A 144,179-nucleotide genomic window follows, 5' to 3' on the forward strand; every position below is an offset into this window, starting at 1 on the left:
TTCCAGGTTCTCAGCAGCAGAACTTGTGTGACTCCCATCCAATGAGCTGGTACACATATTACTCTTTTCCCCTGGTCTACCTGCAGGACACCTGTGCCCCTGCGTCTCACAATGTGGCGATCACCCTGCTATACTCTAAAGTATGCAGGGTGTCAGTGTCTAAACAGATAGCCGTGAGCGTGAGATCGAGCGCTGGTGTTTCTTTATTATCATTGTCTTGTTCCTTTTTGGGCTTTATGGTCTAATTCCACTGCTTGGACAGGTGACAGTTCTGGGGTATCTAAAAACAACAAGGCACAAGGGTAGGGTGGCACGGTAGCACAGTGGTTAGCACTGTGGCTTCATAGCGCCAGGGACCCAGGTTCGATTCCCGGCTTGGGTCGCTGTCCGTGCTGAGTCTGCACGTTCTCCCCGTGTCTGCGTGGGTTTCCTCCGGGTGCTCCGATTTCCTTCCACAAGTCCTGAAAGCCGTGCCTGTTAGGTGAATTGGACATTCTGAATTCTCCCTCTGTGGACCCGAACAGGCACTGGAATGTGATGACTTGGGGATTTTCACAGTAACTTCATTGCAGTGTTAATGTAAGCCTACTTGGGACACTAATAAACAGATTATTATTATTAAATTATTAGGGCTGCGGTGAGTGCAGTGGTTGCAAAGTAAGAGGTGCAGGCGTCTACCATCTGCAGTTTGCATATCACAGGAGACTGGGATGAAGTGGAAGCGGGATGTGAAAAGATTGATGAGGTAGAAACATAGTCATCTTCTGTGGCATCAGCCGTGCTACGCAGCATGGCCTCAGAGATGGCTGCTCCTATGATGGTGACAACTGTGTCCTCCGTTGGGCTGAGGAAATGTAACCATGCCTGATCCTCTGCAGTTAATTGCAGCTGCCTCTGGTTATGCACCACTTCTCACTTTGTGCACGTTGCTCTCACCACAAACCTAACCTTGTACCTCTCACTTCTTGGATGAACTGTCATCTGACCAGGCAAGACAGAAGGGTATGTGTCAGTGAGTGTGGGTGCAATGTGTTTGAGTAAGTGGCTATCATGGTTGAATAGCTGGCAGTGTGTGGGAGGTTTGCAGTAGCTCTCAGAGTGTAAAGTGAGGAGACCCTATGAATGTGGGATATGAGTCATGGTTAATAGAGTGTTGGTAGGTGATTGATGGGAATGCGGTGAATGAAGCAGATTTTGAAGCTGGTGCAGCTCATAGGAGATGACATTTGACCTTGACCACTCATGTGAGGTCATTGAACTTTCCCAGCACTGTATCCAGGTTCTTGCCGTGACATTGTTCAGATTTACCCTCATGCCCGTCTACTCCCATTATCTTAGTGTTTGCCTGGAGTGTCTCCTGTGGATACAGCAGACCTCTTCTCCTCTCCACCTCCTGCACCAAGGCTTCAAATGCTGCATCAGAAAATTTGGGAGCCTGCTCTCTGCCATGTTGCACCATCTTCATTTTTCCTGAGGGTCAGACATTCCTCTCCAATGGTGCGCAATACATGCTGCAGCCAGAATGCGCCTGTCCTTTCAGAGGTACTGTCTAGTTTAGGTAGTTCAGGCGGCCTTTAAAGGTGCCAGCTTCAAATGAGCGTGGGACCCTGACTCAGGTATGCAGCCACTCTGCAGTGCATTTGGCTTTAGAATGCTTCTTCATAGATTCACTAAGTGCAGAACAAGGCCATTTGGCTTGTTGAATCTGCACCGAAAGATCACCCTACCTCGGCCCAATCCCCCACCCTATTCCTGCAACCCCACCCTAAGGGTCAATTTATCATGGCAAATCCACCTAACTTGCACATCTTTGGACTGTGGGAGGAAACCGGAGCACCCGGAGGAAACCCACGCACACACGGGGAGAAAGTGCAAATTCCAGACAGTCACCCAATGTCGGAATCGAACCCGGGTCACTGGCGCTGTGAGACAGAAGCACTAGCCACTGTGCCACCCATTTTGTTCAATTGTTTCATGGGATGTGGGCATTACTGGACAGGCCAGCATTTCATGCCCATCCCTAATGACCTTGAACTGAGTCTAGGCCATTTATGAGGGCAGTTAAGAGTCCACCACATTGCTGTGCATCTGGAGTTACATTTAGACCTGACCAGGCGAGGGTGGCAGATTTCCTTCCCTCAAGGTCATTGGTTAACCAGATGGGGTTATAACAACAATCAATGATAGTTTCATGGTCACCATTACTGATACTAGCTTTCAATTCCAGATTTAATCATTGAATTGAAATTACATAGAACATACAGTGTAGAAGGAGGCCATTTGGCCCATCGAGTCTGCACCGACCCACTTAAGCCCTCACTTCCACCCTATCCCCGTAACCCAATAACCCCTCCTGACCTTTTCGGTCACTAAGGGCAATTTAGCATGGCCAATCCACCTAACCTGCACGTCTTTGAACTGTGGGAGGAAACCGGAGTACCCGGAGGAAACCCACGCAGACACGGGGAGAACGTGCAGACTTCGCACAGCTTCCCTCTGTTTCTCTCTCCACAGATGCTGCCAGACCTGCTGAGCATTTCCAATATTTTATTTTTTTATATTTCAGACTTCCAGCTTTCGCAGTATTTTGCTTTTTTTTAAATCTCCTGAGCCTCTGGAATACTAGCCCAGTGACATTACCATCAGCAACTTCCCTTGCCAGTATCATTTAAATTAACCAGCAGCATGAATTTAGCTGTACTGCTTTTCACAGATACAGGTTAACTGTGCATTGTGATCCCCCATGGCTGCTTCTGATAGCTACCTAACGTTTAGCCCAAGGTTTATTGAAATGATGCTCTCTAAAGTTAGCGACCATGCTAAAAGCTAAAGCCACCCTGTACCCTGCCCCATTTAAATCTGTTGTTACAGTCTAATTTCCAGTCCCGCACTTTGGATCAGTGTAGAGAACACAACTTCGGTTGTGCTGTCCTTTGGGAATAGCTAACAGTTCTAAATCAGCAATATTAAGTGTCTTGCATAGATGCACAGCACCAACTGGAGATAATCAGTCAGTGTTTCTTCGCAAATTGGATGTTGAAAGATGATTAAGGCAGACATGTTAATGTGTCTGGCACGGAGCTGATGGTGTTAGTCATTTTCTGATGCTAAAACCTTGATAAAGGAGGTGAACCTGATATTCCACGCACACCAAATGAATATTATTATTGTGGTAGGTTTTACAAGTTCGGGACAGAATTTTCTTGGAATCAATCTTGACCTGCTGCTGTATCTTCACTGAAAATTCCTTCAGTGATGAGCCTATGGCGGGAGAGCAGGACCAGTTTGGAGGATATCCTGGCTTAGGGCTCTACCTCTCTAAAACTTTACACGGAATGACATCATATGGAAATGGTACAGTTTAAAAAGGGATAGAGCTCAGCTCCTGTTATACCTGACTAAGCAAATACAAAAACAATTCCGAAGGTATGCCAAAAAATAAAGAGAAATACCCTACTTGTAATTCTGTTTCTCTCCTGACTCCTTTTGTTCACACATACGGGGCTGGATTCTCCGCAGACCCACGCCGACATCGCGTTTGGCTCGTGGCCATGGAACACAGAGAGTGGACCAGACCCGTCTGGGACTGCGCCACTTCATGCTGCAACTGTGCCAACACCTTCGGGGTCTGGGTCAAATTAGCCAGTGACTACGCCATCTACATCGGGGACTGGGCCACCTCCTTCCGTGTCTGCACCAAGTCGGTCAGTGCCTGGGCAATTTCACCAATGCTGTCAGCCATGGCCCGTTGTGACTGGGCCAGTCTCAAGAGTGCCGTTGCAATGTCCTGGTGGTTATCGCACATGGTTGCCTGTGAGGCGGCAACCCTGTCCTGGGCCTTGGCCAGCGCCTGCACCGATTGCCCCAGGCCTTGGACAGGATGAGCCATAGAAAAATCCTTTGCCTCCAAGACCTCCACCGCGGACGCCACCCCTGCGGTTGGCCTGGATGGCACACATGGCCGACACCACCTCCTGCACACGGTTGGACTCCTCCAACTGCACCTGCAGGTGCTGAATGCTCACCAACAACTCCTGGCTCTGCAACTGCATCTCCCCGATCGATTGGACTGCCTGTTCCACAAGCCCGAAACCCATCTGGACGGCAGCTAGTCCCTGGAGTCGGCATGCCCTCCAACCGTCCGCCCCCTCGGGAGTTCCTACCTTCACTTTCTGTACCAGAATATGTGTGTGGTGCGCACCAGATAGTGTCCCTGGAGCCTCTTCATTAAAGTGCCCAGCCGAGGTGAGTGCGATAATGGAGGTTGTTGGTTACAGCTGTGAAGGGAAATCTGTGCCATCATTGGGGTTCCAGGGTATCCTTGGTCTCAGGTCTGAGGCTCGTACCCATGTCGGTGTCCTTGTCATTGGCTGTGCCTGAGGGTGTGGGCAAGGGACACCAGAAAGGCTCACCACCATTGGCGGGTCGGGTACAGGCAATTAAAATGAATGAGTTGCCGCAATTTTTGTTTACTTTCCAATGCCTGCCGATTTATCTGCCAAAGGCATTTTTTAGAGAGATTGAAGGAATTATTATACGTTCATATGGGGAGAGAAGGTGGCCAGAGTTAGAAGGGTGCTATTACAGAGCGGAAGGCAGGCAGGGGGTTTGGGTCTTCCGAACCTGATGTATTATTACTGGGCGGAGAATGTGGAGAAGGTGCGAAGCTGGGTCAGAGGGGTTGGTTCCCAGTGGGTCAGAATGGAGGAGAGTTTGTGTAGGGGGTCGGGATTGAAGGTGCTGGCAACAGCGCCGCTCCCCATGGCCCCGGGGAGATACTCAGGGAGTCTGCTAGTAATAGCTTTGTTGAGGATTTGGAGGCAGTTTCGCCAGCACTTCGGGAAGGGAGCAAGGTCAAAGCAAATGCAAATTGGTGGCAACCACAAATTTGAGCCAGGAAAGTGGGATGGAAATTTTGGGAGATGGGAGGAGAAGGGAATTAGGACCCTAAAAGATGTATTTCTTTGGGGTCAAGTTGCAGGATTCAAGGAGCTGGGAGCGAAGTATGGACTGGAGCAGGGGGGAAATGTTTAGATACATGCAGGTTCGAGACTTTGCCAAGAAGGAGATACAGAACTTCCCGGTGGAACCGGCATCCACATTGCTGGAGGACGGGCTGATGACAGGGGGACTGGAGAAGGGGGTAGTGTCAGCGGTTTACGGAGCTATTTTAGAAGAGGAGAAGGCACTGCTGGAAGGGATCAAAGCAAAGTAGGAGGAAGAGTTGGGAGAGGGTATGGAGGAGGGGTTCTGGTGTGAGGTGCTCAAGAGAGTGAACGCCTCCACCTCGTGCGCGAGGTTAGGGTTTGTACAGTTGAAGGTGGTGTATAGAGCAAGCGCACCTCACAAAAGTGAGGATGAGTCGGCTCTTTGAGGGGGTAGAAGATGTATGTGAACATTGTGGGAGGGGCCGCACAAACAATGTTCATATGTTTTGGTCCTGTCCAAAGCTGGAGGATTACTGGAAGGAGGTTTTTAGGATAATCTCTAACGTGGTGCATGTGAAACTGGAAACGGGCCCTCGGGAGGCCATATTCGGGGTATCGGACCAGCCGGGGTTGGAAACAGGTGCGGAGGCCGATGTTGTAGCCTTCGCCTCATTGATCACTCGTCGGTGGATCCTGTTGGGATGGAGATCAACCTCTCCACCATGTGCCCTGGACTGGTGGGGGGACCTGCTGGAATTCTTGATTCTTGAGAAGGTTGTTTGAACTGAGGGAAAGGATGGAGGGGTTCTACAATTCCTGCACGTTATGCATTATACACTTTCAAGAATTAGATTACATTGAATATTAGGGGAGGGCTGGGGGAGGGGGACTGTTTATATTAATGGTGACTATGGGTGATTCCTGATTCCTTTTTGCTTATGTTAACATGTGGGCTGTTGTTTGGGGGTTTGGTGGAAGGATGGGATCGTTGTTGTTGATATGGGGATTGACATTGTGTCCGTTACTGCTTATTGTTGGTGGCTGCAAATTTGGAAGAAAATCAGAAAAAGGAGAATAAAAATATTTATAACAAAAAGGAGGGTCCGTCCCATCACCAGGTCCTGCAAGACACAAGGCAAGACACATGATTAGACCATGGGCTGGGGAGGAGTAGGGTTGGTGGGGGTTTGTGGGGGAAGGGGGGTGTTTGGGAGGGTGGAGTAGGGATGGTGATGGTGTTGGAGCGGGGTTGTGAGGATAGTGTGGGGGTGAGGGTGATGTGGGGGTGAAGGTGATGTGGGGGTGAGGGTGGTGGGGGGGGGGGTGGTGTTGAGGATGCGGTTATTGTGAGGGTGGTGTGGGGATTGTGTGGGGTGGTGTGGAGGTGGTGTTGAAGATGAGGGTATTGTGAGGGTGGTGTGGGGGTGAGGGTGGTGTGGGGGTGGTGTTGAGGATGAGGGTATTGTGAGGGTGATGTGGGGGTGAAGGTGATGTGGGGGTGAGGGTGATGTGGGGTTGGTGTGGGGGTGAAGGTGATGTGGGGGTGAGGGTGGTGTGGGGGTGGTGTTGAGGAGGAGGGTATTGTGAGGGTGGTGTTGGGGTGAGGGTGGTGTGGGGGTGGTGTTGAGGAGGAGGAGGGTATTGTGAGGGTGGTGTTGGGGTGAAGGTGATGTGGGGGTGAGGGTGGTGGGGGGGTGGTGTTGAGGGTGCGGTTATTGGGAGGGTGGTGCGGGGGTTGTGTGGGGTGGTGTGGAGGTGGTGTTGAGGATGAGGGTATTGTGAGGGTGGTGTGAGGGTGAGGGTGGTGTGGGGGTGAGGGTGGTGTGGGGGTGGTGTTGAGGATGAGGGTATTGTGAGGGTGGTGTGGGGGTGAAGGTGATGTGGGGTGAGGGTGATGTGGGGTTGGTGTGGGGGTGAAGGTGATGTGGGGGTGAGGGTGGTGTTGGGGTGGTGTTGAGGAGGAGGGTATTGTGAGGGTGGTGTGGGGGTGAAGGTGATGTGGGGGTGAGAGTGGTGTGGGGGTGGTGTTGAGGAGGAGGAGGGTATTTTGAGGGTTGTGTGGGGGTGAGAGTGGTGTGGGGGTGGTGTTGAGGAGGAGGGTATTGTGAGGGTGAGGGTGGTGTGGGGGTGGTGTTGAGGATGAGGGTATTGTGAGGGTAGTGTGAGGGTGATGTGGAGGTGAGGGTGGAGTGGGGGTGGTGTTGAGGAGGAGGGTATTGTGAGGGTGAGGGTGGTGTGGGGGTGGTGTTGAGGATGAGGGTATTGTGAGGGTAGTGTGGGGGTGAGGGTGATGTGGGGGTGAGGGTGGTGTGGGGTTGGTGTGGGGGTGGGGGTGGTGTAGGTGTGGGGGTGGTGTGGGTGTGAGGGTGGTGTGGGGGTGGTGTAGGTGTGGGGGTGGTGTAGGTGTGGGGGTGGTGTTGGGGTGAGGGTGGTGTGGGGGTGGTGTAGGTGTGGGGGTGGTGTAGGTGTGGGGGTGGTGTAGGTGTGGGGGTGGTGTGGGGGTGAGGGTGGTGTGGGGGTGGTATGGGGTGAGGGTGGTGTGGGGGTGGTGTAGGTGTGGGGGTAGTGTGGGGGTGGTGTAGGTGTGGGGTTGGTGTAGGTGTGGGGGTGGTGTGGGGGTGGTATGGGGTGAGGGTGGATTGGGGGCGGTGTGGGAGTGAGGGTGGTGTGGGGGTCGTGTGGGTGTGTGGGTGGTGTGGGTGTGGGGGTGGTGTGGGGGTGGTGTGGGTGTGAGGGTGGTGTGGGGGTGGTGTAGGTGTGGGGGTGGTGTGGGTGTGTGGGTGAGGGTGGTGTGGGGGTGGTGTAGGTGTGGGGGTGGGGGTGGTGTAGGTGTGGGGGTGGTGTAGGTGTGGGGGTGGTGTAGGTGTGGGGGTGAGGGTGGTGTGGGGGTGGTGTAGGTGTGGGGGTGGTGTAGGTGTGGGGGTGGTGTAGGCGTGGGGGTGAGTGCGATGTGGGGGTGGTGTAGGTGTGGGGGTGGTGTGGGGGTGGTGTAGGTGTGGGGGTGGGGGTGGTGTAGGTGTGGGGGTGGTGTAGGTTTGGGGGTGGTGTAGGTGTGGGGGTGGTGTAGGTGTGGGGGTGAGGGTGGTGTGGGGGTGGTCTAGGTGTGGGGGTGGTGTAGGTGTGGGGGTGGTGTAGGCGTGGGGGTGAGTGCGGTGTGGGGGTGGTGTAGGTGTGGGGGTGGTGTGGGGGTGGTGTAGGCGTGGGGGTGAGTGCGGTGTGGGGGTGGTGTAGGTGTGGGGGTGGTGTGGGGGTGGTGTGGGGGTGAGGGTGGTGTGGTGGTGAGGGTGGTGTGGTGGTGAGGGTGGTGTGGGGGTGGTGTGGGGGTGGTGTGGGGGTGGTGTAGGTGTGGGGGTGGTGTAGGTGTGGGGGTGGTGTGGGGGTGGTGTAGGTGTGGGGGTGGTGTGGGGGTGGTGTGGGAGTGAGGGTGGTGTGGGGGTGGTGTAGGTGTGGGGGTGAGGGTGGTGTGGGGGTGAGGGTGGTGTGGGAGTGGTGTGGGGGTGGTGTAGGTGTGGGGGAGGTGTAGGTGTGGGGGTGGTGTAGGTATGGGGGTGGTGTGGGGGTGGTGTAGGTGTGGGGGTGGTGTGGGGGTGGTGTAGGTGTGGGGGTGGTGTTGGTGTGGGGGTGGTGTAGGTGTGGGGGTGGTGTTGGTGTGGGGGTGGTGTGAGGTGGTGTAGGTGTGGGGGTGGTGTAGGTGTGGGGGTGGTGTGGGTGAGGGGGTGGTGTAGGTGTGGGGGTGGTGTAGGTGTGGGGGTGGTGTAGGTGTGGGGGTGGTGTAGGTGTGGGGGTGGTGTAGGTTTGGGGGTGGTGTGGGGGTGGTGTGGGGGTGAGGGTGGTGTGGGGGTGAGGGTGGTGTGGGGGTGGTGTTGGTGTGGGGGTGGTGTTGGTGTGGGGGAGGTGTGGGGGTGGTGTAGGTGTGGGGGTGAGGGTGGTGTGGGGGTGGTGTAGGTGTGGGGGAGGTGTAGGTGTGGGGGTGGTGTAGGTGTGGGGGTGGTGTAGGTGTGGGGGTGGCGTGGGGGTGGTGTGGGGGTGAGGGTGGTGTGGGGGTGAGGGTGGTGTGGGGGTGGTGTTGGTGTGGGGGTGGTGTAGGTGTGGGGGTGGTGTAGGTGTGGGGGTGGTGTGGGGGTGGTGTAGGTGTGGGGGTGGTGTTGGTGTGGGGGTGGTGTAGGCGTGGGGGTGGTGTAGGTGTGGGGGTGGTGTGGGTGTGGGGGTGGTGTAGGTGTGGGGGTGTTGTAGGTTTGGGGGTGGTGTGGGGGTGGTGTGGGGGTGAGGGTGTTGTGGGGGTGGTGTTGGTGTGGGGGTGGTGTTGGTGTGGGGGAGGTGTGGGGGTGGTGTAGGTGTGGGGGTGAGGGTGGTGTGGGGGTGGTGTAGGTGTGGGGGTGGTGTAGGTGTGGGGATGAGGGTGGTGTGGGGGTGGTGTAGGTGTGGGGGTGGTGTTGGTGTGGGGGTGGTGTTGGTGTAGGTGTGGGGGTGGCGTGGGATGAGGGTGATGTGGGGTGGGGTGGTTGACACACGTGTCATGGGGAATCCCAACTCAGCGGGGTCTCACTTCCTCGTTCGACCGCCGACCTCCATCCCGGCGGCTGCCCTTTCCTCCCCAGGGCCCGCTTCTCTGCCGCGGTTAGGGGCCGCAGGTCCGATGGTCCCCATCTAATCTTTTCCAACTCGCGGCGGTTATGGTCGGCCTTCTCCTGGGAGGCGGGGGGGTGGAGAACAGAAATTACACAGTGTTAGACAGTTCAACACATGCAGCCCATTGGGTGGGTAGCTGGTGACTTCAGTGGCCAGGGCACCCGGCCATGGCGGCTGGTATGAGTGCCGGCATGTGGTTCAGGGTGGGTGTTTTGCCCAGGGTGGTGTAGGTGTGGGGGTGGTGTAGGTGTGGGGGTGGTGTAGTTGTGGGGGTGGTGTGGGAGTGAGGGTGGTGTAGGTGTGGGGGTGGTGTAGGTGTGGGGGTGGTGTAGGTGTGGGGGTGGTGTAGGTGTGGGGGTGGTGTAGTTGTGGGGGTGGTGTGGGAGTGAGGGTGGTGTAGGTGTGGGGGTGGTGTAGGTGTGGGGGTGGTGTAGGTGTGGGGTTGGTGTAGGTGTGGGGGTGGTGTGGGAGTGAGGGTGGTGTAGGTGTGGGGGTGGTGTAGGTGTGGGGGTGGTGTAGGTGTGGGGGTGGTGAGGGGGGAAGTGGGGGATAACGGTTGCGTGGGATGGGGGTTGGTGGCAGGGGCACAGTGCTGCCTAGTCACCCTGGCCCCCCTCAGTATCTTATGGGACCGCTGGCCGGTCCGGATAGTGTTGTTGATGGCGCTTACAGCATCTGCCACCTGCGCCCAGGCACAGCGAACAGCGGCTGCTGGCAGTCTCCTTCCCGGGCCCGGGTACCGGGTCACCTGCCATCGCTCCACAGCGACCAGGAGGATCTCAAGCTCGGCATCCGTAAACCTGAAGGCTGCTCTCCTCACTGTCATCTTGTTGGCAGAGATGGTGTATGTGTGGGGGTGGGATGTCTATACGCTTGTCACATTCCTGAGTGTCAATCCAATCAATTAGAATTGATTGACTTAACGGTCGTTGAATGGGTCTCGGTGTGGCGCCAGTTTTGCTGTCGTAGAACTCTGCGAATCCTGCCCCGGCGTCAACATTTAGTCTCAGGAACGGAGTATTCCTCCGCATAGCTTTCAGGCTAAAATTATAAGTCATATTTGTTGCAAAGATTAAATTGACATTGAAGTAAAGAAAAGCAAAGCGGTTACTGGCACCAATATTTATAGAACAACAAAGATCTAGATCAGCCCATGAGATTTTAATCGTCTTTTATTCAGACAATATTTTTTGTACACCAATAAACTGCAAGATGTTGGGCGTGATTCACCCGAGAAGTGACTGAGGCTGGAAATCCACCAGAGGGCAAAGGAGTGCTTTCCAGACTAATCTGCAATCTCTTTAACTGCTACCTCCATTACTGAGTGCTTTCCCAGGAGGTTCCATGTTTCAGAAGTGAATGCCAGGCGAATGCCCCACTAGCAGCTCTTCTGGAATACCTGTGGTTTGTGTGTAACCTGCTGCATCTGGGTGAGAGACACAGGCCAAAATTGTCCGTCCTTTCCAGCTTCTGGGATCCTTCCGGTCCTGTTGATGCCAACACCCAGTGATGTGTTCCCTGGCAGCGGAGGCTGTGGGCACATCAAAACCCCGTTGACATTGGCGGACTGGAAGATCCTGCCGATGGCCAATGAGAGGACAACGCCGCTGCCAGAAAGTATGCTGCAGAGGGGCCGGATATTCCCACCCAGAAAGAAAACTCACCCACTTTTCTTTATGGATACAATTCCACATCCTACTTTCAATATCTGTCTTGTTTAATTGGCATCATGGTATCCATATCTGAATGGTTTTGCAAGTATTTTTAGGTTCACATTATTTGTGTATTTCAAGCTACTCCCAGACCCCACTGAGTATCTGACACGATGGACGGGTTTCTCCCGTCCCACCCCCACCCTCAGCGACGGGTTTTGGAGGGACAGGGGGACCCCGCCATTGGTCGCTGGCCGGATCCTCCAGTCGAGCTGCTGTCAATAAGACCAGAAGACATAGGAGCAGAATTAGGCCACTCGGTCCATCGAGTCTGCTCCGCCATTCAATCATGGCTGATATTTTTCTCATCCCCATTCTCCTGCCTTCTCCCCATAACCCCTGATCCCCTTATTGATCAAAAAACCTACCTATTTGTCTTAAAGACACTCAGTGATTTGGCCTGCACCGCCTTCTGCGGCAAAGCGTTCCACAGATTCACCACCCTCTGGCTGAAGAAATTCCTCCTCATCTCTGTTTTAAAGGATCATCCCTTTAGTCTGAGGTGTCTTCTGGTTCTAGTTTTTCCTACAAGTGGAAACATCCTCTGCACGTCCACTCTATCCAGGCCATGGAGTATCCTGTAAGTTTCAATAAGATCCTTCCTCATTCTTCCAAACTGCAATGAGTACAGACCCAGTGTCCTCAACCATTTCTCATACGACAAGCCTTCATTCCAGGGATCATTCTTGTGAACCTCCTCTGGACCCTTTCCAAGGCCAGCATGTCCTTCCTTAGATACGGGGCCCAAAACTGCTCACAGTACTCCAAATGGGCTCTGACCAGAGCCTTATATAGCCTCAGAAGTACATACCTGCTCTTATATTCTAGCCCTCTCGACATGAATGCTAACATTGCATTTGCCTTCCTAACTGCCAACTGAACCTGCACGTTAACCTTAAGAGAATCGTGAACAAGGACTCCCAGGTCCCTTTGTGCTTCTGATTTCCTAAACATTTTCCCATTTAAAAAAGTCTCAGCCTCTATTCTTCCTACCAACGTGCATAGCCTCACACTTTTCTACCTTGTATTCCATCTGCCACTTCTTTGCCCACTCTCCTAGCCTGTCCAAGTCCTTCTGCAGCCCGCCTGCTTCCTCAACGTCTGAGGATCGTGGGATTATATTCATTGGAGTTTAGGAGGTTGAGGGGAGATCTAATAGAAACTTACAAGATAATGAATGGCTTGGATAGGATGGACGTAGGGAAGTTGTTTCCATTAGCAGGGGAGACTAGGACGCGGGGGCACAGCCTTAGAATAAAAGGGAGTCACTTTAGAACAGAGATGAGGAGAAATTTCTTCAGCCAGAGAGTGGTAGGTCTGTGGAATTCATTGCCACAGAGGGCGGTGGAGGCCGTGACATTGAGTGTCTTTAAGACAGAAATTGATAAATTCTTGATTTCTCGAGGAATTAAGGGCTATGGGGAGAGAGCGGGTAAATGGAGTTGAAATCAACCATGATTGAATGGTGGAGTGGACTCGATGGGCCGAATGGCCTTACTTCCGCTCCTATGTCTTATGGTCTTATGGTTCTACCGCGGTTCGCGATATACGGTGGGGGTGCTTATGGACCCCAACTTTTTTCACTCTTTTTGAAACAACACCTTTTTAAGCCGATGAACTTGTTTGTCATTCCGATTAGCCGCAATGATTAGCCCGATTAGCCGCGATAAATAGCCGCGATGATTTGTAATTAAAGCGTATAAATACAAAATGCCTAAGCGCAAGTCTTACACAGTAAAGGAAAAGATAAATTTGATAGACCGTATTAGAAACGGCGAAACAAAGGCAAAATTACCCAGAGAGACTGGTGTGCCAGAGTCAACCCTCCGTGGGTGGGAGAAAAATGAGGACAGTTTGAGAACTTATGTTGAGACTCTTTCTGAGAGTGAAGGGCTTGCCAGGAAAAAGGCAAGGACCGCTAGTGACATTAACTTGGAGAAGGCTGTGTTCGCCTGGTTTGTCCAGGAACAGTCTGGTGGCACCCCCCCTATCTGGACCTATCATCAGGACTCAGGCTGAGAAGTTCCATCACCAGGTCCACCCAGAGGACACCATATACAAACTACATCTGAAGAACCTCCAGAGGCAAGCACAAGTCAAGATGAGGAAGGGGATGTGCCAGAAGAAACTCACAGACTTTGTCATGTGATTTAAATGATTTTTAAAAATATGCTTGTAAGTGCTATTTTATGTATTATTGTATATATTTTTGAGTGGTATTTTTTAATAAATTTAAAACTTGAAAGAACTTTGATGTTTTTTATTTAAAACGCCCTTCCATTCTTACATTGTAAGGCTATTACATCCACAATACCTGAAACTACCCTGATAGGTTCACTTGTAATTATTCTTTCCCGCAGCAGAACATTATCTGGCCATGTGTTGCTCTTTCAAAATTTTCGTAGGCTATCCGCGGCTCGGATGCAACGGGTGGCTGTCTTGGACCCCAACACCCGCGGTATAACGGGGGACTACTGTACTACCTGCCCCTCTACAGATCTTTGTATCATCTGCAAACTTAGCAACAGTGCCTTCAGTTCCTTCCTCCAGATCATTAATGTATATTGTGAAAAGTTGTGGTCTCAGCACCAACCCCTGAGGTGCGCCACTAGTCACTGGCTGCCACCCTGAAAAAGACACCTTTATCCCCACTCTCTGTCTTCTGCCAGTCAGCCAATCCTCTATCCATTCCAGGATCTTACCCTTAACATTATGGGCTCTTAACATATTTAACAGTCTCCGATGCAACATCTTGTCAAAGGCCTTCTGTAAATCTAAATAAATCACGTCCACTGGTTCTCCTTTGTCTAACTTCCTTGTTACTTCCTCAAAGAACTCTAACAGATTAGTCAGACATGACCTCCCCTTGATGAAGCCGTGCTAACTCAGTCCTATTTTATCATGCACTTCCTGTTTTTTGCACGCTCTGTCGCCAGGAAACCTGCGGAGCAGGAGGGACAAGACGTTCCTGCCAGCTGGAACGGCTGGAAAATTCTGTCCCATGCTTATCTTTTCAGTAATTTAAAGCTCAATTTAACACCTTGTTTGTCCATTTGGGAACCATCAAACCCCACAGAAACAAAACCCGCCCCTCTACATTACCAAAGCAAGCCATGTTTTTTCATTCAAGTCGTGGTCCGAGGGCATCGCTGGTTAGTCCTGCATTTATTGCCCAACCCTAATTTCCCTTGAGAAGGTGATGAGGAGCTGCTATCTTGAACCATTGCAGTCCTCGCGGTGTAGGTACACCCACTGTGCTGTTAGGGAGGGAGTTCCAGGATTTTGGCCCAGTGACAGTGAAGGGACCGGCGATATATTTCCAAGTCAGGATGGTGAATGACTTGGAGGGGATCCTCCAGGTGGTGGTGTTCCCAAGAATCTGTTACCCTTGTCCTTGTAGATGCTGGTGGTCGTGGGTTTGGAAGGTGCTATCGAAAGAACCTTGGTGAATTCCTGCAGTGCATGTGTGCAGAGATGAGCCAGTAAAATAAAGCTTTTTTCTAACAGTCAGAGAACCAACATTCACAAAAATTATGCTTGCCACAGCTGCATTAGAAGCCTCCTTCAACATTCATGCCAGGCTGGTCATTAACAATGAGAAATACTAAAGAATAAAACTCCATCATGACTGGCTGCATTCCTGCTAATGAAATCACATTTTTAAAAAGCTGATATTTCAAAACAATCCTTTAATGGGTTTGTTAGTCAGTTATAATTTGAGATGGAGATTGAATATTTCTGCTGTTCTTCGAAAAATAAAACAGAAATTTAATCAATTGTTTTCAACACACATGGGTCTGATTGGGGGGAATTTTAAAATGATCTGGAGTTGACTGATAAGTCCACTCCATTTTCCACAACACAAACTCAATTTTGCTGACTTTTAGATTAAATTAAACTGTAAAATACAAATAATACATTGATAACAGTGGACTTGATGGGGAAGCTAACAATGCCGTTACACCTCCAATCCCATCATCTTCATTCCTAATGTCAATAGAATATATGCCCCAGTGCCTTATGGTAGCATTGTGGATAGCACTGTGGCTTCACAGCGCCAGGGTCCCAGGTTCGATTCCCCGCTGGGTCACTGTCTGTGAGGAGTCTGCACGTTTTCCCCGTGTGTGCGTGGGTTTCCTCCGGGTGCTCCGGTTTCCTCCCACGGTCCGGAGATGTGCAGGTTAGGTGGATTGGCCATGATAAATTGCCCTTGGCGACCAAAGGAGGTTAGGAGGGGTTATTGGGTTGTGGGGATGGGGTAGATGTGAGGGCTTAATGTGGGTTGGTGCAGACTCGATGGGCCGAATGGCCTCCTTCTGCACTGTATGTTCTATGTCTAAGTCAGTGGTGATTCCATTGGCTGGTTCGTGTGAGCTGAATGAATAATGGCACCCCAAAGACATGCTCTAGGGCGGTCTTGCTATTGGCACATGATTAACTGCTGGCCCACATCAGCAATACAAGGATATCTGCAAGTGAGGCGCCAAGTTGACCAGGATCAGAGTCGATGCGCTGGATTCTCCGCCCCACCACGTTTCTGCCCCGACCCGCCAGGGGGTTCTCTGTTACGTGGGGCAGCCCCACGCCGTTGGGAAACTCCCGAGTGTGGCAAAACGGAGAATCCTGCCGACGGAGAATCCCGCCTGATATGTGGGAAGTCTAACTGAGCGGAATGCCTGGAGACAAACTGTCAGGAAGGGTGTGGAAAAAGCAGAAGACAAAATAAATGTCCAGATGGTGGAAAAGAAAGCCTGACGAAAGGAAAGAAATGTCAGTAAACTCAGGCCAACAGTATTCAATGGTGCCAGCTGCAGAAATGACTGCCGCTCACAAATCAGCCTGTACAGCAACAACAGATCATGTTCAAACCAGAAATGATGTACATCCTGGGTGCAGGCCATCATCTCCAGAATGGGAGGATGCCAGAGAGAGGAATATCAATAGCACACCGGGTTTTCGCACAGTTGACATGTCTCAACTTTTCCCTCTTCGATATCCTCGCATTTTATTTCTAACAGGACCTATATTTTGCAATGGTATCAGTTTTGGTTCGGTGGTAGGAACATAGGAATTCGAACTTGTTCCGCCATTTAATCAGATCATGGCTGATCTCTTCCTGATCTCAGATCCGCCTCCCTGCCTGTTGCCCATATCCCTTCAACCCATTTTAAAAAATCAGAAATACATATATCTCCTTCTTGAAACCATTTAATGCCACACTATGCAGCAGCGAGAAGTAGTTCCTCCTCATCTCATTCTCCCTCTGTGGTGTCAGAATGGTCCTGGGTAGCGGAATGATTATGTTAATCATTTGAGTACTTGGACCAGTGATGCAGAGACCTTGAAACCCCACCTCTCCACCACGGCAGGTTCAGAATTCAAATTCAGTGACAGTATTTAGGGGTTGAACTGCTGAGAACAGTAACAGAAACTATGCAATCCGGTTGGTTCCCTTCACGAAAGGAACGTTCCATCCTTACCCAGCACATTATTAAAGACCCATTTCAATGTGGTTGATACCTAACTACCCCCTGTGAATCCATCTCAAGGGGCAATAACTGCTGGCCTTTCCAGTAATATCCACATCCTTAAATGATTGAATACAAACTCTCAATGGTTTTGTCTTCATTTTGACATAAATGGTGTGGAGGTGTGTCATTGTCCAGATCAATTTTACGAACATTTTATGGGAGGTCTTCATGTTGGACACAAGTTGGAGGGTGTGACTTTGTTGACCTGCAAACTAATCCCATAGGTTCCACAGTGTTCTCTGAGAAGTATAGGAGAACATGGAACCAAGGATAGAGCCTTGGCGTGAGAAAGAACCTCCATTTAAACAGTGCCTCACATGATTTCATTGTGTCCCAAAGTGCTTCACAGTCATTGGAGTACTTTCGTAGAATCCCTACAGTGCAGAAGGAGGCCATTCGGCCCATTGGCTCTGCACCAACCATCTAGAAGAGCACCCTACCTAGGCCCAAAACCCCACCCTATCCCCGTAACCTCACCTATGGACAATGTAGCATAGCCAATTCACCTAATCTGCACATCTTTGGACTGTGGGAGGAAACCAGAGAACGCAGAGGAACACCGCAGACAAGGGAAGAATGTGCAGACTTCACACAGACCCAGATCCCTAGCGATGTGAGGCAGTAGTACTGACCACTATGCCACCATGCTGCCCTACTTTGGAAGGGTAGTCACTGTTTCAGTGTAGAGAATGTGGCAGCCAATTTGTACACAGCACAAACAGCAAGGAAATAAATCACTACATTATCGGTTTATATGTTGGTTGAGGGAATGAAAATTGTTCAGAATCAGTCGACCAATTCTGGGGGAAAAAGGGTAAGAGGAACTTCACCGGAGGAGTGGAGGGGTGCTGACGAGACTGGAGTAGCAGGAGAGGTGGCCAATACATGAAGAGTGAGGGAGGGGTGAGGCGTCCTGATGTGACCGGTGGGTCAGCCTGATCAGATCAGCCTGACCAGCAGTCCCTCACATTACATGCCTCCACCTTTCTCTGCCTGGATGACCCCTCTCATAGGAATCCCTCAGGAATGTCAGACCCCACCCCTTCCCGTGAACCCCTCCCACCTTCAGGCCTGTCCATTCCCCTGCTTGGAACTGATCCTCCCTATCGGACCACCCAGGCCTCCCCCTCAGGCTTTTCCCAACTGCCCTTCCCCCTTCAGACCTGACCGGATCTCCCACCCTCAGGCTTACCAAACCTCTGTTCGGACACCTCTCTGCCCTCAGAACCCTAGGGCACAGACTGAAGGGGCGATCCTTTAAAACTGAGAGGAGGAGAATTTTCTTCAACTGGAGGGTGGTGAACCTGAGGAACTCTTTGCCGCAGAAGGCTATGGAGGCCAACTCACTGAGTGCCTTTAAGACAGAGATAGATAGGTTCTTGATTAATAAGGGGATCAGGCATTATAGCGAGAAGGCAGGAGAATGGGAATGAGAAACACATCAGCCATGATTGAATAGCAGAGGAGACTTGATGGTCCAAATGGCCTAATTCTGATCCTATATCTTACGGACTTATAGACTTCAGAGATGGCTACATGATCAGGACAGGAGAATCTATTGGAGGTCACAATACGCCATGGTGACAGATCAAAGTAGAAAGTGTGGTCAATTAGTTATCAGGCAGTAGCAACTTATGTGGGCGTGAAAAAACAGTTCAATGTAGCGTCCTGTCCTGATGTGAAGAGGGCTGTGTGAATCGGGGAATGTGAAGGAATGAGAACATTGGGATTAAACAAGTGAGTGCGTGCCTGTGGCGAGAGTAAGAGAGATGTAAAACAAAGTCTTACTTTGGCAGGCCTGGTGAGATGGGCGGCATGGCAGCACAGTGGTTAGCACAGTTTCTTCACAGCTCCAGGGTCCCAGGTTCAATTCCCGGCTTGGGTCACTGTGTCTGTGCGGAGTCTGCACGTTCTTCTCATGTCTGTGTGGGTTTCCTATGGGTGCTCCGGTTTCCTCGCACAGTCCAAAGATGTGCGGGTTAGGTGGATTGGCCATGCTAAATTGTCCATAGTGTCCAAAAAGGTTAAGTGGGGGTTACTGGGTTACAGGGATAGGGTAGAGAAGTGGGTTTCAGTAGGGTGTGATGTGGTGGGTATGCGTTTACCATAGCAGTGAGAGAGACAGGCTACCAACACTTGGAGAAATGCAACTCTATTTTATTGAACTCTTAACTATTAAACATACTTTAATTGTGGGTTAACACTATGCTGAGTTGACTGGAGACCTGAGGCTAACCTGACCAGACTATCTACCACATGGTGGATGTTCGAGTTGTTGCTCACGGGCTCTGACTGTCTCAGAGGCTGCATCCCAAGAGAGCGGAAAAACTAGTGCCCCCTGGCTTTAAAGTGGCACTGTCCTGTCTGGTGATTGGCTGCTGTGTTCTGTGTGTTCATTGGTCATCCTGTGTGTCAATCAATGTCTGTCTGTGCACCATCATATACTTGTATGCATATTATAACAGGGTGCTCTTTGTAAGGGCCGGCGCAGACTCGATGGGCCAAATGGCCTCCTTCTGCACTGTAAATTCTATGATTCTATGGATGAATTCTATAAGATCAGTACATTTTCTGCAAAACTGCAACCAGGTCCTGGGTTTTTACACTGTCTCCATTACTGCTGAGAAATTTATCTGGGCATCCATTGCCCACTGGGGGTGGAGAGGACCTTCATGCTTCAGACTTGCTCTATGAGTGCTTCCACCACTGATCAGAGGAACGATCGAGTCTGCACCGGCCCTTGTAAAGAGCACCCTACCCAAGCCCACATCTCCATCCTATCCCCGTAACCCAGTAACCCCACCTAATCTTTTGAACAGTAAGGGGCAATTCAGCATGGCCAATCCACTGAACCTGCACTTCTTTGAACTGTGGGAGGAAACCGGAGCACCCGGTGGAAACCCAAGCAGGAAACACTGGGAGAACTTGCAAACTCCATACAGACAGTGACCCGAGGCTGGAATTGAATCCGGGTCCCTGGAGCTGTGAGGCATCAGTGCTAATCACCGAGCCACCCTCAACTCGCCATGCTCCACAATCCTGTTGTCTACTGCCCACCATCAAAAACTATCCTTACCCTTTAAAGGAGGAGGGGGGCTGGGTGGGAGGGCACCTTTACGCAACAACTGTCCCATTAGATTTCCTGCTTTGCCTATTGGCGAGTGTAGTAGCTGGCCCCCTTTAAGGGGTGTACATCGGAGGGTCATGTGACCCCCAACACCCAATGGGTATGAGGCGCGGGGATCTTGGTGCAGAGCGAGGGCTTTTGCAGCCAGAGTAGGCTCTAGATCTCGTAGTGATAACATCGCGAAAGACTCTGTGTAAATACCATTTGTAAATAAACCGTATAATTTGTTATACATACTGACTGGTGGTAGCCAATCTTTCCTTTACTACAGTGAGCTACCTGAAGGAAGCACATTAATATACCAAATAAATATTAGTATTAATATTAAAGAAACAATAAATATTGCACCTACAATTTACCAATTATATTTAAGTGAAACCTGACCAGAAAAAATAGTTGGGGTGCTTCCTGTTGGCTGCATCTGGTACCTGATTGCCTGCCTTATGTCAAAATAGGATCAGAGGAATTAGGAATGGGAGTGACCATTCGACCACCCAAGCCTGCTCCACCATTCAGTTAGATAATGGCTGACCTTCTCCCTCAACACCATTTTCCCACACTATCCTCATGTGCCTTGAAGTCTTTACTGGCCTCGATCTCTGCCTTGAAACTGCTCCCATCTCTCTATGTCACAACTTTGTTGTCCGAGAGTCACCAATCATGGCTTGTGTCATATTGGCCCAGGGAAAAGGGAGGTGGCGTGCCCCAATAATGCGTTGTTGGCATTATTCTGCACGACCCTCGAGCCAACTGGGCTAACCAACCCTTCCCTTTCCCCATGCAAATCCTACATTTCAAAAGGGAGATAGGACAAGTGTAAGGGACCATAAAGCAGTTACTCAACATTAATGCAAGGAAAGATCATAGAAATGGTAGAAAAAACATTTAGGAACTGAAAATGCAATAAATAGACCACACTGATTTTAAAAGAGGTCATGCTTAACCAACTTTATTGCATTCTTTGAGGAAGTGGCAGGAACAGTAGCAAAGGATAATGTATATTTGGTATATTTAGATTTTCAAAAGGTAAAACGAGGCACCATACATTAAACTTCTAACTAGAAGTCAGAACATGCAGAGTTAGGAACAAGAAAGATAGCAGGCTATCAGGAAACATGTAGTAATGGTTAAAGGTACCTCTTCAGATTGGGCAGCACGGTAGCATAGTGGTTAGCACTATGAATTTACAGCGCCAGGGTCCCAGGTTCGGTTCCCAGCTTAGGTCACTGTCTGTGCAAAGTCTGCATGTTCTCCCCCTGTCTGCGTGGGGTTCCTCCAGTTTCCTCCCACAAATCCCGAAAGATGTACAGTTAGGTAATTTGGACATTCTGAATTCTCCCTTTGTGTACCCGAACAGGCGCCGGAATGTGGTGACTAGGGGCTTTTTACAGTAACTTCATTGCAGTGTTAATGTAAGCCTACTTGTGACAATAAAGACTTTTAATTCATTATTAAGATTGGCAAAATCTGGGCATTGGCAGTCCATAGGGATTGGCAATGGGACCACTGTTGTTTGTCAGTTACAGAAATGGTTTTTGGAGCCTGAGCACGATTATAATTTAAAAACCTGTATTTTTCAGCAGGGGTATCTCTCTCCATTGGTAACGAGTGTCTCTAACTTTATTATCAGAATCCATAATTCAGGTAAATGCGCCAATCACTCACTAATTCGCTGAGTGCTGCAATCACGGGTCACAGCAGTTGTCTTGTGCTCCATTGTTTTGAAGTCATGTCGACCAGGCTGAACACAATCTCACAAAGAACAGATGTGAGAAAGAGGGAATTATTGACATATTTCAGCGGGCAACACTCTGACTTCTGAGTCACATGGTTGTGGATTCCATTCCATAGAATCTGACTCTACAGATCAGCACTGAGGGAGTGCTGCAGTGTCGGAGGTGCTGTCCGCCATCTGACCAAAGTCTTGTCTGACCTCTCAGGTCAGCTTGAAAGATCCCATGATGACTGTTTCAAAGAGGAGCAGGGGGGGGTGGATGGGTTCGGCCAGACCAGTAATTATCCCTCAACCAACATTGTTAAAGATGATCTGGTCATTATCAAGTTGCTGTTTGTGTGGCTGTGAGGTGTGCAAGTTAACTACATAACTACAATGTTCCCTATATTACAACAGCGAATACACTTCAAAACCACTGGCTGTGAAGCACTTTATGACGTCCTGAGGTCACGCTATTGCATTTTTACTTCATTCCAACACATCTGATGCAATAGATGGGCAAAACAATGGCGTATTTGATAGTCATAGAATTACAGTGCAGAAGGAGGCCATTCGGCCCATTGAGTCAGCACTGTCCCTTGGTTAGAGCACCCCACTTAAGCCCACGCCTCCAACGCAGCAACCCCACCCAACCTTTTTTGGACACTAAGGGGTAATTTAGCATGGCCAATACACCTAACTTGAAACATCTTTGAATTGTGGGAGGAAACCAGAGCACCCGGAGGAAACCCAAGCAAACACGTCCAAAAAGTCCACACAGTCGCCCGAGGTGGGAATTGAACCCAGGTCTCTGGAGCTATGAGGCAGCAGGGCTAACCACTGTGCCACCGTGCCACACCGACTGGGTGGGACTGTCTGAAATGACTTTAATAAATCTAGGGTTTGGACAATATATAAAAAACAAATTCAAAACTGCTTCAATTGATCCAGGTGAAAGCCAATCAGGAAATTGGAGATTAAGGTATCGAGAATCACAGAATCCCTACAGTGCAACAGGAGGCCACTCGGCCCATCGAGGCTGCACCGACCATTCGAAAGACCACCCTACACACGCCAAATCCTCGCCCTATCCCTGTAACCCTACCTAACATTTGAACATATTGGGGAAATTTAGAATGGCCAATTCACCTAATCTGCACATTTTTGGACTGTGGAAGGAAACTGGAGCACCCGGAGAAAACCCATGCACACATGGGGGAGAACGTGCAAACTCCACTCAGACAGTTACCCAAGGTTGGAATCGAACCCGGGTCCCTGGCATTGTGAGGTAGCAGTGCTAACCACTGTGCCACCGTGCCGCCCTAATCTGGGTGAAGTGAACCGGAAGCTAATTTCATGGCACTCCCCCACCACTGCAAGTAAGAGATGAGACAGTGAGGGGGGGAAGATAAAATGGTGGGCACAGTAATCATAGTATTGTCACATATTGAACAGATATACCGCTTTGTATACTGTTGAGGGGAATGGCCTCTCAGGGGAAAACAGCAACAGCCAAACCCGTGGCACCAGGATTGGTTCTGCTGCAGAGGGGAGGGGTGATAAGTGTGACAGTGCAATAGTTATAGGGGATTGAATTGTAAGGGGTATAGACAGGTGTTTCTGTGGCCGCAAACGAGACTCTAGGATGGTATGTTGCCTCCCTGGTGCTAGGGTCAAGGATGTCTCAATAGTCAACGGAGCAGGTACAGGTCATTCTGGAGGGGGAGGGTGAACAGCCAGTGGTCGTGGTACACATCGGTACGAATGACATAGGTAAAAATAGGGATGATGTCCTAAAAGCAGAACACAGGGAGCTAGGAAGGAAGTTGAGAAATCGAACCTCGAAGGTAGTGATCTCAGGATTACTACCGGTGCCACGTGCTAATCAGAGTAGAAATGACAGGATACATAGGAACAATACATGGCTGAAGGGATGGTGTCAGGGGGAGGGTTTCAGATTCCTGGGGCATTGGGACCGATTCTGGGGGAGATGGGACCCGTAGAAACTGGACAGGTTACACCTGGGCAGGACTGGAACTGATGCCCTAGGGGGCTATTTGCTAGAGTAGTTGGGGAGTGTTTAAACTAATGTGGCAGGGGGATGGGAACCGATGCAGGAAGTCGGAAGGTAGTAAAACAGGGACAGAAACAAAAGGCAATAAGGAGAAAGTGTAAGGCAGAGAAATGAAAATGAAGTGAAAATCGCTTATTGTAACGAGTAGGCTTCAATGAAGTTACTGTGAAAAGACCCTAGTCGCCACATTCCGACGCCTGTTCGGGGAGGCTGGTACGGGAATTGAACCGTGCTGCTGGCCTGCTTGGTCTGCTTAAAAAGCCAGCGATTTAGCCCAGTGAGCTAAACCAGAGAAGCCATAGTCAAAAATCAAAAAGGGCAACAGTACAAGATACAGTGACTGAGGGGAGCTCAGCGAATAGGCCCAGTAATACTAAAAGGATTAAAACAGGAAGTAAAACATAACTGGAAAGCGACGCAGCAGGTTGTTACGTGAAGATATGGATTCAATGACAAGGAAAATTAGGAGAAAAGTTAAGAGGAAAAATAACTTAGGAGAGGTTACTGATCAAGGTGTTAAGATTCAAAACAGAGGTATAAAAGTCAACATAAGTGTACTTTATTTGAATGGTCATAGTAATCGGATTAGGGTAAATGAGTTGATGGTGCAAATCATCGTGAATGACTATGATTTAGTGACCATTACTCAAACATGGTTAAAGGATGGTCATGACTGGGAGTTAAATATCCAAGGGTATCAAACTATTCGGAAGGACAGAGTGGATGGTAAGGGAGGTGGTGTAGCTCTGTTATTTATGCATGGCATCCGGGCAATAGTAAGGGATGACATCGGTGCTATGGAGGATAAGGTTGAATCCATTTGGGTGGAAATCAGGAATAGTAAGGTGAAAAAGTCACTGATAGGAGTAGTCTATCGGCCACCAAATAGTAACGAGATGGTGGGGCAGGCAATAAACAAAGAAATAACTGATGCATGTAGAAATGGTACAGGAGTTATCATGGGGGATTTTAATCTATGTGTTGATTGGTTTAACCAGGTTGGTCAACAGGTGATTAAGAAGGCAAATGGAGTTTTGTACTTCATTGCTAGAGGGATAGAGTTTAAGACGAGGGAGGTTATGCTGCAATTTTATAAGGTGTTAGTGAGGCCACACCTGGAGTATTGTGTTCAGTTACCTGAGAAAGTACGTACTGGCACTGGAGGGTGTGCAGAGGAGATTCACTAGGTTAATCCCAGACCTGAAGGGGTTGGATTATAAGGAGAGGTTGAGTAGACTGGGACTGTACTTGTTGGAATTTAGAAGGATGAGGGGGGATCTTATAGAAATATATAAAATTATGAAGGGAATAGATAGGATAGATGCGGGCAGGTTGTTTCCACTGGCAGATGAAAGCATAACTAGGGGGCATAGCCTCAAAATAAGGGGAAGTAGATTTAGGACTGAGTTTAGGAGGAACTTATTCACCCAAAGGGTTGTGAATCTATGGAGTTCCTTGCTCAGGGAGCAGTTGAGGCTCCTTCATTAAATCTTTTTAAGATAAAGATGGATAGTTTTTTGAAGAATAAAGGGATTAAGGGTTATGGTGTTTGGGCCGGAAAGTGGAGCTGAGTCCACAAAAGATCAGCCATGATCTCATTGAATGGTGGAGCAGGCTCGAGGGGCCAGATGGCCTACTCCTGCTCCTAGTTCTTATGTTCTTATAGAACATAGAACATAGAACAGTACAGCACAGAACAGGCCCTTCAGCCCTCGATGTTGTGCCGAGCAATGATCACCCTGCTTAAACCCACGTAACCCGTATACCCGTAACCCAACAATCCCCCCATTAACCTTACACTACGGGCAATTTAGCATGGCCAATCCACCTATCCCGCACATCTTTGGACTGTGGGAGGAAACCGGAGCACCCGGAGGAAACCCACGCACACACAGGGAGGACGTGCAGACTCCACACAGACAGTGACCCAGCCGGGAATCGAACCTGGGACCCTGGAGCTGTGAAGCATTGATGCTAACCACCATGCTACCGTTATATGGGGGTCATTGTGTTTCCTTTAATAACATTTGAATGGTAGGTGATATGCTTGAGTTCTCATTAAAAGGCCATCGCTGTGACACGGTTGTTTAAATAATTGCCAGAGCATTCATCAGGCATCAGATCTAACTGGAATGCAGTAATGAATAGTAAAGGAAAGGAGACTAAACCATGCGCGCTCTGGTTTGCTGCCACACTGTTAGCTGCAGTTCCTCAGGCTCCACTATCAAATGCGGGGCAGTTGCTTCCATCCAGAGATTTTGAAAGATAACTTGCACAATGTGTGCTTCTAGGTTCTTTTGAAGTACAATTCCACATCCTGATAGCTACTCCGTTGTGTTTGACAGCATGTGTCATAAACTCTTTTCTTTTTTTTCTTTTTTAAAAAATAAATTTAGAGCAACCAATTCATTTTTCCAATTAAGGGGCTATTTAGTGTGGCCAATCCACCTAGCCTGCACATCTTTGGGTTGTGGGGGTGAAACCCACGCAAACACGGGGAGAATGTGCAAACTCCACACTGACAGTGACCCAGAGCCGGGATCGAACCTGGGACCTCAGCGCCGTGAGGCTGCAGGGCTAACCCACTGTGCCACCGTGCACCCCTATAAACTCTTTTCTTATCAAGGGCTGTATCAGTCAATTTGTACCAGGGTCAGGCCTGAGACATTAATGACTGCATCTCAAAGTTGTACAGCAAACATCCACAGCAATTTCCACAAACAAGGAAATAAGTAACATATAAACACCTCTGAATACAAAAGGATTATGTCCAGACATTGCACTTTTTTTGAATTAAGCAAAATGTGGGGGACAATCGTTCCCTGATTTATCCATGACAACACTTTAAACAATCAGAGCCAATTTGCCAACTGATCAGCATTCTTTTCTGATGTAGTATAAATTATTGCCCCTTTGAAATTTGGGATTCTTGCACCTGTCCTGAAATCATAGAATAGAATCTCTCAGGTGCAAAATGAGGCTATTGGACTATTCAAGTCTGCACCAACCCTCAAAGAGCTCCTCACCCACCACCTTATTCCCGTAACCCCACCTAACCTGTACATCCTTGGACACTAAGGGTGCAATTTTATCATGGCTGATCCACCTAACCTGCGCATCTTTGGAGTGTGGGAGGAAAACGGAGCACCCGGAGGAAACCCAGGCAGACAAGGGAAGAAAGTGCAAGCTCCACACAGACAGTTACCCGAGGTTGGAATTGAACCCGAGTCCCTGATGCTGTGAGGCAGCAGTGCTAACCACTGTGCCACCACGCCGCGCAAGAAGAAAAGCTTTGATGTGTCTCTCTTTTCAGAAATATTCAAGTTCTGTCTTACCAAACGGCTAAAGAAAATAAAATTGTAGTTTAAGTTGGGGGGATGGTAGTGACAGTGGGGTTCATGTGTCAGTCTTGGTCAAATACTTTCTGAAACCCTGTGAGCTTTAAAAACAGCCACTAACGTAAAACCTTGAACAAAACCATGCCGAGGAACTGGAACTTACTGGCAGATGGATTGGCTGAGGGAAATAACATAGATTCCTCAAGTAATCAAGGAGGGGTGAGGGAGGGGAAGGGGGATGGGGAAAAGAGAGGGGGAGGAGGTGTTGGAGGTGTTTGTTTCCATTTGCCCTTGTGATGAATGTAGGAATTTCAGATATATTGGGCTGTGCATGCTGACGGGAAATTGCAGTCCAAGCCGGTGCAAAGGTTTCCTGGTGGCGAGGGGTGCTAACAATGGCAGGAAAGGTAGATAACACTGGCGGGCTGCCTCCCCATTGGAAAACAGAAAATCCCGCCCATTGTGTTATACGTATTTGGTGCAGTAAAAGGTACAAGCCTGGGTTAGTGTTTGTATGACTGCTGCAGTAGTGTTTTTAAAGAATCCTGGTTTGAAAGGTTTTGGGAGCCAGGAGTGTAATTAAGCATCATAAAAACTTAGGCTAATAGAGTTTTGTTTTGATTAAGGGATCTCCCTGTGGATTTAATTAGATACATTGTGTTTCAACTTGTAATTAATGGGAGGAGCTAAGATACTAGGCATTTTGCAGAAAAGCAGTTTAGTTGAGTTTTAGATTAGGACGTGAGCAGAAGTCAAATATCGGCTCCCACTGCAGTTCCATTAAAGATATGCCTGTAGACAGATTAGCAATGTGGCTGGAAGGTGAGCTGAAGAAAGCTGAGAAGCAACTTCTAAAGAAATGCAGCCAGAGTTTCTGCATGGTTCTGACGGGATTCAGGACTTTTCTTTAGAACAGTCTTGAAGAGTATCTCTGTAAAGCAAGTACGCCTGGGTCTGCTAAATGTATTTAAAAGTGGATTGAGCTCTGAGATGGTTTTGTTGTTTGAGTGGGAATAAAGATAGCAGTTAAGGGCCACCGTATTGATTCGCATTGTTTAAGGGGTAAGCTACTTTTCTTGTGTGATATTAAACATATTTTAAAGCTGTGTTCACAATAAATTTTGTTATAAAATGCCATATCCCTATTTTGTGTGAAATCACTTCTGGAGCCTCACAGCCTTAAAAAATTAAAATAAATTATTAGGCTTTCTGTCTGGTCCCCCAGCCACTGTTGGAGTCAGATCTGGGATCGTAATATTTTTCACTTTGCTTTTTCTATTTTTTTAAAAATTGAGAGTGCCCAATTATATCTTTTTCCAATTAAGGGGCAATTAAACGTGGCCTATCCTGCCCATCTTTGGGTTACAGAGATAGATAGAAGATAGGAGCAGGAGGAGGCCTTTTTGCCCTTCGAGCCTGCTCCGCCAATCATCACGATCATGGCTGATCATCCAACTCAATAGCCTAATCCTGCTTTCTCCCCATAGCCTTTGATTCCATTCTCCCCAAGTGCTATATCCAGCCGCCTCTTGAATATATTCAAAGTTTTAGCATCAGGGTTGTGGGGGTGAAATGTATGCAGGCACGGGGAGAATGTGTAATCTCCCCACAGAGAGTGACCCAGGGCCGGGATTCAAACCCGGAACCTCAGCGCCGTAGGCAGCAGTGCTAGCCACTGTGCCACCGTGCTGCCCTTTCTATCTTTATTATCCTTTCGGATTGGTAGTTTCCCTATGATAGGGAAAGGCATTAGCTGAAAGGTGAGAACCTGGTAAGTGGGTAAGTTTCCCTAGGGTTTATAATAGTGCACAACTTGGTGATTAGTTAATAAAATGTATAAAAAGGACCATGAGAGAGTTACCTGGATGCTTCATTTCAGCAGGCAGTTACCCACCTTCTGAGAGGATTCTTCTGGTGTGGAACATGGTCATGGAAAAGGGGTGTGACTGTAGCTGAGGCAGGTAGGAAAGGGTGGTGGGGTAGCTGTGTTCGTGCAAGATAAAAATCAGTATGATAGCAAGACGGTATCTTGGATCAGAAGATGCAGAATGCATATGGGTGAAGGTAAGAAATAATGGCTGTGATTTTAATGGCCGCGTTGCGCTTAATCGAGAGCGCGACAAGGCCGTTAAATCATGAGCGAGGCCCAAAATGAGAAGTGCACCGGGTGGCGATCTATTTGTGATCTAACCAGCCCGCCCCCTTTGGCTAAATCAGGATCCCGCGGTAGCGTGGCGAGAATCCAATAATCATCACTGAAGCTCAATCTCCATACATTTATCGAAAGTAACCCCTATCTAATGGTTTCTGGTGATATAACCCCCCTCCCCACCAAGTGGTCATGCGGGCACTGATTAGTACCCCTTTTTAAAAAGGTGAAGCTGGCGGAAGTGCTGTTGTGGGGACCCGAGGAGGTGAGTAGCCAACGTCGCTCACAGGAAATAAGCCTTGGGGCTCCGGGTGGGGAGATGGTGGGGTGGGAGCCACTGGGAAGTTGGTCTCAGTCGGGGAGGCCGCCAGCAAGGGGGAGAGGGGCGGGGGAGTTCGGCTGGAGGGTGGCGTCCCCTGGGCTGGGAGGGGGGAAGAGATGGATGTTCCAGTATCAACTGAACTGTGTTCTCCCATGCCAGGTCCAACCCAAACCCCACTGACCACCCATAACCTCCACTGGCCTCTTCCCTTGCGGCTGAAGGCCATTGCTAATAGGGAATTGGCAATCATAGTTAAGTGAGCAATTCACATCTTCCAAGTGGACACTCGTGGGTAGGTATGCCATGTTGCATGTGAGGGTTCTTGCCCAGCAACAGAACCAGACTGTGATGCCAGGACACTGCACCTGGACACTGCGAGAGGCAACACCCCAGATGCAATGGTCAGCATCCAATCACCCAGGGGGCTGGGCCCCAGCACCGGCGACATTTCGGCCACCACACGGTGGGTGTGTGCACCAGCGAGGGGACCAGCGCCTGGTACAGGTCACGTTATGTGCAGGTGTCTGGGGTACATGTTCTGGGATCCTGTGACCAGGGACCCCTGCCGTGGCTGTGGGTATGTGGGCAGGAGGTGCCGGGTGGCAGGGGATTGGGAAAGAGGAAGCAATGGGGGAATGGAAGAGCCCATGGTGAAAGATATAGCTGGTTGGCAGTCTGATACCCTCACCAATCCCTTACAGATAATACACAGAATGGCTGATATCGTGGACCCTGCGGCAGCTGGCTCATGGTGCTGCTGGCAGTACAGGCAGCAGTATGGCGGAGAAGGCGCTGGCAGCACTAATGACAGAGGCTCGAGGCGGCGGACCATGTGCAGGGCCCCACCCTACATCCTGAGGACCCGGCCCCCCATCAGGCTAGGGAGGGACCCAGAGGGGGAGGCCGGCGATGGCCCAGAGTGCACAGGCATCGCCGGTCTTTTGAACAGATGACGGATAGCATGTGCCGCAGGAGGCTCCGCCTCAACAAGAGGCGTTGTGGCACCTGTGCCATGTCCTTGCAGACTTGGCATCACATGGATGAGGAAGATACCTGCTCCTAGTGGCCATCAAGGCACCGCCGCCGTTAACTCCTATGCCTCAGGATCATTCCAAGGATCAAGCGGGGACATGTATGACATCTCACAACCTACAGCGCCAAGTGCATCGCCGGGGCAGTGAATATATAAACTTTAACCGGGCTGAGGATGATGCCCAGGCAGCGGGATTCTCCAGTCCAGGGGCTAGTGGATGGCACACATGTCGCCTTGCGTTCACCGGGCCGTCTGGGAGTGCCGAGATCAAGAATCAGAAAGGGGTTCCACTCCCTGAAGATCCAGCTCTTGTGTGACTACCACATGAACATCATACTCATGTGTGCACGACAGCTACGTCCTGGGGCAATCAGACATCCCAACTCTTCAAGGGTGGCCGGTTATCTCTTGGGCTGGGAAGGTCCTTCGGATTCATAAATCGTTGCTTCAGAGGCGGCGACAATTGGACGGCCTAACCAAACCGAATCTTACGCACTATCACTGGGCGGCGAAAGCTGAGAAGGTTCTGAGCTGGGGTAAGGAACCAGACATGGTGTGGGTGCAGATGGACTCCCGTTGGCACGGAGGAAATACTTAAAGTGCCCGGTTGTGGTGTCAACACTGAGGGTATGGGAGCAGTTTGGCAAATATTTTAAGTTAGGGGTAGTTAGTTAATTAATTGTTTTGGGTTGAGAGAGGGATTGTTAAATGTTGGTAAAATATGTGTCATGTAAATTATATTTAAAAAATTGAAACAGCTAATAAAAATATTTATAGAGCAGGCAAAAACAATAGAATAGTAATAAACTGAAATTTAAAAATGTACAATTTGACAAAGGTTAGTGGTAATCGGGAAAGGTTTAAAAACCAGCTAAAGACGAACAAAAAAAGAGAGAGAGAAAGTAAACTAGCAAGTAATATAAAAATAGACAATAAGAGCTTCTTAAATATATCATAAAAGAAGAGAGAGGCCAAAGTGAACATAGGCCCCTTAGAGAATGAGACTGGGGAAATTATTATGCAGAACACTAATAACAGTCCAAAAATACTAAAAATCAAGGGGCAAAAGGCTGTGGGGAGGAAATGAATACAATAACATTCACTAGAAAAAAAGTACTATAGAAACTAATGGGGCTAAAGTGCAGCAACGTGGGTATATTTTAGTTTAATAAACAATTCACATATCACAATAACCATAAAGGTAAAAAGAAGCACGGTAGCCTTGCGGATAGCACAATTGCTTCACAGCTCCAGGGTCCCAGGTTCGATTCCGGCTTGGGTCACTGTCTGTGTGGAGTCTGCACATCCTCCCCGTGTGTGCGTGGGTTTCCTCCGGGTGCTCCGGTTTCCTCCCACAGTCCAAAGATGTGCAGGTTAGATGGATTGGCCATGATAAATTGCCCTTAGTGTCCAAAATTGCCCTTAGTGTTGGGTGGGGTTACTGGGTTATGGGGATAAGGTGGAGGTGTTGACCTTGGGTAGGGTGCTCTTTCCAAGAGCCGGTGCAGACTCGATGGGCCGAATGGCCTCCTTTTGCACTGTGAATTCTATGAAACGGTATTGTGCTATACACACAGGTATCCATGCATAACAAAGCACCAGTACAAATGCAAAACCTTAACAGTGTGATTTCCCACAAAAATTTCAACCAACAGCACAAAGAAGGTACCAGCATCCAAATCAACCCGCTGCTCCCTCCCCCTCCTCCAGCTCCCAGCAGCTGATCAGCCAGAATGTCACACTGACGCAGAGCATGGCGGAAGGGAGGGCGAGCACCCCATTCTGGACTCCTGCCTGAAACAAAATGAGACTGTGGCTAACAAACACATGGCCTTCAAACAGGAAACAGGCAACAGCATAGTGAAGCTATCAGCATCTGAGCCAACGCATGCTCTCTCCCCTACCTGCAGCTCCCAGCCGCAGGACATGGTGGAAGAGTGAGTGAACATCCTTTTTCGGGCTCCCGCCGAAGTCAAAAGGGGATGCGGCTAACAAACACACGGCCTCCAAACAATGCTATAATGCTGGCTGTTTAATGTTCAAAGTTACCAGCATCCGAGCCAACTTGCCTTCTCTACCCTTCCCGCAGCGCCCAGCTGTAGAGCATGGCAGAAGAACAAATGAATGCCCCTTTCCGGACTCATGTCTAAGACAAAAGGGACCGCAGTGATCAAACACATGGGGCTGACTTCTGCGCCGTCGAGATTCTCCGTTTTGCTGGCACCCAGGGGCTTCCTGACAGCGTGGACTGCTCCACAATGGGAAACCCCATAGACCAGCCGGCAAACAGAGAATCCCGAGGGCGTGCCGCACCAGAAATCCGGTATGATGGGATGGAGAAACCTGCCCATGGTCTCCAGACATTGAACATTAAATCGGCAGCAATATAACAAATTTACCAGCATCCGAGCCAACTCGCCCTCTCTCCTCTTCTCCCAGCTGCAAAGCATGGCGGAAGAATGATTGAACATCCCTTTCCGGATTCCCACCTCAAATAAAAGGGACTGCCGTTAACAAATACACGGCCTCCAGACATCAAATAATAAACAGTCAATAGCGTATCAAAGCTACCAACATCTAAGCCAACCCGCCCTGTCTCCCCTCCCCACAGCTCCCAGCCGCAAGGCCTGTCGGAAGATCGAGTGAACACCCCTTTCTGGAGTCATATTGCCAAGAAAAGTGGCTGTGGCTAACAGACAGACAGCCTCCAGACATCAAACAGAAAACAACCAACAATGCAAAACCTAGCCATCTCCCCTGCAGTCAGAGAGTGGGGAAGGAGGATGAGAGCACCCCCTCCTATCTCTCCAAGCATTATCAGTCGGTCATCTGACTTCCTCCCTTTCCACACCTTTGAAGCAAAAGGGACTGCAGCAAAAAAGCCTCAGGCATTAAACAAGAAACAGCAACAATTCAGTAACAAGCATATGGGGTGGTATTCTCCGTCGGCTCCAAAAATCGCGGAGGCCATCGTGAACTCGGCCGAGGTTCATGACGGCCTTGGGGCCCGCTCCCCGCACCTAATTCACCCCCACCCGCATGCGCGGATGACATCAGCGTGCAGACGACGCGAACCCGCGCATGCATGGTGCCGTCTTTCTCCACCGCCGCCAGGCAAGACATGGCGGTTTGATCTTGCCGGGCAGCGGAGGGGAAAGAATGCGTCGTTTTGGACGCTGGCCCGATGATCCGGTGTCCCGGTGTCCCGGTGCTCCCGTCCCAATCGGGCCTCTGGATGCCCCAAACGGGCATCCGGCTCCCGTTTCACGAATGCAGTGACCAGGTGTGGTTGCTGCCATGGTGAAACAGGCGTGAAGCGCCGGCCACTCGGCCCATCGGGCTCGGAGAATCGCCGTTCGCTGTGAAAAACGGCGAGCGGCGATTTTTCCGAGAGGGGTGGGGGGGGGAGAATCGCGGGGGCGCCGGGGGGGGGGGGGCGTAATAAATGTCGGGAGGCCCTCCCACGATTCTCCCACGCCACGTGGGGAGCGGAAAATTCCGCCCATGACTTCTGAACATTAAACAACATGCAATAATATAAAAGGCACCAGCAATTTACATGGTCTCCCAACTTAAAACAGAAAACAGTCATCATTACACTACTGACATCCTTCAAACGCATGTCTTCACCACCTCCAAGGAGTCCAGTTGGGGTGAACCGCCACCCTCCTCCTCCTGCAATCCCAGCATCTGGTCACCTGATCCACCCAGTCCCTGGTCCAGGCCACAGAAGCAGAAGAGGCAGAAACAACACATGGCGTCCGGACATAAAACATTGAACAGTCAGCAGTTCAAATAAAAGCACCAGCTAATGGCAAAGCAGTCTTTCAAACCTCCAGCAAGTTGAATCGGCCGCCACCCTTCCTTCCAAATTACTGGCAACAGGGCTTCTGACTTTCTCTGTCTCCTTGTCCAAGGCCACAGAGGAAAATGCAGCCACACCAATGTATGGTTTCCAGACATGGAACATTGAATAGGCAGCAGTACAGATAAAAGCACCAGCGAGCTGCAAAGCAGACTGCATATCTTCAGAAAGTCACTCAGGTGAAACAGCCACCACCCTTTCCCCTTTCTTCCTCACTTCAAACAACAGACATAGAGGCAGCAGCAAATCTCTCCTTTCTTCCGCGTCTGTTTTCCAGGCTGTAGAAAATAGCAGCCTGCAAACAGTTTACAATCCACTGAGCAGTTCGCAGACACACCCTTTGCAGCCACTCGGGAATATTTTGTTTATTAAACAACATGGGTCGGTGCACACTCGATGGGCCAAATGGCCTCCTACTGCAATGTATGTTCTATGTTCTAAAAGTCAACTTCAGTAACCATTAATCAGCATTCACCATCAGTGTGAACACAAAGCTCCAACAGTGCAGTTATACAAAGAAACCCAAATTCAGAGTGGACAGCAAACAGCCAGCAATATATTGAAGTCCTTAATGGTCTGCAAGTGCATGCCTACAGCAAAATACTTGTGTTCTCTCTCTACGCAGTACCCAGCAGAACTTCAAAAGTATCGTTCCAGTTCCTCCATCAAGGAGCTCATTCATGTCCGCCTCCAACACTAGCAGATCAGTCCATAGTTTCCAGAATCTCACTCCAGGCCACAGAGGCAGAAGAGGTGACAGCAAATAAGCACCCGGCCTCTCGGCAGTGGCAGCTACCACAGGAGCAAGCAGCAAATGAAGCCTGTGGCCATCTGCAGATGCACTTGAAGCCCAATCAAGCAAGTAAAAGTAAAGAAAATAAGGGACCATGCAAAAAGGGGCCACCCCTAATAGGGCCACTGCCCAAACTAAAACAAAGATTTAGATTTATTGTCATGTGTACTGAGCTACAGTGAAAAGTATTGTTCTGCGTACAGTCATTCCATACATGAAAATCATTGGACATATGATAAAAACACATTGTAAATACATAGATATACACATGGGTGAAGCATATGGAGTGTAGTGCTACACAGTAGAGAATATCCGTGGAGAGATCAGATCAGTCCATAAGAGGGTTATTAATGAGTAATAGAGGCTTAAAAATCTCAAATCAAAACATTGTCAAAAGAATCTATAAATGACCCAGATCCTGCGGTGCCCACAAAGCACGACAGGCCATAATAGTGGCAGTGGACGCTGCATGCTCTCTCGCCAGAGACATCTGGCCGTGAATGAAGGCACGGAAGTGGGGTGGACAGTGGGTCAGGATGACACCCTTGATCGTCCGCTGCCTGGGCCTGTTTACAGCGGGTTTCGCCAGGCCCAGGAGCAAGTTGTGAGGCGGTCCTCCTCCTTTCCCACCCCTCTCCACAATGGATGCCCATAGATCAGGAGCATGGGACTGCACTCCAAACAAAACTTCAGTAAGAGGTTTGATAGGAACTAAAAAGGGGGTGCAGCCTAAAACATTTAACTTCATAAAGCTAAGCATTCTGGGAGTCTATGAACCGGTGCCAAAGACGATTGCACGGTACTGCTGCATGTATCACGCTCCACCTCAGGTCCCCAAGTTATCACAGGACAATTGGGTAGAGGTTATCACAGGACAATTGGGTAGAGGTTATCACAGGGACAATTGGGTAGAGGCTATCACAGGGACAATTGGGTAGAGGTTATCACAGGGACAATTGGGTAGAGGCTATCACAGGACAATTGGGTAGAGGCTATCACAGGGACAATTGGGTAGAGGCTATCACAGGGACAATTGGGTAGAGGCTATCACAGGGACAATTGGGTAGAGGCTATCACAGGGACAATTGGGTAGAGGCTATCACAGGACAATTGGATGGAGGCTATCACAGGAAAATTGGGTAGAGGCTATCACAGGGACAATTGGGTAGAGGTTATCACAGGACAATTAGATAGAGGTTATTACAGGACAATTGGATAGGGACTATCACAGGACAATTGGGTAGAGACTATCACAGGACAATTGGATAGAGGCTATCACAGGACAATTGGGTAGAGGTTATCACAGGACAATTGGGTAGAGGCTATCACAGGGACAATTGGGTAGAGACTATCACAGGACAATTGGGTAGAGGCTATCACCGGGACAATTGGGTAGAGACTATCACAGGGACAATTGGGTAGAGACTATCGCAGGACAATTGGGTAGAGGCTATCACAGGGACAATTGGGTAGAGGCTATCACAGGACAATTGGGTAGAGGCTATTACAGGGACAATTGGGTAGAGGCTATCCCAGGGACAATTGGGTAGAGGCCATCACAGGGACAATTGGGTAGAGGCTATCACAGGACAATTAGATAGAGGTTATCACAGGACAATTGGATAGAGACTATCACAGGACAATTGGATAGAGACTATCACAGGACAATTGGATAGAGGCTATCACAGGACAATTGGGTAGAGGTTATCACAGGACAATTGGGTAGAGGCTATCACAGGGACAATTGGGTAGAGACTATCACAGGACAATTGGGTAGAGGCTATCACAGGGACAATTGGGTAGAGGCTATCACAGGACAATTGGGTAGAGGTTATCACAGGACAATTGGGTAGAGGCCATCACAGGGACAATTGGGTAGAGGCTATCACAGGGACAATTGGGTAGAGGCTATCACAGGACAATTGGGTAGAGGCTATCACAGGACAATTGGGTAGAGGTTATCACAGGACAATTGGGTAGAGGCTATCACAGGGACAATTGGGTAGAGGCTATCACAGGGACAATTGGGTAGAGGCTATCACAGGACAATTGGGTAGAGGCTATCACAGGGACAATTGGGTAGAGGCTATCATAGGACAATTGGGTAGAGGCTATCACAGGACAATTGGGTAGAGGTTATCACAGGGACAATTGGGTAGAGGGTATCACAGGACAATTGGGTAGAGGTTATCACAGGACAATTGGGTAGAGGCTATCACAGGACAATTGGGTAGAGGCTATCACAGGGACAACTGGGTAGAGGTTATCACAGGACAATTGTGTAGAGACTATCACAGGGACAATTGGGTAGAAGCTATCACAGGACAATTGGGTAGAGGCTATCACAGGACAATTGGGTACAGACTATCACAGGGACAATTGGGTAGAGGATATCACAGGGACAATTGGGTAGAGGCTATCACAGGACAATTGGGTAGAGATTATCACAGGACAATTAGGTAGAGGCTATCACAGGACAATTGGGTAGAGGTTATCACAGGACAATTGGGTAGAGGTTAACACAGGGACAATTGGGTAGAGGTTATCACAGGACAATTGGGTAGAGGTTATCACAGGACAATTGGGTAGAGGTTATCACAGGACAATTGGGTAGAGGCTATTACAGGACAATTAGGTAGAGGCCATCACAGGGACAATTAGGTAGAGGCTATCACAGGGACAATTGGGTAGAGACTATCACAGGGACAATTGGGTAGAGACTATTACAGGACAATTGGGTAGAGACAATCACAGGACAATTGGGTAGAGGTTATCACAGGACAATTGGGTAGAGGTTATCACAGGGACAATTGGGTAGAGGCAATTACAGGGACAATTGGGTAGAGGCTATCACAGGACAATTGGGTAGAGACTATCACAGGGACAATTGGGTAGAGGCTATTACAGGACAATTGGGTAGAGACTATTACAGGACAATTGGGTACAGGTTATCACAGGGACAATTGGGTAGAGGCTATCACAGGGACAATTGGGTAGAGGCTATTACAGGACAATTGGGTAGAGGCTATCACAGGGACAATTGGGTAGAGGCTATCACAGGGACAATTGGGTAGAGGTTATCACAGGGACAATTGGGTAGAGGCTATCACAGGGACAATTGGGTAGAGGGTATCACAGGGACAATTGGGTAGAGGGTATCACAGGGACAATTGGGTAGAGGCCATCACAGGACAATTGGGTAGAGGCTATCACAGGACAATTGGGTAGAGGCTATCACAGGGACAATTGGGTAGAGGCCATCACAGGGACAATTGGGTAGAGGCTATCACAGGGACAATTGGGTAGAGGCTATCACAGGGACAATTGGGTAGAGGCTATCACAGGGACAATTGGGTAGAGGCTATCACAGGGACAATTGGGTAGAGACTATCACAGGGACAATTGGGTAGAGGGTATCACAGGACAATTGGGTAGAGGCTATTACAGGACAATTGGGTAGAGGTTATCACAGGGACAATTGGGTAGAGGCTATCACAGGGACAATTGGGTAGAGGCTATTACAGGACAATTGGGTAGAGGCTATCACAGGACAATTGGGTAGAGGTTATCACAGGACAATTGGGTAGAGGCTATCACAGGGACAATTGGGTAGAGGCTATCACAGGGACAATTGGGTAGAGGCTATCACAGGACAATTGGGTAGAGGCTATCACAGGGACAATTGGGTAGAGGCTATCATAGGACAATTGGGTAGAGGCTATCACAGGACAATTGGGTAGAGGTTATCACAGGGACAATTGGGTAGAGGGTATCACAGGACAATTGGGTAGAGGTTATCACAGGACAATTGGGTAGAGGCTATCACAGGACAATTGGGTAGAGGCTATCACAGGGACAACTGGGTAGAGGTTATCACAGGACAATTGTGTAGAGACTATCACAGGGACAATTGGGTAGAAGCTATCACAGGACAATTGGGTAGAGGCTATCACAGGACAATTGGGTACAGACTATCACAGGGACAATTGGGTAGAGGATATCACAGGGACAATTGGGTAGAGGCTATCACAGGACAATTGGGTAGAGATTATCACAGGACAATTAGGTAGAGGCTATCACAGGACAATTGGGTAGAGGTTATCACAGGACAATTGGGTAGAGGTTAACACAGGGACAATTGGGTAGAGGTTATCACAGGACAATTGGGTAGAGGTTATCACAGGACAATTGGGTAGAGGTTATCACAGGACAATTGGGTAGAGGCTATTACAGGACAATTAGGTAGAGGCCATCACAGGGACAATTGGGTAGAGGCTATCACAGGGACAATTGGGTAGAGGCTATCACAGGGACAATTGGGTAGAGGCTATTACAGGACAATTGGGTAGAGGCTATCACAGGGACAATTGGGTAGAGGGTATCACAGGGACAATTGGGTAGAGGTTATCACAGGGACAATTGGGTAGAGGCTATCACAGGGACAATTGGGTAGAGGGTATCACAGGGACAATTGGGTAGAGGGTATCACAGGGACAATTGGGTAGAGGCCATCACAGGACAATTGGGTAGAGGCTATCACAGGACAATTGGGTAGAGGCTATCACAGGGACAATTGGGTAGAGACCATCACAGGGACAATTGGGTAGAGGCTATCACAGGGACAATTGGGTAGAGGCTATCACAGGGACAATTGGGTAGAGGCTATCACAGGGACAATTGGGTAGAGGCTATCACAGGGACAATTGGGTAGAGACTATCACAGGGACAATTGGGTAGAGGGTATCACAGGACAATTGGGTAGAGGCTATTACAGGACAATTGGGTAGAGGTTATCACAGGGACAATTGGGTAGAGGCTATCACAGGGACAATTGGGTAGAGGCTATTACAGGACAATTGGGTAGAGGCTATCACAGGGACAATTGGGTAGAGGGTATCACAGGGACAATTGGGTAGAGGTTATCACAGGGACAATTGGGTAGAGGCTATCACAGGGACAATTGGGTAGAGGGTATCACAGGGACAATTGGGTAGAGGGTATCACAGGGACAATTGGGTAGAGGCCATCACAGGACAATTGGGTAGAGGCTATCACAGGACAATTGGGTAGAGGCTATCACAGGGACAATTGGGTAGAGGCTATCACAGGGACAATTGGGTAGAGGCTATCACAGGGACAATTGGGTAGAGGCTATCACAGGGACAATTGGGTAGAGGCTATCACAGGGACAATTGGGTAGAGGCTATCACAGGGACAATTGGGTAGAGACTATCACAGGGACAATTGGGTAGAGGGTATCACAGGACAATTGGGTAGAGGCTATCACAGGGACAATTGGGTAGAGGCTATCACAGGGACAATTGGGTAGAGGCTATTACAGGACAATTGGGTAGAGGCTATCACAGGGACAATTGGGTAGAGGCTATCACAGGGACAATTAGGTAGAGGGTATCAGAGGGACAATTGGGTAGAGGTTATCACAGGGACAATTGGGTAGAGGCTATCACAGGGACAATTGGGTAGAGGCTATCACAGGGACAATTGGGTAGAGGCCATCACAGGGACAATTGGGTAGAGGCTATCACAGGGACAATTGGGTAGAGGCTATCACAGGGACAATTGGGTAGAGACTATCACAGGGACAATTGGGTAGAGGGTATCACAGGACAATTGGGTAGAGGCTATCACAGGACAATTGGGTAGAGACTATTACAGGACAATTGGGTAGAGACTATCACAGGGACAATTGGGTAGAGGCTATTTCAGGACAATTGGGTAGAGGCTATCACAGGGACAATTGGGTAGAGGCTATTACAGGACAATTGGGTAGAGGCTATCACAGGGACAATTGGGTAGAGGCTATTACAGGACAATTGGGTAGAGACTAACACAGGGACAATTGGGTAGAGGCTATTTCAGGACAATTGGGTAGAGGCTATCACAGGGACAATTGGGTAGAGGCTATTACAGGACAATTGGGTAGAGGGTATCACAGGGATAATTGGGTAGAGGCTATCACAGGGATAATTGGGTAAAGGCTACCACAGGACAATTGGGTAGAGGCTATCACAGGACAATTGGGTAGAGGCCATCACAGGACAATTGGGTAGAGGCTATCACAGGACAATTGGGTAGAGGCTATCACAGGACAATTGGGTAGAGGCTATCACAGGGATAATTGGGTAGAGGCTATTACAGGACAACTGGGTAGAGGCTATTACTGGCCTGATATGGAGTCTGTGAAGTTTCTTGATTGTGCAGGAATGATGACAAAGGGCTACAAATTAAACAGTTTACTATAATATCTTCAGCAGCTCTTACATGCCATGCCTGTAGCCACACTGGTGAGATTTCTTGTGTTATTCTGTACGTTTCTATTTACTTATTTAGTGAATGCAAAGTCTCGAAGCCAAGCAGTTTTCTCCTGTCCTGCTGTGTTGAGTGCGGATAGGCCTCTGCTGAGTCTGTGGATTCCTCTATAATGTGATGCATCGTTTGTTGTCTCCCATTGGGGGCTGATAATAATGTCACATCTGTGGAGGTTGACCAAGCAGGTCCTGGATCTGTTAAGGGTGGAGCACATTTTCCTTAGACGATTGAAAGCCGGCATTGTTGGGTTGGGTTTGAGACCAGACACTTGTTTGCCTTGTCCAATGATTCCCATGTCCAATGATGAGGGACATCGCTAACCTTTCCTATGCAGGGACAAAGATTGTGGAATTGGTGTGTCACCCTCTGTGGCAGTTGGCAGTGCTGCTTTGGGTACCAGTAACCCAATAATAGATGATGCTGGTTCCTGTCATATAGGTCACAATCTCTGACTGTTTGGTTGGAGTAACTCCGATAATGAGAAAAACATCTCATGATTCAGTTGGAGGTGACAATGGGCCCGTGGAGGATACTCGCCTTCTCAGGTTGGAATGTTAATGGTCCATTTGACATGAATTATCCCTGAGCCCATTGGAACATCGTGGTGACATCCCTGGTGGCTCAGGGATGCTGTGGAAGCATCATGGAGGTCTGAGGGGTGCCAGGTGGTCTCTTGCCCAAAGGCATTCTATACCCGATCAAGGGGTATGCATCGGTATGGTGGGTGCAGCCGCTAAAAGTCACCTTGCTGCACCTCTCTTTCCCCTGACACCCCTCCCCATGACTCCAATCCCTCACCTGAGTCCAGGGATTGCATAATGATTTCTGGTGAAGGCCCTTGGAGCTTCACTGGCTTCAGCCATTTTTCAAAATGACTCCCACCGGCAATGGGGAGCTGCCAGCCTCTGATTAGCTGGCAGTTCTTGATGGACAGAATTCCCATCCCTTGGTTCCTGAATTCTCGGGAAGACCCGACACTGGCCAGTCAAATGTCTGATAGGCCGCAGAAGCAACACAGATTTCCAACCTGTTCTCCAGTCAGCGGGTTGGACCCACGCCATTGACATTAAATTCTGCCCAATATTCCAAGAAAATATTGTTTGAATTTGGGCATTGAGCATAATTGGAGATTCTGAGCAAGCAGTTGGATGTGAAAGGTACAGGTTGCTCCCTATTCTAGCATTCATTTACGGCAGACTGGAATTCTACAGTGGGAAGCCGAGAGAGTAAAACAATTGAGCTTGCAGGTTTGAGCTGCTTGCTGTTGTGACAAATGTGTTCGGTGGAGGGAGAGGAGAACCATGGCACCTTCATAAACTTTTGCACGAACAGATTTTCCTGATCCTTAAGATTGTGACTTTTGATCAAATCAGTCGACTGTTGTGCATAACGCATAGGAAGATGGAATAATATTCCCATTCCTCTGGAGATTCTGATAGTTTTCTAGATTTATCTCCAAAAATGTGAAGGAATAAAAAGGAATTTCCATTGATATAGTAACTACCATGACTTCAGGATTTACCGAACCTCTTTACAGTTGATGGAATACAGTCATTGTTGCATTGTTGGTAATGTGACATCTAATTTCTGCACAGCAAGGTCGCATTTTGAGATACATGATTAGATACTCTGTTCAAACACTGCGGATTGTTTTACTCTGCCAATCTTCCAATCTATCCCAGGATTTCGCTCTAATCTTAACTGCTCCTCTCCCGTCCAAGATTCCCTTGAATTATTCCCACAATCTTATCAACACCTCCCCCCCCCCCCCCCCCCCCCCCCCCCCCCCCCCCCCCCCCCCCCCACCCCCCCCCCCCCCCCCCCCCCTCTGAAACCCAGCTTATTGAGGACTTTTTAGAACATAGAACATAGAACATTACAGCGCAGTACGGGCCCTTCGGCCCCTCGATGTTGCGCCGACCTGTGAAACCATCTGAAGCCTATCTGACCTACACTATTCCATTTTCATCCATATGTCTATCCAGTGACCACTTAAATGCCCTTAAAGTTGGCGAGTCTACTACTGTTGCAGGCAGGGCGTTCCACACCCCTACTACTCTCTGAGTAAAGAAACTACCTCTGACATCTGTCCTATATCTACTACCCCTCAATTTAAAGCTATGCCCCTCGTGTTGGTCATCACCATCCGAGGAAAGAGACTCACTGTCCACCCTATCTAACCCTCTGACTATCTTATATGTCTCTATTAAGTCACCTCTCAGCCTTCTCCTCTCTAACGAAAACAACCTGAATTCCCTGAGCCTTTCCTCGTAAGACCTTCCCTCCATACCAGGCAACATCCTAGTAAATCTCCTCTGAACCCTTTCCAAAGCTTCCACATCCTTCCTATAATGTGGTGACCAGAACTGCACGCAGTACTCCAGGAGCGGCCGCACCAGAGTTATGTACAGCTGCAGCATGACCTTGTGGCTCCGAAACTCAATCCCCCTACTGATAAAGGCTAGCACACCATATGCCTTCTTAACAGCCCTATTAACCTGGGTGGCAACTTTCAGGGATTTATGTACCTGGATGCCGAGATCTCTCTGTTCATCTACACTACCAAGAATCTTGCCATTAGCCCAGTACTCCGCATTCCTGTTACTCCTTCCAAAGTGAACAACCTCACACTTTTCCGCATTAAACTCCATCTGCCACCTCTCAGCCCAGCTCTGCAGCTTATCTATGTCCCTCTGTATCTTATAACACCCGTCAGCACTATCCACAACTCCACCAACCTTCGTGTCATCTGCAAATTTACTAACCCATCCTTCTACACCCTCTTCCAGGTCATTTATAAAAATGACAAACAGCAGTGGCCCCAAAACAGATCCTTGCGGTACACCACTAGTAACTGAACTCCAGGATGAACATTTGCCATCAACCTACAACTAGCTGTCTTCGTTCAGTAGCCAATTACTGATCCAAACCGCTAAATCATCTTCAATCCCATACTTCCTTATTTTCTGCAATAGCCTACCGTGTGGAACCTTATCAAACGCCTTACTGAAATCCATATACACCACATCAACCGCTTTACCCTCATCCACCTGTTTGGTCACCTTCTCAAAAAACTCAATAAGGTTTGTGAGGCATGGCCTATCCTTCACAAAACCGTGTTGACTATCGCTAATCAACTTTTTCTTTTCAAGATGATTATAAACCCTATCTCTTATAACCTTTTCCAACATTTTACCCACAACCAAAGTAAGGCTCACAGATCTATAATTACCATGGTTGTCTCTACTGCCCTTCTTGAACAAGGGGACAACATTTGCTATCCTCCAGTCTTCCGGCACTATTCCTGTCGACAAAGACGACATAAAGACCAAGGACAAAGGCTCTGCAATCTCCTCCCTGGCTTCCCAGAGAATCCTAGGATAAATCCCATCTGGCCCAGGGGACTTATCTATTTTTACACTTTCCAAAATTGCTAACACCTCCTCCTTGTGAACCTCAATTCCATCTAACCTGGTCGACTGTACCTGAGTATTCTCCTCGATAACATTGTCTTTCTCCAGTGTAAACACTGACGAAAAATATCCATTTAACGCTTCCCCTATCTCCTCTGATTCCACACACAACTTTCCACTACTATCCTTGATTGGGCCTAATCTTACTCTAGTCATTCTTTTGTTCCTAATATACCTATAGAAAGCCTTAGGGTTTTCCTTGATCCTATCCGCCAACGACTTTTCGTGTCCTCTCCTCGCTCTTCTTAACTCTCCCTTTAGGTCCTTCCTGGCTAATTTGTAACTCTCAAGTGCCCTAACTGAGTCTTCATGTCTCATCCTAACATAAGCCTTCTTCTTCCTCTTGACAAGTGCTTCAACTTCCTTAGTAAACCACGGTTCCCTTGCTCGACAACTTCCTCCCTGCCTGACAGGTACATACTTATCAAGGACACGCAGTAGCTGTTCCTTGAAAAAGCTCCACATTTCGATTGTACCCATCCCCTGCAGTTTCCTTCCCCATCCTATACATCCTAAATCTTGCCGAATAGCATCATAATTGCCTTTCCCCAGCTATAATTCTTGCCTTGCCATATATACCTATCCCTGCCCATTGCTAAAGTAAACATAACCGAATTGTGATCACTATCACCAAAGTACTCACCTACATCAAAATCTAACACCTGGCCGGGTTCATTACCCAGTACCAAATCCAATGTGGACTCGCCCCTTGTTGGCCTGTCTACATACTGTGTCAGAAAACCCTCCTGCACACACTGCACAAAAACTGACCCATCTATAGTACTCGAACTATAGTATTTCCAGTCAATATTTGGAAAGTTAAAGTCCCCCATAACAACTACCCTGTTACTCTCGCTCCTGTCGAGAATCATCTTCGCAATCCTTTCCTCTACATCTCTGAAACTATTTGGAGGTCTACAGACAACTCCCAACAGGGTGACCTCTCCTCTCCTGTTCCTAACCTCGGCCCATACTACCTCAGTAGACGAGTCCTCAAACGTCCTTTCTACCGCCGTAATACTTTCCATGATTTTTTTATTTTTGTTATTTAAAAAAAAAAATAATTTAGATTACCCAATTATTTTTTCCAATTAAGGGGCAATTTAGCATGGCCAATCCACCTACTGTGCACATTTTTGGGTTGTGGGGGCGAAACCCACGCAGTCACAGGGAGAATGTGCAAACTCCACACGGACAGTGACCCAGAGCCGGGATCGAACCTAGGACCTCAGCGCCATGAGGCAGTTGTGCTAACCACTAGGCCACCGTGCTGCCCTTACTTTCCTTGATTAACAATGCCACACCCCCCCCCCCCCCCCCCCCCCTCTTTTACCATCTTCTCTGTTCTTACAGAAACATCTAAATCCTGGAACCTGCAACAACCATTCCTGTCCCTGCTCTACCCATGTCTCCGAAATCGCCACAACATCGAGATCCCAGGTACCAACCCATGCTGCAAGCTCACCCACCTTATCCCGGATGCTCCTGGCGTTGAAGTAGACACACTTCAAACCAGTGGCTTGCTTGCCGGTGCCCTCTTTCGAGCTTTTAACCCTATCCCTGACCTCACTACTCTCAACATCCTGTACACTGGGACTACAATTTAGGTTCCCATCCCCCTGCTGAATTAGTTTAAACACCCCTGAAGAGCACTAGCAAATCTCCCCCCCCAGGATATTGGTACCCCTCTGGTTCAGGTGAAGACCATCCTGTTTGTAGAAGTCCCACCTACCCCAGAATGAGCCCCAATTATCCGGGAAACCAAAACCCTCCCTCCTGCACCATCCCTGTAGCCACGTGTTCAACTCCTCTCTCTCCTTATTTCTCACTTCGCTAGCACGTGGCACGGGTAACAACCCAGAGATAACAACTCTGTTTGTTCTAGCTCTCAGCTTCCACCCTAGCTCCCTGAATTTCTGTCTCAAATCCACATCTCTCTTCCTACCTATGTTGTTGGTACCTATGTGGACCACGACTTGGGGCTGCTCCCCCTCCCCCTTAAGGATCCCAAAAACACGATCAGAGACATCACGAACCCTGGCACCTGGGAGGCAACACACCAACCGTGAGTCTCTTTCGTTCCCACAGAACCTCCTGTCTGTTCCTCTAACTATGGAGTCCCCAATGACAAGTGCTCTGTTCCTCTTCTCCCTTCCCTTCTGAGCAACAGGGACAGACTCTGTGCCAGATACCTGTGCCCCATTGCTTACCCCTGGTAAGTCGTCCCCCGCAACAGTATCCAAAACGGTATACTTGTTATAGAGGGGAACGACCACAGGGGATCCCTGCACTGCCTGCTGGTTCCCTCTCCCTCCCCTGACGGTAACCCATCTACCTTCTTCTTTTACCTGAGGTGTGACTACCTCCCTATAACTCCTCTCAATAGCCCCCTCCGCCTCCCGAATGATCCGAAGTTCATCCAGCTCCAGCTCCAGGTCCCTAACGCGGTTCTCGAGGAACTGGAGTTGGGTGCACTTAGAACATAGAACATAGAACGATACAGCGCAGTACAGGCCCTTCGGCCCTCGATGTTGCACCGACATGGAAAAAATCTAAAGGCCATCTAACCTACACTATGCCCTTATCATCCATATGCTTATCCAATAAAATTTTAAATGCCCTCAATGTTGGCGTGTTCACTACTGTTGCAGGTAGGGCATTCCACGGCCTCACCACTCTTTGCGTAAAAAAACCCACCTCTGACCTCTGTCCTATATCTATTACCCCTCAATTTAAGGCTATGTCCCCTCGTGCTAGCCACCTCCATCCGCGGGAGAAGGCTCTCGCTGTCCACCCTATCTAACCCTCTGATCATTTTGTATGCCTCTATTAAGTCACCTCTTAACCTTCTTCTCTCTAACGAAAACAACCTCAAGTCCATCAGCCTTTCCTCATAAGATTTTCCCTCCATACCAGGCAACATCCTGGTAAATCTCCTCTGCACCCGTTCCAAAGCTTCCACGTCCTTCCTATAATGAGGCGACCAGAACTGTACGCAATACTCCAAATGCGGCCGTACTAGAGTTTTGTACAACTGCAACATGACCTCATGGCTCCGGAACTCAATCCCTCTACCAATAAAGGCCAACACACCATAGGCCTTCTTCACAACCCTATCAACCTGGGTGGCAACTTTCAAGGATCTATGTACATGGACACCGAGATCCCTCTGCTCATCCACACTACCAAGAATTTTACCATTAGCCAAATATTCCGCATTTCTGTTATTCTTTCCAAAGTGAATCACCTCACACTTCTCCACATTAAACTCCATTTGCCACCTCTCAGCCCAGCTCTGCAGCTTATCTAAGTCCCTCTGTAACCTGCAACATCCTTCCGCACTGTCTACAACTCCACCGACTTTAGTGTTGTCTGCAAATTTACTCACCCATCCTTCTGCGCCCTCCTCTAGGCCATTTATAAAAATGACAAACAGCAACGGCCCCAGAACAGATCCTTGTGGTACGCCACTCGTAACTGAACTCCATTCTGAACATTTCCCATCAACTACCACTCTCTGTCTTCTTTCAACTAGCCAATTTCTGATCCACATCTCTAAATCACCCTCAATCCCCAGCCTCCGTATTTTCTGCAATAGCCGACCGTGGGGAACCTTATCAAACGCTTTACTGAAATCCATATACACCACATCAACTGCTCTACCCTCGTCTACCTGTTCAGTCACCTTCTCAAAGAACTCGATAAGGTTTGTGAGGCATGACCTACCCTTCACAAAACCATGCTGACTGTCCCTAATCATATTTTTCCTATCTAGATGATGTAGTCAGCAGGGACACTCGAGGTGACCCTTTCCTCCCACATTCTGCAGGAGGAACATTCAACTGCCCTAGCCTCCATTCCCACTGAACTAACTTCCCAACTACTGAAAACTAAAAACTAAAAAAAAAACTTGTTAGTTTAGCAATCCGACGGACAGAACTTTTTTTTTGGTTAGAGGAGGAGGATGGGTGGGAGACACTACGTAAGTCGTGTTTCGGGTAAAGCTGTCACTCGAGAACAGCCCCTTCACAAACCACCTTCAACTTACGCTGACCGTACTGCACGTATGCAAATCTCCCCGGAACAGCCAATCAGAAGCTCTGCTCTGCTGCCCTCTGCTGGATGCTTGCCTTCACTCGACCTCCTTGGGTCACTTGCGCAGGTACACCGTCACCTTACGCTGACCGCACTGCACGTATGCAAATCTCCCCGGAACAGCCAATCAGAAGCTCTGCTCTGCTGCCCTCTGCTGGATGCTTTCCTTCACTCGACCTCCTTGGGTCACTTGCGCAGGTACACCGTCACCTTACGCTGACCGCACTGCACGTATGCAAATCTCCCCGGAACAGCCAATCAGAAGCTCTGCTCTGCTGCCCTCTGCTGGATGCTTTCCTTCACTCGACCTCCTCAGGTCACTTGCGCAGGTACACCTTCACCTTACGCTGACTGCACTGCACGTATGCAAATCTCCCCGGAACAGCCAATCAGAAGCCCTGCTTCTGGGCAGCAGAGCAGAGCTTCTGTTTGGCTGTTCCGGGGAGATTTGCATACGTGCAGTACGGTCAGCGCAAGTTGAAGGTGGTTTGTGAAGGGGCTGTTCTCGAGTGACAGCTTTAAAAAGAAAGAACACTTACATCTCCAACTCCATAGATAGGAAAAAGCAGTATGAGCGAGCATCAGGTTTCACCCATTCTGCAATGCAGGGATTCTATGATTCTTATGATATGGCAGCCTCTGCCAGGGTGCCATTGAATGCCCACACATATTACCTTGAGTGCCCCCCACCATCAGCCTGGCATCCTTCTCAATAGAGAAAGATTTCTTTCCTAAAATGTCTCCAAGCACATGAAAGTGTGTCATGCAGGTCAGTGCCTGATTTCCCACCAGCAGCCTTGATTCATTCATCTTATACCAATCCTCTGTCTTTTACAAATTCATTTATCAGTGTGTGCATCGCTGGTTAGACCAGCACTTATTGCCCTTCAGAAGATGGTAATAAGTTGCCTTCTTGAACTGCTGTAGTCCTTGAGGTGTAGGTACACCCACTGTGCCATTAGGGAGGGAGTCGCCGCAGTAACAGTGATGGAACGGCGATATATTCACAAGTCAAGGTGGTGAATGGCTTGGAGGGGAACCTCCAGGAGGTTTGCTACTTGTATTCCAACCAGGTCCCCAGGTTATAACATGGCTACGGGGATACAAAGATCTCCACTCCAAACTAGTTCATGATTCCTGTTAGAGACCTGAGTGCAAAGCAGGTCAGCAACAAGAGCCAAATTGCCACACAAGCACTGGTTCCTCAGGATTGTCCAGAGATTGCTTCAGAGAAGAGGGAGGTGGCAAATAATGTGCCCCTGGTCAATGTGGTCTCCTGAACTTGTTTTATTCGCCCGATTCACCAGTGATGAAAATTCCTGACTTTGTTCCTTAATTGGGGCTTGAGGCTTTAGTCCGATTTTTATTCTCACCCATGGGTGAGCAGGCTCCTGAAGTACTGTAGGTGATATCACAGCTCAGTTGTGCAGGTTAGATGGACAAGCTTTTATACTTCACCCTTCATGTCTTATTAAAACGGGATCATTGTTCTCCTTACAATTAGGCAATTGTATCAACAACATTGAAATGAATTTTGGACAGAAAGATCATGAACTGGGTTTGGAGAAGTTACACACCCAGCCTGCATTCCTGTCACAGCCATAATCTCCATTCACAACATCAAGCCTGGAATGCAATATGGTTCATGGCCCTCAGGTCGAAAGACTCGCTAGTGAGATGATTTCACTCTAAAATGCATGCCTGAGTTTTGTTTAGACTTGACTATTCCAACACATTCCTGGCTGGTCTCCTACTCGCCACCCTCTGTAAACCTGCAATCATCCATTGCTCTGCTTCTCATGTCTTAACTAGCACCTGGCTTATCTATTGTACCTCTGCTCGCTAACCTTCAATGGCTCCTAGTCAAGCAAATTTTAAATTTTTCATCTTTGTTTTCAAATCTCTCCATGGCCTGCTCCCTCTCACTATCTCTGTCAGCTTCACGAACCTCCAAGACGCCCTCTGCATGGCCTGAATTCACACATCACTCCACCATTGGTGGCCATGCCTTCAGCTGACTGGGCCCCAAGCCCTGAAATTCCCTCCCTACACCACTCTGCCTCTCTACCTCACTTTACTCCTTTCACAGACCCTAACCTCTTTGTTCAAGCTTTTGGTCATTTGTGCTAATATCTCCTGATTTGGATTAGCATCATCCACACAGAGCCAGCTTGGTACTTAAAGCCTAGCTCCCACGACACAAGTTAACACTGCTGCAAAGTTCTCTTCAGCTCTGAATCCGCCATACAGATTTGAAACGTTAACTCTATTACTCTCTCCACAGATGCTGTCAGTCCCGCTGAGGTTTTCCAGCATTTTCTGCTTTTGTTTCATATTCCAGCATCCGCAGTAATTTGCCTTCATGACAAACAGGCCTATCTTTGAACCTTCCGGGACTATATGTTTGGTAATCCTGTTAGCTATATGAATTATTCCTTTGGCCCGTCTATATTAGATTGCGAAGTTAAGGCCAATTTATGTGCTAAACCAAACTGGGTTTGGACAGAGAAGCTGTGCTCTCCAGGATTGAGCTTTTTCAAATTTAATTTGTATGGGATAAGGCCTGCAGGAAAGAGAAGCAATGTCTGATTATCCAATACTTATGAGGCGAGATAGTGGTGCAGTGGCATTGTTACTGGACTAGTAACCCAGAGCAGGATCTGGGGACCCGAGTTTAATAAAAAAAAAGCTGGAATTAAAAGTCAAATTAAACCATTCACCATTGTAGTGAATTGTAGCTCATCTGGTTCACTAATGTCCTTCAGAGAAGCAAATCTGCCATCCTTACCTGGCCTGGCCTACATGTGACTCTAGATTCACAGCAAATGCCCTTTGCTGTGGAGGGCAGGTAGGGATATGAAAAATGAAAATGAAAATCGCTTATTGTCACGAGTAGGCTTCAATGAAGTTACTGTGAAAAACCCCTAGTTGCCACATTCCGGCGCCTGTCCGGGGAGGCTGGTACGGGAATCGAACTGTGCTGCTGGCCTGCCTTGGTCTGCTTTCAAAGCCAGTGATTTAGTCCAGTGAGCTAAACCAGCCCCATCATAGAATTATAGAATATTCTACAGTGCAGAAGGAGGCCATTCCGCCTATCGAGTCTGCACTGACCCTCTGAAAGAGATCCCTGACTAGGCCTACTCCCCTGCCCGATCCTGTAACCCCACCTAACCTTTGGACACTAAGAGGCAATTTAGCATGGCCAATCCACCTAAGCTGCACATCTTTGCACTGTGCGAGAAAACCGGAGCACCTGGAGGAACCCACGCGGACACGGGGAGGACGCACAAACTAGGGGCTTTTCACAGTAGCTTAATTGAAGCCTACTAGTGAGAATAACCGATTATTATTATTAACTCCACACAGACAGTCGTCCAAGGCTGGAATTGAGCCCGGGCCCCTGGCGCTGTAAGGCAGCAGTGCTAACCACTGTGCCGCCTGTGGGAAAGAGATGCTGGCCCAACCAATGATGCCCCCATCCCGTAAATGAGTAAAAAGAAAAAAATCTCCTAAAATTAGCAAATGTTATCATTCATGTCGTTTTACTTTAGTCTGAAAAATGGTTCAGGAGAGTAGTTACTTAATTAAGTTCTCCACAGCAATGACGAGTAATCTATTCTCTATAGTCTCTCTGTTTTCAGTTCTAATCACTAACAAACAATCTAGAATCCCAGGTGCTTCTGTTTACATCTGTTGTTTATCGCTGTTTTCTGTCTGAGCGGCTCATGAAGAAAAGACGACTTATTAATATAGTTATATAAATGCCATTCGTTGGCATGAAAAGGAACCTGTGAGGATTTAATCTCCACATTCCAGCAACAAAAGAAAAAGCAAAAGGAACTTAAATCTCCACAGGGTGAGATGTTTACACAGCCTCCCCCCTCACCCACCAACACGGAATGATACACAGAATGGATGGTGGAATCAACTGGACACATGCAGAAATTATGGGATGGGATTTTGTGCACCTTCTAACTGCAGTAAAATTTTAAAAATATCCACTTTATAGGCTCTGGCGTCTGAGAAAGGCCGAGGCCTTGAATTTCAAAATGATAATTTCATACAATCCCTACAGTGCCAGAAGGAGGCCATTCAGTCCATCGAGTCTGCACTGATCCACTGCACCCTATACCCGTAATCCCATAATCTAACCTGTACATCCCTGGACACTAAAGGCGCAATTTATCACGGCCAATCCACCGAAGTTCCAAGGCCGGGATTCTCGGAAATCTCGGCAAGTGTTGACACCGGCATCAATGGGTCTCCAGGCCCAGGCATTCACCCCTTCCTCGGGGGCTAGATCGATGCCGGAGTACTGTGTGCTGCTCCGGCACCGAAAACCAGCCTGCCACGGTCAGTGCGGGTCCGCGCATGCACGTGCTACGCACGTCTGCACATCGGCCCCCGGGCAATATGGTGGAGCCCTACAAGGGCCCAGTGCGGAGGAACATAGGCCGCCCCCGGAATGAGCCCGCCTGCCGGTTGCCCCCGATAGCGGGCCTGGCCACTGTGGAAGCTCCCCCCATAGTCGCCCCCCCCCCCCCCCCCCGCCCCCACCAGGACGGCCCCGCAGCCAGAACTACAAGGTCCCACTGGGTAGGACCACACGCAAACGACACTGGCGGGACTCGGCGGAACTTGGCGCGCATTCGGTGGTCGAGCGCGGAGAATCGCCGGGGTGTCATGATATGCACTCATGCACATAATGAGATACAGACAGGCAGTGACAGCAGACGCCCAGTACAGCCAATCAACACACAGGACAGAACACAACCAATCACCAGGCAGAACACTAGAAGGTGGTCTCGCACTATAAAACACACGAGGCATCAACACTCTGCCTCTTTCCACTAGTGACAACTGTAGTGACCGTCAGGGTGTATATATCAGTTAGCACCTTCTACACGTGGCTCAGAGCTAGTCTGGTCTAGTTAGTTATATTAAGCACGCTTAGGTTAGTAGTGTGTCAAACCCACAGCGAACTGTGTGCACTGCTTAACAAGTTCAATAAAGCGTATTGAACTAACATCAAAGTTTGGAGTCTACTTTCAAGTACAACTGCATCCAGTTGCAGTCCGTGTTACCCCAGAGTGATTATCCCGACATGGTACCAGTAGTCTACTATCTCTAAGTGGTTTATCTCGAGTGATTCCATGACAACCAGCAAGTGCCTTCCAGCAGCATAGAGAAGATCCAGGCCCCTCCACAGCTACGGATCTACGGCAATCTCGGCGCCAACTGGCGGGTCTTCAAGCAAAGGTTCCTTCTCTACATTGAAGGAGGCCTCAGAGCTCGAGGATGCGTCCGATGCAAGAAAACCCACGCTGCTCCTATCAACTGCGGGGGACCAAGCCATCCAGATTTTCAACTCGCTTAATTTTACCGACAGCCAGGACAAGCTCAAATTTAAGACCGTTTTGGAGAAGTTTGACAGTCACTTGAAGTCGAAATAAACAAGACCTTTGAGTGCTATACCTTCCAGCAACGCCTTCAGGGTAAGGATGAACCTTTCCAATCCTTTATAACTCATCTCTGTATATTAGCGCGATCCTGCAATTATAGTGCATCAGCTGATTCCATGATCGAGGATCAGATCATGTTTGGGGTGCACTCCAATTCCTTGCGAGAGCAATTCCTCAAAATTAAAACCCTGCCAGTCGCAATCGAGACGTGTATAGTGCATGAGCATGCGAGAAATCGGCACTCCCGTTTCAAATCGGTAGAACACGAAAAACTTGCCTCCCACAAGGCAGAGAGTGTACAGGCCATCGCCCAGATGCAGCGCCTCAGTATTGATGAAAGCGGCCATTTTGCGCGCTTTTCCCGGGGCCCCACTCATGCGCAACACGAACGGGAGAACGAAGCGGCCGAAAACCAAACTGCGCAGGTGCGAACGTTGGCTGACCGCACTGCACATGTGCGGTGACGCACGGAGCGTAACAACGTCAACATGATGATGTGCCCGAACTGTGGCACCGCCCACTTAAAGCGGCAATGCCCTGCAAAAGGCAGGCGACGTTTAAATTGCGGGAAGCCTGGACATTATGCAACCTTGTGCAGGTCTGCACCACCAGTCAAGGGTCAGCAATCCCAATTCCAACGCAAGCACGTTCGATGTGTACAGCAAGGTTTACGGGATTCTGTTCCTGGTAGCAGTATGGATCCAGAGGACGACTGCCTGGAGTTCCCCTATTGTGTGGGAATCATCACTCATATGAGTATGCCTCCTCAAATTCAGCAAGACGCCTATCTATCCTCAACGTGGATTCTGTGGACGAATGGCGTGCTGTCATACAAGTAAGTCAATGCAGCATCCAGTTCAAGCTGGATATTGGTGCTTTTGCCAATCTCATCTCTCAAGCTGATTTTGACTGCATTAAAAAGCAACCCAAAATTCTTCCGCCAGCCTGCTCCTCCATTATAATGGCAATGCGAAAACTGCACTAGGATCTTGTCATCTATTCATCTCCCACAAGACCATCAATGTCACACTGTGATTCGAAATCGTCAAGCTTGATAAGGCATCCCTGCTTGGTGCCCATGCATGCAAGCTACTCAACCTCGTACAGCGTATCCATGCCATGTCTTCTTCCAATGTGGATCTTCAGGCTGACATTGATGACACCCGTGCTCAATATTCAGATGTGTTTGACGGAATGGGCACTCTGCCATACTGCTACAAGATCCTTCTCAGGCCTGATGCCATGCCTGTAATCCATGCACCACGCCGGTGCCAGCTCCTCTGAAGGAACGTTTAAAGGCACAGCTACAGGAGCTCCAAGACCAGGGCATCATCTCCAAAGTGACAGAACTGACTGACTGGGTCAGCTCGATGGTCTGTGTGAAGAAGCCTTCAGGAAAGTTGCGGATATGCATCGATCCCAAAGATCTTAACCAGAACATATTGCAGGAACATTACCCGATCCCGAAGCGAGAGGAACTGACCAAGGAGATGGCACACACCAAATTCTTCACAAAACTAGATGCAGCGTGTGGTTTCTGGCAGATACAACTGGAAGAGTCCAGCAGGAAGCTCTGCACGTTCAACACACCATTTGGCAGGTACTGTTTTCACCTCATGCCGTTCGGCATTGTTTCAACCTCTGAAATCTTCCACAGGATCATGGAGCAGATGATGGAGGACATTGAGGGTGTGCGTGTCTATGTAGATGATGTAATCATATGGTCCATGAACCCCGAGGAACACATATCTTGTCTCAAACAAGTCTTTCGACGTGTCCATGCAAATGGCCTCAAGCTGAACAAGGCCAAGTGCTCCTTTGGCATGTCATCCATCAGGTTCCTGGGTGACCAGATATCCCAGCAGGGTGTGCGACCAGATTCGGACAAGGTCAAGGCCATTAACGCCATGAAGACCCCGGAAGACAAGAAGGCGGTACTATGCTTCCTCGGAATGGTGAACTTCTTGGGAAAATTCATTCTCAACTTGGCCTCACACACCACGGCTCTCAGGCATCTGGTGAAGAAGTCCACTGCATTCCAGTGGCTACCCACACATCAAGCAGAGTGGCTCAAGCTCAAAGCAAAGCTCACCACTGCTCCAGTACTTGCGTTTTTTGACCCGAGCAGGGAAACAAAAATCTCCACGGACGCAAGCCAGGATGGCATTGGTGCGGTGTTCATCCAGAGGGATGACTCCTCATCCTGGGCCCCAGTTGCTTATACGTCAAGGGCCATGACTCCCACTGAGCAGAGGTATGTTCAGATAGAGAAAGAGTGCCTGGGCCTCCTAACCGGCATTGTAAATTTCCATGACTATGTCTACAGTCTACCAACCTTCACAATAGAGACTGACCACAGACCCTTGGTCCATATCATTCATAAGGACTTGAATGACATGTCACCCAGGCTTCAGCGCGTTCTCCTTCGACTCCGAAGGTACGATTTTGGGTTAGTATACACACCAGGCAAGGAGCTGATAATTGCGGATGCCCTGTCCCGCTCCATCACCTCGCCCTGTGAACAGATAGACTTCATCCGCCAAATTGAGGCACAGGTGCAGCTGTGTGCCAGCAACCTCCCGGTCTCAGATGAAAAAGTGATTAGCATTCGTGAAGAGACTGCCAAAGACCCTCTTCTTCAGCGTGTAATGCACCACCTTGCAAATGGCTGGCAAAAAGGACAATGCCCTCAGTTCTTTAATGTGAAGGATGACCTGACAGTCGTTGAGGGGATCATCCTCAAGCTAGATCATATCGTTATGCCTCACAGTCTGCAGAGCTTAGTGCTCAAAAAAGTCCGCGAGGTACACCTAGGTGTCGAAAAGTGTAGGCGCAGAGCCCGGCAGGCTGTCTATTGGCCTGGAATCAGCCAGGACATATCCAACATGGACCTCAATTGTGCAGCCTGCCAGCGTTTCCAGCCTGCTCAAACAAAAGAAACATTCCAGTAACATGAGATCGTGACCTCTCCGTGGTAAGGTGGGAATCAACCTTTTTCACACCAATGGGCGTGACTATGTGCTCATCATAGATTCTGTCTCAAACTAACGAGAAGTTGTGAAGCTTTCAGACCTCACATCAAGGACAGTCATCAAGGCCTGCAAGGAGACATTTGCCAGGCATGGTATTCCACTCACTGTCATGAGTGGCAATGGTCCCTGCTTCCACAGCCAAGGGTGGTCCAATTTCGCCAAGTCGTGCCAATTCAACCAAATTACCTCAAGCCCACACTACCCGCAATCCAACCGGAAGGTTGCGAAACGGGTCCATATAGTGAAGCAACTGCTCTGCAAGGCTGCGGACTCTGCTTCTGACTTCAATCTTGCGCTGTTGGCGTACAGGGCAACCCCTCTGTCCACCGGTATGTCTCCGGCTCACTCCTCCTGGGGACGACTGTTCCAGCCATATACGTATCAGACCTGGATCACCTCCCAGTGCAGCAAAAGGTGCAGCAACTCAGGAACCGGCAAAAGCTGCCATACGATGCCATGCTGTCATTCTACCGCTTTGCCTGTACTATCTCTGGAAGGTGCTGTTCGGATCAAGCTACTTGATGGAGGCTGGTCAGCCCCAGCTGTTGTTGTTCAACAGGCTGCTCCCAGATCGTTTGTAGTTTGTATGGCTGATGGCTCCATTGTCAGGCGTAACAGAAGTGCACTGCGCAAAGTTGCCTGCCCATCACCAGATCCTACTTTTCCATATGTTGTTATGCCTCCTCTGGACACCTCACACCATGAGGCCACCAATTTGGCAGCAATCCCGCCTGTCAAGGCGCCATCATCCCCACCTCCACCTCTCAGGCGGTCGACAAGGATCAGACGCAAGCCCCAAAGTTTGGACTTATAGACATATCTCTTGTAAATTTTGTTCTGTATCTGCATGCTAGACACCTTATGTATATATTCATCCACTCGCCATTTTATGTCAATAGTTCTACATGTAAATACAGTCACATGCTCTAAGCAACCAACATTTTTTTTAGAAAAAGGGGAGATGTCATGATATGCACTCATGCACATAATGAGATACAGACAGGCAGTGACAGCAGACACCCAGTACAGCCAATCAACACACAGGACAGAACACAACCAATCACAAGGCAGAACACTAGAAGGTGGCCTCGCACTATAAAACACACGAGGCATCAACACTCTGCCTCTTTCCACTGGTGACAACTGTAGTGACAGTCAGGGTGTATATATCAGTCAGCACCTTCTACACGTGGCTCAGAGCTAGTCTAGTCTAGTTAGTTATAATAAGCACGCTTAGATTAGTAGTGTGTCAAACCCACAGCGAACTGTGTGCACTGCTTAACAAGTTCAATAAAGCATATTGAACTAACATCAAAGTTTGGAGTCTACTTTCAAGTACAACTGCATCCAGTTGCAGTTTGTGTTACCCCAGGGTGATTAACACGACGGGGGGGGGGGGGTCCGCTTTCAACGGCCCCAGACCGCACCGGCACGATTGGCGCTGATTCTCCGGTCGCCGGAGAATCGGCGGCCTGGCGTCGGAGTGGCTTGGCAGGATTCTAGTGCCCCACCGCCGATTATCTGACCTGGCGTGGGATCAGAGAATCCCGGCCCGCATCTTTTGACTGTGGGAGGAAAACAAAGCACCCAGAGGAAACCCATTCAGACACGAGGAGAACATGCAAACTCCCAAGGCTGGAATTGAACCCGGGTCCCTGGCACTGTGAGGCAGCAGTGCTAACCACTGTGCCACCGTGCCGCCCCAGAAATTTTTAAAAGACATAAAAGCAATTCAATTAATAAATCTAGCCATGTTATTCAAACCATGTTGCCTTTTAGAATTTTAATTCAAATCCCATTTTGAACCTGAGTAATTTCAGCTCCTGAAAAAGGGCCGCACGGTAGCATAGTGGGTAGCACTGTTGCTTCGCAGCTCAGGATCCCAGGTTCGATTCCCGGCTTGGGTCACTGTCTGTGTGGAGTCTACAAGTTCTCCCCGTGTCTGCATGGGTTTCCTCCGGGTGATCCGGTTTCCTCCCACAAGTCCTGAAAGATGTGCTGTTCGGTAATTTGGCTATTCTGAATTCTCCCTGTGTACCCAAACAGGTGCCGGAATGTGGCGACTAGGGGCTTTTCACAGTAACTTCATTGCAGTGTTAATGCAAGCCTACTTGTGACAATAAAGATTATTTAAATTTTAATTTAAAAAAAAATTGGACGATATCATTGTGTTCTGGCTGTTCCACATAAATTAAGTTCCTACTTGTCAGGACTGAATAACTAACCTGAGTATGATCTAAGGTCAGCTAATTTGCTCAGTGGTGGGAATGTGTTGAAATGTAGAACAACACCACATCTGAACCTCCCTCCAGCCATCCTTGCCCATCCACCTGCTTTGGCCCCACTTGGCAATGGGTTGCCAACTGTACCTGGATAGATTCCTCCTCTCGGTCAATGCTCTTAGGGCCCTGGGGTTCACCTTGGGAAGGAAGGGCAGCTGGTTTGAGGGTCGCCTGCCCCTGCATCATCTGGCTCTGCCAGCCTTGGCGGGTCCCCATGGTCGCCCTCGGCGATGCTCCTCAGTGATTGGGACATGTTCCGCAGAGCCTTGGCAATGCCCACTTGCGACTGGGACAAGCCCCGCAGCACCTTGGCCATGCCCATCTGAGAGCGGGACATGTCCCACAGCACCTCATCAAGGTCAGCCTGGTACTGGGTCACATTCCCCCAGCTAGTCAGACATTCTACCGAGACCCTCAACCATGGCTGTCACCGACTGCGCGACGACTTGGACACCTTCAATAATGGTGTTGACGTCGTGCACCAGGCTCTCCACTTATGTCGCCACCCTAGCAGTGTTAGCCTCGATGCTACTCATTGCTGGTGCCATCTCCTGCGCCCGTAGCCTCTGAGTCTTCTCTAATCGGCTATGGACCTGCTGGAATGCCACTGACATCTCCCTCTGAACGTCCCGGCTGTTCCTTATAGTCTCCATCAGCTCCGGGTACCTCAGTACCACAGGCTCAGCATCAGGCTGGGACCCAGCTGCGTCCTGGAATCCAGCAGCCCTCTGACTGCTGCCTCGCCTGGGGAATCCTGCCTCCACTTGATGTGTGTATTCTGTATATTCTGCAATGTGGTGCTCACCAGATTGTGCCCCAGGGGCCTGTCATAGACCACAGATCATAGAATTTACAGTGCAGAAGGAAGCTATTCGGCCCATCAAATCAGCACCGGCCCTTGGAAAGACACCTATTCAAGCCCATGCCTCCACCCTCTCCCCGTAACCCAGTATCCCCACCTACCCTTTTGGACATGAAGGGGCAATTGATCATTGCCAATCGACCTAACCTGCACATCTGTGGACTGTGGGAGGAAACCGCAGCACCCAGAGGAAACCCACGCAGACATTGGGAGGAAGTGGAAATTCCACACAGGCAGTGACCCAAGGCCGGAATTGAACCCAGCTCCCTCTCGATGTTGGGCTATTATTTAATATTTTTCAGGTCAAATTCATTTCCTGCTCCAGCTGCAATGCCCCTCCCATTTAGGAGGGGTAGGCCAACTTTAAGTAGTGCAGGCTAACTTTAACTGGTCCCTAACCATTCACGTCACTGGACCCAGCCAATTAACAGCACGGTTAGCGTTATAGTGAATTGACACTGGTGAATCATACATTGCCATCCACGTGTCTGTTCTCAGGTGAGGTTGAATTTAATGTGTGCAAAGGATAACTCACTCACTTGCAACAACTGTGTGAAGGTTTAGAAAGCTCAACATATTTGTCAATGCCACTGTTGTTCAACACAACTACCTTCATTTGTTCTGTTTTGTTTTGGAAGAAGTGACCTGGAAGATGGAATAATTGCATCTTGGCCTAGACTCCAATTTCAACCTCGCAACCACCAGTGTTGGTGTTACAGTGGTGGAGAAAGTTGTTCTAGCTTTTGACAGTTACTGCTGCACATGGATAGCAGAGTGCTCCGTCACCTTCAAAACACAAGTGGAAGGTGTTATTGATTTTCTTTTGACAGTACTAAACTTGTTAACTCTGATTAGGGCCTATTTCCAGCACAGACACTTTCGCGACCACTGCCCTCCACTCATATTCATCGAATTACTCCAGTTATTGGGTGACCTCACCTTGAACTGCAGTGAAAGCGACAGCAGTACAGGAAATGCTGAACAGTTAACAATGCGAGCTGCACCACAATTCATTTACTTGCACCTCAGAGGTAATGGGTTTAGGGGTCATTGTGTTGCCAGCCCTTGCACATTGGGTGAAAGTTAGCAAGTGAGCTGATATCAGCTCCCAGTTTGTACTTTCATGCTACATTTTAACAGGGCAGCCCTTATGCATTTAGTTCATTCTAAACCTATGGTGTCAGGAAACAAAGAGCTGCCTGGCTAGTAATCTTTCTTTATCAAACTAATATAAACCCAGCAGAAAGTATACTAATGAGACAGGCACTTCCATTCTCAATGTCAACAAACTCAGGAAGGGTTTATGAACTCTACCCTCTGCCACACATGGCCGTTATGTCATTAGTGTTCTGAGACATATATCCCCTTTTTTTATGCAATTCAGTATGTCATGTTGGCGCAAGGTGAGCATATCCACACTCACACAGGCCCCTTTCCCTTCTCACGTGCCCACACGTTCCAGCTCCATCTACTTACTGTTCCCCAGGTGCTTCATGCATTTGAGCGGTCAGGCTAGCCTTGGGGGCCAGTCATTTCTATTCTGTCCAGATATTTCTCACAGTCAAGCACCTGTCCACCCCTGAATTATTATCAGTTGGATTGGATTGGTTTATTGCCACGTATACCGAGATACAGTGAAAAATATTGTTCTCCGTGCAGCTCAAATAGATCATTCCACACATGAAAAGGAAATACATAGTAGAGCAAACATAAGATACAGCAGCTCTGACCAATATTTAACCTTCAAACCAGCCTCACAGACTGATAAACTCACCATTGTCACAGTTTGAGGTAGTTGCTGTGCACAAATTTTGCTGCCACCTTTTCCTACTTTACAATAATAACTGTCCCTCACAAATTTATCATTTACTGTAAAGTGGTCCCGAAATCCACTATCTCAAGATCCCTCTCTTTCTCTTTACTGTGTCCTCATTGAGAATTCTAGTACCAGCTTTTTCCCCCGACAGTACTCTTAATTCTGCAACTCCTCAGTCCTGGGTTGGGTTGTACCTGTTGATACTACATTCAGAGGATGTATCACTATTCTATCTCGATTGTTACTCTTAGAATAACATACTCATTCTTTCATTGGAAGAAATAAATAGTTTTGGCGATATAGAATCTTTTGGTATTATACCTTCACATCTGAAACATAAGAGAACATTTTAACTGTCCCTGATTATCAGCAAGGGAGCGAGAAAATAGTTAAAGTGGAGCCACCCTACTTGACCATTGGCAGATAAGAATATCAAGGAATATGGGACAAAGGTGAGCTAATGGACCTGAGGTACAGATCTAATTGAATATTTGAGGAGCTGAATGACCTACTCCTCATCTGAATATGTTGATCTGATTCTTGTTCTGATGCTGCTGATTCCCAATCCCAATACATATAGGACCCGGTTGTATTTTAACCAAATTCCTGAGTGGGGCATCAACCTCAGGCTGTCTGGAAGCCAGCAAGGCTCTTGAAGGTACGTTTTCCCAGTAAGACGAGGAAACGCAGGAGTATGTTCCCATGGCGGAACTCAAGGTCTCTGTCATTCCAGCTCCTCCCCCCCCCCCCCCCCCCCCCCCCCCCCTCCCAAAAGCTCAGTCTCTTGCAAACCATTCCTTCCTACCCGCCACTATTTAGCTTGTTGACTGATTCATACATAGTTCACACATCCTGGGCGGGATTCACCGTTGCCCGATGCCGATATCGTAATCGGCGATCGGGTGGAGAATCCCTTCTGACAGCCAAATCGGGGGAGGTGCCGGTTTGACGGCGGTTTTCGCCACCTCGTCCGAAGGTCCTTCCCCGCTGCTTCGCCCCTGATGGGCTGAGTACCAAGTGTGAGGGGCTGGTTTAGCTCACTCGGCTAAATCGCTGGCTTTTACAGCAGACCAAGCAGGCCAGCAGCACGGTTCGATTCCCGTACCAGCCTCCCTGGACAGGCGCCGGAATGTGGCGACTAGGGGCTTTTCACAGTAACTTCATTGAAGCCTACTCGTGACAATAAACGATTTTCATTTTCATTTCACGTGTGGTCTCAGTGGTCGCGAACCCGGCGTGGCGGCTGCGGACTGTGTCCAGCGCCGCCACAGTCGTCTGGGAGCCTTGCTGCTGGCCAGGGGGCCTTCCACGAGGGCTGGCGACTGGTAGAGGGTGGCAAGAGGGTGGCCATGGGGTGGCCAGGGGGGTAGTATTTGGTAGGTCGTGTCCACGCATGGCCGGTGCCCTGTTTTATGCCGCGACCACTGAAGGTTGTCGCTGTGCACATGCGCGGCCACGGACCCGGCCATTCTCCAGCCGCGTTTGCCGTGGGATTCACTTAGCCTCAAAAATGGTGAATACAGCCCCCTTTGTCCTACATTTTCTAATTGGTCGTGGTTTAGCACCAAGTGTTGACATAATTGTTTTGTTACTTGTGTGGTAGGTAACATGTGCTACTCAAACCTTGGTTAATGATGAGGTCTTCTGAATCTCGATGAAGAAGTCTCGAACTCGTCCAGTAGTAACAAAAGGTTTATTGAGTAACTATAACAATAATTGCATGAGTTCTTTACTTTAACTTTGATACTAGTGATAAGGTTAACAAGATCTAACTACGGTAACTATACGTAACTCCACTAGCCATCTGAACTAGTCTGCTATTGCCCTGGTCACAGTGCACCCAAGAGTGACCCAGAGATCCAATGTGGTTGCCTTTTATACCCCTGTTGGTCCGGCCTCTGGTGATCATGTGGAGCTACTGATTACACATTAACCCCTTGTGTACATGCACATACAGAGATCACTACAGTAATTACGGTCAGCTTTAAACTACCTGGAAAACCAAGGCATTCTGTATGTATCAAGTGGCGATACATTATATAGTGTTCTCTGAAAACACAATTAAAATTGTGGAACACAATAGTGGTAACGAAGAAAGCTTTATCTTTTTTTTAATATAAATTTAGAATACGCAATGCATTTTTTCCAATTAAGGGGCAATTTAGTGTGTTACCCTGCACATTTTTGGGTTGTGGGGGCGAAACACATGCAAATACAGGGAGAATGTGGAAATTCCACACAGACAGTGACCTAGAGCCGGGATCGAACCTGGGACCTCGGCGCCGTGAGGCAGCAGGGCTAACCCACTGCACCATGTTTGCCAAATAAAGCTTTATCAGCTGAAGTAGAGCAACTTCATTAATACTTTATTGTAAAATGAATCTTTCATGGTTACACATGCTAAATACATCAACTTCCAGATATCTTTCACTGTATATTAACCAAAGCGTCCTGACTCCGCTGATGTATTTTTGAAAGTAAATCGAATTGCTTTTGTGAACATTAGTGTGTTATAAACTACCTCAAGCCATTAACATTTAGAAAAGGAGCCAAGGTTTGTTGTTTTGACTTTTGCTGTCTTTCACCTTCAGCTGCGCGTTCACCAAACCCAATCACAAGAGGTTCAGAAACTAAGTGGATAGAGCTGTGCAGAAGGCTTATAGTGTGCTAGCATTAATTAGCAGAGGGATTGAATTTAAGAGCCGTGAGGTGATGATGCCGCTGTACAAAACCTTGGTAAGGCCACATTTGGAGTACTGCGTGCAGTTCTGGTCGCTTCATTTTAGCAAGGATGTGGAAGCTTTGGAAAAGGTGCAAAGGAGATTTACCAGAATGTTGCCTTGAATGGAGAGTCGGTCTTACGAAGAAAGTTTGAGGGTGCTAGGCCTTTTCTCATTAGAATGGAGAAGGATGAGGGGCGACTTGATAGAGGTTAATAAGATGATCAGGGGAATAGATAGAGTAGACAGTCAGAGACATTTTCCTCGGATGGAACAAACCATTACAATGGGGCATAAATTTAAGGTGAATGGTAGAAGATATAGGGGGGATGTCAGAGGTAAGTTCTTTACCCAGAGAGTAGTGGGGGCATGGAATGCACTGCCTGTGGAAGTAGTTAAGTAGGAAACATTAGGGACCTTCAAGCGGCTATCGGATAGGTATATGGATTATGGTAGAATGTTGGGGTGTAGATTGATTTGTTCTTAATCTAGGACAAAAGTTTGGTACAACATTGTGGGCCGAAGGGCCTGTTCTGTGCTGTATTTTCTCTGTTCTATGTACCTTTCTGAGCTGGGTGGTTTCTGTTGTATGAGATCGAGGAGAATTTAATGTTTAAGCTGCAATGATCGAGGGAGTCTTCAGGAGGGAGATGGCTATTCCTAACCACACACTTCATAGAATCAGAGAATTATAGAATTCCTACAGTGCAGAAAGTGTCCATTCGGCCCATCGAGTCTGCACAAGCCCTCTGAAAGAGCAACCTACCTAGACTTTATCCCTGCAACCCCACCTAACATTTGGATACTTAGAGGCAATTTAGCAAGGCAATCCACCTAACCTGCACATCTTTGGACTGTGGGAAGAAACTGGAGCACCCAGAGGAAACCCACGCACACACGGGAGGAATGTGCAGGCTCCACTCAGTCAGCTGAGGTTGGAATCGATTCTGGGTCCCTGCCACTGTGAGGCAGCACTGTGCCACAATGCCACGCTACTTAACATAATCTGATAAAAGATTTCTTTGAACTATGTGGAAGGCTGCAAAGCTTTGAGGGCTCTGTTGCCATGGACCTACATTTAGTTTTCAATCAAAAAACAATTGTTTCTGTCATTATTCTTCAGCCACATTTGGGTGGACTGGCCTCTCCTTTGTTTGAGGATGTCTATCTTACTTGGGTAAAGTAGATGGTCCTGAGGCACATTATTGTGGTCGCTCGCCCACTTTACACATCAAATACATTTTCAAGGGGATTCTCCACTGTGGGTAAGGGTTTCATCTTGAAACAGGCCTTCAAACATAACTCACAGGCTACATTCCAGTGTTGTTGTCTGGTAGAGCACCAATAGGGAGATGACGCAGTGAAGGAGGGCTCATACATCCTGCCTAGCCGTGCAGCTGGAAGCTCTTGGGAATGTTTTACTGTTATATTCAATCGTTTGTTCAGTGTTCAATTGCATGTGTCCGTTGATTGCTCACTGTGCCGTATGCTGTGAGTCAAACCTACGCGTGAGGTGAGAGAAAAACTGAAACCAAGCAAGAAACGTGAAGTTTCAGGCATGATAAAAGCATTGTAACAAAGCTTGTCCACACATTCAAACAGAGGACTATCATCTCTGCACATCTCTGAGGGACAAAACACAATAACTGATGACAAAAATGGGTAATAATTTAAACTTATCGGTTTCTGCGCCTTTGCTTTCTTTGCCAGGAGATTCACCCATGCCATGGGATCGATGGATTTAGGGGTTCAAGACATATGTGTTTGCGACACGTATTGATGGTGGCAGATAGCAGCGACCCACTAGAAGGTGAACCTGTAATCTCCGCAGAGTGGCACCTCTGGCAGATTTACCCACGTCGGGATTCCAAAGCCCCCATCTTGCCCAACCTTTCTTCCTCAGGGTGAGCGAGATAGGAGCAATGAAATGCATCCCCAGCTGTATCAGCGAGGAGTAACTGAGCGCAGAGAGGTAAGATACAAAGGTACTTGATACAAATAGTTAAAGGGAAAAAAATCAAATGGTGCTGATAATCATCGCTGATGAACCACTTTGCCCTCCATCTGCTATTAACCACTTCTGACTTGCCATCCTTCAACATGAAAGATGTCACTGAGCAATATTTGCGAAAGAAGACATGATGTGACACATTGATGCTGAGGGCTGACAGTACCTCAGTGTTTCAGGACGATTGACATATAGTCATTCCATTTAGAATTTAGCAGTCAGATAATGAGCATTTCCATAATCTGAACAGAACATGTTGGAAATACCCTGCAGCCATGGAGAGAGAAACAGCGTTAATATCGGGCTGGATTTTCACAGGTTTTGGTCACCCGTCAGTCCTTTAAAAATGGTGGCCCGGACCTGATTATAGAATTCCTGGCCCTGTTCCAGGGCCATAAGGGCAGGGGCTGGTGTGGGTGGCGAGACTGCACTGGCACCCAGAACTCCCGACCTGGGCAGCTCCATTGCGGCGATTGGCATCCCCTAGCCTTCCGTAATTTTCATGGAGTTAAGCCAGCTTTTCAACGACTTGTAGATCCCAACTTGTAGTTCACGCCTTAGAGGTATTGTGAACCAGAGTCTGGGTGGCGGAATATTTTGGAAGGTAAAGTTCAAAAGTCTTACCCATTCCCCCTTGCCAATTTATGCCCCCACCTACTCTCCATGTTCCTCACACTCTCCATGCCAACCATTGCTTCTCCAACCACCCCCATGACCCGTCATACTTAATGTCCATTCACCCAGTAATCACTCTGCACGGAAATACTGAACCTTATACTAAAAATGACACCTGTGAAAAAGCTTTAAAAATAGTCACTGTGCCATAAACATTGCTTTTACTACAGATCTGTAAAAGTGTTAATCATCCATACATTTAAAAGTATCGGTATTAGAAATTGCAAGCACTTGAAACCTCTTTATCTTGTGCAAATAAACATTGCACAATTGCCAGAATAGATCAGAGTGAAAGAGCTCTCAGTCAAGCAATGCTTTCTCTTGGATGGAGGTGTTTCAACAGTCTAATAGATTTCTGGGCTCTCAGCCAAGCCTCATTATGTACTATTGACTGACAACTATAAGGAGGCATGAGAGGCCCTTGTGGAGTCTCACAGAGGTGAGGCTGCACTCTGGATGAACTTGAATAAAGTGCTCAATACCAACCAATGTATGAAAACAACAATCTGTATTTGACAATTAAAAAAATATTGGTGATTAAAAATAAATGAAAGAAGGATAACTTTTTAAAGATAAAGATAGGAAGAAAAAATATGCTATATTACAAATGTTAACCCCAGTTGTCTTTAAAAGGCAGCTGCCCAAAATGGTTAAAAAAAAAACAAATTAGTCTGTTCATAATGGTTGCCCAACATGTTGAAATTACTCTTAGTTCATAGACCACCAAGCCTTTTGCAATCTGTTCAGCCACTCTTTTGACAGCTCATCCTCCCATCGTCTTGGGCGGCTAACTAATCCATTCTAGCTGCAGCCCCTCCCATTCGATGCTGTGCCTCTTTAAGTCCAACCTCTGGCTCCATTCCAGCTTTTCGAGGCTGCCATGCAGACTTTCTCAAAACAAGTGTCTGGTAAACATGAGACCTTATCAAATTCTCCTCACAGGCACCACAACGCTTTGCAGACTGTGCAGTATCCAAGTTGTTTACACATCTTTCAATGGCGTCTCCCATCTGCCATCAATCTGGTTGTCTGTCCAACAATCAATAATAATAATAATCAAACTCCATCTTCTGATTCCGTAACATAGTTGACCACCCACGTATAAGGCTATTCATTGTCCAGGCTTGTAGTTCAAAGGTCATCTATTGCAGTAAGTAAACAGACTTTGGAAGAAAACAGACTTTAGATAAATAAGAGACAATTTTTATTTTAGTAGTCTTGTTTGGAGAGGGAAAACATATAGAACATAGAACATAGAACTGTACAGCACAGTACAGGCCCTTCGGCCCATGATGTTGTGCCGAACTAGTCTGAAACTAAGATCAAATCAACCTACTCCCAATCATTCCCGTGCACTCCATATGCCTATCCAATAACCGCTTGAAAGTTCCTAAAGTGTCCAACTCCACTACCATAGCTGGGAGTGCGTTCCACGCCCCAGCCACTCTCTGAATAAAGAACCTACCACTGACATCCCTCCTATATCTTCCACCATGAACCTTATAGTAATGCCCCCTTGTAACAGTTACATCCACCCGTGGAAAAAGTAGCTGAACGTCCACTCTACCTATCCCTTTCATCATCTTATACACCTCAATTAGGTCACCTCTCATCCTCCTTCGCTCCAATGAGAAAAGCCCTAGCCCTCTCAACCTTTCCTCATAAGACCTACCCTCCAATCCAGGCAGCATCCTGGTAAATCTCCTTTGCACCCTTTCCAATGCTTCCACATCCTTCCTATAATGAGGTGACCAGAACTGCACACAATACTCCAAATGTGGTCTAACCAAGGTCTTGCACAGTTGCAGCATAACCTCACGGCTCTTAAACTCAACCCCCTGTTAATAAATGCTGACACACTACAGGCTTTCTTCACGGCTCTATCCATTTGGGTGGAAACTTTCAGAAATCTATGGACATGAACTCCGAGATTTCTCGGCTCCTCCACATTTTTCAGAACCCTGCCGTTAATTCTGTAATCCGTATTCAAATTTGTCCTACCGAAATGAATCACTTCACACTTATCAGGGTTAAGCTCCATCTGCCACTTTTCAGCCCAGCTCTGCATCATATCAATGTCGCTTTGCAGCCTAAAACAGCCCTCCACATTATCCACTACGCCACCTATAATGAACTCCAATTGGCTTTATTGGTTGGCCAATTGGAGTATGAGCTCCCTCAATGATAGCTCATTGAGGGGTCCCATATAATCACCTGTGTAGGCTTTGTGAGCCAGTCTTAAGTTGACTGGACTGCTAGCAGCACTGTTTGTAGCTGCTCCTGTAATATCGTTATTGTAAATAAATATTGGTGTGGTGACGGAACTCCTGCCTCCCGTGGATTACTACATATCCCATCAGGCCCAGGGACTTATCTATCCTCAGGCTTCTCAAAATTTCTAACACATCTTTCTTCTGAATATCTACCTTCTCCAGCCTACTAGCCTGTATCGCACTATCCTCCTCAACAACATGGCCCCTCTCCTTTGTGAACACTGAACAAAAGTATTCATTTAGGGCTTGTCCTATATCTTCAGACTCCATGCACACGTTCCCATTACTGTCCTTGACCGGCCCTAACTTCACCTTGGTCATTCTTTTATTCCTCACATAAAGTAATAAACAATGCTGTGGAACATGTACCAGCTGTGAATGGCCAGTATAAAAAACAAACAGCGGGTTCTCCATTTCAGAAACTAAGGACTGGATTCACCGATTGGCAACGCCGAAATCGCATTCGGTGATTGGCTGGAGAATTCCTTTTTACGTCGGAATCGGGGGCGGTGGCATTCTTCGATGCTCCGTCTCCTCAAAAACGGTGTTCTCGAGGAGTGCATCGCACGCCATTGGGACGCCCTCAGGACGTCACCTGAGGCTCTCCCCCGATGCTCCATCCCTGGTGGGCCGAGTCCCTGACGGTGTGGGACACATAGAACATAGAAAAATACAGCACAGAACAGACCCTTCGGCCCACGATGTTGTGCCGAACTTTTGTCCTATATTAAGAACAAATTAATCTACACCCCATCATTCTACCGTAATGCATGTACCTATCCAATAGCCGCTTGAATGTCCCTAATGTTTCCGACTCAACTACTTCAACAGGCAATGCATTCCATGCCCCCACTACTCTCTGGGTAAAGAACCTACCTCTGACATCCCCCCTATATCTTCCACTATTCACCTCAAATTTATAATGATTTGTAATGGTTTGTTCCACCCGGGGAAAAAGTCTCTGTCTACTCTATCTATTCCTCTGATCATCTTATAAACCTCTATCAAGTCGCCCCTCATCCTTCTCCGTTCTAATGAGAAAAGGCCTAGCACCCTCAGCCTTTCCTCGTAGGACCTACTCTCCATTCCAGGCAACATCCTGGTAAATCTCCTTTGTACCTTTTCCAAAGCTTCCACTTCCTTCCTAAAATGAGGTGACCAGAACTGCACACAGTACTCCAAATGTGGCTTGACCAAGGTTTTGTACAGCTGCATCATCACCTCACTGCTCTTAAATTCAATCCCTCTGCTAATGAACGCGAGCACACCATAGGCCTTCTTCACAGCTCTATCCACTTGAGTGGCAACTTTCAAAGATCTATGAACATAGACCCCAAGATCTCTCTGCTCCTCCACATTGCCAAGAACCCTACCGTTAACCCTGTATTCCGCATTCATATTTGTCCTTCCAGACTCAAAAACAGCTTCTTCCCCACTGTCACCAGACTCCTAAATCACCCTCTTATGCACTGACCTCATTAACACTACACCCTGTATGATTCATCCGATGCCAGTGCTTATGTAGTTACATTGTATATGTTGTGTTGCCCTATAATGTATTTTCTTTTATTCCCTTTTCTTCCCATGTACTTAATGATCTGTTGAGCTGCTCGCAGTAAAATACTTTTCACTGTACCTCGGTACACGTAACAATAAACAAATCCAATCCAATCCAAAATGGACAACCTCACACTTTTCAGGGTTAAACTCCATCTGCCACTTCTCAGCCCAGTTCTGCATCCTATCTATGCCTATTTGCAGCCGACAACAGCCCTCCTCACTATCCACAACTCCACCAATCTTGGTATCGTCTGCAAATTTACTGACCCACCCTTCAACTCCCTCATCCAAGTCATTAATGAAAATCACAAACAGCAGAGGACCCAGAACTGATCCCTGCGGTACGCCAGTGGTAACTGGGCTCCATGCTGAATATTTACCATCCACCACCACTCTCTGACTTCTATCATTTAGCCAGTTTGTTATCCAACTGTCTAAATTTCCCACGATCCCATGCCTCCTTACTTTCTGCATAAGCCTACCATGGGGAACATTATCAAATGCCTTACTAAAATCCATGTACTTTACATCCACTGCTTTACCTTCATCCACGTGCTTGGTCACCTCCTCAAAGAATTCAATCAGACTTGTGAGGCAAGACCTACCCCTCACAAATCCGTGCTGACTATCCCTAATCAAGCAGTGTCTTTCCAGATGCTCAGAAATCCTATCCCTCAGTACCCTTTCCATTACTTTGCCTACCACCGAAGTAAGACTAACTGGCCTGTAATTCCCAGGGTTATCCCTATTCCCTTTTTTGAACAGGGGCACGACATTCGCCACTCTCCAATCCTCTGGTACCACCCCTGTTGACAGTGAGGGCGAAAAGATCATTGCCAACGGCTCTGCAATTTCATCTCTTGCTTCCCATAGAATCCTTGGATATATCCCGTCAAGCCTGGGGGACTTGTCTATCCAAAAGTTTTTCAAAATGCCCAACACATCTTCCTTCCTAACAAGTATCTCCTCAAGCTTACCAGTCTGTTTCACGCTGTCCTCTCCAACAATATGGCCCCTCTCATTCGTAAATATTGAAGAAAAGTACTCGTTCAAGACCTCTCCTATTTCTTCTGACTCAATACACAAATCGCCTGCTACTGTCATTGATCGGACCCACCCTCGCTCTCGTCATTCTCATATTTCTCACATATGTGTAAAAGGCCTTGGGGTTTTCCTTGATTCTACCTGCCAAAGATTTTTCATGCCCTCACTTAGCTCTCCTAATCCCTTTCTTCAGTTGCCTCCTGGCTATCTTGTATCCCTTAAGCACCCTGTCTGAACCTTGTTTCCTCAGCCTTACATAAGTCTCCTTCTTCCTCTTAACAAGACATTCAACCTCTCTTGTCAACTATGTTTCCCTTACTCGACCATTTCTTCCCTGCCTGACTGGGACATACATATCAAGGACACGTAGTATCTGTTCCTTGAACAAGTTCCACATTTCAATTGTGTCCTTCCCTGACAGCCTATGTTCCCAACTTACGCACTTCAGTTCTTGTCTGACAGCATCATATTTACCCTTCCCCCAATTGTAAACCTTGCCCTGTTGCACGCATCTATCCCTCTCCATTACTAAAGTGAAAGTCACAGAATTGTGGTCACTATCTCCAAAATGCTCCCCCACTAACAAATCTATCCCTTGCCCTGGTTCATTACCAAGTACCAAATCCAATATGGCCTCCCCTCTCGTCAGACAATCTACATACTGTGTTAGAAAAGCTTCCAGGACACACTGCACAAACACTACCCCATCCAAACTATTTGATCTAAAGAGTTTCCACTCAATGTTTTGGAAGTTGAAGTCACCCATGACCACTATCCTGTGACTTCTGCACCTTTCCAAAATCTGTTTCCCAATCTGTTCCTCCACATTTTTGCTGCTTTTGGGGAGGCCTATAGGAAACTCCCAACAAGGTGACTGCTCTTTTCCTATTTCTGACTTCAACCCATACTACCTCAGTAGGCAGATCATCCTCAAACTGCCTTTCTACAGCTGTTACACTATCCCTAATTAATTTTTTTTTTTTAATAAATTTATTTTTTCCAATTAAGGGGCAATTTAGCGTGGCCAATCCACCTGTTCTGCACATGTTTGGGTTGTGGGGGCGAAACCCACGCAGACACGGGGAGAATGTGCAAACTCCACACGGACAGTGACCCAGAGCCGGGATCGAACCTGGGACCTCAGCGCCGTGAGGCGGTTGTGCTAACCACTAGGCCACCGTGCTGCCCTACTATCCCTAATTAATAATGCAACCCCCCACCTCTTTTACCACCCTCCCTAATCTTATTGAAACATCTATACCGGGAACCTCCAACAACCATTTCTGTCCCTCTTTTCAAGTTTCCGTGATGGCCACCACATTGTAGTCCCAAGTACCGATCCATGCCTTAGGTTCACCCACGAAAGGGAAAATGCTGGAAAATCTCAGCAAGTCTGGCAGCATCTGGAGGGAGAGTAAAGAGCTAACGTTTTGAGTCCGATGACTCTTTGTCAAAGCTAACAGACAGAGAGAGTGGGAAATATTTATACTGTGGAGTGAGAATGAAAGATGAGTCATAGCCACAGAAACCCCGGGAAACCGGGTGCTAATGGCCACAGAAACCAAGGGGAAAGAGTGCTAACGGCAGTCCCCAGAGAGGACAAAAGATGTGAAAGGTCAAACAGCAGGGAAACTAACATCAGTGAATGAACTGTAGATGTGGGGGGGGGGGGGGGGGGAGGGGAAGGGGGAAGTAAAGAGGGGAAAGGTGTAGGAAAGGTGCAGGAAAGAAAGAAATGGTAAAAGACCGTTAAAATGAAATGAAAACAAATGAGTTGAGGTGGGGCTGATCATCTGAAGTTGTTGAATTCGATGTTCAGACCAGAAGGCTGTAGCGTGCCGAACCGGAAGATGAGATGTTGTTCCTCCAGTTTTCATTGCGCTTCACAGGAACATTGCAACAGGCCAAGAACAGACATGTGGGAATGGGAGCAGGGTCTTTTGTTAAAATGGCAAGCAACAGGAAGGTCAGGATCCTGAATGCGCAGACTTGCTGAGATTTTCCAGCATTTTCCCTTTCGTTTCAGATTCCAGCATCCGCAGTAATTTGCTTTTATTAGGTTCACCCACCTTATTCCTGATGCTTCTTGCGTTGAAGTATACACACTTCAACCCATCTCCGTGCCTGCAAGTACTCTCCTTTGTCAGTGTTACCTTACCTACTGCCTCCTACACGCTTTGACGTCCTGAATATCGGCTACCTTAGTTGCTGGACTACAAATCCGGTTCCCATTCCCCTGCCAAATTAGTTTAAACCCTCCCGAAGAGTTCTACAAAACCTCCCTCCCAGGATATTGGTGCCCCTCTGGTTCAGATGCAACCCGTCCTGCTTGTACAGGTCCCACCTTCCCCAGAATGCTCTCCAATTATCCAAATACCTGAAGCCCTCCCTCCTACACCATTCCTGCAGCCACATGTTCAACTGCACTCTCTCCCTATTCGTAGCCACGCTGTCATGTGGCACCGGCAACAAACCAGAGATGACAACTCTGGTCTGTCTTGGCTTTTAACTTCCAGTCTCACTCCCTAAACTTGTTTATTACCTCCACACTCCTTTTCCTACCTACGTCGTTGGTACCAATGTGCACCACGACTTCTGGCTGCTCCCCCTCTGACGAGACCATCAATTCACGCGACACGTGGTTAGAAGTGAACAGTGGTTTTAATCGTCTTACAACAGAGCCTGCCTGTGACACGATGAACTCCAGATGAACTGCAGGCAGGCTCTCAGCATCAACCTTTATATTTCTGGTTAGGGGGAAGGAGCCGTGGGTGGAGCCAAGGGTGGAGCCCAGTACAAACTCCCGTACATTCCCAGTGCATCTCCCCCTAGTGGCAGAGCAGCGCAACTGCACGTGTGCCGAGCTTACAGAGACATAGTAATACAGTGTGAATTACGCTACTGTGATTCACCACATTCACCCTCTGTAAAAATATCAAGTCTAGCGGAGGTGGTGGCTTACAGATTGAGTCTGTCCGGTGGCCGAGTTGTCCGCTGTGATCGGCGGAGCACCGGGGTTGCAGCCCCTTCTGGTGGCTGGATGAGCAATGTCGGTTGGGGTACGATGGCGGACTCCGGGGGCGATTCCTGAGCTTCGTACCCGTCTGGTTCGACTGGGGACTGGGGGCGCTGGGAGCTAGCTGGCGCGGGCGTGAGGATAAAATGTAGAGAACTGGGAGGTGCGGGGGCGTGGTGGGCGTGTTGGGTGGGATGTAGTGTGAGGGGTACCTCGGCGGTGGTAGTGGGGGGGTTGGACCCTGCAGATGCTAGGTCCCGGAGGGATACAGTGTCCTGAAGGCCGTCAGGGAACTCTACGAAGGCGTACTGAGGGTTCGAATGCAGTAGGAGCACTTTCTCTATGAGTGGGTCAGTGTTGTGCGTCCTGACGTGCTTCCGGAGGAGTACTGGTCCCGGTGTCTTCAACCATGCCGAGAGCGAAACCCCCGTGGTAGTATCCTGGAAAAAATAAAGAGCCGCTCGTGAGGGGTCTGGTTGGTAGCGGTACATAAGAGGGACCTAATAGCGTGGGGCGCGTCGGGGAGGACTTGCCAATGGGAGATCAGGAGATTCCTGGACCGGAGGGTCAGTAGGACGGTCTTCCAGACCGTTGCATTCTCCCTCTCCACCCGCCCGTGCCCCCTGGCGTTTTAGCTGATAGTCCTGCTCGATGCGATGCCCTTGCCGAGCAGGTACTGATGCAGCTCGTCGCTCATAAAGGACAACCCCGGTCGCTGTGCACGTAGCTGGGGAAACCAAACAGGGTGAAGATACTATGCAGGGCCCTAATGACTGTGTGGGAGGTCATATCGGGGCACGGGATGGCGAAGGGGAATCGGGAGAACTTGTCTATGACGTTCAGGAAGTACACATTCCTGTTAGTTGAGGGGAGTGGCCCTTTGAAATCGATAGCGAGGCATTCAAAGGGCCTAGAAGCCTTGACCAGGTGGGCCCTGTCTGATCTGTAGAAGTGCGGTTGCACTCCGCGCAGATCGGGCAATCCCTGGTGATGGCTTTTACCTCCTCAGTGGAGAAAGGCAGATTTTGGGCTTTAATGTAGTGTGCGAGCCGGGTGACCCCCGGGTGGCAGAGGTCATTGTGGATGGTTCTTAAGCAGTCGCTCTGTGCGCTGGCACACGTCCCATGGGACAGGACATCTGGGGGCTCGTTGAGCTTCCCCAGTCGATACATAATATCATAATTGTAGATGGAGAGTTCGATCCTCCACCTCAGAATTTTGTCATTTTTAATTTTGCCCCTTTGCGAGTTGTCAAACATGAAGGCAACCGATCTTTGGTTGGTGATGAGGGTGAACCTTCTACCTGCAAGGTAGTGCCTCCAGTGATGAATAGCCTCCACAATGGCTTGTGCTTCCTTTTCGACTGAGGCGTGTCGAAGTTCCGAAGTGGAGAGGGTTCGGGAGAAAAATGCGACTGGTCTCCCTGCCTGATTTAGTGTGGCTGCTAGAGCTACCTCTGAGGCATCGCTCTCCACCTGGAAAGGGACGGATTCATCCACTGCCCGCATGGCAGCCTTGGCGATGTCCTCCTTGATGCAGTTGAAGGCCTGGCGAGCCTCAGCTGACAGGGGAAAAAGTGTGGCATTAAAGAGTGGGCGGGCTTTGTCCGCATATTGAGGGACCCACTGGGCATAATACGAAAAGAATCCCAAGCACCGTTTGAGGGCCTTGGGACAATGAGGGAGAGGGAGTTCTAAGAGGGGGCGCATACGGTCCGGGTCGGGACCCAGGGACTCTGTTTTCCACGACATAGCCGAGGATGGCTAGTCTGGTCGTGCGGAAAACACATTTCTCCTTATTGTATGTGAGGTTAAGCTTCTGGGCCCTCTGGAGAAATCGGTTGAGGTTGGCATCGTGGTCCTGCTGGTCATAGCCTCAGACGGTGGCGTTATCCAAGTATGGAAACGTGGCCCGCAGCCCGTACTGGTCCACCATTCGGTCCATTGCTCTTTGGAACACCGAAACCCCATTCGTGACGCCAAAGGGGACCCGGAGGAAGTGGAAGAGGCGGCCATCGGCCTCAAACGCCGTGTAGTGGTGGTCCTCCGGGCGGATTGGGAGTTGGTGGTATGCAGACTTCAAATCCACCGTGGAAAAAATCCGATACTGGGCGATCTGATTCACCATGTCTGCAATCCTGGGGAGGGGGTACGCGTCGAGGAGCGTAAACCGATTAATAGTCTGACTATAGTCTATGGCTATGCAGAATTTTACCCCGGTCTTGACGACCACCACCTGAGCTCTCCAGGGACTGTTACTGGCCTCTATGATCCCCTCACGTAAAAGCCTCCGAACCTCGGATTGAATGAACACCCTGTCCTATAGGCTGTACTGCCTGCTGCTAGTGGCTACGGGTTTACAGTCCGGAGTGAGGTTGGCAAAGAGAGGAGGGGGGGAGATTCGCAGCGTGGCTAGGCTGCAGATAATGAGTGGGGGTAGGGGTCCGCCGAAGCTGAGGGTGAGACTCTTGAGATTGCATTGAAAGTCGAGTCCCAATAAGAGTGGGGCGCAGAGTTTGAGCAGGACGTATAGTTGGAATTTAGAATAGCTAGCGCCTTGGATCGTTAGAGTCACGACGGTGCGCCCTTGGATATGGACAGAGTGGGAACCCGAAGCGAGGGAGATAGTTTGCCGTGCAGGGAAAACGGGGAGCGAACAGTGTCTTACCAGATCTGGGTGTACGAAGCTCTCAGTGCTCCCGGAGTCGAAAAGGTACGGTGTACTGTACCCGTTGATTTTGACCATTGTCATAGAGTTGTTGAGATGCTTTGGGCGCGATTGGTCCAGTGTGACAGCGTTGAGTTGCGGGTAGTCGGCGGCTTGGTCGGCTGCGCTGGGATGGCCCAGTGATGAGCGCCCGCTGAGGTCGCAGTCTTCAATTGAGTTTTCTGAGTGTGGAGAGGATGGGGCCCAAGATGGCCGCCCCTGTGACGGGCGGCGAGGAAGATGGCGTCCAAGATGGCGGCCCCCATTAGTCGCCCGTGGTGGACCGCGTGGTGGGTTTCCGCCAAGATGGCGGCCCCCATGGATTGCACGTGGCGGGTGGGGGCGGAGTCAGGGCATAGGCCGCTGCATTCCGGGGCCTGCGGGTCTGCGAGTGTGGAGAGCGATTACTTTGTGCCGCTGGGGTTTTAGTGGCTGGGGCCTTCCTTGCCAGACACACTCTGGCGGAGTGACCTTTTCGCCCGCAGCTACTGCAGGTCACGTTGCGGGCCGGGCAGTGCTGCCGTGGGTGCTGGGGCTGGCCACAAAAGTGGCAGGCTGGGGCAGTATGGTGGCTGGGTGGCCGCGCGGCACAGGCCTGGGGGAGTCGCTGGTCGGGGGCCCATGACGGGGTTGCGCAGTCGGCAGGAAACAAGGTGAGGCTGCAAAATGAGACCTCCATGGCTGTAGCGAGTTCAACAGTATCTTCTAACTATAGGGCCCCCTTTTCCAGCAGTCGCTGGCACACGTAATTCGATCTAAGGCCTGCAACAAATACATCGCGGACAGCAAGTTCTCTATGTTCTGCAGCAGTTACAGCCTGATAATTACAGTCCCGGGATAAGGCTTTTAAGTCTCTGAGGAATTCTTCTAGCGATTCTATAGGGCGCTGGCGGCGAGTAGTAAAAACGTGGCGCACGTAGACCTCATTGATAGGCATCACGTACATTCTATCGAGTAGGGCCAGGGCCTCTGTATGAGTCGGTACAGTTTAGCTGAGTAGATATACGATGGCTCACCCTCGCGTGCAATAGACTGAGTTTCTGCTCCTCCGTCGTTTCTGTGGTGCTTGCTTCAGCCAGGTAGGCCTTAAAACATCGGAGCCAATGCGAAAAGATTTATTTCGCCTCTGCATCCTGCGGGTCGAGATTCAGTCGGTTAGGCTTGAGGGCTGATTCCATGGTCATTCCTTACTGTTTCTTAAGCCGATTAAATTAATGAGACCATCAATTCACGTGACACGTGGTTAGAAATGAACAGTGGTTTTAATCTTCTTACAACAGAGCCTGCCTGTGACACGATGAACTCCAGATGAACTGCAGGCAGGCTCTCAGCATCAACCTTTATACTCCCGGTTAGGGGGGAGGAGCCGTGGGTGGAGCCAAGGGTGGAGCCCAGTACAAACTCCCGTACACTCCCAGTGCATCTCCCCCTAGTGGCAGAGCAGTGCAACTGCTCATCTGCCGAGCTTACAGAGACATAGTAATACAGTGTGAATTACGCTACTGTGATTCAGCACACCCTCCCCCTTAAGAATCCTAAAGACACGATCCAAGACATCCCTGGCCCTGGCACCCGGGAGGCAACATACCTTCCGGGAGTCTCGCTCCCGACCACAGAATCTCCTATCTATTCTCCTAACCACTGAGTCACCTATTACTATTGCTTTTCTGTTCCCCCCTCTTCCCTTCTGAGCCCCAGAGCCAGACTCAGTGCCAGAGACAGCTAGGGCCTTCCCCTGGTAGGTCACCCCCCCTCCAACAGCATCCAAAACGGTATACTTGTTTTGAAGGGGAACGGCCATGAGGGATCCCTGCACTGTCTGCCCGTTCGTTTTCTTTCCCCTGACTGTAACCCAGCTACTCTTGTCCTGCACTTTGGGTCTGTTTACCTCCCTGTAACTCTTCTCTATTACACCCTCTGCCTCCCGGATGTCCGAAGTTCATCCAACTCCAGCTCCAGTTCCCTAACACGGTCTCTGAGGAGCTGGAGTTGGGTGCACTTTCCGCAGGTATAGTCAGCGGGGACACTGGTGGTATCCCTCACCACCCACATCCTACAGGAGGAGCATGCAACTGCCCTAGCCTCTATCCCCTCTTACCTTACAGAATATAGCTGCACTGTGGAGCAACTGGAACTCCGCCCTCCCGCTCTGCTCCCAGTCAGCTGCATTCTCTGTAAACTCCCGGCTTCCTTCACGCTCTTTGAGGAAATGTAGGAAATGAAATGAAAGGAGCACCTTGCTCCCTCCTCACCTAACTCCCTCAGTCACCAAACTCTCGCTATAGCACTCAAATGCGCCCAAATTCAGCACTCCCTCAGTCACCAAACTCTCACTATAGCACTCAAATGCACCCAAATTCAGCACTCAGCGCAAACAAAGTCTGCACTGTTATTAGCTCAGATTTATACCGTGAATCTAGCCTGTGAAACTAGAGTGTATCCTCACAACTTTCGGGGGACCTCGCGTGGCGGCTGTGGACTGGGCCCAGCGTTGCCACGGTTGGGGGGTTGTGAGTGGAGTTGTTCTGCTGGCAGGGGTCTTCGGCGGGGGCTAGGGGGACTGGTGGGGGTTGGTCCGGGGCTGGCGAGGACGGTTTCAGGGTGGCGGTTTTTGGCAAGCTGCCGCCTTGTGCAGACGCGGCCACTGACCCGGCCATTCTGCAGCCGCATCTGCAGGTAAAGCCGCGGGCTTCACATGGCGTGGCTGCTAGTCTCCCACTGGGCAGAACATCGGTGCAGGTGTGCCGCCGACTCTTTGGCCGTAAGACTAGACGGATCCTGCTGACATAGCCTCCGATTCGGAGAATCCACCCCCAAGTGATGATGCCAGATCTGAATCGGTGTTGTTCCATGATAGAAAAATTGGCACCGCTCCCAGAGCAATTCATCAATCATTAATGAGTTAGCACTGGCGCCACGTGGAGCACTCCGATTCCAATGAAAAATGTGTCTGATTTGGCAGAGTCGAGATTGACACTCGAGAGACTAACAAGCTGCAGCCGCATATGCTCATCCCAGCAACAAGATGGCAGCAAGAAGAGCGGCACCTCGTTTCACCGAGGCGGAACTGGAGACAGTGCTGGATGCAGTGGAGGAGAGACAGGCTACCCTGTACCCTGAGGTGTTCAGGAGGAGGTTGGTTGCCACTTGCTGCCCTGCACCGGGCTAGCCGCAGGTGGGAGATGCTGTGAGTGCCGTGGGCAACACCGGCAGGAACGGCCGGCAGTGCTGTAGGAAATTGCACAACCTTCTCAGGCTGGCCAGGGTGAGTAGGCAGCACTGCGGCCCTGACACTAAACCCTGACCCACACTTCTGTAACCCCATCCCTCCCCCAGAGGGAGACTGACCCCCACTCTGCACCACATACCATACGGGCCACCATGGTCAGGTGCTCAGGCCACAAAGGACACTAGCTACCCACGCCTTGTTCTGCATGCGTCTGACTGTCTAACACTGCGTGTTTCCCCCCCCCCCCCCCCCGCCCAAGGAGAAGTCAGCCCACAACCACCGGGAGAGGGAAAGTACAGAGTACTAGAATACTAGAGGGGGACCGCTGGACCTGCGGACCCTTACCACAGCATAAGCAGCGGGTACTGGACCTGATCGGTGGGCCCGGGGAGAGGCAGAGGTCAGAATCAGGTGAGCAAGTGAGATCCTACTGAGTTGAGGTTCTCCATGGCAAGTGCTTCAGCACTAACAGCCCCACATTCCCTTCTACCACTCCCCATTCACCACCCCCCACAATCACCATCCCTCCTCCACCCCACATCCCCTTCCACCAGTCCCCATTCACCACCCCCCACAATCACCATCCCTCCTCCACTCGCACATTCCCTTCCACCACTCCCCATTCACCACCACCCATAATCACCATCCCTCCTCCACCCCCACATCTCCTTCCACCACTCCCCATTCACCACCCCCCCCCACAATCACCATCCCTCATCCACCCACACATCCCCTTCCACCACTCCCCATTCACCACCCCCCACAATCATCATCCCTCCTCCACCCCCACATCCCCTTCCACCACTCCCCATTCACCACCACCCACTCACCCCCCCTCACAATCACCATCCCCCCTCCACCACCACCCTCCTTCACCACCAACCCCCCCTTCACAAACACCACACCCACTCCATCACCACCCACTAACCCCTCCTTCACCACCGCCACCCCCCTCCACTGCCACCCCTTCACCATCCCCCCTTCACAACCAACACCCCCTCTCCACCACCACCCCCTCCACTACCCCTTCTCTACCACCTCCTCACCAACCCCACCCACCACCACCCAATTCACTACCATTCCCTCACTCCCTCCACCTCCACCACCACCACTACCCCCTCCACTACCCCTCTTCATTACCACCTCCTCACGAACCCCACTCACCACCAGACCATTCACTACCACTCCCTCACCCCCTCCACCTCCACCACCACCACTACCCCTCTTCATTACCACCTCCTCACGAACCCCACTCACCACCACCCCATTCACTACCACTCCCTCCACTACCCCCCTTCATTACCACCTCCTCACCAACCCCACCCAACACCACCCCATTCACTACCACTACCTCACCCCCTCCACCTCCACCACTACCCCTCTTCATTACCACCTCCTCACGAACCCCACTCACCACCACCCCATTCACTACCACTCCTTCGCCCCCCTCCACCTCCACCACCACCACCCCCTCTCCACCACCACCCCCTCCGCTACCCCCCTTCACTACCACCTCCTCACCAACCCCACCCAACACCACCCCATTCACTACCACTCCCTCACCCCCTCCACCTCCACCACCACCACTACCCCCTCCACTACCCCTCTTCATTACCACCTCCTCACGAACCCCACTCACCACCACCCCATTCACTACCACTCCCTCGCCCCCCTCCACCTCCTAAATTTATTTGGAAGGGTGGTGGAATGGCTGTGTGGAGTGTCCCTACCTCGAGGGAAGAAGCTCTGTGGTCAAGTTCTACTGGGATTTGGCTTGATAGCTACAGAAGATGCATTCATAAGCTGATTATAAGTCTGAAAACTCTTCCAATATGCCCCCCTACACACTGCAAAAGTCAAACTACTTTTGGTAAGCATTACCTTGGAGTAATCCAATGGAAATCTGTGGTCACCAATGCCCACTTCAAGCATGGTACCTGGAGGAGATGACCTTCGAGCAGGCTGCCATGACCCCCTCCAGTGATATTTTAAAACCCTGAAATATATTTGGGGATTGTTTTATAGTTTTTCCCTGTTATGGTGAGTTCAACTGTAGGCACCCCACAACTGGTTTGGTCTCCTGGCCCTGGGTCCAGTAAGCTGCTCATTTATACCATTGCAGTTTATGGGAGCTTGCTGTGCTTAAATTGGCTGCCACGTTTCTAAAGGGCAGCACGGTAGCATTGTGGATAGCACAATCGCTTCACAGCTCCAGGTCCCAGGTTCGATTCCGGCTTGGGTCACTGTCTGTGCGGAGTCTGCACATCCTCCCCGTGTGTGCGTGGGTTTCCTCAGGGTGCTCTGGTTTCCTCCCACAGTCCAAAGATGTGCAAGTTAGGTGGATTGGACATGATAAATTGACCTTAGTGTCCAAAATTGCCCTTACTGTTGGGTGGGGTTACTGGGCTATGGGGATAGGGTAGAGGTTTTAACCTTGGGTAGGGTGCTCTTTCCAGGAGCCGGTGCAGACCCGATGAGCCGAATGGCCTCCTTATGCACTGTTAATTCTATTCCATTACAACATGGATTGTTTCCTGCATCACAGTAAATTACATTGCAACAGTGATTGGCCTTCAAAAGCCGTACGATAGCTGGGAAGTGCTTTGAACAGCCTCGAGACCACTCAGCTTAACATCAGCAGTCGGTAGAATAATGATATCCTGACTAAAGATAAAAATAGAAAAACATTTGGAAACCAAGACTAATGGAGAGTAGGGAGGGTAAGGTCAGAATCGAAACACAGAATGCTGCAGAAATAATGAAAAGTCACATTGCTGTCTCGACAGATAGAACATAGAACAGTACAGCACAGATGTTGTGCTGAGCCATGATCACCCTACTCAAACCCACGTATCCACCCGATACCCGTAACCCAACAACCCCCCCCCCTTAACCTTACTTTTTAGGACACTACGGGCAATTTAGCATGGTCAATCCACCTAACCCGCACATCTTTGGACTGTGGGAGGAAACCGGAGCACCCGGAGGAAACCCACGCACACACGGGGAGGACGTGCAGACTCCGCACAGACAGTGACCCAGCCGGGAATCGAACCTGGGACCCTGGAGCTGTGAAGCATTTATGCTAACCACCATGCTACCGTGCTGCCTGTTGCCTGACCTGAGTATTCCCAGCACAGTCTGTTTTTATTGCAGGATAATGTAATTGATTTAATATTTCCAAATTTCCTTTGTATTACTACATAATAAACGAAAGAGGAAGGTCAGGGCAAGTGAAATCATGGGACTGTGTGGAGGTATCGGGGTGTGTAGGATGGTTAGCATGACTGAAGAGGCATATGCTGGCATGGAGGGTGTAAAGGGCTTTGTGGATAGGTGGCATCATGAGGTGGCATGAGTCGATATGGATGGGGCAAGGAGAGTGTGTGCGGGGTGTGAGAGGTGACAGCTCTTTTTCTTTAATTGGTTTTCTTGCATTTGGCACAAGATTCCAGGGGACCGAGTAGCCAGTCAGGGAAGTCGGGTGGTCAGTTGGTGGGGTGAATGGGGGGGGGGGTTCGAGGAAAAGGTGTAGAATGGGGGTTTAAGCTGATGAATTAGGTGGTTTGTTGGGATAGGAGAGTAGTCGAGAGGTCGGAATGTTGATTGAGGGGTCAGGAGAATGGGTTGATGGGTTTGGTAGACGGAAGATAGTTAGGGAGGTTGGAAGGGTGGTTGGGGGGAATGGTGTGTAGTTTGGGGGTCAGGAAAGTTGTCAGTGGCTGTGGAGTTAGTCGGGTGGTAGTCGGCGGGGTGCGGTGCATGAGGGGGGGCAGTCAGGGTTAGCGAGACTAGCCGGGGTTGTGGGGGTTATTCTGGGGGTGGGTACTACAGTTACCCAAGTATTCAAAGCTTTTTCTGGGTAACTATTCGGCTAAGAGATTCAGAACCAACTGATTTAAATCAGAATATCTAATAGTTCAAGGCGCAGGGTTATTGTCCATCAGAGGTACATGTTCTGGGGTACGACCTGCGTGCGACCGCTTGGAGATTGGAAGTCCTTTCTCCCTCGGGCGCTTATCGAACTTCACCTTTAATGAATCCACGCTCTTCTCGTCAACTATGCAATGTTGCAGCAAGTTCCAAATTCTCACAACCTATACCAGACCAGCCCATCCTTCAATTTTCTGTTGGATAGATCCCCAGGCTGTTTAATCACTTCTGCTAGTTCTAACCTCCCAGTTCTGGGATCATCCATGTTATTTTTAAAAATTAAACTTCTCAAATGCCTCTCTCTATATTTCTTGTGATAAACATTGCACAGTATCCAGTGACCCCTGCTTGAATGTACACCTTTAAGTGTATAATGAAATATAAAAATATAAAAAACAAATAATTAACATGAAAATTTATGCTATGGGCGAGATTTTCTGGCTTCCCCGCGCTGCCGGGTTTCCATCCCACGCCACCGGGAAACCTACGCGTGGGGAGTGCTGTCTGCGGGACTGGATAATCCCACCAGCATGGACAACAGGAAGATCTCACCCATTATATTGGTGAACAACAGGGACAAGTCTCAGTATTTATATTGCAACACATCTGGCACTGGAGGTATTGAGGTGCAGTGGTAGTGTCCCTACCTCGAGGGAAGAAGCTCTGTGGTCAAGTTCTACTGGGATTTGACTTGATAGCTACAGAAGGTGCATTCGTAGGCTGATAATAAGTCTGAAAACCCTTCCAATATGCCCCCTGGAGAGTTTCCTGTTCAGACACACTGCAAAAGTTAAACTACTTTTGCAAGCATTACCCTGAAGTAATCCAATGGAAATATGTGGTCACCAATGCCCACTTCAAGCATGGTACCTGGAGGAGATGACCTTCGAGCAGGCTGCCATGACCCCCCCAGGATATTTTAAAACCCTGAAATATTTTTTGGGATTGTTTTACAGATTTTCCCTGTTATGGTGAGTTCAACTGTAGGCACCCCACAACTGGTTGGGTCTTCTGGCCCTGGGTCCTGTAAGCTGCTCATTTATACCATTGCAGTTTATGGGAGCCTGCTGTGCTTAAATTGGCTGCCAAGTTTCAAATATTCCATTACAACATGGATTGTTTCCTCCATCACAGTAAATTACATTGCAACAGTGATTGGCCTTCAAAAGCCGTACGATAGCTGGGAAGTGCTTTGAACAGCCTCGAGACCACTCAGCTTAACATCAGCAGTCGGTAGAATAATGATATCCTGACTAAAGATAAAAATAGAAAAACATTTGGAAACCAAGACTAATGGAGAGTAGGGAGGGTAAGGTCAGAATCGAAACACAGAATGCTGCAGAAATAATGAAAAGTCACATTGCTGTCTCGACAGATGTTGCCTGACCTGAGTATTCCCAGCACAGTCTGTTTTTATTGCAGGATAATGTGATCGATTTAATATTTCCAAATTTCCTTTGTATTACTACATAATAAATGAAAGAGGAAGGTCAGGGCATGTGAAATCATGGGACATTTGGTAACTTAACAACTCTTTTCATCTACACCTTGGTTCTTTTCTTTATTTTAATAAATTTAGAGTACCCAATTCATTTTTTTCCAATTAAGGGGCAATTTAAAATGAAAAAATGAAAATCATTATTGTCACGAGTAGGCTTCAATGAAGTTACTGTGAAAAGCCCCTAGTCGCCACATTCCGGCGCCTGTCCGGGGAGGCTGGTACGGGAATTTAGCGTGGCCAATCCACCTAACTGGCTCACTTTTGTGTTGTGGAGGCGAAACCCACGCAAACACGGGGAGAATGTTCAAACTCCACACGGGTAGTGACCCAGGGCCGGGATCGAACCTGGGACCTCGGCACCGTGAGGCTAACCATGGCGCCACCGCGCTGCCCCACGCTGGTTCTCTTAACAGATACCTTCCGTCTGTGCGTTCTGGTGACCGACACCCCTACCCCCCAACCCGCCAATGGAAACAGTTTCTCCTAATTTAATTTGTCAAATCACTTGGTAATTTTGAACAATGTTAAATCTCTGCTTTGCCTTCTGTGCGCTGAGGGGAAGAATTCCAACTTCTCTGAGATCTAGAAATGATGAGAGTTGCTCATCCTCGGTTACAATAGGAACAGGAGTGATCTGTTCAGACCTGCGAGCCTGTTACACCTTTCTGTTAACTCCATCTGTCTCCCTTTGCCTTACCTTCGTGACTCAATTGAGGGAACGTGTTCCGGCCTTCCACTAACTGTGACACAACTGTGTCACAACTGTGTCACAACTGTGTCTGAAGATTTGCTTCCTAGGCTGGAGTTCTCCTGTTCTTGGGATTTTCCTTACCCACTGGAAGAACACCCCTGCCTCTTGGGGTAGCACAGTGGCGCGTGGTTAGCACTGCTGCCTCACAGCATCAAAGACGTGGGTTCGATCCTGGCCCTAGGTCACTGTCCTTGTGAAGTTTGCACATTGATTGATTAATTGATTGATTAATTTATTGTCGCATGTACGGAAGTATAGTGAAAAGTATTTTTCTGCAGCCAAGAGGATCTACACAGTATGTACAAAGTAGACAAGTACAAAGTAGACAAAAAGAATAATTGACAAAGTACATCGACAAATAGTGATTGGTTACAGTGTGGAACAAGGGCCAAACAACCAATACATGCGCAAGAGAAGCAAAGGGCATCGTGAATAGCGTTCTTACAGGGACCAGATCAGTCCGAGGGAGAGTCGTTGAGGAATCTTGTAGCTGTGGGGAAGGAGCTGTTCCTAAGTCTGGATGTGCGGGTCTCCAGACTTCTGTACCTTCTGCCTGATGGACGGGTCTGAAAGAGGGCAACGCCTGGGTGCGAAAAGTCTCTGACAATGCTGTCTGCCTTCCTGAGGCAGCGGGAGGTGCAGACAGAATCAATGTGGAGGTGGCAAGCTGTGTGATGCGTTGGGCTGAGTTCATCACATTCTGCAGCTTTTTGCGATTGTGGAGCCAAGCTTTTGCCATATCAGGCTGTGATGCAGCCGGATAGAATGCTCTCTATGGCCCATCTGTAGAAGTTTGTGAGAGTCGATACAGACATACCAAATTTCTTTCGCTTCCGTAGGAAGTAGAGACGTTATTGGGCTTTTAAAAAAAAAAAAAATTTAGCGTACCCAATTTTTTTTCCAATTAAGGGGCAATTTAGTGTGGCCATTCCACCTATCCTGCACATCTTTTGGGTTGTGGGGGCGAAACCCACGCAGACACAGGGAGAATGTGCAAACTCCACACAGACAGTGACCCAGGGCTGGGATTCGAACCCGGGTCCTCAGCGCCGTGGGCAACAATGCTAACCACTGTGCCACCGTGCTGCCCCGTTGTTGGGCTTTCTTGACAGTTGCATCAACATGAGTGGACCAGGACAGCCTGTTTGGTGATGGTGACCCCCCCAGGAACTTAAAGCTATCGAACATCTCCACTTCGGAGCCATTGATGTAGACGGCCGGGGGGGGGGGGGGGGGGGGGGGGGGGTGTTGTGCTATTTCCTGAAGTCGATGATCAGTTCCTTGGTCTTTATGACATTCAGAGAGAGATTGTTTTCTCCCCGTGTCTACATGGGTCTCACCCCTACAACCCAAAGATGTGCAGGGTATGTGGATTGACCACTCTAAATTGAGCACTTTAAATTTATAAAAGAAAAAGAGAGAAGCTCACCCCCGCCCGAAGGTTTCCCGGCCGTGTGGGGCGGCTTCAATGGGAAATCCCATTGACAAGCGGCGGGAGTAGAGAATTCCGACGCCAGCGAAAGACGCGCTGCCGAGAAACATGTGACTGGAGGACCAGAGAATCCCGCCCCTGAATTCCTAGCTCTAATTTTAAGATGTGGGTTAATCTGTATCTTAACTCCATCTGCCCAATTTGGCTCCACAACCCTAAATAATCTTACCTCACAAAAAAGTATTAGTCGCAGCTTTGTCATTTGGGGAGGGCTATTCCGAGTTCCCCATCCTTTGTGAAGGAATACTTCCTGGCGTCACAGCCCCTGATTGGTCTGGCTCCAACCTATGTTCCCTTGTTCCGGATACCCTCCCACAAGGGAAATTGTTTATTTTTATCAACACTATCATTCACAGAATATTTATGAAAATTGCAGTAAAGTCCGTGTATTCTCAAATATTGAGTATAATAATATATAGCACTAATTGCCAGGCCCATATCTGAGTTGGGAATATTTTGGTAATCTCCCTCTCACAATGTAGAGGCTTCGCAATAAATGTATTATTAATATCACTAATGGTATTCCAGCCTCTTATCAACTATTAAAATCTCACATAATATTGACAGCCAAACTGCCAGAAAGGATTGTAATGACTGTTTAATGGCACAGACAGATCGAGCAAGCAGATCTTAATTCTTACACTGGAGCGGTGCTGTTACTATACGTGACCAATATCCAGAACTGTCTAATCAAGGCTTTGTTCAAAAAGATGCACTGAAACTGGCAACCAGAGAAATTAATTAACATTCAGAAAGCTGATTTGGGGCTACAATTTCACCAGAAATTTTTGACGCATCGTCCTCATTTACATGAATATAATGGTCTGTTCAGAACCAACCATCACGTAGTTTAATGGATTTTTATCGATCCAATGTGATTTATCCCTATGTTTTAGAGGATGATTACATTTTTAATAGAAATGCCACACTTTCCTTAGCAACTATGTGATGGATGTAACAAAATACAGCTACACATAATTATATTCGGCTAGTCAATCTCCCATGGCACCACTCATGATTAGGCCAAGGATGTGCAGTTTTATAAGGAAAAATCTTCAAAGCTTTAAGATAGGAGGGACATTCAAAACATCAAATCCCGATCACTGCCAAACTATTATGAGGTCACGCTACATTAACCTTTAAAAAAAAGGACCTATAACTGACAGCTTTTGGTTTGGTTCCAGCCTTTCTGCCTCATCGTGGGTTGTGGTTGAGGCCCCATTCCAGAAAGTTCCAGTAAATGGGGATTGGAATATGTCTCCAGATAGTGGATTGACATCTGGTAGGATATTCATGCCCAGATGGAGGAACCGCTGGCTCGGTGCTGGTATTGCCAGTTCTGCTTTGGGCACGTTGCAGAGTGACCCAGAGACTGGAGTGCGAGTTCGTACAGTGGACTGAGATTCAGCAGAGCATCTTGGGTCCAACGGATACCAGTCACCTCAGCCCTACCAATAGTAAAAGAGAAGTGTGATTCCTCCCACCGAAGTGCATGATCTCACTCTTCCCCACATTAAACTCCATTTGCCAGGTTTTCGCCCAATCACCCTATCTATCTACATCCCATTGTAGAGTCATGCTCTCTTGCCAGAGGGAAAAAACAGTAAAAAAATGTTTTTTCCTATTGGACTGGACTCTTCATTGAACCAGGGTTAGACCATAAGACCATATGATATAGGAGCAGAATTAGGCCATTCGACCCATTTAGACTGCTCCACCATTCTATCATGGCTGATATGTTTCACATCCCCATTCTCCTGCCTTCCCCTTGTCAGTCCTGATCCCCTTATTAATCAAGAGCCTACCTATCTCTGTCTTAAAGACACTCAGTGATTTGGCCTCCACAGCCTTCTGCGGGAAAGAGTCCCACAGATTCACCACTCTCTGGCTGAAGAAATTCCTCTTCATCTCTGTGTTAAAGGATCCTCCCTTCAGTTTGAGGCTGTGCCCTCAGGTTCTATTCTCCCCTACTAGTGGAAGCACCTCTGGATGGGGATGGTAGTGTCTGGGACATTATCTGTAAAGTATGATTCCTTCAGCATGACTATGTCAGGCTGTTACTTGACTCGTCTGTGAGAAAGCTCTCCCAATTTTGACACAAGTCTCCAGATGTTAGTAAGGAGAACTTTGCAGGGTCAACAGAGCTGAGTTTGCCATTGTCGTTTCTGGTGCCTCTGTCGATGCCGGGTTATCTGTTTCATTCCTTGGAGACTTTTCCAGCGGTTTGAGACAACAGAAAGGCTCAAGGGCACTGAAGGGTTGACCACATTGCTGTGGGTGACATGCAGGCCAGACCAGATAAGGAAGGCAGATTTCCTTCCCTAAAGGGCATTAGTGAACCAGATGGGTTTTTACAACAATTGACAATTGTTTCCTGGTCATCATTAGACTTTTAATTCCAGATGTTTCATTGAATTCAAATTTCACCATTTACCCTAATAGAATTCAAACCTGGGTCCCCAGAGCATTATCCCTGGGTCAATAGCTAATTAGTACAGGGACCAACACACTACTGTCTCCCCCTAATTAAACAAGCATTTGCTCAGCTAGATTCTGTGCAGAGTTCCATTTTTGCCTCTTCAGGTTCTGACTGAGAAGACTGGAGCTGGTCCCGATAACATTCTGTTTACTGTGAGTGTGTTTTTCTTGGCCAGAGTTCCATACCAAATAGAATCATGGAATTCATAGGAGTGGCACAGTGGTTAGCACTGCTGCCTCACAACGTCAGAGACCCGGGTTCGAGTCACATCTTGGGAGACTCTGTGTGGACCTTGCACTTTCTTCTTGTCTTTGCATGAGTTTCCTCCAGGTACTCTGGTTTCCTCCTATAGTCCAAATATGCACAAGTTAGATGGATTGGCTGTGCTGAATTGCCCCTAGTGGGGTTACGAGGATAGGGCCTCGGTAGGGTGCTCTTTCGGAGCGTCGCCACTGACTCGATGGGCTGAATGGCCTCCTTCTGCACTGCAGGGATTCTATGTTTTTATGAATTTCCGCAGTGCAGGACGAGGCCAATCAGCCAATCGAGTCTGCCCTGACCTTCTGAAAGCACCCTATCTAGGCCCTATCCCCGTAACCCCATGACTCCATCCTTGGACATGTGGGCAATTTAGCATGGCCAATCCACCTAACTCTGCACATGTTTGGACACATTTGCTGGGTACCTTCTGCTCTGTGTGATATATTCAGTGTGACAAAAAAATTGTGAATTAAATGGGATAATCAAGCATGCAGGACAAGATGCTTGTTCAATTTTTAAATCTGTATAAAAGGTTTATTTCTGCGCGAGATCTAATTACTGAATTTTGGAATGCTGAAACTCTAATGGTGTTGAGATCATTTTGTGTGAACAGCTGAGTAATTTTTATGGATTCCTTTTTATGAACTGGATACTTCCAGCTCGCATGAAAGCATATTAATCATTTTTACATGCTGGTGAGCATTCATAAATAATTAAGACAATCATCTTCTTCCAACGGTAGGAAGAAACAAACAAACATTTAATTTTCACAGCTCATCTATATTTCCTCCATATTCTGCTCCTCGATTAAGAATCCACAAGGAGTAAAGATTCAGATTTCATTATTTTCATGCATTATATTAATCGCTTTACAAGATGGCTCAATTTACGCTGGGCAAAGTATGAAACAGCTGACATCTCCCTCCAGCGTGAACAAACCCAATCCGCCGACTTTCCAACTATTTTTAAGTCATATTAATCTCCTTGATTAATTTCAGGCAAAACATCTGAAAAACAAATTAAGCTGCGTCGCCTCGGAGTTTGATTTTTGTAATGTGAACAATGTTTCACGATGCCTGCACGTTGCCTTCAACCACGCACATACTTGACAAATGACCCTATCCTGCGCAGGTTGTATTTCGGTGTAAAAGGTTACTTGTGTGAGGTGGAAAGAGGCAAGGAGATAAAATTGAAGAGGATTAATCACTGTGTTAGAGCCTTCCTGATTTTCTTCCCATCAATTGAACGTTTGGGGATTGCTTCTGGGTTTCCTTTTCTGATTAGCTGTTGAGATTCCTTGGCAAATGCGTGCAACAAGGGTTAAGTGATCTCTGCCCCTTAAGAATCAAAGGATATATCTTTGACATATCTAAAGGGATGTAAGTCTTCTACAAAGGAGATAGCTTCCTCTTAATAGAACATAGATCAGTACAGCACAGAACAGGCCCTTCGGCCCTCGATGTTGTGCCAAGCAATGATCACCCTACTAAAACCCACGTATCCACCCTATACCCGTAACCCAACAACTCCCCCCCTTAACCTTACTATTAGGACACTACGGGCAATTTAGCATGGCCAATCCACCTAACCCGCACATCTTTGGACTGTGGGAGGAAACCGGAGCACCCGGAGGAAACCCACGCACACACGGGGAGGACGTGCAGACTCCACACAGACAGTGACAGATAATGTACTATGGGTTGAAAGGCTGTGTGCTTAATTTATATGTAACCCTCTGACTCTATCTCCGCAGTATGGAGCTAACACACTGGCTGGAATTCTCCGACTGTTGGGATCTATGGATTTCCCTGTAGTGTTGGATGGCTTTGATGGGAAAATCACATTGTCAAGCGGCAGGAGTGGAGAATCCCGCTGCCAGCGAACGGCGCACCTCCAAAAAACACGTGGCTGGGGGACCGGAGAATCCAGCCCATTTTTTTGCTTTAATGCACTCTCAGGACTGGACAAACTCTGCGGTTTGTCCAGTCTCTTCAGAGGGCAATCAAAGGTCATTGGTGTGGTCTGGAGTCATGTAGAGACATGTTTTTCAAACCCTTTTGCACGGGACCTATTTTTACCAACCGTCCATCCTTTGTGACCCACGTCAGCTGACCTTCGCGACTCACACCGCACGAACTTTGCAACCCATCATTTTCTCTTACCATTAATGTGACGGGTGAGCCTGCTTTGGCCTCAAGATCTCACTTGCTTTGTCAGTCAATGCTACATTTCTGCTAAGCACTTCAGCTGATGATTTAAGATCTCACTACATCTCACTGTTGAAACAAATCAAGAGGTTTGTCTTCAAACTTGCCATGCTTAATCTTCAATGCCTTTGAAGTTTTGAAGTTTTAATCTTTAATATGCCAGTACTTCCCTGCATATAACACACATGGGCTTTGCATCCTGATTTTCAGTGGCACAATTAATAAACCCATACCTCAAGAAATCATCTTTTTATTGCTTTGTTCCTATTTTCAGCTTCTTCTTCATGGGTTGTTCACCAGAGCACCTGAAGCATTGCTGGCAGCTACAAAATGGAGGAATGTCTCTCCTGCCCCGAGCTTGTGATGCCAGCATAAGGGGTCGTGACCTGCTCTCTGCCGCCACTTCTGGGGAGAAGACTCGATTAATTTTTTAAAAGAATCTGCTCCTGGGTTAACATGCTGACATCAGGAGGAGGCAGCCTGCCTCACTGGGTTCCGGGGTGTTGCTCTATTTCTTTATCTCGGTGAACCACAAGCCTTTCCCTTATATTGATCTAAAGACCACACGGCCAGTTAGTTAGTTCAAAAGATGGTTTATTTACATACACAAGAGTTATCTCAACATAGAAACACACTATCTACTACGAGTTAAACTACACCTGTCAGCTACAGTAACTTATACTTAACTTCAGGGCAACCGGCACTGTGCAAATGGATAAAGACCTTTGGATTCCACTTGGCTGGTTCGAAGAAAGTGGCTCTGTCTCTGCTGGGCTCATCCGTCAGGTAGCGATCATTGGTGTTGAACTTAGCTGGCTGTTCCTGCTGCAATTGGGTTGGCTCAGGCCAGATCCAAAGAGACAGAACACATGGCTGTGGCTCTCTTTTATCCCTCTGGGATTTTGCGCTCTTTGGGGCAGTCCTTAACCTTGGACCCAATAGTTCGACAGGGCTCTGATCACTCTTCGATTTTGGCCAATAAAGGGGCGGGTGCCTTGGTAGCTGCGCGGGTCCTTAGCGGTCATTGACCTTGGCAGTTGTGCTTTCTGAGTAAGGGGAGCGGCGCTGATCAGTCTGTGGCTGGACCGGTTGCTTGATTGGAGTTCTATTGTCCTGGGAAAATGGGCCATTCAAATCTAAACGAGCGGGGTTTCGGTCAGGTCTGGTTACCTATGTTTTAGGCATACATAGGCTGTGTATCTGTCTGAGTCCTGGGTTGGCCATAATTCCCATGGTCCTTTGTAGGTGGCCATCTTAGATTACTACATTGGAGGCGCACTGCTGAGGGACCACTCATGCGTGGGATGGCCAGCATTCTGAAAGGCAGTCGTAGCCATTGGGCGCTTCTTCCTGCAATCAGGAATGCCATGAACGATGGCTCCGCGACCCTCCCTACACGCTCCTGCCCTGAGTTTGAAAATGACTGATGGAGAGTCCAGTCCTGGTAAGAACAGTAGATTTCCTTACCTCAAAGGACGTCAGTTGGGTTTTTACATCAGTCCAACAGCTTAAAGGCTGGATGACTAAATGCTTATTTCCAATTTTTAAAAACTGAATTCGTCGAATAGGATCATAGAATCCCTACAGTGCAGAAGGAGGCCATTCAGCCCATCGAGTCTGCATCAACCCTCTGAAAGAGCACCCTGTCCCCGTAACCCCACCAAAAACTTTGGGCACTTTTAGTGCAATTTAGCATGCAATTAAAAGAGGCAATTTAGCATGGCCAATCCATCTAACCCACACATTTTTGGACTGTGGAGGAAACTGGAACACCTGGAAGAAACCCACGCAGACACGGGGAGAAAGTGAAAACTCCACACAGTCACCCAAGTTCAGGATCGAACCCAGGTCTCTGACACAGTGCTAACCACTGCACCGCCATGATCTTATCCAGCTATCCTTTCTCTCCAACCCACATTATCCTCTTTACTCCCCTACGTTCTCTCTGACAACCTCCTGTATCGCCTTTCCTCTTGCCCCTACCGTCTCTACCTTACATTCTCTCCCCCATCTCCCTTACCCTCAATCCCTCTTACCTCCCCACTTACCACCCTTATTCCCAAATCTTCCACGTCTTATTCCTCTCTCCTCCTATCGCACTGTCAGTCACACAGCAGAGCCCCTCACTTCCCCCACTGCCCCATCATATTCCCTCCTGACCTTCCCCTCCCTTTCATTCCTTGACCTCTTACCTCCTCCCCACTCGCCCATCCCCTCTTCCTTCCGCCGTCTCCTCTTCCTCCTTACCCACTCGCCCATCCCCTCTTCCCCCTCCTAAATTCCAATTAAACTAAATTCAAACCCTGAAACTTCCATGGTGTGATTTGAAGTAATGTTCTACTGGTTTATTTCTCTGGCTTATTGCTCTAGTGACATAACCGCCACCCTGTCTTATCCAGAATGAAAGGAATAGAGTATCCATGTAATGGAAATCAGATAAATAAAGTAAGTTGTGCGTTTTTATTGTGTCTTTGAGGAGCTCAGGTTATCTTCAAGGGCTTTGCAATCTTGAAACATTTTAAAAATATATAGTCATTATTATAATGTAGGAAGCATGGCAACCATTTAGTACACCACAAGATCTCAGAGACAGCAATGGGATACTGCTCAGATATCGGAGGTCTTGGTGGTGCAGAGGAACCTTGCCACCCCTCGCCTCTGAGCCAGTAGCTTTGAGTTTGAGACCTGCTCAATGATGGCCACGGAAGGTACATTACAAATATGACGTAACAGGTTGATAACAACCTGCAAATCCTTCAATTTAGAGGTCGGGCGTTCCCAACATCAAACTCAAGACTAGTGCAGGACTATCTTTACTGGCTGATCACCTTGCATGGCTTCATAAAATTCCTCTTCAACCTTCCGACATGGAACTCCAGGGATCGGGTCAGATCACTGTCACGGTGTACCACAAGGCGTGTCAGATCACATCCTTTATGCCATTTGCAACCAAAGCATTTCTAGACTTGGGAAGAATGTGTGTGTACAGTTAGGCATCATGCAGAAATCACACACCATCACATTCCACCAATAATTTCCACAACATTTTCAAGGGCTGGGAAACGGAAAACTTAATGTAATGGGTATGATTAAATCGGAAAGAATCTGGGTCTGGTTTTGGGTGCGTTTAGTGGGGTGTTTCTCAGTGCTGCACTGCCAAGACACACCCTGCTATTCAGCGGCACTTTGCTGTTCTTTTTTGCCTCTGGAGGGTTCTCCCCACCGAGGCTGCACTTGAGTCATTTCCTGCTGGCGAGTCCAATAGGAAAGGCTCCTTCCAGATCGGAGCGCCATTTTGTCTGGCTGTCCCGATCTTCCCCCCTCTTTCAGCCCCCCACCTCCAGTTTCAACTCCCCCTCCCCCACCCAGCTGCCATTACGACTGGTCCAAGTTTGTGGAAACCAGTACTAAACGGTGGCCTGGCGAGGTCTCGTCAGCCTCTAATGCCTCATTTAAATATGCAGATCTGGATCACGCCTGATGAGGCATTTCAAGCGTCGTAAATCTTACTGTGAGCAGCGAGCCCATTTAACTGTTGGGGATAACCTCCGATTTTAGCACCACTATTTGGTCATTCCGCGCCCCATGCAACAAGATATTCTTCATCACCTCCATGGAGGTTACCTCGGTGTCATTAAGTTCAATTGGTGTAGTGGCCTGGCATCTCACAAGTGGTCCAGCATTTTGCCTTACCTGCCACACCTGTCGCATCAACACACTGACTTTCTTTAAGTTAGAGCTCAACCTCATGGCAAGATATACCTCATGGTTTTTGATTCTTATTCCCGATGGTGTGGGATAATCAGCTTTCATACAGCCAAGAGGGAGCCCGTCATCGGGGTGTTAGAATTTACATCCACAGGTTCCAGGGCGAAATTATTTCGGATACGTGCCCCGATTTGCTTATGACTGTTTTCATCAGTTCAATGTGAATAATAGGATATTACCAGCTATTTACCTGCAGAAGAACAGTCCAGACCAATGAGGATCTGGGGCGGGATAATCGGTGCGATGGCCAGGACCCCGCGCCAAAAATGGTGCGTATCACTCTGGCGTCGGCCCCCCCCAAACAGCGCAAAGTCTCCATCCCGGAATGGGCTAGTAGCGCCATTTGCAATGGCGCCACCCACCACGGACGCGCGGCGTCATTGACGCCAGGTGGCGTCACAGCACAAAAGACGCGCCCAATCCCCCCCCCCCCCCCCGGAGATCTGACAAGATGGCCACCCGCCGCGCAGCCCCGAGGTTCGCGACATCGCGGTGCTCCTGGATGCAGTAGAGCAGAGGACGGAGGCCCTGTACCCCCTCCTACATATCCCCCTCCCCCATATCCCCATATCTCCCCTCCCCCATATACCCCCTCCCCCATATCCCCCAATATCCCCCTCCCCATATCCCCCTCCCCTTATACCCCCTCCCCCATTTCCCCCAATATCCCCTCCCCCATATCCCCTCTCCCCATATCCCCCCTCCGCCATATCCCCGCCCCCATATCATCCTCCCCATAACCCCAATATCCCCCTCCCCATATCCCCCATATCCCCCTCCCCCATATCCCCCCTCCCCATATCCCCACTCCCCCATATCCCCATATAGCCCCTCCCCATATCTCCCATATCCTCCCTCCCCCATATCCCCCCTCCGCCATATCCCCTCCCCCATATCCCCCATATCCCCCTCCCCATATCCCCCTCCCCCATATCACCCCTCCTCATAACCCCCCATATCCCCCTCCCCATATCCCTCCATATCCCCCTCCCCATATGCCCCATATCGCCCCTGCCCATATCCCCACTCCCCCATATTCCCCCTCCCCATATCACCATATCCCCCTCCCCATATCCCCCTCCCCATATCCCCCTCCCCATATCCCCCTCCCCATATCCCCCTCCCCATATTGCCCCTCCCCATAACCTCCCATATCCCCTCCCCCATATCCCTCCATATCCCCCTCCCCATATGCCCCATATCCCCCCTCCCCATATCCTCCCTCTCCCATATTCCCAATATACCCCCTCCCCATATCCCCCTCCCACATATCCCCATATCCCCCCTCCCCCATATGCCCCATATTCCCCCTCCCTCATATCCCTCCCTATCCCCTCTCCCCCATATCGCCCGCCCCCATATCGCCCCTCCCCATATCCCTCTCCCCCATATCCCCCATATCCCCCTCCCTCATATCCCCCATATCCCCCTCCCCATATCCCCTCCCTCATATCCCTCCATAACCCCCTCCCCATATGCCCCATATCCCCCCTCCCTCATATCCCTCCATATCCCCCTCCCCAATATCCCCCTCCCTTATATCCCTCCATATCCCCCTCCCCCATATCCCCCTCCCTCATATCCCCCATATCCCCCTCCCCATATCCCCTCCCTCATATCCCTCCATAACCCCCTCCCCCATATGCCCCATCTCCCCCTCCCTCATATCCCCCACCCCCATATGCCCCATATCCCCCCTCCCCCATATCCCCCTCCCTCATATCCCCCATATCCCCCTCCCCCATTTCCCCCGACCACCGCCCGCGTGTCTAACCATGCTGCTGTATTGGGTATTGCAGGACCGAACGTCGAGGCACCCGACCCCGCAGATGCCGACCGCCCGCAGGATGCCCCAGGGCGGCCACGAGACAGGGACAGAGCCGGCCCCTCCGGCATGGACGCCCACACGACGCCCCAGGGCGGCCACGAGACTGGGACAGGCCCGGAGCAACAGGGAGACGACGCCCCTGTCTCGTGCGAGTGCGGCGACGCAGACGTGTGACACCCAGCGACGAGGGAGGCAGCCACAGGCCCCCGTCACAGCCGAGCCAGGACAGCCCTACCCAGGACACCCCTACCCAGGACCCCCTACCCGGGACAGCCCTACCCGGGACACCACTACCCAGGACACCACTACCCAGGACCCCCTACCCGGGACAGCCCTACCCGGGACACCACTACCCAGGACACCCCTACCCGGGACACCCCTACCCAGGACACCCCTACCCAGGACCCCCTACCCGGGACAGCCCTACCCGGGACACCACTACCCAGGACACCACTACCCAGGACCCCCTACCCGGGACAGCCCTACCCGGGACACCACTACCCAGGACACCCCTACCTGGGACACCCCTACCCGGGACACCACTACCCAGGACACCACTACCCAGGACCCCCCTACCCGGGACAGCCCTACCCGGGACACCCCTACCCGGGACACCCCTACCCGGGACAGCCCTACCCGGGACACCCCTACCCGGGACACCCCTACCCGGGACACCCCTACCCAGGACACCCCTACCCAGGACAGCCCTACCCAGGACAGTCCTACCCAGGACACCCCTACCCGGGACAGCCCTACCCGGGACACCCCTACCCGGGACTGCCCTACCCGGGACACCCCTACCCGGGACACCACTACCCAGGACACCCCTACCCGGGACAGCCCTACCCGGGACACCACTACCCAGGACACCCCTACCCAGGACCCCCCTACCCGGGACAGCTCTACCCGGGACACCCCTACCCAGGACACCCCTACCCGGGACACCCCTACCCAGGACACCCCTACCCGGGACAGCCCTACCCAGGGCACCCCTACCCAGGGCACCACTACCCAGGACACCACTACCCAGGACACCACTGCCCGGGACACCCCTACCCGGGACAGCCCTACCCGGGACACCCCTACCCGGGACACCCCTACCCGGGACTGCCCTACCCGGGACACCCCTACCCGGGACACCACTACCCAGGACTCCCCTACCCGGGACAGCCCTACCCGGGACACCACTACCCAGGACACCCCTACCCAGGACCCCCCTACCCGGGACAGCCCTACCCGGGACACCCCTACCCAGGACACCCCTACCCGGGACACCCCTACCCAGGACACCCCTACCCGGGACAGCCCTACCCAGGGCACCCCTACCCAGGGCACCACTACCCAGGACACCACTACCCAGGACACCACTGCCCGGGACAGCCCTACCCAGGACACCCCTACCCAGGGCACCACTACCCAGGACAGCCCTACCCAGGACAGCCCTACCCAGGACAGCCCTACCCGGGACACCGACACACATGACACCGAAAGACAGGACCGTGACACACAGCGGACGGGTGGACACGAACCGCCACCCCAGGGGACCATGGATTCTGGGTCGGATGATGCTTATGACACTACGCCACTGCTGTCTCTAACACCCTCCACCATCGCAGAGACACTCACCTCGGCTGGGCACTTTAGTGATGAGGCTTCTGGTACACTCCCTGGTGCGCACAACACAGCCGTCCCGGTACAGCACGTGGTGGTAGGAGCAACAGAGGGGCCGGGAGGTCGGAGGGCATCCTGGCCCAAGCCAACATCTGCCGCCCAGACGGGTCCCGGGTTCCTGGAGTTACCACATCCACCCATAGACCCGATGCAGTCACCGAACCAGGGACGATCGAAGAGGGTGAAGGCCGGCTTGTGGCGGCTGCAGACGCAGGTGGAGGTGTCCACCCGCATCCAGGAGCTGGGAGTGGTGCCGGTCATGCGTGCCACCCAGGCCGAAACCGCAAGGGTGGCGTCCGCGGTGGAGACAATGGGGGTGACGGTGTCAGACATAGGGAGCAGTATGCAAGGCCTGGGGCTTTCCGTGCAGGCGGCGTCTGTGGCCCAGGACATGGCTGCCCTCTCACAGGAAGCCATGAGCCAGAGCCAGCGGCAGACGGCAGAGGCGCTCAACACTGTGGCCCAGTCTCAGCAGGTCATCGCTGAGGGCATCAGCGCCATTGCCTAGGTGCTGGCCGGCGTCGCCCAGACACAGACAGGGATGGCCAACTCCCTGAGCTCCATGTCTGTAAACTTGCAGACCCTTGTTGATACCAGGGTGGGCCTCCAGGACTGGCAGCGCCAAGTGGCGGGGGGGCGTTGGATGGCCGGTCCGTTCGCACCCCCGACCCATGTAGAGGCCCGGGGGCCATCGGGCACCCCGAGGTCCCAGGTCCCCCTGTAGGGGAGGTCCCGGAACACCGATGCACCTCAGACTACCCCCCTTCCGTCCCAGGTGCATCTGGTGGGCAACGGGCAGGACAGGCTGGCAGCTCGCCATCCCAGTTGCCTGAGCCGCAGCCTGGGCCATCTAGGCCGGGCCGCCCCAGGAAACGGCCGCCAAAGGGATCCTGAGTCACAGGGCAGGAATCACAGGAGTCCACCTCCAGTTCTGCTGTACCGTCTGGGGAACCACCTAGGCGTAGTCAAAGGGCCCGTAAGGCCAAACAATTAGACAATGTGTAAGTTGGCATAGGTGCAAGGCACAGACGAGTAATAGGGGCTACGGCACGTGTATGGACTGTTTATCATTAAAGTCACTTTCACACATACTAATCTGCCTTTGTGCTCTGTCCGAAGCGAGCGGGGCTGTGGTATGAGGTGAGCACCAGTGAGTGTGTGAGGGGTGGTATTACGTCGACCACAGGTGAGTGTGCCCCCCCCCCCCCCCCCGGCCGCCCTCTCCATCCCCCGGGCAGAGGAGGGGACCATGTGCTGCAGTATCATGGCCGCATGCAGGGACGGTCCGGGTGGAGGGTGGTACCGTGGCCTTGGGTCAGACATTGTCCAACGATGTAGAGCCAGGAGTTCATCGCAGGCGGGTCATCATCATCCTCCATGGCCTGCGATAGACACGCTTCCACCGGCCACCGTGTGAGCCTGGCCCAGTGTGCCGCAGGTGGATGTGCAATGGAGGGGTGGTGTGCATGTGGGTGGGGCGTGGGGCGAGGGTGGTTGGCGTGGGTGGGTGACGGGGGGTGAGGGTGTTGGTGGTCGGTGGGTGTGGGGGGGTGAGGGTGGTCGGCTGGTGCCGTTGTGTGCAGTCTGTGCCCATACCCGGCGATTCTCACGCCCCCCGAAGCCCGCTGCCCGGGCATCCTGGCTGGCCCGGCCCACAGGGATGGATGTAGCGGTCTGCAATGGCAAACAGGCTGCCTGTCACTGCACGGGTGCACCGGTGCACCGATGCCTATGAGATGCCGGACAGGTCCCCACTCGGAGCCTGGAATGACCCCGTGGCATAAAAGTTCAGGGCCACCGTAACCTTAATGGACACGGGGAGAGGGTGTCCTCCCCCAGAGCCACGCGATGCCAGATGTGCCATCAGGTGGCAGATGTGTGCAACGATTCCCCGGCTCATCCGGAGTCTCCTGCTGCATGCCCGGTCCGTGAGGTCCTGGTACGACGAGCGGGGCCAGTACACACGGGACCTCCTCGCATGTCTCCGTCGCCGTGGCGCAACCACCTCCTCCTCCTCCTCCTCCTCGTCCTGTCGGGCGGGCGGCCCTCCAGCCTGGGGGGCTGCCACCTGCCCCTCTGTGACATGTTCCTCTATGGCAGCCTGCGCTGCCTCCCTGTCACGGTCCTCCTCCTCCCCCAGGGCAACATGCAGAAGTGTGGCTGCCGCCATGGCTGCCAACATCGCTGGGTGAACGGCCTGCAGGGGGTGGGGGGGGGGAGAATGATGACATGTCATCATTGCCCAGACCCATGCCCCCCCCCACCGCCGCCAGGTGCCATGGGCTGCATGGGCACGACTGTTGGAGGCTGGCACCTGGCCAGGCGGACGACCTCCCTCGTCCTCTCCCCCTTCCCTGGCACTCACCCTCTCCCCCGTCCCCGGCACTCACCCTTTCTCCTCACCCCGGCACTCGTCCCCCCTCCCCAGCACTCACCCTCTCCCCACTCCCCGGCACTCGTGCCCCCTCCCCGGCACTTGTCCCCCTCCCCGGCACTCGCCCTCTTCCCTTCCTCACCCCCCTCTCACCCCCCTCACTCCCCCCTCACCCCTCCCTCACCCACCCCCACACCCCCCCTCCCCCACACAGACTTCGGCCACGCCGTCACTTCTGCACGCCGTGACCTACCTCCACGCTGTCCGGCGTCAACCATCACCACTGGTTGACGCCGTTATATAAGGTGGTTTAATTTACGCCGGCGGACCCGTGGTCACATCTGCGGGACTTCGGCCCATCCGACCGGGAGAATTCGGGCAGCCCCGGGACCCATTAAGTCGCGCCGGTCCCCGCCATTCTCCGAGGCGGGGGGTGGGTCGACTTTTGGGGAGTCGGAGAATTCGGAGGACGGCGGGGGCGGGATTCACGCCGACCCCCGGCAATTCTCCGACCCGGCGGGGAGGGGGGGTCAGAGAATCCCGCCCCTGATATCCAAGAATTCGGATTGGGCCCCAGCACTCCTCCAACGACCCAGCCAACAGAATGTCTTCGCTGAAGACATTATGGGTCGTTGTTCAAAAACACATTTTCCCCTATTGTCTACAAACTTTCAGCTTCATGTCACCCCCACTGACTGGAACACAGTGAGAATAAAGGCGTTGAACCGCTGGGAAAAACAATGTAATTGGTACAATATCACACACACAGCAAAAGCTTAGCCAGGCCAGCGAGTGTGTATCTGGGACAAAAATCAAAGGCCTCATCCTCACTTGCACGAGGCATCCACGATCACATCCACTAGAAATAATCCCTAAAAGTATATTCTTACTCACACCAATAGACTAGGGTTTCTATGAACAGAAGACCCCCAAAATAGTTCTGATGCTTCAAGGGGTGTCAAGTCATCCCAGGAACCAACTGCAAACCTGAGATCTAGAGGAGCGTCGTCATGGCTAGCTCAGGAAGAGTGGTGATGCAGGCTCCCCAGAGGCTCAGTATGTATTTGGGGAATTCTGGTAGGGTATGGTGGGAGGTGTGGTGGAAGGTGGGGGGCTTGGGGAAGGAAACAGGAATGTAAATAGTTCAAAAACAATGGTAAATAATTAAAGATAAAGGGATGGATTACCTGTCTTGGAGACTAAATGCTCCCACCAGCGGAGACAAGCTTCTGGTATCCACTGGCACGAGGAGTGGAACCCAGGGGCGATTCACTTTTCTTTCCCACGTTAATTTATGCATTGCAGGGAGCTCGTTGGGTTCCCTCAAAGCCTAGACCTCGGGTGCTATTTTGAGCAGGACGCCCGATACGGCAATCCAGCGGTGGGTCCCGCTATCCACCACAACACTAATCCTGCTGCTCCATCTGCTGACAAGCAGGGGCATTTTCCTCCATACCACAAGAATAACAAACAAGTCACCCCCTCACAGCACGCACGCATGAGTGTGACCCTCCCCCTCCCCCCCCCCCCCCCCCCCCTGCCGACTGACCACCCTAGCCCATCCATCAGATCCTCCCATCAGGCCCCCCCAGGCACCCGATCAGCTGTTCCAGCCCCTCCATCAGACCCCCTCCATTAGACCCCGTCACCCCATCAGAACCTCCCCATCAGAGACTCCCCAGCAGAGACCCCATCAGTCATCCCTGTCTGAAAGCTTAAGAGCAGTCCAGGCAGGGGAGTGAAATATCATTGCATCCTTGCGTGCCCATCCCTAACACCTGCTGCCTTAGACAAAAGTGTTGAAAGCAGTAGCTGTTGCAAGTGTCAGAGGCTTCCTTGAAAGTGCTTAAAGTGCTTAAAGTGCTTCAAATTCCTTGACAGACTTTGAAATGCAAATCTTCCATTCAATTTCACACAGTATTACATTTCACTGGCCAATGGCTGACAATTATATTCCAGTGACAGCTGCTTGGTGGATTGTTGATCTATCTTTCCCGTCAGGGTCGAAGGCATCTCCATTACCCTGCTTTGATGCTAAGTACAATGTTTATAAACACTCTTGCTCTGATTGCCAATTCCTGACCATATCAAAAGCAACTAAGTGCCTTCTGCTGTGAAAAAGGGGAAGCGAAAGCACAGCTGTATTGACCAACATGGACATGAATCCAGTTAAGAAGGTCATGCAATGCTGGTCCGAGGCAACAGAAGAGCTCCGACATGACTGTTTGTAATCAGTGGACTGGCCATAGAATCACAGAATTTACAGTGCAGAAGGAGGCAATTCGGCCTATCGAATCTGCACCGGCCCTTACAAAGAGCACCATACTGAAGCGCAGGTCTCTACCTTAGCCCGTGATCCAGTAACCCAAACTTAACCTTTTTGGACACTAAGGGCAATTTAGCCCTTGGTCCATAGTCAAGAACTCAGCAGCACCTAAATGAGTATGCTACCACTGTCACAGACTTCATCAGCAAGTGTGTATAAGATTGTGTGCCAAAGAAGGTAGTACATACGTTCCCCAATCAGAAACCATGGTTTAATTGGGAGATTCACTCCCTACTGAAGGCCAGGTCTGAGACGTTCAAGACAGGTGACCCTGACCTACACAAGAAATCGAGGTACGACCTTCGCAAAGCCATCAGGGACATCAAGAGACAATACCAGACTAAGCTAGAGTCACAGACTAACGGCACAGACTCTCAGCGGTTGTGGCAAGGGTTAAACAACATAACGGGCTAAAAAGCAAAGCCGGGTAGAACCTCCGGTCTTCCTCGATGGACTCAATGCATTTTATACTTGTTTGGAGCAGGAAACCATCAAACTTTTGTCAACTGTCCCAGCAGCCGCAGACGCACCCATGCCTACAATCACAGCTTCCAAAGTCAGATCGGCCTTCTTGAAAGTGAACCCTCGGAAAGCAACGGGTCCTAATGGCATCCCTGGACGTGCACTCAGATCCTGCGTGGACCAACTGATGGGTGTGTGCGCAGACATCTTCAACACCTCCCTACTGCGTTTTGAGATTCCCACCTGCTTCAAGAAGACCACCATCATATCGGTGCCAAAGAAGAACCAGGCAACGTGCCTCAACGACTACCATCCAGTGGCCTTGACACTGATCATTATGAACTGCTTCGAGAGGTTGATTATGACACATATCAACTCCATACTCCCAGAACACCTTGACCCACTGCAGTTCGCATACCTCCACAACCGGTCCACAGCAGATGCTATCTCCCTGGTCCTATACTCATCCCTGGAGCATCTCGACAACAAGGACTCCTATGTTAGACTCCTATTCATTGACTACAGCTCTGCTTTAAACACCGTAATCCCAGCCAAGCTCATATCAAAACTCCAAAATTTAGGATTTGGCTCCTCCCTCTGCAACTGGATCCTTGACTTCCTGACCCATGATCACAGTCAGTAAGGATAAAGAACAACACCTCCTCCATGATAGTCCTCAATACCGGGGCTCTGCAAGGCTGTATACTTAGCTCCTTATTATACTCTTTATACACACATGACTATGGGCAAAATTTGGTTTCAACTCCATCGACAAGTTTGCTGATGACACAGCCATAGTGGGCCGAAACTCGAATAATGATGAGTCAGATACAGGAGGGAGATAGGGAACTTAGTGGTGTGGTGCAGAGACAATAATCTCTCCCTCAATGTCAGCAATACTGAAGAGCTGGTCATTGACTTCAGGAAGCGAAATATTGTACACACCACTGTCTGCATCAGTGGGGCCGAGGTGGAGATGGTTAGCAGCTTCAAATTCCAAGGTGTGCACATCACCACCAATCTGTCCTTGTCCACCCATATTGACGCTACGACCAAGAAAGTACAACAGCGCCTATACTTCCTCAGGAACCGATGCAAATTTGGCTTGTTCACATTGATTCTTTCCAATTTTTACAGGTGCACCATATAAAGCATCCTATCTGGCTGCATCACAGGCTGATATGGCAACTGCTCCTCCCAAGACCATAAGAAACTACAGAGAGTCATGAACACAGTCCATCATGCTAACCCGCCTTCCATCCATGGAGTTTGTCTATACCTCCAGTTACCTTGAGAAAGTGGGCAGCATAATCAAAGACTCTTCCCACCCGGTTACTCTCTCTTCCAACCTCTTCCATCGGGCAGGAGATACAAAAGTCTGAGAACACATGCTAACAGGTTCAAAAACAGATTCTTCCCCACTGTTACCAGACTCTTGTTTGACTCCCTTATGGCCTGAACTGATCTCTTCACACATCTTCTCTACTGAGTAGTACTTCATTCCGTATTCTTCACCCGATGCCTGTGTCTATGAATTTACATTGTGTATTTATGTATGTGTTATATTTTTTGTCATGTATGGGATGATTTTTCTGGACTGTAAGCAGAACAATACTTTTCTCTGTACCTCGGTACTTGTGACCATATATCAAATCAAATGATTGGGCTGATGGCCTCCTTCTGTACTGTAAGTATCTATGAATCTATGTATTGTAGGCTACATTAAGTTTGCCCTGAGGGGAGATATGCCTTCCCAGTAACTCACTATGTACACGCTCAAAATGGTGTAAATATGCTTGTGTTTAAGTAGATAGCCTGATTCCCCGACAGCTCTTTCTTGCTGGAATCTTGGCTTGGCATATTCCTCCATAATATGCTGTTCAAGATACATTTGAATGATTTTGGCTTGAGTGTGCTGGGCACGATTTTGAAAATTTGCAGGTGACACAAAGCCTGTAAGTCTTGTGAACTGTGAGGATTTGAAGTCAATGGGAAGTGAAATTAGATGGGTGTATGATGAGTGATCTATCCTGTACCTCCTGCTTTAACATTCGTGCTAAAGGAATTGTTAAATATGTGCTTAAGTCTTGGTATATCATCAAACAATCTCCTAATCGCAAGGTTGGCCACATGTACTATCATTCAGGGTTGTGAATAACAGTCTGGTGTTCCTTAATGCTTAGTGGAGCAAATAATGATACTCAGGAAATAAATGAATGTACATAAAGTGCATTGCTTGAATCTTCAAGTACAGGTCATATAACACACTAAGTGTCATATTCTTTCGTCTCAATTTTTATCATTTCCATCTTATTCTGCAGAAACCTGATGGTTAGCTTTCCCTAAATGAGTTCTCGATTCAAGCATAAATACTATGGAACAAATCCCAACTCACATCAGTATTGCAGGTTACTTGACGTGACCAATTATTTACTCGTTTGAATGAGGTACACCACTCATTCCATCATTTTTAACATTTCCTATTTATCAAGACCCCAAACCTTATAGTCGGACAGCAGCAGTGTACCACTAGACTTCCAGTTAGTTATACAGCGGGGAATTAATTTAACCTCGACTAGACCTACAATAATTTACACCTCTTCTGGGTACATCTTTTTCTTTACCATTCTCTTTTGCCTTTCACCAACATGATTTTTGTCCTTTAACCTCTCCTGTTTCAAAAATTCTCTGTCAATTTTTCGCACCGTACAATCCCTGTTACCCCCTATTCCACCCCCCCTCCATCCCCATCCCCGCCCCCCCCCCCCCCAATCTCTACCACTCCAACCACCCCCCGACCCCATTCTCTGTCATTATTACTGCAGGGTAACGTTCCTCAATCATCCAGTGATATATAAAAATCAGGTTTAATTAACTCGCTGGGGTGGTTTGAAGAGGTAGCAGAGAAGGTTGATGAGGACAATACGGTTGATGTGGTGCATGTCGACGTCCAAAAAACATTTGATACAACTCCGCACATGGAATAAAAGGGACAAATTATGGATCAGAAATCAGCAAAGGGCCACCAGAGGTTGGTAAAAAGGGAAAAAATAGAGTCTGAGTAAATTAGCCAGAAATATAAAAGTTATTTTAATCCAATTTTATAAGTATTTCAAAAGGAAGAGAGGAGCTAAAGTAAATGCTGATTCCTTAGAAGCAAACACAAGAGAGAATTTCATGGGGAGTGAGGAAATTGTCGAGACTTTGAAAAAATATTTTGTCTATCTTCTACTGTGAAATCTGACAAATCCCCAGCGCCTGATGGTCTATACCCTAGGGATCTAAAATACTTTGCTGCAGAGTTAATGGGCACATTAGCTATGATTTCCCAAAATGTCTTAGATTCAGGAATGGGCCCAGCAGATTGGAAGCTGGCAAATATTACATTGCTTTTCACTGAATAGTGGAGTGTTGCAAAGACATCGGTGCTGGGGCCTCATCTACTTCCAATCTATATTAATGGCTGAGTTGAAGAGACAGAGAGTATTGCATCTAAGTTTGCGATCACACCAAGCTAGATGTAATGGCAAGCTATGGGGAGGACACAGAGAGGCTGCAAAATAATATGGACAGGTGAAGTGAGTGGGGAAACAAGATGGCAGATGGGGTATAGCATAGGGAAGTTATTCACTTTGGTTGGAAAAATAGAAAAGCAGAGTATATTTTAAATGGTGAGGAACTTACAAGTGTTGATATTCAGGGACACATGTGTGTGCTTGCACAAGGGATGCAGGACGTTAGCAGGCAAGTAGACAAGCAATCGGGAAGGGAAATGACACGTTGGCCCTCATTGTGAGGGAATAGAAAATTAAACAAGTCTTGCTCCAGTTGTACAGGGTTTTGCTAAGAACACTTCTAGAGTATTGTGTGCACACATGGTCTCCATATTTAAGAAAGGATATACTTGGATTGGGGGAAGTATAGGGAAGGTTTGCCAGATTGGTCCCTGGGATGAAGGGTTGCCCTGTGCTAATAGGCTGAGTAAATTGGGCCTATATTCTGTGGATTTAGAAGCATGAAAGGCGTAACTCATTGTAACCTACAAAATTCTGTAGGGTGGATGTTGAGAGATTGTTCCAATGGTCGGAGAATCTAAAACACGAGGGACACATTCTCAGGATAAGGGGGCCTATCATTTAGGACTGAGATGAGGAGAAATTACTTCACTCAAAGGATTGTGATTCTTTGGAATTCTTTACCCCAGAGGATTGTGGATACTTTGTTATTGAATGCATTTCAGGTTAGGATATATAGATTTTTGATTTCTCAGATAATCAAGGGCTGTGGGGCGTGGGTGGGAAAATAGAGTTGAAACCTAAGGTCAGCCATGATTGTGTTGAATGGTGGTGCAAGCACGAAGGGCCTCATGGTCTCATCCCACTCCCATCTCCTGTATCCTTGTCTGACTATGGAATTGGTGAGGTGACAGAAAACAAGAGTAATGGCTCATGGATGTTTCTCAGGCTGGATAAAGCTTACAGTAGAATTCCGCAGGAGTCAGTGTTGGGACACTGTTTTTCCTGACATATATATGTATGACCTAGACTTTGGTGGACAGAGAACAATTTCAAAGTTTGCAGATAACGTGGAACTTGGATGCACTGTGTACTGTGAGGAGGATTGTGTCAAATTTCAAAAGGGCTGTTTGATAGAATGTGTGGACAGGTGAAGTTCAATGCTGAGATATGTGAAGTGGCACAGAGTCAATATAAAGTAAAGGGTATAACTTAACAGGGAATGTCGGATTAGAGGGATGGATGTGTATGTGCATAGGTCATTGAAGGTGGCAGAGCAGGTTCAGAATGTGGCTGATAAAGCTTACAGTATCCTGGGCTATATTAATAGGAACATAGAGTACAAGAGAAAGAAGGTTACGTTGACCTTGTATAAGTCTCAGCCTCAGCTAAAGTATGCATCCAGAGCTGGGAACCACATGTGGTATACCACTGTTACACCTGTATTAGGTGATGTAGGTAGGACCTGTACTACAGGATCGCCGGTAGTCCCTGCCTGCTGGCTCCGCCCAGTAGGCGGAGTATAAATATGCGTGTTCTTCATTCAGCAGCCATTTCGCCAGCTGCTGTGGAAGGCCACACTTCTTAGAGCAATAAAGCCTCAGTTGTATCCAACTCTAGTCTTTGTACAATTGATCGTGCATCACCACACTATTGAAAAGATGCAAAGGCATTGGAGAGAGTACAGAACAAATTATTCCAGTGACGAGGTTGTGGGGAGATTAGATAGAGGTATTCAAATGGTGAGGAGTTTGGACAGAGTAAATAGGGAAAAACTGTTCTCACTTAAAAGCACCTAAAATGAGAGGGCACAGGGTTACAATAACTGGCCAAAGGCAAAAGTGATATGGGAACACACTTCTTCACACAGCGAGTGGATTGGGTCTGCAATGCATGGCCTGAGAGTATGGCGGACGTAGGTTCAATCGAAGCATTCAAAAGGAAATTAGACTTTTATCTGAAAAGGAAGAATGTGCAGAGTTATGGGGAGAAGGCAGGAGAATGCCACGAAGAGTGTTCATTCAGAGAGCTTGGTGCAGACGTGATGGGCCAAATGATCTCCTCCTGCGCTGTAACAATCCTCTGACCTGGTCTGTCATGCCATTCCCTCCTGTCCAGTATCCATGGTCCACCTCTTTGGTAGCACCCAGTCTGATCTATTCCAGCACACCTTCAGCAATGGCTTCACCTGTCCCTGTATGGTCACTTCCATAGCATCTGAGATTCCATCTTTGCTTACTTCCACTTCCTCATTTATATCTGGAACTTTAGGCAGCACGGTAGCATTGTGGATAGCACAATTGCTTCACAGCTCCAGGGTTCCAGGTTCGATACCGGCTTGGGTCACTGTCTGTGCGGAGTCTGCACATCCTCCCCGTGTGTGCGTGGGTTTCCTCTGGGTGCTCCGGTTTCCTCCCAAAATCCAAAGATGTGCAGGTTAGGTGGATTGGCCATTATAAATTGCTCTTAGTGTCCAAAATTGCCCTTAGTGTTGGGTGGGGTTATTCGGTTCTGGGGATAGGGTGGAGGTGTTGACCTTGGGTAGGGTGCTCTTTCCAGGAGCCGGTGCAGACTTCTGCACTGTAAATTCTACCTATGATATTTAGTGCATCTTCTGTAGATAAAGGATGGCTTCCCTAGATGCTGCTAACATCAAAGGCTACTTATTGTGCCCTTTGTAGCTACAAATTATTCACCTGACTAAACAACACTATGAATGAGACAGAATTGCCTTGAAGTGAATATCGATTTTTGCCATAGCCCAATTCCCCTCCAATTCCCACAGCCAAAGTCTGCTTTTCTAACTGGTCTTCAATCTTTTATTTTCCATAAACCTAAAGTCATCAGAACTCTGCAGCCCCAACCCTAACTCCATCCATTCACTGCCCTGTGCTCACTTACCTACAACGGCTTGCAGTGTTTCATTTTTAAAATCCACAATCTTCTGTTCAAATCTGTTCACCACTCCCTATTTCTGTAGCCTCCTCCGTCTCTGCAACCCTCGAGGAATTCTGCACTGGTCACTTGAGCATTCCTGCTTTTCTTCATCCACTACTGACTGGCTCAGTTATCCAGGCCACAATGTCTGGAATTCCCTCCCTACGCCTCTCCACACTGCTCTCTCTTCCTTTAGGATGCTCCTTAAAACGTGCCTTACTGACCAAGCTTTTGACCACCTTTACTTATGTGCCCCGGTGTAAGATTTTGATAATGCTCTTGAGAAGCACCTTGAAGGTTCTTTTCTATGTTAAAGATGCTATATCAATGCAGATTGTTGTTGCCACGGAGTTCAAACTGAACTAATGTGAGCTCCCCTGTGTGTAACTTTGATGTTCCTTCAATCTTGTGTTGAAATTCAACCTCTAAACCTCAGTAAGGGTCAAAACTGGCTTACATTAATTCCATAATATTCCTCTTTCATCTCTACATTAGCCCCACTGTCACTGAACCCCTTTACACCCCTCCTTCCAGTTTATCATTTGCAGTTTGCCTCCATTGTTCCCAGCCCTCACCCTTTCTACATCAACCCCCTTCCTCCCACTTTTGACTTCACTTTAAGCCTATAAAGGTTTTATATCTGATTCATCTCCACCTTCATGCTGCTGTTGTTAGCGCATCAAGTTAAAAATGATTCTAGTTAAAATAAAATTGTAAATATTATTTTCCATAAGCCTTGGTTCAGTGGTTGCAATCTCGCCTCTGAGTCAGTGGATGAGTCAAAGGCCAGTAAAGGAATCTGCTTAATGAAAAGAATCCATTTACCCGAGGTCCTATTTTATATAAAGCTCTTATAGTTAAACACAAAAATAAAACCTGCAAATGCAGCTGGCTGATAATATCTGTGAAATAGCAAGGAATATCTTAGGATGTAGCTTTCAGCCATGGATAGTTCTTATTTTTTTATAGACACATCTGCATGTTCATTCTTTTCTCCACCTGGGAGGATTTCAGGTAGTTAATGTTCTGCCCTCAGATCATGCTGTGCGGCCTATTTTGAATCGTTGGTATGCTGTGCTCATCTTACAAAGTAGAAATCAATAAACTAAGTTAGTGTCAATCAATAAACCAACTTTAGGGCAGCACGGTAGCACAAGTGGATAGCACTGTGGCTTCACAGCGCCAGGTTCCCAGGTTTGATTCACCGCTGGGTCACTGTCTGTGCGGAGTCTGCACATTCTCCCCATGTCTGCGTGGGTTTCCTCCGGGTGCTCCGGTTTCCTCCCACAGTCCAAAGACATGCAGGTTAGGTGGATTGGCCATGATAAATTGCCCTTAGTGACCAAAACAAAAAGGTTAGGAGGGGTTATTGGGTTACGGGGATAGGGTGGAAGTAAGGGCTTAAGTGCGTCGGTGCAGACTCGATGGGCCGAATGGCCTCCTTCTGCACTGCGTATTCTATGTTCTATATGTCTGAAGAGTTACAAGGTAAAACTTTGGGCAGTGATCCAAAATATTCAGCTCAACTGACTGTAGCGTTCAGCAGAACCATGTTGAACCCTGGAAGAATTGTGGATGTTTGAATGAGATTACCTCTCATTCTTCTAAACTCCAGAGTATGTGGTGACTAGGGGCTTTTTACAGTAGCTTAATTTGAAGCCTACTTGTGACAATAAGCGATTTTCATTTCATTTTCAAATATACTTGATGGGCGCGATCTAACAGCCACGCTGTGCCCGAAAAGCAGAGTGCCCCGTTCCCAGGATCTACCCATCTCGCCACGCTGTAGCTCGCGAGATAGAACATAGAACATAGAACATAGAACATTACAGCACAGAACAGGCCCTTCGGCCCTCAATGTTGTGCCGAGCCATGATCACCCTACTCAAACCCACGTATCCACCCTATACCCGTAACCCAACAACCCCCCCCCCCCCCTTAACCTTACTTTTTTATTAGGACACTAAGGGAAATTTAGCATGCCCAATCCACCTAACCCGCACATCTTTGGGCTGTGGGAGGAAACCGGAGCACCCGGAGGAAACCCACGCACACAGGGGGAGGACGTGCAGACTCCACACAGACAGTGACCCAGCCGGGAATTGAACCTGGGACCCTGGAGCTGTGAAGCATTTATGCTAACCACCATGCTACCCTGCAATCTAAAGTGATCTAAAGTGATCTCAAGAGACATCTTGATGTGAAGCCCGCCCATTGTGGGCGGGATCACCTTTTGGCAAATCTGCATATTAGATAATTAGTCTCATTTTATCATGCAGTTCCCTGAAGTAATCAAGGCATTGGGATCTATTCCCTTTACCTTGGGGATCTCAGGCGAGCGCCATTCAGTACTGGTTTCCACAAACAGGGACAAGACTGAACAGCACTTGCGGGGGTCTCTCAGGAGATTGGAGGCTCCCAGGTGCATGGGTAGGGAACTGTGTCCCACAGCGATCGCGTTTAACCGCATTCTTCCCAGCGTTCGCAGCTCTAACGTGGTCCAGTTTGATATGCGTTCCATTGCACAACCCCGACACTGAGATACATGCGGCCGGGATTCCACAGCATCTTGCCCTGGGTCTGTTGTTCTGGCATCTTCCACCAAAGGACATATACACCTCAATGACTTAAGGCATTCATGTTTCTATCTCACAATTAGTAGGCAATTTTTTGTGGAATTAATTAAAATAGTTACTGTTTTGTTACCTGTGCGGTTGGTAACATGTGCTACTCAATCCAGTTACAGCAGAGGCTTCTGGAAGAAGGCTCGAAGTCCAGAAGTTTATTTAACGTTTATTGAGTAACAGAACTTAACAACTGCGTGAGTTCTTACTTTAAGAACTATACTCGTAGAAAGGTTACAACTTTTACATACAACAACTAGGCCTGACCACACTAGCAGCCCTGAGCTAAATCTCTGCTTCTGCTCTCCTCACAGTCGAATCAGCCCAAAGAGCCCAGAGGGCTGCTTGCTTCTCCTTTTATACCCGCCAGTGCTGCCCCCTAGTGATCTTTCCATTTCCCATCAACCCCTTCTGTACATACCCATGTAAAGATCACTCCAGTTACGAGCCTTGCTTCTCTTGTTTAAATCCTTACTATATCACAAATGTGAACATGGTTTGACCTGACTGCCTTTGAGACAGACAGGACACATTTTAGCTCAAAATACTCCTTCCTACCAATGCTGAAAGATTTGATCACATCGGGTGAAGAGTGGAACCTTAAAACACAGAGGGCGTTCTCTCCGTTTTTGAGACTAAGTATTGACGCCGGGGCAGGATTTGTGGACTTTCATGACAGCAAAACTGGTGCCGAACCTCGATCGATTCACAACTGTGGAGGGGTATCATCGGCACCACGTGGAACACAATCGATTCTAATGAAAAACGGTGCAGAATTCGCCGGGTCTGTGATTGACACTCAGGAGGCTGACAACCTGAACCCACATATACACACTTCACTCCACACAGGAAGAGTGCGGTAGTATAGTGGTTAGCACTGTGGCTTCACAGCACCAGGGTCCCAGGTTCGATTCTGCGTGGGTTTCCTCCCACAGTCCAAAGACGTGCAGGTTAGGTTGATTGGCCATGCTAAATTGCACTTAGTGTCCCAAAAGGTTAGGAGGAGTTATTGGGTTACGGGGATCGGGTGGAAGTGAGGGCTAAAGTGGGTCGGTGCAGACTCGATGGGCTGAATGGCCTCCTTCTGTACTGTATGTTCTATGTTCACACACACTCATCCCAGCCAACAAGATGACACCGGTTGCGCTGAAGCACGCCCATACAACTGATGGGACCAGAGGGCACATAGGAGGGTGCCCTGAATTACACCTCTATGACCCATGGCCCAGAGTTCACAATGGGTTGTTAGCGACGTGTGAAGCTACATGGCTGCCTTTCCGGCTGTGGCAATGGTGTTCTGTGCCCATCCACTCCACAGCCCACTACCTGGCATCCCCCCGCTACTCCTCCACCCCTTGACCCTCGCAGAAGCCCCCTGGCCAGCGGCACAACTGTCAGCAAACTATGGCGTGTTGGACACTTTCCGTACACCCTCCATCTCCCTCAGCAGCCACGACGTCGGTTTCACAATTAAAAAAAACACAATGAACTGCGCCATCGGGAATTTGGCCCATCGGAGGCGGAGCATTGCGGAGGCCCCGGGGAATACGGATCGGGCCCGCTAATGACATAGAAAAGGTGTTTACTGTTACATGCGTTCTGGACCGCATTGATGCCGCTGTCGAGGTGACGCAGCACTGCGATTTGGCGTCAAATAGGCACCTGCCATAATTTTAGCTTAGGAACCTATTCTCCGCCCAATCGCGCTTCGCGATTTCGCCTTCAGCCGATGCAGAATCCTGCCCAGAGGTCTGAATTATAGAAAACAGAAATAGAATGTGGAATAGTTAATAAAGGGAATTTAATTTGGAAATCAGGTGAAATTAAAGTTAAATGAATAAAGGTTGAGGAATGAGAAAGAAGATAGGAAGGATGGTGAATAGGAATGTGTAAATTTTGTTAGCTTTCTATTGAAATTGTCTGGTAGTATAGGGTTAATCTTTCAATAAAGTTACTGTTGACATTTCTGCTTCGTTTGTGGTCAAGCTGTGTGGGGCTGGTTTAGTACAGTGGCTAAACAGCTGGCTTGTAATGCAGAACAAGGCCAGCAGTGCGGATTCAATTCCTGTATCGGCCTCCCCGAACAGGCGCCAGAATGCGGTGACCAGGGGCTTTTCACAGTAACTTCATTGAAGCCTACTTGTGACAATAAACGATTATTATCATACTGCCCATAGATTACAGATTTTAAAAAAGTCCTGATGTGGCTGATAGTTAACCCGTTGGTATCTGAACATACATACATATGAATTTGGAGGAGTGGGCCATTCGGCCCCTCAAACTTGCTCCACCATTTGATAAGCTCACAGCTGATCTGACGTGGTCTCTCCTTTCCTGTCTACCCCCTCTACCCTTTGACTCCATTGTCAGTCAAGAATCAAACTCAGCCTTAAAAGTATTCAATGGCACAGCTTTCATCCCTCTCTACGGAAGAGAATTCCATCATCTTGTGACTCTGAAAGGAAAATAATTCTCCTCATCTCTGTCTTAAGTGGGGGACCAGGCAGGCGAATTTCTCCGTTGCTCAACGGCGATATTGGAATCGCCGATCGGGCGGAGAATTCCTCCCGACGCCCAAACCGGGGGCGGTGCCGGTTTGACACAGGTTTTCGATTCTCCGCCCCTCCAAAATGGCGTCAGTGCGTAGCACGCCGCACGCCATTGGAAAGGCATTGGCGTGCCTTTGGAAGGCTCTCCCCTTATGCTCTGCCTCTGATGGGGTGTGGGCGTGTGGTCTGCGCGGTCGGGAACCCGGCGAACTACCGCCACAGTCAGCCGGGAGCCATGCCGCTGGTCTGGGGGGCTTCCACAAGGGCTAGGGGTCTGGTGGGGGCTGGCCAGGAGATGGCCAGGGGTTGTCCTGTGGGGCAGTATTTGGCAGCTCGGATCCGCGTACGGCCGGCGCCATGTTGTACAGCACGACAGTGCGCATGCATGGCCACGGACCCCGCCATTCTCTGGCCATTTTTGGCTGGGAGCCAGGACTTTTACCCACCGTCCTTGCTAGCCCCTCACTAGTCCCAGGAACGGTGACAGTTCGGTGCCGAATTTGGCATCGTAAAATGCCATAGTTCCTACGCCGGCATCAGCACTTAGCCCCAAAATCGGGGAATCCACCCCCACTTATTTTCAAACTGTTTCAATCAATTTTAGCCTTTTGTCTCAGCTGCCAACTTCCCTCAGGGCAGCAAGGTAGCATTGTGGATAGCACAAATGCTGCACAGCTCCAGGGTCCCAGGTTCGATTCTGGCTTGGGTCACTGTCTGTGCAGAGTCTGCACATCCTCCCTGTGTGTGCATGGGTTTTCTCCGGGTGCTCCGGTTTCCTCCCACAGTCCAAAGATGTGCAGGTTAGGTGGATTGGCCATGATAAATTGCCCTTAGAGTCCAAAATTGCCCTCAGTGTTGGGTGGGGTTACTGGGGTATGGGGATAGGGTGGAGGTGTTGACCTTGGGTAGGGTGCTCTTTCCAAGAACCAGTGTAGACTCGATGGGCCGAATGGCCTCCTTCTGCACTGTAAATTCTATGATCTGTGATCTCAGGATCTTATATGTTTAAATAAGATAATTTATCATTCTTCTGAACTCCAATGGATACAGATCCAACCTGTTCAAACTTTCCTCATAAGACAACCCTTGAACATAGAACATAGAACAGTACAGCACAGAACAGGCCCTTCGGCCCTCGATGTTGTGCCGAGCAATGATCACCCTACTTAAACCCACGTAACCCGTATATCCGTAACCCAAAAATCCCCCCATTAACCTTACACTACGGGCAATTTAGCATGGCCAATCCACCTAACCCACAATTTAGCATGGCCAATCCACCTTGATTTATGTCTTAATCCCTTCCAAAAATTCTAATGGCTGAAATATTAAGAATCCGTACTAGATCAAGACCATAAGGGATAGGGTAGAATTTTTCCATAATGTGTCAGTGTCGGGCTCTGACTGAAAACCGGCCTGTATCTTTCCAGATGCACAGGTGAATGTTCAGACCAGATCCTGAATCACTCTGACAAAAAGAATCGAGGATGTGATTTGTGCAGGGCGGGGCCTGATGGAGTCCTCAAGGGCGAATCCACAGAGATCGGGGTGCCCTTTAAGGATGGCACCCTGATCTGCACAGATTCCAGCAAACCACCCCCCCACCCCCCCACCATGAAGTTATTGGAGGCTTCCCTCACCCCACTGCACAATTATCAGGGGGTCACAACCCCCACCCCACAACCACCGTGGCTGTATTGTGGGTGCCCCCATAACTGCCAAATCCCTCCTTTCAAAGGCCCGTCCCTTTCCTGTCTATCCACCACACATAATGGGACCACCCAACACGATGGGGCACCCCCCAGTGGGCCTGTCCTGCTCCTGCCTGTACCAACCTGCACGAGGGGGCAATGCCAGGGGACTACCCGTGCATGTCCCTCTCCCCTCAAGGTTATATTTACCTTGCCCTCAACTGTTTCTCATCTTCATAAAGCTGTCGTGAACATTGTCAATGTGACTTTAATAATATTTAAATACATTCAAATTTATTTGAATGCAGGACGGGTACCTTGCTACGTCATTGAGTGACAGGGAAAATTGGGAAATGAAATATCGCTGGCAAGAATCTTTTGTCCTGATTTTTATGAGATTTTGTACCCGCGTTGCCGTTTACACCTGCAGGCGTAAAATCACCCCTGTTGGAGCAGAAGTAGGCCATTACAGCCCATCATATCTGCTCCGCCAGTCAATGAGATCATGACTGATCTGATAATCCTCAACTCCACTTTCCCGCCTTATCCCCTGAACTCTTGATTCCCTTACTGATTAAAACTCTGTCGATCACAGTCTTGAACATATGTAACCACCCAACCTCTACAACGTTCTGTGATAAAGAATTCCACAAATTCACTACCCTTTGAGAGAGGAAATTCCTCCTCATCTCTGTCTCAAATGGACACCACCTTACTCTGGGTTTATGCCCTCTGGTCCTAAACTTTCCCACAAGGGGAAATAACCTCTCAGCATCTGCCCTGCCAGACCCCCCGAGAGTCTGAAATGTCTCAACAAGGTCGCCTCTCATTCTGATGGCGTTTAAAAGAATAAGAGCTTGTTGATAGGTTCATGCCTGCAATATGCATTGCCTTCTGTAGGATATTGATGTACTAGGTATAGCTCAGAGAGAATTGAAGCTTGTTTTTACTGGAGAACAGAAGATTTAGGAGGAATGTAATTTACGTTTCTTGAAATGCTGAGAGAAATGAATAATGCAAATGCGCACAGCTTGTTTAATGGAGAATCCCAGGACTAGAGGACATTGCGATGAAATAATCGAGCCTTCAGCAAGGCTAAAGATTATATGAATTCTCATTTTGCAACAGCATAGTCGATACGTGGAAAGGACTTCCAGGGAAAGGCATTAGTGATTTGTCTCATTAAAAAAAAAGTTGGACAAGTATCTAGCTGAAGACAAAGGTTAAACAGATAACTGGACAGCATGTTTGCTACAGAATATGACAACTGGTGTTTTATTCAGAGAAACCAATCTTTTGGAAGATGTGGGCAGGTGTTTTGGGAGATTGCTGTCCCTGTATCTGATCATCTTACTTTGCCATTAAAGGCAGAAAGACCAGGAAAATTAATTGACAATCAGCTCACAATATTGAGAGATGATTAAACGAGCTCCGGTAGAGGGTGCCTTCATTGATGAGTCAGGGACACAAACTTTTTATGGGTGATCAGTGGGGCAGATGAGCAGGGACAAGTGTTGCCCATTGCCGATGTGCTGCGGAGCATGTCCCAATCACTGAGGAGCACCGTCGAGGGCGTAAACACAGCGGTGCAGACCATGGGGAGCCACCAGGGCTGGCAGACCCAGATGACGTAGGGGCAGCCGGGGCTCGATCTAACTGCCCCACCATCCCAAGGTGCACCCCAGGGCCCAATGGGCACTGACTGGGAGGAGGGGCCGCTGAGTGCCAACCCGGACCCGGCCCATGGAGTGGCAATGGTAGGCATTAGTGTGAATGGGCACACATGATCTAGTGGTTGACATGGTGGAGCTGCAAGGGGTTCCTCCTGCCCCCCCAGGTTGCCCCCCTCCCCAGTGCCTCACCCCCCGCCCTCTCATGGTGGATCACACCTGTGGAGGGTCCCCCCCTTCCCAGCCGAGGGTCCTCCAGCCCCGCCAAGCACTGGGGTGGCAAGCGCAGAACCTTTGGTCTCTTTCCCTGTGAGCAAAGATGGTGACCCACCACCTCGGCTCCCCACAGAAACCCTTCCGCCAGGTTCACGATTTTCAAAGGAGTACTAATCGGCACCAGCGTGACCACTTGCAGGGGAGGCCGACGAATGGCAGGAAGCCGCTGGATTTGGGGTAGCTCTAGTTAATTGTAAGGAAATAGGGCTTAAGTGGTGAGAATTGGTTTCTCGCCACACTACGGTGAGATCCCGTTTTCGCCGACGGGAGTGGTATTGCAAACTGTTTGCCGCCGATCGGTTCTCATTTTCAGCCTCCCTGCTATTCACTGGCTTTGTTTTGCTCGAGCAAGAGCGCAGTGAGGCCGGAGAATTGCACCCTTGTTGAATCGTATTCATGCACATAACTAACTTAGGGCCAAAATTCTGCAATCGTATAACTCACATAAGCAGTTTGCACCCCATTTTGTGCTGAATCATCCCTGGTTCAATGAAAACTACTGGACCAGGCACACATAAAAATAAGGGCCAACTCGGTGAAGCTACAACACAGGACTACTTGTGTGCCAAATAACGGAAGCAGCATGAGGAAATCAGAGCTAAGCAAACCAAAAAGCAATGAATCAGGGGCTGAATTCTCCACGGCAGGATCCTCCGCTTCGCCGGCAGTGCACACATGCCCACGGATTTCCCGATGGCGTGAATGTTCCCACAATGGGAAACCCCATTGGTCGGCTGCCGGGACGGAGGATCCTGCCGCAGGAAGGATGGAGAATCCCGCCCCAGATCTAAGCTCTGCAGTACTGCCACATCCGGCCATGAATGGTGATGGACAATTAAACAATTAACTGGAAAAGGAGGCTCCACAAATATCCCCATCCTCAAAGATAGGGGGGCCACTTGCAACCACCTTCAGCCAGAAGTGCAGAGTGGATGATCCATCTCAGCCTCCTAAGGTATCAGCATCACTGAGTCTTCAGTCAACTCAATTAATTCCTGGTGATATCAAGAACCTGTTGAAGACACTGGATATCACAATAAGGGGGCTGGTTTAGCACAATGGGTTAAACAGCTGGCTTGTAATGCAGAACAGGGCCAGCAGCGCGGGTTCAATTCCCGTACCAGCCTCCCAGAACAGGCGGCAGAATGTGGCGACTAGGGGCTTGTCACAGTAACTTCATTGAAGCCGACTTGTGACAATAAGCGATTATTATTGTTAAAAGTTATGGGATCTGACTAGTCTCTGGCAATAGTACTGAAGATGTGTGCTCCAGAACTTGTTGCACGCCACGCCAACCTGTGCCAGTACAGCTGGAATATTGGCTTTGACCCGGAAATATGGAAAATTGCCCAGGTATGTCATAACATATGAATTATGAACAGGAGGCCACTCAGTCCATCTAACCTGTTCCATCATTCAGTAAGATCATGGCTGATCTGATTGTAACCTCAACTCCACAAATGGGGACCAGACAGAACACACTAGTGGGGGTATCCCAGGGGATTGGAGGCCCCCAGCTGCAGGCCGTTTGCGCAGAGTGGTGCCCTGGAACTTCTGGTGCTACCTGGGCACCCTGACAGTGCCATCTGGTTGTCAGCTGGCATAGGCACTGCCAAGGCTCCAGACTGGCACTGCCAAGGTGCCAAGCTGACATATTTGGCGTGCGCATGATCGGACCGGAGGTGCCCTGCGTTGGTGTTGGGGGGGTGTGGCGAGGGGGGTGAGCAGGGACCCTCCCATAGTGCATTAGGGCTGGTGGGGGAGGATCGCTTTGGGGCTTCACTGGGGCTTCGGGGTTTGCTGGGGAGATTCCAGCGACGGAGCTCCACACTGTACAAGATGGGGCGATATGTAGCCTTGGCCGTTCAGGCCCCTGATGCACTGCGAGTCCCGTTCAATAGTCATGTGTTTCTTGGCACTTACTTGGAAAACACACGGCTAAACATGCTCGCTATGGGACTTGTTTCCTTTTGGGAGAATTACGTCCCAGATCAGAGTCTGGGGGCAGGATTCTCCAGTCGCGCCCGCCCTGGCAACCGGAAATTCTCTCCCGATGTCAATGAACCGTTGCATAGTCCGTGGCAATCTTGCGGCGGGCGAGGTGGAAGAATCTAGCCCTGGGAATTTTGTGGAGATTAACTCACCTCCAGGCCGCTCGACACAAACTGAAAAGGGTTCCACTCAATGAATGTGTGCAGCTGATATGTGACCATCAGCTGCACATCATGCACGTCTGCACCCGATACCGTCGTGCAGTCTGCACGACGTCTTCATCCTGACACACTTGATTATTCCAGGTCTCTTTGAGGCGCACCCCCGGCTGGGAGGTTGGCTCTTGGGCAACAGGGCTTATCCACTGTGGTTGTGGTTGATAGCGACTATCCGGAGTCCATAGGCCGAGATGGAGATCCCCAACAACAATGCCTATGCAGCGACCAGGGGCGTGATCAAGCAGTGCTTCGGGATCCTGAACATGCAGTTCATGTGCCTGGACTGCTCTGGAGGGGTCCTCCAGTATGGAGCAGGGAGAGTCGCCCAGATTGTGGTAGCCTGCTGCACCCTCCACAGCAGAGAGGCAACATGCTGGAGGAGGAGGATGGGCGCCAGTCCTTGTCGCTGATGGGGATGCGGGAAGGACGAGGATGGGCAGGACATGGGGCCCAGGCAGGCATGGGAGTCCACAGAACTTGTCTGCCAGGGCCAACACGCATGGGACATTCTGATTGCCTCCAGATTCACCGATTAGGGGCATGGTCACTTCATCCCACCCCCACACCCATCTCTCCTGGCTACATCCCTGCCTGCAACCCCTTCTGTGATAGATAGCTGCCGCACTCCGGGGGTGTGGGCTCTGGGTTGGCAGTAAGAGCGAATATGGTCCACGGGATGGAGGATCATGACAACTGGCTGTGCGATGAGAGCTGGGTCTCCGCATCGTTTGACAACATCTGACTGCTGCCCACCATCTACCCTGGGTGATCCCTGCATGCGAGCTGGCGATTCCATCACACAGTCCCATCAAATCCCTGGGATTGCGGAGGTGGTGGGGGGGGGAGTTAGGGAGGGAGGTGGGACACCAGAGTGGTGAGGGCTCGCTGAGCTGCGGTCTGATGCACTATCAATTACGAGAAGACGAGAGTAGAATGTAATCGAGGCTTTATTACACAGAGATGTGTGGCCTCCTACAGCAGCTGACGAAATGGCTGCTGTTTGGGGAGCACACACATTTATACTCCGCCTACTGGGCGGAGCCAGCAGGCAGGGATCTACCCCTATACCTGTACGACAGGGGCCTTACCGTAAAACATGTATTTACAGTATATACATTAGTGGTGACTACCACATGAAGGCAACATGAAGGCAACCGACCGTTGGTCAGTGCGGAGAGTGAATCTCCTGCGGGACGGGTAATACCTCCAATGTCGCACAGCTTCTACGATGGCCTGTGCCTCCTTTTCGATGGAGGAGTGCTGAATTTTGGAGGCATGGAGGGTGCATGAAGAGAATACCACGGGCCTGCCTGCCTGGTTGAGGGTGGCGGCCAGAGCGACGTCTGATGCATCGCTCTCGACTTGAAAGGGATCTGTTTCACATCAGCTAGTGACTGAGCCATCTCCCTCTGAGACTGGGCCATCTCCCTCTGTGTCTGTGCCACATCGGCCAGCACCTGGGCAATGCCACCAACACTCCCAGCCATGGTCCGCTGTGACTGGGCCACACTCAGGAGCGCCGCTGCAATGACCAGGTGGCTCTGGCACATGGTTGTCTGTGAGAGAGCAACCCTGTCCTAGGCTTCAGCCAGCATCTGCACAGGTTGCCCCAGGCCTTGGACATGCTGGTCTATAGCCAAAACCTTCACCCCGTGGATGCCACCTTTGAGGTGTTGGCTTGGGCGGCACGCATGGTTGGATTGGATTTGTTTATTGCCATGTGTACCGAGATACAGTGAAAAGTATATTTCTGTGAGCAGCTCAAACAGATCATTAAGTACATGAAGAGAAAATAAAATAAAAAGAAAATACATAATAGGGCAACACACGGTACACAATGTAACTACATAACACCAGCATTGGGTGAAGCATACAGGAGTGTAGTATTAATCAGGTCAGTCCAATAGAGGGTCGTTTAGGTGTCTGGTAACAGCGGGGAAGAAGCTGTTTTTGAATCTGTTTGTGCGTGTCTCAGACTTTCATATCTCTTGTATCTCCTGTCCGATGGAAGAAGTTGGAAGAGTGAGTAAACCAGGTGGGAGGGGCCTTTGATTATGGTAGAAAGACTTGCATTTGTATTACACCTCCCATGACCTCAGCGTGTTTCAAAGTACTTTTGAAGGTAGTTGCAATTTCTGAAATGTGGCATCCAGTTTTCCCAGAACAAACTCCCACAAACAGTAACATGATTATGACCTCTTGCAGTGTTGGAGGGCGAGGGGTAAATAGTGTAAGGTCCCCAGGGAGATGATCTTCCCCATTCTTCTTTGGAATATTGCCATAGGCCATGTTACACTCAATGAGAGTGTAGATAGGAGCCTCAGTCTAATATCGTAGCTGAAAGACAACGCTTTAGAAAGTGCAGAAATCCCTCAATATTGCACTGTAATGTCAATTTGAACCCAGAACCTGCTGACTTGGAGGCAAGAATGTTACCACTCTGCTCTCTGCTGTGGGCAGTCATCTCCAGCAGGTTAACAGTCTGGGTCACACATCAGAAGCCAATAGTCTTCTCACTCCCACTCTCCTAACTACCCAAAGCATGTGAGTGAAGCAAATGATAATACTGAGAGTGCTGCGAGGTCCCAATGTTGATCAGTTATTGACATTCTGCAGCAAGGTTCTCTCGGTGATATGCTTTAGGATGTGAGATTTTGTGAGGTTCCCGTGTCTATCAGGATGTTCAGTTCATCGACAGCGACACACTGTAAAATCATGACAGATCCATTCTTATCTTGTCCCTTCAGGTTCACCATTTTATGGCATTGTGGACACACCAAAGGCCTCAGTCAGCCTCTGTCTGCAAGAGGTTTTTATGCAGAGTCTGATTGACTTTTGTCCCAGGCACTGGAATGTCAATTTAGTAAGGGGCACCGAAAGGAACCCACAACAGGTTGTGGAGAAAAACAACTTATTTTTATTTAACACATGAGCTACACAGCTCCAATAGTCAGTGCCTGACTGGCCAACTCTATTTATACAATGGCACATTGGCAGCATGGTAGTTAGCATAGAACATAGAACATACAGTGCAGAAGGAGGCCATTTGGCCCATCGAGTCTGCACCGACCCACTTAAGCCCTCACTTCCAACCTGTCCCCCAAACCCAATAACCCCATCTAACCTTTTTCGGACACTAAGGGCAATTTATCATGGCCAATCCACCTAACCTTCACGTCTTTGGACTGTGGGAGGAAACCAGAGCACCCGGAGGAAACCCACGCAGACACAGGGAGCACTTGCAGACTCTGCACAGACAGTGGCCAAGCGGGGAATCGAACCTGGGACCCTGCCACTGTGAAGCAACAGTGCTATCCACTTGTGCTACCGTTGCTTCACAGCGCCAAGTCCCAGGTTCGATTCCCAGCTTGGGTCACTGTCTGTGTGGAGTCTGCACGTTCGTCCCGTGTCTGCGTGGGTTTCCTCCTGGTGCTCTGGTTTCCTCCCACAAGTACCGAAAGACGTGCCATTAGGTGGATTGGACAGTCTGAATTCTCCCTCTGTGTACCCGAACAGGCGCCTGAATGTGGAGACGAGAAGATTTTCACAGTAACTTCATTGCAGTGTTAATGGCAAGGGCTGGTCTAGCACAGCGGACTAAACAGCTGGCTTGTAATGCAGAACAAGACCAGCAGCACGGGTTCAATTCCCGTACCGGCCTCCCCGAACAGGCGCCGGAATGTGGCGACTAGGGGCTTTTCAGAGTAACTTCATTGAAGCCTACTTGTGACAATAAGAGATTCTTATTTATGTTAATCTACTTGTGACAATAATAATAATTATTATTATTAGGGGAGGTCCTATTCTGCAAGCTCCATGGGTAATGGATCATCCCCACACAGTGAGGCCCACGCGGGTTATAACAGTCAACATTCAACTTTTTGGAGGAGCAAGTCGAGGCTTTTATCAATGAAGGAGAGAGACTCAATGTGAGGTCATTCTTGGCAGATTACTTAAATTATGTTTACAAGTTGCACAGATCTCACCACCAACAAACTCCTCTTCAAAACTCTTCCACAAAAGAACTGCAAAACGGAGTTAGAATAATAATTGCAATTGCCCAATTCTGCTTCCTCATCTCCTGCATAGAACCGGTAGGTGCAGCATATGCCTGAGAAACACCACTCCCACTGGGGGTTAGTGGGAGGGCTTGGAGGGGTGGGGGCAGCAGGAAATCTGCTCCTGGCAGGCATCATCTGTCTTCCTCCAGGTGCACTCTCTTGGCGGAAAAACCTACCCTTTGTTGTCTTCGCTGACAGTGCTGGTGTTGGCTGAAAGTGAGATGTTGGCCAGGTCACCAGCGTGGGAGGAGCATTCCTTGCTCTTCTTCTATTTAAGGTTTGGGATCTTTTGGAGAGGATTGTTGTTCGGAACCATTGATTCTCTGGAATGTGCAGCGCAGGATGAAGCAGCACTTCAAACGCCGCGGAGGCAGGGGTCATATCGAGGGAAATGTGGACCGTGCCAACGAGTGACAGATTAGAGACAAATGACAGTGCACGAGCAGCACTTACTGTTTTTTGGAAGATTTATTGAAACCTTGTCAAATGCGACAGTACAGTTATTGCAAGAAGTGCAGTTTCTCAGAGGTTGTCTCGCGGGGCCCATTAAAGGCAGCATTTTGTTTGCGACTGATTAACCTTGAGGTTTGTTGGGTTTGTAAGACGCCACGCACAACTAAATGGAAAGGGGAAGCATTTACACTGAAGCTTGTTCAGCTGCTCTCCCTCCGGCAAGACAGATGGTGAGAGGACAAAATGGGCAAACCCATGTTGTGAGTAAATAGGAAGCTGCCAACTCCAAGCTGGCTGCTGGCAGTTAGCCCATGCGCCATGACCAGGTTTATTTGCAGCAAATGCCCGATTCAAAGAATAATAACAGAAACCCAAACCGGCCCACAGGAAAGAGGCATTTATGTAGCGCTTTTCATGACTTAAGGACCTGCTGAAGTGGGTGACTGCCAATGAGATTGTTTTGGAGTGTGGTTGCTGTTCTAATGGAGTGAAACACAGCAGCCAATTTGCATGCAGTAAGCTTCCACAGACAGCAGTCAGATACATGATTGATAATTATTTGTCTTGGCTGGAGCACAAAATAAGCTATAGTGGATCTGAAGTCTGTCCGATTTTTAAAACATTATTCTTTTACGGGATGTGGGAGTCGCTGGCTGGCCCAGCATTTGTTGTCCATCCCTACTTGACCTTGAACTGAGTGGCTTGCTGAGCCATTTCACAGGGCAGTTACCAGTCAGCCATAGTGCTGTGGATCTGGAGTCACATGTAGGCCAGATCAGGTAAGGATGGCATGTTGCCTTTCCTAAAGCACATTAGGAGATTTTATGATAATCGATGATAGTTTCATGGTTACCATTGCAGAGACTAACTTTATAATCCTGATTTATTAACTGAATTCAAATTCCACCAAGTGATGTGGTCGGATTTGAACCCATGTTCCCAGAGAATTAGCCTGGACCTTGGGATTACTAATTCAGTGACATGATCACTACACCACCAGCCCCCCTGATTTTCTTCCCATTTTCCCTTCAAAATTGACTTGAAAAATGAATTGACTTGGGAAGGCAGGGCTGTCCGAGAACACCCCACTTGCCCTAGTTGCTCACCTATCACAGCTCTCACCCACAACCCCCACCCCGCAAGCCCTCTCTTGCAGTCACTCACCTTTGACCTGTGACCCAACAATGATCCTTGGCTTTAGATTGTCGCCATGCCGTCAGCAGCCATCACCTCCACCATGGGTGCTACCGTTCAATACAGCTGCTGGCGTGCGGTTGGCCAGCAACTCCTGGATTCCAACCTTTGGGATCCTTGATCCTGAGGGAAAGATCATCACTGGCTGCCAAGAGCCTGAGCAGAGCTAGATGGGGCAAATCTTCCCAAAAGGAAGTGACACGGGCTCTTGTCGGCCCTCCAGCTAGTGGCCAAGATCCCTGTCGCCTCCATGGTTCTGCCCCAATGATACAAGTTTTTTTTAATAAATGTTTTTTATTGGGTTTTTGAACAAAGTATATTTACTGTTATGTACACAGGATAAGAGGCATATATAGGCACACCCATACATACCATACCCAAACATAGAAAATAGTAGATAATTTTTTAAAAATACAATAAAAAATAAAATAGAATAACTGGTAGGGTATTGTGCACCAGCTCTGTACACTTATCAAAATTACTTACAACACATAAGTGGGTGACTGTTGGGGGGGGGGGGGGGGGGGGGGGGGGGGGGGGGGAGACTGGGGAGGTAAATATACATTTGGGTGCTGGAGAAACAATTATAGTGGCCAATACTCGAATGGGTTTGGTGTTGTTGTCGCTTGCTTCTCTCGGACAGATCTCACTGCCATCTCCCGCTCACCTCCGCTTCTGCCATTCCTCCCGTCTTTCGCCTTTATTCTCCTCGTTCCCTGCTCCTGGAGATGCCATGTTCGTTATTGTATCCCGAAATTTCCTTCCGGCTCTCATTTCCCTGCCTCCCCCCCCCCCCCCACCTCCCTGGTTCTCCTCTCTTGTTCCCTGTCTCTTCCCTCTCCCCACCCCCCCTTCCCCCCCTCCTGTGATTCACCTTTCTTTCCTCTTAGGTTGAGCTGTTCCCTCCGCCCTCCCGGCTGGTCTCTCTCTCCCTCTCATGCTTTGGCGACTTTCCCCTGATTCTTGCTATTCTTCCGCTTGTTCGTTGGCCACAAACAGGTCCCGGAACAATTGTGTGAATGGCTCCCACGCTCTGTGGCAGCCGTCGTCTGACCCTCGGATGGCGAATTTGATTTTCTCCATTTGGAGAGATTCTGAGAGGTCGGGCAGCCAGTCTGCGGCTCTGGGCGGTGCTGCTGACCGCCAGCCAAACAGGATTCTATGGCGGGCGATCAGGAAGGCAAAGGCAAGGGCGTCCGCCCTCCTCCCCAGGAGTAGATCTGGCTGGACCGAGACCCCGAAGACCGCCACTTTCGGGCATGGCTCCACCCTCATCTCCACCAAATCCCAATGATACAAGTTGACTGTTGGCTCTGACATTCCTGTCTTTATATTAACTAGAGGATATTTGTGTTTTGTATGGCTCAGTAAGTAGTCATTTGGCCTCTGAGTCGGAATGTTCGTGGCTTCAGAGACTTGGTTACTAAAGTCCAGTCTGAAACTCCAGTGCAGGACTGAGGGAGTTGGTATGAAGTTGTCTTTTTAATAGGTTATTAAACTAAGGCTCCAACTGCTCTTGGATTGGATTTGATTTATTGTCACGTGTACCGAAATACAGTGAAAAGTATTGTTCTGCATACAGTCCAGGCAGATTTTTCCATACATGCAAAACATAGGACATACGATAGATACACAATGTGAATACATAGACATTGGGTGAGGCCTATGGAGTGTTGCATTACTCAGTACGTGAAGAGATCAGTTCAGTCTATAAGAGGGTCATTCAGGAGTTTGGTAACAGAGGGAAATAAGCTGTTTTTGAATCTGTTAGTGCGTGTTAAAGGTTAGAGGAGTGTTAGTGTTAGAATTAAGTTTTAAATGGTTAGTACAGTTATAAGAGATGTAGGAAGAGGATCTGTGGGAGAGAGCTCAGAGAGTCGCCAGGCTCCGACGCCATCTTGGTTTTCAACTGGATGTAAAAGAACCTGTGCTATTATTTTGAAGAAGATGAAGAGAGTTACCCCGAGTCACTTGGCCAACACTTAGCCCTCAACCAACATTTGTGAATGTCACATGCTCAATGTGCTGGTGCTCCTCGGGGAACATGCATGCTGTTAACCACCCCCTGGACCTGGGACATCCCTCCAATAGCATTGAATCCTAATACCAGGGCAAGAGTGAGGCTCAGGCCAGGCCGAAGATCATGTATTGTGCCGACCCGGCATACTGGGTCTCCACTGTGGTGCGGATGCACCAATGCATTAAGGTCTGCAGGATCCCAGACAGGTACCTGCTTGGTGCCTGGAAGGACCACAATGTGCAGGGCAGCTGTCACCTTGATGGACACTGTGAGTGGGTGTCCTCCCCCATACCCTCAAAGTGCCGAATGTGCCATGATCTGGCAGAGATGTTGCACGGTCCCCCTGCTCAGCCGGAGTCTTTGGAGACATGCTCGGTCCGGCAGGTCCTTGAATGGCAGGTGCTGCCAATATACACGAGGCTACGCCTCCTTCCCACCTCCTCCTTGGCCTGCTGGGCGGCTGGCTTCTCCACTCTCACCAGCTGGCCCCTGTTCCTCTGGGGCAGGCTGTGCAGGGCCCTATCCGAGCAGCTCCTGCTTGTACAGCCTCAATGCGTCTACCAGGGCTGCGGTGACTAGGATAATTGGATACCAAAATCCATTGTCTGCAGAGATTAAAGTGCGGACATAATAATAATAATCTTTATTAGTGTCACAAGTAGGCTTACATTATCACTGCAATGAAGTTACTGTGAAAATCTCCCAGTTGCCACATTCCGGCGCCTGTTCTGGTACACTGAGGGAAAATTCAGAATGTCCAAATTAGCAAACAGCACGTCTTTTGGGACTTATGGGAGGAAACCGGAGCACCTGGAGGAAACCCACGCAGACTGTCGAGAATGTACAGACTCCCCACAGTGATTTAGCACACTGGGGTAAATCGCAGGCTTTTAAAGCAGACCAAGGCAGGCCAGCAGCACGGTTCAATTCCCGTACCAGCCTCCCCGAACAGGCGCTGGAATGTGGCGACTCGGGGCTTTTCACAGTAACTTCATTGAAGCCTACTTGTGACAATAAGCGATTTTCATTTCAGACATTGATTCAAGTTGGCCATCGAACCCGGGACCCTGGCGCTGTGAAGCAAGTGTTAACCACTGTGCATTGAGACCAGCGCCCGAATCGTGCATTGAGACCGACGAAGCACTGGTGTTGCAGACGTTTCGGAGCCCAGTCCCGGAGGGAAATGGTGTCCTGTCGGCCATCGGGGTGTTCAACAAACGTGTAGTGGGAGTTTGAGTGCAGGACCAGGACCCTCTCTACCTGGGGGTTTGTCTTATTTGTCCAGACGTGCTTCCGAAGGAGGACAGGGCCCTGTGTCCTCAACCAGGATGGAAGCGAGGTCCTCGTGGTAGTTCCCTTAGGGAAGACAGATAAGTGATCATGAGTAGTCTGGTTTGTGGCCATACAAAGGAGGGACCTAATAGCATGGAGCGCATCGGGGAGGACCTCCTGCCAGTGGGAGGTCGGGAGATTCCTGGACCATAGGGTCAGTAGGACGGTCTTCCAGACTGTCGCGTTCTGCCTCTACACCTGCCCATTCCCCTTGGGGTTATAGCTGGTAGTCCTGCTCGAGGCGATGCCCTTGCCGAGCAGGTACTGATGCAGTTTGTCGCTCATGAAGGACGAACCCCTGCCACTGTGGACATAGCTGGGGAAACCGAACAGGGTGAAGACGCTGTGCAGGGCTCTGATAACCGTGGGGGTGGTCATATCGGGGCATGGGCTGGCAAACGGGAAACGGGAGAACTCGTGTATAATATTAAGAAAGTAGATGTTACGGTTGTTCGAAGGGAGGGGCCCTTTGAAATCAATACTCAGGCGTTCAAAGGGCCGGGATGCCTTTACCAGGTGGGCCTTATCTGGTCTTTAGAAGTGCGGTTTACACTCCGCGCAGATCGGGTAATTCCTGGTGACGGCTTTAACCTCCTCGGTGGAGAAGGGCAGATTGCGGGCCTTGATGTAGTGGGCGAGCCGGGTGACCTCCGGATGGCAGAGGTCATTGTGGATAGCCTGTAGTCGGTCGTCTTGTGCGCTGGCGCATGTGCTGTGGGACAGGGCATCTGGGGGCTCATTGAGCTTCCCAGGACGATATACTATATCGTAATTATAGGTGGAGCTCCATAATTATAGCTCTCGGTTTTGTCAGTAGACATGTTGAGATTACCAGAGGCATTCGACTACTGTCTCAGTATGATAGTTTGGTGAGGTGGGGTGTCAACGTGACTGAAATTGTTAGGCTATTGAAGTCTTCAAGCAGGTTAAAATAGCCCCTGCTAAAATAACAGGGAAGAATTACAGGTGAACATGTTTTTGCGAGTATCCTGCGCCAGTCCCGGGGCTAAAGTCCTTCCTCCCTATGGTCACTTAACAAATTTGTGTTCCCGTCACAGAGTTCCCCCACAACAGGATTTCCGATGTTGGGAGTGGGAGGGCACAGCTTCACATGGAAATCTCAAAGGACATGCTGTCCGATGTGATTCAGTTCCCAGATGTTGTTCCAGGCGACACTGATGAGAGTATAAATTCTGGAAATTTATCCTCACCCGTTTAGTTAGACGCAATGCCATTGTCAGCATTAGCACAGCACCATGCACTGTTGGAAATAACTTCCAGCTCACAGTTCTCTCAAAATGTAATAGTGATGTTCATAATGTTCAGCTGGAGATAATGCAATGTACTTTAACTGTGAATTACAATAACAAATATAATACTATCCATTCATAAAGGTATTAAACATAGATAGATGTGGATTGATGAAGGTTTTATTAAGGATGGCATTTTTGAACCAGGGTTCGGAAATTGAGGAGCCCTAATGATTTAAATCCAAGCAAACTACAGTTGATTGATGTCCAGATGATGAGCTGTTAATAAGTAGGCTGGAATTATATGGATGAGGGGGGGATAGGTCAACACGACTATCTGCAGCAATAAATCTCTGTGGATTTGATTCATTCACAATCCCTGCCCAGCTATTTTGGTTCTTGCCAGCGCTTAACGCAGGATATTTGAAAATGTAATAGTCCAAAAGCGACTGAAATGGAGCTCGCAGAGAATAGAGGGTGCACAATCTGTTTCCATAGCGACGGCTGTCTGAAGGTTCCTGGTGTGGGAGGCAGTGCCGCCCGGCCCACACAGTGGAGTGGAGCACACAGGGAGCATACCGGCGGTGTCTCAACGCGTGTGACATCACTGACCTTGACAATGCTGGGAGAATGACAGGATAGCAAAATGGCCAACTGGGTTGGCGGAGATCACCTTCCTTTATTGTTCCTGAAACAACAGGCATTAGGAAAAGAACGTTGACTCTGTCCTGGGGCTTTTTAAAAAGTCACTCAACAAGTTGTGGCTGAGGTGCTTTCTTATTAACGTAAGAGCAAATTACTGCTGATGCTGGAATCTGAAACGAGAAAAGGACCCTCCTTTTGTCTTTCTGTGATGCACTATCAATTACGACGAGACGAGAGTAGAGTGCAATCGAGGCTTTATTACGAAGAGATGTGTAGCCTCCCACAGCTGCTGCCGAAATGGCTGCAGCTCGGAGAGCCCACACATTTATACTCCGTCTACTGGGCGGAGCCAGCAGGCAGGGATCTACCCCCGTACCTGTGGTACAGGAGCCTTACTGTATTACACCTCATATGCGATATATATACAATGGTGACGACCACATTCACCCCCTGTTAAAAAAAGAGTCCAGCGGGGGTGGTGGAAGACTATTTACATGCATATGTTAACATTTTAGGAAAGGTTTAGAAATTCAGACGATCGGGTGCCTTGACCTTTCGTTGCGAGCGCCGCAGTCCCGGTGGCGATGCAGGCGTCGGTTTGGTCGCCGGTGACACCGGGAGCGTGTCGACCTCATCTTCATCCTCGGGTGGGACCAAGGGGAGGACGGATCGTCCTGGAGCGGGGGCTGTGGTGAGGTGCGCTGGGGGAGGAGAGGGTGGCGCCGGGTCGGGGATGTGTGTGTGTGTGTGTGTGGAACTAGTTTTCCCCGAAGAAGTCGATTTAGTTTTCCCCGAAGAAGTCGAATCAATGTCATATTGTTAAGGTTAAGAAAAACAGGTTGACACTTTTGACTTACTTATGCTCAGGCAAAGTTCATTGGAAACACAGTGGCGAGTTGCTCGAGTGGACTTTGAAAGTTTCTGCTGACTACAGAAAAGCTGAGAGCCCTTGATATGTCTGGAGGCAGATTCCACAGTACCTCTTACTCTATGAGCAGGAAAGGAGGAGAAGGTCTATTATCCTGATATTACCCACAATATTGTGACAATAATCACTCTTTCGACCCTCCATGACAGACAGCAGGAAGGCTTCTTGGTGATTAAGGTATCCTCTCCACACATGGCTCATGACCCCTTTCAACCGACCCACCACATAAGGTCAGAGAGCCTTCAGCAAGGGCCCCACAGCCACATGTAACAGCATGGACCCAAGCTATCAGTGTATTAAAGCAGAAATGTTGCTGCCTGGATCACTGGAACAGAGTGTGTCCGTGTTTGTGATAGCGTGCTGCCTGGTAATTATCAGGGTCCAACCTCCACTTCCCAAGATCTGGAGTCCGTCTTGGGGATGGAACAAGAGGAGGTAGGGGGTCAGTTATATCAGTTGGATGAATGGCCGATTTGCGATGCAGAGGTTCAATTCCCACACCTGCTGAGGTTATTCATGAAGGCCCTGCCTTCTTCATTTTGCCCCTCGTCTGAGGTGTGGTGACCTCACCAGACCAGGGGCTGGTTTAGCTCACTGGGCTAAATCGCTGGCTTTTAAAGCAGACCAAGCAGGCCAGCAGCACGGTTCGATTCCCGTACCAGCCTCCCGGACAGGCGCCGGAATGTGGCGACTAGGGGCTTTTCACAGTAACTTTATTGAAGTCTACTCGTGACAATAAGCGATTTTCATTTTTCATTTCATTTCTCAGACTAAATCACCACCAGTCAGGTCATAGAATCCTTACAGCGTAGAGGGAGGCCATTCAGTCCATCTAGTTTGCACCGACTCTTCGGAAGGTATCAGAAGGAAGAAAAGCCTATATTGCTCTGGACTGCGGCATCATTTATGTTCAAATTATTTGAATGAGCTGATATGGACTCCTCACTGTTATTGTCTCTACTTTGTTCCACACGCACCATCCCCCCCCCCCCCCCCCCCCCCACCATGGACCCTGGTCAGTTTCATTCTGGTGAATGGAAGGAATGTCCTTGATGAGGAAGTGAATTTGTGAATATGATGGTTGGCTGGATGTCTGCAGGGAGGGGGTTTGGTGCTGGTGATGGGAAGTTAGAAATGCTACAAGCCTGTACTCGAATGATGATTGCCTGGATGCGAGTGCCTCTTACTGGCGCCTCTGTCAATTTTCAGTGCTGGGAGACCTCCTATTGGCCCTTATCCATCATCCTAATTGGACAGCAAATGCGCCACTTGACCGTTCATTGCCTATTGTTTTGAAAATCACGTTGGGAGTCAGGCGTCAACGTGACGCAAGATCGGGACTCAGAAATACTCTTCATGTTGGGGTCCCGACCCAGAGAGCAGAAATTCAGCCTGCCAAGTCTGAACCAGGAATTGTGAGTTAGAACATTGAATTGAACGTGAAACCAGCTCAGGAAAGCAAAATAGTGGAAGAGAAAGATGGAATTGAGAGTGACAGAGAAAGAAAGGAGGCAGGGAAAAGAGTAAAACAAAGGTTTTACGGTGCTAATTTAAAAGGAGGTCTGATGGCACAGTGGGCAGCACCTCTGTCCCTGGACATGAAGCTGTAGGTGGAAATCATGTTACAGGGCTTGATGGCCACATAACAAGGCCAAGCAGGTTAATTAAGAATGGGAGAATTTCCTGATCAGCCATCCTGCAAAGGACAACAGCAAACCACTGCCAAGAATACTCATGGGCCCATCTAATGGAAGTCCATGATCCGAACGCCCCCTTATGGTATGGTGCCTGAAGGAGGTGGAATAATGAAAATCTGAAGGAATGTGACATCACTCTTACAAAAGTCCAGCCAGTTTGTTTATCTGTAATTAAGATTTGCCACCCAGTAAACCTGCAAATGTAGTGACAGTCCCCAAGGACTAGAGGCTGCTTTCCCCTTTGAGGGCTGACTGGTGGTGATTTAGTCTGAGGGTCACCACACTTCAAGCAAGAGGCAAGGTTGAGAATAACCTCAGCCAGTACAGTAATTGAACCTGCACTGTTGGTGTCGCTCCATATCATGAACCAGCCCATCCAGCCAATTGAACTAACCGACCCCATTAAAACTGTACTTACACTGGAATTGACAAATCCTAACTCTCCCCAGTAGGGTTTGTGGTAAAATAGCCAATGGCCTGAATCTTAGGCCTGACACAGAATTGGATGCTTTAACTCAGGATTGGACGTTTTAAATTCAATCACAGCTAGAACTATGGACAGGCTTGATGGGAATTCAAATGTCCAAGTTTGAATATGCTGGACCGAGGCAGACAGCCTGGATAAGTCTGGACTTGTCCTGTAAAGAGGAGATTGGAGATAATCCATTCAGATAGATTGATTGGTGTGGATTGCCCAGATGCAGCCAGACTTTCTGGCACCTATATTTGCTCGGTTAAAGGGAGTCATTAGCCATGTGTAGAGTAATTAAAAAGGAGCAGAGTGGCAATCCGACTGTGTCTGCCACTCCACGGCCCAGTGTATTACTCACCTAAAATCATTTAATTACCCAGGCCAGGAGTACCTGGATGTCCGTCCAGGCCCTGGTGAGAAATGTACAATGGAGCAGCTCGAGGGGTCCTCCATGTGCAGGGCTACAGCGTCAGGGGCAGTGAGGCCATGCCACTGGTTTAGCACAGGGCTAAATAGCTGGCTTGTAAAGCAGACCAAGGCAGGCCAGCAGCATGGTTCAACTCCCGTACCAGTCTCCCTGAACAGGCGCCGGAATGTGGTGACTAGGGGCTTTTCACAGTAACTTCATTTGAAGCCTACTTGTGACAATAAGCGATTCTCATTTTCATTTTAAAGGCCCAGGTCAATGCTCTGGGGACATGGGTTCGATTCCCACCACAGCAGCTGGTGGAATTTAAATACAATTAATTAAAAAGAAAATCTGGAGTGGCAAGTTAATCTCAGCCATGATAACCATTAAACTGCCTTTGATTACTAATATCCTTGTGGGAAGGAAATCTGCCTTCCTTACCTGGCCTGGTCTAAAACTGCAGAATTGTGCTTATCTCTTAATTGTGCTCAAAGATTGAGCTCAACAGTAAATACGCAAGAGGCACATAAAATTCAGCCACGGACTGGTAAAATGAGCAAACATGTTTATAGATGATATTTAAGACAGAGAAGTGTGAAATGATAAATTGTATAGAATCCTTACAGTGCAGAAGCCCATTGAGTCTGCACCAACCCTCCCAAAGAGCACACTAGCTAGGCCCCGCCCCTGCCATATCCCCGTAACACCACCTAAACTCTACAGGACACTACAGGGCAATTTAGCATGGCCAATCCACCTAACCTACACATCTTTGGACTGTGAGAGGAAACGGAAGCACCCGGAGAAAACTCACGCTGACACAGGGAGACAGTCTGCAAGGCCGGAATCGAACCCGGGTCCCTGGCCCTGTGAGGCAACAGTGCTAACCACAGTGTTGCCCCCCCAAAGACATTTGTTAATCAGATGGGTTTTTGAACAATCGGTGATAGCTTCTCTGTTATTGAGAGTAGCTTTAAACCTCCGGATTTATTAATTGATTTAAATTCCACTAGCTGCTGTGGTGGGATTTGAACCCCTGTTTCCAAAGCATTAGCCCAGGTCTCTGGATTACTAGTCCAGTGACATTACCGCTACACCACTGTCACCCCATTTCAGAGCAAGACTGAACAAACTGCAATTTTGAAGGGGGTTCAGGAACAAATGGATATGTGGGTGCATACACAGGTCTTTGAAGGTGACAGGACAAGTTAAAATGACTGTTAAAAAAGGTATGCGTGTTCTGTGCTAAATAAAGGCATCGAGTACAGAAACAAAGCAGTCATGCTCAGCCTTTTTGTGAAATGCTGCTTATGTTCTAACCGGATTATTGTGTTCAGTTCTGGCCACCACTCTTTATAAAGGATGCCAAAGCCTTGGAGACAATGCAGAGGCGTTTTACTTCTATGATACAAGGGATGAAATACTTCAGTTACATGGAGAGATGAGAGAAACTAGGATTGTTCTCCTTGGAGCTGGGAAGCAGTGCTTTGATATAAGTTTTCAAAACCATGAATTGTTTTGACAGAGCAAACAAGGAGAAACTATTCCCAGTAGCAGAAATGTCAGTAACCAAAGGATACAGATTTAATATAAATGAAAAAAGAATCAGAGGCAACATGAGATAAAAAATATATTTTATGCAGTGGGTTGTTATGATCTGGCGGTGGAAGCAGGTTCAAAAATACCTTGTGTAGTAGTCACCACTGATGTATGTATTGTATATAGAGGATGTCGATGTAGGTGCTTTATGGTAAGGCCCCTGTACTACAGGTACGGGGGTTGTTCCCTGCCTGCTGGCTCCGCCCAGTAGGCAGAGTATAAATATGTGTGCTCCCCATACAACAGCCATTTCACCAGCTGCTGTAGGAGGCCACACATCTTAGTGTAATAAAGCCTCGATTACATCGAACTCTCATCTTTGTGTAATTGATCGTGCATCAATTTCACCTCCTGTTAAAAAATTGAGTTTGGCGGGGTGGTGGAGAACTATATACAGAAAGATGTGTTTTAAAAGTACAGATAAAATGACAAATTCCGGTGGTCCAGAGCCTTGATCTGTCGTCGAGAGCGCCGCCATGTTGGCGGCGACTCCGGCGTCGGTTTGGTCTTCGGTGACTCCAGGGGCGTGTCGAAATCCTCTTCATCACCGGGTGTGGGCAGGAGGAGGACGGATTGTCCTGGAGCGGGGCTGCGGTTTGGTGCTCCGGGGGAGGGGAGGGTGGCGCCGAGTCGGGGGTGTGTCTGTGTGGAACCAGCTGTGTCAGATCCCTGAGGGAGACTGTGTCTTGGCGGCCGTGGGGGTATGCTACGTAGGCGTACTGCGGGTTGGCGTGAAGGAGCTGTACCCTCTCAACCAACGGGTCTGCCTTGTGGAGTCGAACATGTCTACAGAGGAGAATGGGTCCTGGACCTGCCAGCCATGTCGGGAGCAAACCCCGGAGGTGGACGTCCTAGGGAAGGCAAAGAGACGTTCATGGGGGGTTTCATTAGGAGCGACCGAATGGAGTGAAGGCGTCGGGGAGGACTCCTGCCAGTGGAAGGCCGGGAGATTCTTGGACTGTAGGCCAGCTGGACGGCCTTCCAGACCGTCCCATTCTCCCGCTCCCACCTGCCCGTTTCCCCCGGGGGTTGTAGCTGGCCGTCCTGATCAAGGCAATACCCTGTTGAGCAGGAACTGACGCAGCTCATCGTTCATGAATGAGGAGCCCCTCTCGCTGTGGACGTATGCGCGGGAGCCGAATAGAGCGAAGATGGCGTTGAGTGCTTTGATGGCGGTGGCAGACGTCATATCGGAGCATAGGATGGCGAAGGGGAATCTGGAGTATTCATCGACCACACTGAGAAAGTACGTGTTATGGTCGGTGGAGGGGAGGGGCCCCTTGAAGTCCATGCTGAGGCATTCAAAAGGGCGGGAGGCCTTCACCAGGCGCGCACGGTCTGGCCAGTAGAAGTGCGACTTACACTCTGCACAGACCTGGCAGTCTTTGGTGATTGCTCTGACTTCCTCGATGGAGTAGGGCAGATTGCGGGCCTTGATGAAATGGTCAAAACGTGTGATCCCGAGGTGACAGAGGTTTTCGTGCAGAGTCCGGAGTCGATCCACCTGTGCGCTGGCACATGTACCTTGGGATAGGCCATCGGGGGGCTCGTTGAGCTTACCGGGACGATACAAATCTCGTAGTTGTAAGTGGAGAGCTCGATCCTCCACCTCAAGATTTTATCGTTTTTGATCTTACCCCGCTGTGTGTTATTAAACATGAAGGCAACCGACCGTTGGTCAATGAGGAGACTGAATCTCCTGTCGGCCAGGTAATGCCTCCAATGCCGCACAGCTTCAAAGATGGTTTGGGCCTACTTTTTCGACGGAGGAATGCCTAATTCATAGGCATGTAGGGTGCGGGAAAAGAATACCCGGGCCTGCCCGCCTGGCTGAGGGTGGCGGCCCGAGCGACGTCTGATGCATCGCTCTCGACTTGGAACGGTAACGTCTCGTCGACCGCGTGCATTGCGGCCTTGGCGATGTCGGCCTTGATACGGTTGAAGGTCTGATGAGCCTCGGCCGTCAGGGGAAAAACAGTGGATTGAATGAGTGGGTGGGCCTTGTCCGCGTAGTTTGGGTCCCACTGGGCGTAATAAGAAAAGAACCCCAGGCATCGTTTGAGGGCCTTGGGGCAGATGGGGGAGAGGGAGTTCCATGAGGGGGCCGCATGCGATCGGGGTCGGGCCCCAGAACTCCGTTCTGGACCACATAGCCCAGGATGTCTAAGCGGTTTAATGCTGAACACGCACTTCTCCTTGTTGTAGGTCAGGTTGAGGAGAGTGGCGGTGTGGAGAAATTTGGCAATGTTGGCGTCATGGTCCTGCTGATCGTGGCCGCAGATGGTGACATTGTCCAGGTACGGGAAAGTGGCCCGCAGTCCGTACTGGTCAACCATTCGGTCCATCTCCCATTGGAAGACTGAGACCCTGTTTGTGACGCCAAAGGGAACCCGAAGAAAGTGATAAAGGCGGCCATCTGCCTCGAAGGCAGTGTATGGGCGGTCCACCTTGCGGATGGGGAGCTGGTGGTAGGCAGATTTCAGGTCCACTGTCGAGAAGACCCGGTACTGTGCAATCTGATTGACCATATCAGATATGCGTGGGAGGGGGGTACGCGTCGAGCTGTGTGTACCGGTTGATGGTCTGACTCTAGTCAACGACCATCCTGTGTTTCTCCCAGTTTTCACAAATACCACTTGGGCTCTCCAGGGGCTGTTGCTGGCCTTGATGATGCCTTCCCGAAGCAGTCGCTGGGCTTCAGACCTGATGAAGGTCCTATCCTAGGCGCAGAGGTTGGGAAGGACGTAGAGGCGGAAGCTGCTGAACTCCACGCCTTCGACAGTGAGAGTGGCGATGCAGTACCCCAGGATCGCCACGGAGTGGGATCCGGAGGCCAGGGAGATTCTCTGGTTAGCGGGGGTGTACCGCGAGAGAGCAGCGCTTACGATATTGGGGTGAATGAAGCTCTCGGTGCTCTCGGAGTCCAGCGGGCAGGAGATCTCGTGCCCATTGACCTTCACTTTGGTTGAAGGAGTTGCAAGGTTGTGTGGACGAGACTGGTCAATCGTGACCGAGGCGAGACGCGGATGGTCATTGGCGGTTGCAGGCGACGAGCGGTCGGGTGAGGTGGCCGGGGGGCATGGGTCCTGGGTCAGGTAAGATGGCGGCGCCCACTGGCCGCACGTGTCATGTGGAAAACAAGATGGCGGCACCCATTAGTCCTTAGGGGAACACGATGGTGCGCCCATGGGCCGCATGCGTTGCGAGTCGGGCAAGATGGCGGCGCCCACGGGCCGCATGTGGTCCAAGGAGGGGAATATTGCGGCACCCACTGGCCACACGTGGGAGGTGCCGGAACACTAGCGGCGACTGAGCGGGCCTGACACACCGCTGCAAAGTGTCCCTTCTTGCCACAGGCCTCACAGAGGGCGCTCCGGGCCGGGCAGCGCTGTTGGGGGTGTTTGGACTGCCCACAGAAGTAACATTTGGGTCCCCTGGGGTTGGTTGGCTGCCACGCGGCGCAGGCCAACCCCACGTTGGCTGAGGGCGGTCACTGATGGGATCCACAATGGAGCGGCCGTCTGTGGAGTCCACGATGCACAGGGAGGGTGGGCCGCACGGTCGGGGTCGTAAGCCTGGATGTTGCGTGAAGCGACCGTAAGTGAGAGCGCTAACGTTTTGGTTTCGTCGAGGTCGAGCATGGCCCCTTCTAAGAGGCACTGGCGGATGTAATCGGACCCTATGCCCGTAACAAATGCGTCTCTCATGAGCAGTTTCAAGTGTTCTGTGGCCGAAACGGCCTGACAGTCACAGTCTCTAACTAGGGGAACCAGGGCACGCCAGAAATCTTCCACTG

Source organism: Scyliorhinus canicula, chromosome 16 (assembly GCF_902713615.1).
Source record: "Scyliorhinus canicula chromosome 16, sScyCan1.1, whole genome shotgun sequence".
NCBI lineage: Eukaryota > Metazoa > Chordata > Chondrichthyes > Carcharhiniformes > Scyliorhinidae > Scyliorhinus > Scyliorhinus canicula.